The 144,179-nt window shown below is 45.2% G+C and overlaps 1 pseudogene; it reads left to right on the forward strand.

Moving 5' to 3' along the window:
• The first annotated feature begins 15,525 nt into the window (after positions 1–15,525).
• On the forward strand, positions 15,526–101,767 carry LOC146344253 (uncharacterized; annotated as a pseudogene).
• Positions 101,768–144,179: the final 42,412 nt, after the last annotated feature.

A 144,179-nucleotide genomic window follows, 5' to 3' on the forward strand; every position in this document is an offset into this window, starting at 1 on the left:
TGTAGGATTTAGACTTGATTAAATAAAACCTTCGTAATAGGATGTTCCCTACAGCAGAATGATAGTTGTTCGAAAGTGCATTTACTTTTAGAGAGTATGTGCACTGACAAGGTAAACACAACATTTTTCCCCCGTCTTGAAAGTCTCTGAGCCATTTACGTCCTGATGTTACTTACAAAGTGACAGAAATTATCAGAGTTCTGCTAGGGAACAGTTGGACTTGGCTGCAAGGTTTTTAGAGCAGGCAAGTTATTAACTTTTTATTTATTGCACTGGGGAGAAAAATAAACTTGAATATCGTTCTCTCTAGAATGAATGAATAACACATACATCTAGTGCCCTACTTATCAATGGACAGTCTACCATGCTTCAAAACTGTGACACACCAGCATTGATCTGGGTGATGGGCACAAGCTAGTCCCATTCAACACAATGCATAATTGTAGTTTCTCTTATTTGTAGTAGGGAGGAGGATATGGTGGTTGCCTTCTACAGAAAAGAAATAAATACTCAGTCTGACTCATACAGAAATACAAGAAAAGAAATTACGTAGGGCGGGATCCTATGGCCACTAGACAGCAGCTAGACAGCCATAGGACTTTTCAGTTTTCAGGAAGGGACCTCAGAGCCAGCATTCCGAGGTCGATTCCCAGAAAACTGCCTCCCCGCCCCCTCCTACACTCCCTCATAGGTGGCATGGTTCGTCCCTGGCTCCACATGCGGAAGAGCAGCATGGAGCATGGGAAAAGGGGGCATTTCTGGAGCCAGGGTGGGGAGGGCTGAAGCGTTGGTACAATGCTTCCTATGCACCCCCACCCCACCCTGAGCTGTTCCAGCTAGACAGCCAAAATTGGCCATCTAGCCAGAAATGCAGGGTGGCAAGAGTGCAGAGGAGAAGATCCCCTCCCCACTCCGCCCACCCAGCATTGGATAGTCACCTTTGAGTTTGGCTGACTTTCCCCATAGGATCATGCCCTCCTAGTATTTACTAACACAAGCTGTGATCATGGCCACTAGCTTGAGGGTTCAATCCTATGCATGTTTAGATAGACAAAAGTCCTACAACTCCCAGCATTCCCCAGCCAGCCATGCTTTTTAAGGGGATTAGACAAATCCATGGAGGGGAGGTCCATCAACAGCTATGACACATAAATGTAATCATTTTTAGATACAGGACATACCTCTGACTACTAGATTCTGGGAGAAGGAATGGACTGATCAGTCTATCTCTGGTCTATGTCAATTTTGTGTGCACTGATTCATAAGTCTGGTGCATCCTGTTTCTGTGAATGAACAACAAGGGCAGAAAAAAAATCATATTATTTGTTAACAGTGTGAGAGACAGTATGGTGTAGTGGCTAGAGTGCTGGACTAGGAGTTGGGAGATCCAGATTCTAGTCCCTACTCGGCCATGGAAGCTGACTGGGTGACTTTGGACCAGTCACAGACTCTCAGCCCAACCCACCTCACAGGGTTGTTGTTGTGAGGATAAAATGGAGGAGGAGGAAGATTATGTACGCCGCCTTGGGTTCCTTAAGGAGGGAAAAAGGTGGGATATAAATGTAATAAATAAATAAATAATATATACATATATTTTAAAAATACATATTTTATGCATTTTATACTAGCATATGTATTTTTGTATGCATTTTGCCCCCAAACATGCAGGCTTGCATACATTTTATCCTGAAGTACACATTTTGTATGCATTTTGGTTTTTGTTTTTTTTTTCAGTTGAGAACTGTATCACAATATTTGGCAAACTGAGAAAACTGAAGAATAACTGTGATCCAGCCAGTAAGATATTATCATCCAGGATCTGCTATATACATAATAAAGTAGATGTATAGGGAATCTTCCTGTATTCTGCGTTCAACTTTCTCTAGGCCTTGTCAAAAGTGTTCACTTTTGCAGGTGCTATCCTCACTGGGCCAGACCACAGGATCGCCAGCACCCACCATGGCTTACATAAGCCACAGTGGGTTGTGGCGTGTGCCAGCTGCCATCTATTCAAGCCATGGCGGTGGTTGCTGTGGCTTATTGGGACATGCAAACCAGCCAGGGTGACTTGTTGCCATGATTATCAAGCCCCCACAGAACCCTATTACAGCCCATGGGTTCTGGGTAGCTAATTACCCACAGCAACAAGCCACCCTGCTCAGGTTCGCATGTTAGGATAAGCCGTGGCTTGCAGACTGGGACACTCTCAGGCAATGGTCATTGTTTTCTGTCTTAAATAGTACTAAGCCCACTGAAAAATGCTGGCTTTTCATGCCACGAGGAAACAGGAGGGCAGGAGGTGCAATTAAGGGCGCAATCCTAAGGGGATAGGCGGCTGCCTCTGAACTCGGAGGCGACCGCCTATCCAATGCAGGGCAGGAGGACCATGGAGGGGATCGTCCCGCCCGTGCTCCTCCTGCCCTGCATTTGTGGCTAGACAGCCAATTGTGGCTGTCTATCCATGGAAAGGTGGAGCAGAGGAGGAGGCTGCTGGACGACACATAGGATGTGCCATACTGGCATTTCCGCCTTCCCTGCCCCAGAACTCACCCTGGGACGCCCCATTTTGGCCACTCTGTGCTCCTTTTCTGAGTGCAGAGCATGGGGCCATTCCCCCCTGCAAGGCAGCATGGAAGGGGGGGGGAGTTTGGTTCTCCAGAAACTAACCTCAGCGCATGAACTCCAAGGTTGGTTCCCAGAAACTGACATATCCTATGGCCATCTAGCTGCTGACTAGTGGCCATAGGATTGCTGCCTCTGACATACTTCTCCTTTTTGTGTTGCCAGTGAAATGCATGAAGAGAGAGTGCAGGCATCTTTTTTTGCAAGTGTTGCTCCTTGTCATGTTACGCTAGATGCATGAGAACAAGGAGTGTGTCTTATCTGTGTGTCTCTTCACACCTGTCCCTCTTACTGTGCATAGCAACTCACACATGATAAAGCCATCATTACTGCATGTGAATATTCTATTTAATAGTTCTGTGTGCTATTATAGGTGTATACTGATATGTCATTTTTTTATCAGTACAATGTACATGCAAAAGAGCGGAAGGTAAGTAGCCTCCAGGAAATCCTCGGAATTGCAAACGGCCTTTCATACATATTTAAATAAAAGTAACATGACATTGGGAGGTTGCATTTGCAACTTCATCAAGAAAGGGACTACATAGCAGGTAATGTGAGAATGATTTCCTATAAGTTATCCTTATGTCAGTTTTTCCCCTCTTTACAAAAAGGTCTGCCTCATTACCAAATGTATTATATTATCTGGGCATAGTAAAAATAGCAGGTATTAGCCATTCTGACATCGTCTGTACATTCAGACTTGCAAAGGTTTTTGTCTGAAATGCTCATCAATTAAATATACAGAGTTTAAAGCATTTTAGAAAGAAGAGTCTATCAATCCAGATTTCCTCCCCTCTCCAGACCATTCTTTTCTTCAGCACTTACTGCAAAATGCCCCTTGAGGGACATTAGATGTTGCACTAGAATATTAGCAGACAAGCAGCCTGAAAAGTGGAGGACATGATTCCTGGTCAGCAGAAAGACCAATGATATATTTCTTTTGATTAGACTGAAATCCCCATTTATCTTCAAGGACAAGGAAGTGAATCAGAGGCTTCTGGGAAATGGTAGATTTAAAAACTTCAGTAGTTGCAAATCAGGAAGCTCGCCAATTGATCACTCACGACTATAACGCTGCTGTACAAGATTGTTAGATAAATTCATGTTAACTGTTTTGCTGCCAGAATTCCTTGGGGCATTAATATAAAGAAATATAAAGAATACTTTTTAATATAGTACTGGCCCCAGTATTAATCTATTTTGATTTGGGGTCCCCACGCCACAATCCTTTTTGAGATGCAGTAGAAATTAGGAATGGGACAAGGATTACACAGTCATATTGCTTTGAATTGTCTTTGTGTATGAGGGGACTCAGGGGAGTGAATTCAGGACTCTGAACAGAGGAGATGAATTTGAATGCGAGGGCTATTGTGCACCAAACTCTTTCTCGTTGTGGTGTCTGGGGTAGCTTTTCAGGATGTTAATAAAGTTATTTTTAAAAACTGTATCTAGCATCAGCAGATATATTTGGGAAGCGTTTTACTACAGCCCTAGTAGAAATATTTCTTAAAAAAATGAAACAAATAAACAAACACAGACTGAGTGAATATTCACTTTGTTTCATCCAGTTTGATGACATTGTTTCCTCTAGCAGCAGCTGCTTAGCACCATCCACCCGCTGCTTCTTTCTCCTTTCTGGATTAGCCATGAAGGTGGTTATGCCAGTCAGGTGGATGGGACAACATAATGAGACTACTTAGTTCAATTATGCAGTGTTATCACTGAGTACACGTGAGGCTGTTCTTCCTTAATTAGTCACATGCGTATTCCCAGCCAAACCCAAACAGTGAATGAAATAATGTCATAACGCTATATAGCCATTTAGATCTGCTGTATGAAGGTATCACTGAGGGAGAATGAAGTGATTTGTGAGCAAGAGGGGGGAAAGTATTTGAGTACAGAAAAACTGTGGCAAGGAATCCCCCCCAAAGAAAATGCATTGATACCTCCAAAAATGTTAATGAAAAACAGTGAGTAGTGAAACAGTGAATTCCACACACTTCAATTCTAGATGAAAAACCATGCCAGAAGATTCTACTGTCAGGTGGCACAAGCATTTTGCCTAATATGAAAAAGAAACAGAAAAAAGAAGAACTAGATTTGGGGCTTCTCTCAGGTGAAACATTTGAAGAATTTCAAAGGGTGTCAACAGAGTTTTGATAACAAAACACTAGTGAAACAATATTGTCATAATGGACACCTTCACATGACTTGCCAGGAAAGGGGTCCCCAAGTTGTAGAACACGGGTGCACAAATCTGTCAAGGGCCAGATCTGTACCTCATGTCACATCGACACAATCCCATCATGGTGATGCTATATCCCTCCTGTGCATTTATATCTCATGGCACACACAATGACATCTGTTGCAGGCAGTATTTTGGATAATACAGGATAAAAAGCAGGAAATAACCCTAGAAAAGTGGTATATGGAATACATATTGTGCCCCAACAGTTGTCAGTGCTCTTCAGTACTGATAACAAGCACTCCTGTAGATCTAGCCAACATCAGTAGCCACATTCCCATGTGGGAAAGTTGTTGGGGGCACACAGTATAGGTAATGGCAGGAACAAAGCCAGGTGTGTGCAGGGACACCCATTCTCTTTCTCTTCTACGCTCTTTCTCTCTTTTCTTCTCTCCTTTTCATTCCTTCATCCCTTCATCAATTTATTCTCTCTCTCTCTCTCTCTCTCTGAGAGAGAGAGAGAGAGAGAGAGAGTCCCCGCAGCTATAAATGCAGCCAAGGAGTGATGCAGAAACAATTATCCTGGCTGCATCAGGATGGCTAGAGTGGGGGCGGGGTTAAGCCCAATGATCTTCCCAATGATCTTCCCAATGATCTTCCCAATGAAGAGTGCTGTCCCAATGCTGCTTGTAGTGTATTGTCCCTCCTGGCTTGCCAAACAGGAGGTGCCAATAATACTGCAGGAAGAGCAGTGTCTTTTCCGCTGCTGATGGCTGATCAGCTGGGCAGCATATAAAAGTGGGCAGGGCTCCCCAGAACTTCAGAAGGTACACAAGGAGTGGCCAGGGACCACATGCAGCTCAGAGTCTGTGAGTTGCCTACCTGTGCTCTAGAATGATTTCATTCACCTTGGAAACATTGGTGAATGCTCTATAAAGTAGGGATGTCTGTTGCCAGTTTCTCTGAGTTCTGGGGACTTTAAGTGCATTTGTGTTTCTCTCTGCTGTAATTTGCAGGGAGATCTGTGCAAATTACTACCATAAATTACGCAAATTTGCACAACTTTTGGCTGTAATTCGCACAATTCACAGCCAAAACTTGTGTAATTTGCAACCAAAATTTGCACAAATGTTTTTTAAAGCAAAAAATAATAATGCACAAAAATCCCACCACCTGCCTCGACTCATGGAGCACCAAGTCAGGCCAGCTGGTGGAAGACAGAATGGATTCCAGGGGTCCATGCTGATGAAAGCTTGTCGAGGTCCACCCCTGCTCCCAAATGGATTCCTCCTATACCCCTACTATAAATTATAACAGTGGAGTCTGTGAGGAGTGTGTTTGGCAGGCAGAGGGAGGAGAAATGGGTATGCTTAATCAGGGTTTAGATTTTAGAGGAGCCTGGACTACTCACTTTACTTCTCACATTGTTGTGCCACTTTGTCATGCCCCCAAGTGATGCCACTTCGACATCAGCTAACATACAAGTTTTGCATTACCTGAATTTTGAACTGCACAGATGTTCTTCTACAACTGGAGTAGAGCAGGGAGTGTTCCCCCTAGAAATTCACATTTTGTGACTGGTTGCATAATATGGAGCTCTAGTGAGTTCTAGTGCGGTTCTGTATTTAAAAACCCTGAGAGAATCAAGTCACAAGTCTGATAGATCTGGTGACTGAGAAGTGACAAGGCCTGGACGCAGGGTCTAAATCTGTATACCAGCTCTACCCCTCTGTGGTTTCTCAGTGGGCAGACCTGAGGTCTGGACAATGTCTTTTCACACATGGCTGAAATCCTTAATTCTTCCCCTGACTCCTGTCACCCTTGCACTAATCCTTGGGTGTGGGTAATATGGGGTGGGGTAAGCTTACCCAGGACTCCAGGAGGAAAGAGAAACAAAAACCTGAAGGCTATCTTAAAGCTATACATGTATGTTTACATCACAATCTTCTGTAGCCCTTAATTAGGGATGTCGCTAGCACCTGACTTAGCCCGGGAGGCTGGCAAAATACCTCAGGCCTGCCCCCCTAGCCTCTGCTCGCTAAACTCAAGGGCACTGATGGGCCTGGCCAACAAGTGCCCTGGAGCTCAGCAAGTAACTGGGAACAGCTTGGATTTGGCTGCCTGGTTGGCTGTCCTTTACAGCCGCCTGGGCAGCAGCAAGAGGAGGCATGAGGCACCCCTTCCATTGGCCATCTCCTGCTCATGAGCAAGGGATGGCTAGCAGCTTGTGTGCCCCATGCCTGCTGCTGCTGCTGCTGCCTGGGGTGGCTGCCTTTGACAGCCACCTGGGCAGCAGCAGGGGGAGGAGGTGCCCAGTTGCAGGCACCCTCCTGGATGCTCCCCACATTTGCCTCAGTCCCTTCCAGCTAGCGCCAGCCATTTTGCCTTTTTTTAAAGGCAAAAAGAAACTGTGCATATTTAAATATGTACATTTTTTAAGCTCCCTTTTTTCATAAGAAAAAAAAAAGCAACAAAATGGCGGGCGTTCGCTAGACGGGCCTGGGGTTGGTGCGGGTGCCTTGCTGAGTGCCTGGAGCCTTGAGCACAGGCCCAGGGGGGCCTGAGCAGGAGCGGTGCTTCAGCGGATGCCTGGAGAATCTGGGCAGGGATGGTTTCACACATCCCTACCCTTAATAAATTGCTCTGCTGCTACAATTGACTTCACAGTCCTCTCCCCTCCCCTGCATTTGCTGTGGGGGGGGGGGACCCACCCAACACAGCAGGAAATAAGATAAAACATGGACTACACTGCAGGTTTGTCATACACTGGTTTAACTCCACCCCACCCCCATGGGTATAACTACAGTGGGCTACTTTGCAGGGCTGCCATAGCTCAAAATCTCTCAGCCACAGCCCTGTCTCCTGCAATAAAAAGAACTATAATGATAGACTTTACCTGAATGCATTGGCTGAGTTAAAAAAAAAAATTACAAACATTTAAAAATGGTGGTGGAAGGTCAATTTTTCAAACAAAGACCCAAATCAGAAAGATTATGAACTCCAGTTTTTGCTGCTACCTTTTCTTTTTGGGTAGCCAACCTAGGGCCTAATCACAGTTATGGTAAAATCCTGGATTTCTGAACTGATTTTTATCGGTCAGCAATCACTTCCCAGTAGGAGAGGGGAAAATGGCTTAAACATGAACTAGGAAGTTTCTTCACCAGACAGTGGGTATGTCAAGCTTTGCAATGGCATCACTCATTAGCTAAATATACTGAATGGCAGAAGAAGCTTTGTAACAACACTATTCATTGGCTAAGTGTATTAAAAGGAAGAAGAAGGCTAGTTCCTCATGAAACAAAATGGGCAGAATAGTGGCTGCATGTTTTGACATTTCATGGGTTCTACATGGGCTATAGTGCCCACTGCAATGTTGCTTTTCAAAAATGCAAGCTGAAAATTAGGAGATTATGACCCAAGGGGTGGGGGTGGGGGCAAAACTGCCCCTTGCCTCCCCTGTAGACACCTATGTTTGCCATTTACATTGGCAAAATAGTTCAGTCTTGGACGGAGCAATCCTACTGGGATAGGCGGCCGCCTCCGAATGCAGAGGTGACCACCTATCCAATGCAGGGCAGGAGAAGCATGGAGGGGATCATCCCCTCCACGCTTCAGCTGTCCTGCATTTGCAGCTAGACAGCCGATTTCAGTTGTCTAGCAACGGGAATTTGGAGGGTGGGAAGCAGCGGCCAGATGACATATTGGATGTGTTGTATCGGATTTCCGACTTCCCTGCCCCAGCATGCCCCCAGGAATGCCCCATTTTCTCCGCTCTATGTTCCTCTTCCAAGCTTGGAGCACGGGGCTGTTCTGTGCTGCCTATGAGGCAGTCTGGGAGGGGGTGAAGGTCAGTTCTCAGGGAACTGACCACAGAGTGTGGGCCCCGAGGTCAGTTCCCAGGAACCAACCTATCCTATGTCCATCTAGCTACTGACTAGTGGCCATAGGATTGCGCCCTTACACAAGCAAATAAATAGAGTAGGGATGTCAGAGAATTCCACCACAGATCTCAGTGAGGCCAAATGCCAATGCATTCGGCCCCCCAAAATCTGTGGTGGAATGAAGCCCCTGCCCTCCCCATGAAAGGCGCGCGAAACAGAGCACTTACCTGCTGCCGTCTGCGCTGACTTGCGAATGGTGGCTGTGCTGTGGCCACCATTTGCTTCCTCATCATAGCTGTCATAGGCTATGTAAATAATTACGTAGCCTATCACGGCTAACGCAGGGAAGCCATTTGCATCCCTGCGGAGGCTGTGATAGGCTACATAAGTATTTACATAGCCTATCATGGCAAGCTAAAAAAAAAAAAAGCATACGCAAATGGCGGCAGCTACGCTATTTGCGTTCCCCTTTTTTTCGCTGTAATAGCTTACGTAAATATTTATGTAGGCTAAAACAGCAAAAAAAAGGGAACACAAATGGCCGCTGCCATAGCCGCCACCATTTGCATATGTTGTTGTTGTTGTTTTTTGCCTGCAGGCTGCCCAGCGGCCGGATGTCTGGCTGCGGGTAGCCCCGACTGGCGGCTCTGCAGAATCTCCGCAGAGCGGAGCCAGCCGGGTTAGGATTTCGGGTGGAGGTGTGGAGCGCCTCCCCCCCACCGCGAATCATCCCGTTGAAAAGGTAAGTGACTTTCGTTCATCCCTAAAATAGACACAAATCTTTCAGAACATGGTTTTACTTACAAGTAGTAAATTAATAGATTGTTGGCAAATTGTTATGGCTAAAACTCCTTTGAACTTCTGCCACCATATGAAAAGGGATAAAGAAAGAACAAAAGATTATTTATGATGAATTTATTCTACAAGGTTTTAAAAAGATTAAAAACATTGTGGGACAAAAGGCCAAAAAAATTAAGATGAGCAACAGAAGAAATTATAAAATAAAAATGCATATCATTTGAGAATTAATCCTTTTTACAATGGAGGCCTTAAATCCACTTTTAGATGTGTGTGTGTGTGTGTTGTTATTGTTGTTGTTGTTGTTGTTATTGTTGTTATTAGCAGCTTGTCCTCAAAATTATGGAATCCAATCCTGGTTTTATTAAGACATTTTTTTCTAAAACGGAAGATAATGAAAAGAATAGAGCTAGACTAATGTGAATTGAACTTTTCAAGGAACTTGGGGACAGTGAATGAAATACTTTTAAAATGTACTTCTCAGAAATAATCTGACTACTTTCCTGGTGAAAGAGCAATTCGAATTACTTTCCTTAGCAATCTCACCACTCCTGTCTTGATTGGAAGTCATACCATGGTCGTCATGGTAGCCCGCATGGGAACAGCTTTACTGTGCAGAGGAAAAGGTAATCAGTAATCAATTACTTTGAAGTAATCAGTATTACATACCTCTTAACACATTACTTTTCAGATACAGTAATCAGCAGTGTGATACAGCTGTTTCTTCAAACTACTTTGATAACTATGTGCACCAGGTTTGTCCTTGGAGTTTCTGTTAAGAGGTATCTCTGATTTCTGAAACCGTTAGATAGCCCAAATCATATAAGCCAGAGGTGGGCAAGCTTTTTGTTCCTGAGGGCTCATTGGTGGGTTGGGGCTGTACACATCATGTGCATGCATGCTTACTTATGCATACAGGTAGGCATGTGCACAGGTGAACACACACACACACACACACGCCCTTTCCCTTGCCCCCTCTGAAATGCACACTTATCCATGCTTGCCTATGCACAGACTCTTCCATCCCCCACCCCCGACAGACTCATCCATGCACATACATACATGGATAGGGTTGCCACTGCCAGATGTCCTGAGGCAATCCTATACATAGGTACTGAGAAGTAAATTCCATTAACTTCAATGGGTTTAATCCCAGGTAAATGGATACAGGATTACAGCCTCAGACACTGAGACTGAGAGCTTCTGTACACAAGGCATTTGTTGTGCACTTCTCATCCCCTAGTCACGGTTGTTTATGCGTTCTTTAGGCGATGCTGTGACCCTCCAATTTCACTTCTGTTTTTAAACAGCACTTCCAGCAAGGTCTTCTTCTTTTTTTCAGAGCAGGGGAAATGTGGCATTTAAATGTGAAAGAGAAAGAAAACACTTTTTCTGCTTGTGTAATTGTGCTATTCTACTACAGCACGGCGCCACCTAGAGATTTTGTAGCAGAAAAACAGGAAAGGTAATGTTCTTCATGTAGCGCTCAGATCTCAATTCTGTGACAAAATTGAAAGTAGATACAGCAGATTAACAGCCTCATGTAGAAAAGCTCTCAAGGAAAGGTGCATCATATGTGAGGACTAGTGTCTCATACCTAAGGATTGGAAATGGTAATATGGGATAAAACATAACTGGATAGAGTGCCCATTGTGGGTCAGGGGTGTAGAGTCTGGCTGTGCCCAGTGGCTCTGAATAGTTGAAAGGGGCTGTGGGATGCTGCCACTACCCTTGCCCCTGATGGCGTATGGTTTATCAGACTCGCCTGCAACCATCCCTGCATTGAATCACCTAACTGAGGAAATGCATCAGCTTTGGTTGAACCCTGAAGGCCAAGTCATATCAGACACCTTCAGATAATTTCTGGTGCTTCCTGATGTGAAGTGGACTTACCCCCAAAGGGACCAGAACCGAAGCTGGACACTGCACAAATTTTTGTTCACAATTAGGCTTGGGAAAGGCAGAGAGCAAATCTCCAAAAATTGTGTCTTCTGCTTTAATTTCTCACATGCTGATTGGGGGATGGAGAGGTAGGGTTGAGAGACTGACAGGTTATCTTCGAATCAGAGGGTATATTGTACCAGGGGCTCTGTAAAGACTGTGTTAGGACCCTGGGCAAGGATGGGACCATGAGATGGCCATTTTTCCAATGCCACCAGGCTTTACTATGAAAAAAAGCCTTAAACTGGTTTTCAATCATTATAACTGCCTTTGGATACTCTCAAAATGTCAAGGTTGGTCTTGCACAAAAATACCTGCACCTAGAAGGCTTGATTCTCTCAGAAGGGGTCATTATCTCTGCAAATTTCATCCAATTCTGCCCAGAAATGTTTTTAACTTATTGGCAGATCACACACACACACACACACACACACAGCCTAAAACTCCTTGTGCCTATATTTCTGAAGTTTGCCTCATGTAATCTCCTTCTGATGGACTAATATGCCTGAAAGTTTAATCCACTTCTGACTGGAAAAAAAAAAAAAAAAACTATAGTCCCTTAAAAAAAAAATTCCCATGGTAGTCAATTGCCATCATGAAGCTTTGGATTTCTTTATGTTGACTTGGATTTGGTAGCGAAGTCACAGCAGATGGCCTCTGAATCAGTTCAAGATGAATCAGTCTGTTTTCCGAAGTGCTGAATTAGAGATCAAGTTGAATTTTGCCATGCATCCATGCATCTGAGTCAGGGACGCATGCACATAGACATAGACTGGAACCCAACTTGTGTTTAACTTGGGATATTATGAGTGGGAACATAAAAGCTGTGCAACATTGGTGGTTTTGACAATGTGGAGACCTCGATATGTGGAGCCTTTCACATGATTAAGGGCATTTCTACATGCTTTTATCTTGCACCATTACCGAGGCTTCTGCTCCCAGATTCTTTGCAGGATTAAGATCGGCTCCTTTACATGTGATTCCCCTGGGGGGGGGGGTCTAACTCTGCCTTCCTATATGTTTCATTATACAACCACTAGATGGCACTGCGGTATAGTGGAATTGCGCAACTACACAAGAGTTTCATGGAGCCATTCAGGATATACCAGACTTTTCTCATTAGAAGAAAAAAATAAATCCATGATAACATGTCTCCTGCTGTTTTGGCCACCATCACCCCCAAAACTGGGCAAAAGGAGCACAGCCCTAGGTTATATGTATTTATTTCTTTGGATTTTAATATGATATGCTTATTGTTTAATGTGTTGTTGTTGTTGTTGATGTTATTGTTGTAAACCATCCTTCTCCAACTTGGTGCCTATGGATGGGAATGATCGGTGTTGCAGTCTAACACAACTGGAGAACTCCAGATTGGGGAAGACCATTTTATGCCATTCTGTAAACTTTTTGGTAGAATAGCAGAATATAAATATTAAATAAACAACAACACCGATAGACGTTATTTTTAATCTACCTTTAAAATGGAAAAACATTGAATTCCAACCCTCAAGTTTTAATACCAGATCAAAAGGGAAACATGGAATTCTAAGTTCTTCCCACCCTAATCTGATTTTGCTTTGAATACTTTGAAATGCATGGATGATCAGTTAGTAACCACAGCAGCTAGGAATAGAATGCATCTGTTCAGACAGAGGCATGGCATTTCTTTTGACTAGATTGAGGCATAATTGGTGATAACTAACATCTTCTTGTCTTTTTGGTAACTTGTAACTGTCCACAGTACCTGGCTAGCCACTGAACATATAAAGCTACCCTATATATCTAATCTAGTATTGTCTACTGTGAATGGCAATAGCTTTCCATAGTATCATTCTGAAGATCTTCTTCCCCAGATCTGCTACGTGAGTTCCTGTCCTCAACTAGGGATGTATAGACTGTGTAAAATCCTCTCTGTCTGTGTCAGGTAGGGGTGTACGAACCCCACTCACCCGAGTCTGCTGGGCGGTCTGCGGGGGGGGAAGGCAATCCATTCCTTCCCCCAGAATCCTCCCTGGCCTGCTCTGCTCTGCAGCGAGTCCGCGGAGCCACCGGCCGGGTCCATCCACTGCTGGACTTCCATCCGCTGCCGGTCTGTGGATGCAAATGGCGTCCAGCGTAGTGGACACCATTAGTGTCCCTGCTCTTTGCCGTGATAGGCTACATAAAGATTACGCTACTCCAGATGCCATTTGCATCTGCAGACTGGCAGCAGATGGCAGTGGAGTGAGCGGATGGACCTGGACCCGGCTGGCAGCAGGTAGGATCTGGCCGGCACAAACTTTGCGGGGTGGCGGAAGTGAGTGGTCCATTCCAACATGGACTCCAGGGGCCTCATTGGAGACTGTGGCAGAATTCTCCACCATCCCTAATGTCAGGTGCCTTTTGTTCCATTGCCTGCCCACAGATGGATGTAAATCTTTTGTTTTCATTGTGCGGAAAAATACGAAAATAATTGTGCTTTCATATAGAGGTGAACTGAGCCTGATCTCATCTGATCTTGGAAGCTAAGCAGGGTCAGCCCTGGTTAGTACTTGGATGGGAGACCACCTGGGAATCAGGCTTCCTGCACTGAGCAGGGTGTTGGACTTGATGGTCGTGTAGGCCCCTTCCAACCCTATTATTCTATGAACTCTATAATTCTAAGTATTGACATCATTTAACTTAATATGTAATATTTAGCATATTGTCCCCCATTCCATTCAATGTTTCATCAGCAGAAATGTATGTATTTTCCTACAAATTTATATGCATAAATTTTGGGAAAGTAAAAAAAAATCATCCAGAAGTCCATGGACTCCACACAGCCTGGGGGGATCGCTCTGTAGCAGAATCCACAGCTCGGATTCTTAGAAATCTGAGCTCATTTTAGTCCATCTCGAATTTGTCCAGCATGCAGCATCCCTATCCCCAACTGGAGCTGTCAAAGATTCAGTCTAGGACCACCTCAAAGAAAACCATGTGCTCTGTCACTGAGTGATGACCCCTGACTGTGCCAGTTCACTGACAGAGTTTACCAGGCTAGATCTTTGTTTTGACCTCGCATGAAAACAGATATGATCTTTGGTATTTTTAAACATCCAATGGATAATTTAATCTAGCAGAACTGTAGACATCTTCAGAAACCGAAGAAAGTGCTTAGCCTCATAAAATCTTCAAATGTGTATGTAGTTTTACTTTTTTTCTCTTCTGTGACTTTTATTTTTCAATGCTTTATAGAGAGCTGAAACATCCATGGTTAAGAGAACTGATTCCCCATCCCCACCCCTGGTTACTGGACAGCTTTGAGGCTCACATTTTTGTGCCAGATCCTGGAGATCAAATGGTGGTAGTTAATCAATCGTAGCAACTTTAGAGAGTACTTTAAAGACAGCTGTTCACATAACTTTAGGTTAGGTGGAATAGCAGATTTCGAGATTCAGGATCAAGAGACACATCAGCTGTTGTACCCTGTCTCCAGCCTCTTTCGTAGCTGCTGTCGCATATTGGAATATCGCACAAGGACATTCACAAGACATTCAGAAGAGCAATGCAACACGCACTTGGCACTTCTGCAATTGGCAGAACCAGACAGTATACAGCTGTGGTAGTCATCAGTGGTACATAACAACAGGTAGTAATGCATGGACAGGGATAACTGCCCCACTTAAATCCTAGCCTATATGCACAAACATATTAGAAAAAGGTTGCCTTGTTGCTCACTTTAACACATCCTCCTTAATTACCATTTAGACATATCAAGTGAATTGATGTAAAGATACTGGGTTGGCTTCAGCTTTCATCATACTTAGAGAAGACCCACTGAAATCATGCTCAACTTAATTTTCATTGATTTCAATGGGTTTGCGGCAAGTATGACTAAATCTAGATTCAACCTAATGTCTACTAAAATACAGATGATTCTTGGAACACACAGTAGACAGATCTAAGAAGTCCCACAGTTATGATGTGGGTACAAAATCAAGGGCCATGTTCACAAATCATGTCACACACTTCAGAAATCCTGTGCCATGCCCATGCCCCAGAGTCCAAATTACATATTACTTTAACAACATAGCTAGCAGCTATGTTTCTTTTTTTGTTTACTCAAAAGTAAGCATGGGGGCCCTCATCCAGATTGGAAACCTGGTGTGTGAGGTAGGGGGCTTTAACTCCCCCACTCCATAGTATTGATAAGCATTGTGGGAGCTGCAGCAGACATTTGCAGCAGACAGCTTTCCTTGGAAGAGAGAGCAGGACCCCAACCAAGAGCAACTGCAAGGTGGAAGGAGAGGGAATCTGCTGCTTGCTGCTACCCTGCTTCTGCCTCTGGGACTCCTGATCCACCACATCACTGTGAGTGCTGCCTCTTCACAGGATTAAGACCCTGACTCAGCAGGTTCTCCCAGGACTGCCACCCCCTCCCAGCCCAATTGTGTCATCTTCCTGGGCTGGGGACATAAAAGCTAGGCTCCTGCAAGGGCGGCGGGACCACCACCAAAGGGGCAAACCAAAGGGGTTCTTGTCAACAGCAGGGTGTGTGTGGGGGTGTTGGTTACACATCTGTCTTTGGAGGGATGTGCTTCAAAGAAAGAAGGGGAGATGAAGGGACACAGGGAGCAGCCATCACATTTATACAGGGCAGAGGGAGATATGGTGGGGGAGACAGTTGCTTGTTCAGGGGAGTGGGGACCATAACAGGGTCCTGGTTGTCCCCAAGCAGTCCCCCAATACAAGTAACCTGGATAGCCTTGGCAGCAGTCCCCCTGGGTTGAAAATACTGTTGGTGAATGCCAGGTCGGTGAATGGTAAGACAGCAGCCATCCAGGACTTGATCCTGGATGAGTATGCCGAGCTGGCACGTATTACAGAGACATGGCTGGATGAAGCTAGGGGTGTTAATCTACCTCAGCTTTGTCCACCAGGGTTTTCTGTAGAACAGCAGGCTAGACCTGGGGGATGGGGGGGCAGAGTTGCAGTGCCCTGGCCCACAGTCTACTGGGTTTGAGTGTGCATACTTAAAAGTGGTGCTCAGGACAGAATAGGGATTCTGTTGGTGTACTGCCCACCCCACTGCTCAACAGTCTCCCTTCCTGAACTAGCCGGGGTGATCTTGGCAGTGGTGATGGAGTCCCCTCGGCTTGTTCTGCTGGGAGACTTCAACATCCATGCTGAGGCTGCCCTGTCAGGAGTGGCTCAGGACTTCATGTCCTCCGTGACGACCATGGGTCTGTCCCAAGTGGTTTCTGGCCCCGCTTATACTGCAGGTCACACTCTAGACCTAGTTTTCTGTGCTGGGCAGGATGACAGTGATCTGGGTGTGGAGGAACTTTCTGTTGTTCCATTGTCATGGACAGATCACTACCTGGTGGGGTTTAGACTCACTGGAACTCAGTGCCTCTTCAGGGGTGGGGGACCAATTAAGTTGGTCCGCCCCAGGAGGCTGATGGATCCGGATGGTTTCTTGACGGCTCTCGGGGATTTTCATGCTGCCTCGGCAGGCGATTCTGTCGAAGCCCCAGCTGATCTCTGGAATAAGGAAATGGCTGGGCGGGGGACACAATTGCTCCTGAGCATCCCCTCTCCTGGACTGGAGCCAGGCCAGCACACTGGTTCTCTAGGGAACTGGTGGCGATGAAGCGAATGAGATGGAGACTAGAGCAACGTTGGCAGAAAACTTGGAACGAGTCCGATCGAACACAGGCTACAGCTTATTGGAAAGCCTACTCCGTGGCAGTGAGGGCAGCAAAGAAGTCTTTCTTTTCTGCCACCATTGCATCTGCAGGGAGCCGGCCAGTGGAGCTGTTTCGAGTGGCCAGGGGCCTTCTACAGTCTGGACCATGTGAAGAAAATTCTGACCACTTGACAGCCTGCTGTGAACAATTTGCCCAGCACTTTGCTGATAAAATTGCTGGGCTCCATTCTGACTTGGATGCTGTAGTTGATGCAGATCCTGTGGATGTCACTTTGGCTCCTGCTTGTTCAGTGTTGATGGATTCTTTTCAATTTGTGTAGGGATGTTGGAGAATTCTGCCATGGACTCCAGTGAGGCTGGCTTCTTTAGAATCCGACCCCCCAGAGTCCATGGCAGAATGGACTACCCCCCTGCCACCCCCTGAAATCCCCGGAATGGACCTACCTGGAGGCGGCTCCGGTGGGGGCAGCGGCTCCGGCTGTGGCTCCGACGGCGGCTCCAGGTCGTCTTCCAGGCTGCTGCAGCTGCAAATGGCGGCCGTCGTAGTGGTCGCCATTTGCATCCCTGCTGTAGCCATGATAGGCTACGTAAATATTTATGTAGCCTATCACGGCTAAAGCAGGGACACAAATGCCATAGGGGATGCCATTTGCATCCCTGCTTTAGCCGTGATAGGCTATGTAAATATATACATAGCCTATCATGGCTTAGCGTAGGGATGCAAATGGCATCCCCTATGCAGGACGCCATTTGCATCTGCAGCAGCCAGGCAGCAGAGGGGGCCCCTGCTGCGGATTGGCCCAGCTGGCGGTTCCGCAGATTGGCCGTGGAGCGGAGCTGGTCGGCCAAGATTCCAGGGGGGAGGACCGGATTGCCTCTCCCCCCTGCGGAACCCAGCACAGCCATGTAAGTGGGGTTTTGTACACCCCTAAATTTGTGCAGCCTGAAGATGTGGACAGGATCGTTGGAGCGGTGACAGCCACCACATGTATGCTGGATCTTTGGCCCTCCTGGCTTATTAAAGAGGCCAGAGGAGGACTGGCTGAGTGGACAATGGGAGTGTTTAATGCCGCTCTGGAACAAGGCATTGTTCCATTATGCTTAAAAGAGGCAGTTGTGAGACCTCTGTTGAAGAAGCCTTCCTGAATCCCACCATACTAGATAACTATTGTCCAGTCTCTAATTTACCATTTGGTGGCAAGGTATTAGAGCGTGTGGTGGCATCCCAGCTCCAGGGGTTCCTGGATGAAATGGATTATCTTGATCCATTTTAATCTGGTTTCAATCCTGGGTGTGGGACAGAGACAGCTCTGGTTGCCTCAGTGGATGACCTACGCCAGGAACTGGACAGGGGGAGTGTGTCCCCGTTAGTTCTGCTGGACTTCTCAGTGGCGTTCAATACCATAGACCATGGTATTCTTCTGGGATGCCTCATAGGGATGGCAGAGAATTCCGGCACAGATTCTAGTGAGGCCAAATGCACTGGCATTCGGCTAAGGATGGACAAAAGTCCCTTACCTGGTCCCGCAGCTGTTTTTGGTGGGGGGGGAGGCACTCCATTTCTCCCCCCGAAATTCTGGCTGGGGGGGAGGCACCCCATCCCTCCCCGCCAAAATTCTGGCTGGGGGGGAGCGCCCCACCTCTCCGGCCATGAAAGAAAAAAGTTATGTTTAAAAAAAAAAAGTGATAGGCTACGTAACGATTTACGTAGCCCGTCACGGCTAGATTTTCAAAGTCAGTCGTGATAGGCTACGTAAATCTTTACGTAGCCTATCATGGATGACTTTGAATAATTAAAAAAAAGTGCACTCATGGGCGCCGCCATTTGCGTTCCTTATTTGGGCAGGGGTAGTCACGTAAAGATTTACGTAGACTACAGCGAGAAGGAGGGCAATGCAAATAGCGTTGCCCTTATTTTTGCCATAGTCTACGTAAATCTTTGCGTAGACTACCCCTGCCCAAATAAGGAACGCAAATGGCGGCGCCCATGGGCGCCGCCATTTGTGTATGCGCTTTCTCCCCCCCAAAATTCAGCCGTGATAGGCTACGTAAAGATTTACATAGCCTATCATGGCTGACTTTGAAAATCTAGCCGTGATAGGCTACGTTAATCGTTACATAGCCTATCACTTTTTTTTTTACTTTACTGGGAAATGGCGGTGGCAGCAGCCGGTCGGAAGGCCAGCTGCCACCACCGCCGAAACCTGCCGCCGAGAGGGACATTCGCACGAGGAAAGTCCCATCCCGGGGGGGGCGGGGGGGGTGTCGGAGAATTTCCCCACCAATTTCAGGGGGCTGAATGCATTGGCATTCGGCCTCCCAGAGATTTGTGGAGAAATTCTCCGACATCCCTACATTCAGCCCCCCAGAATCCTTGGCGGGAGGGCCTCCTGCACCCCTCCCGCCCCACGGAATCCCCTGGGATGGCACTTACCTGGGACGGATTCGGCGGCAGCTTCGGCGGTGATCTGGTGGTGTGGCACGGCGGCGGCAGAAGGTGTGGCAGCAGCAGGGGCAGAAGGTGTGGTGGTGGGGGTGGAAGAGGCAGTGGTGGCAAAAGAGGCAGTGGTGGCGGAAGGTGCAGTGGCGGGGGCGGCGGCAGGGGGAGGCAGGGCGGCAGGGGTGGCGGCGGTGGTGCGGCGGTGGCAGGTATGGCAGGGGTGGCGGCAGTGGCAGTGGAAGTGGCGGCGGCTGGTCTCCTGGCCAGCCGTGGCTGGGTGCAGCGTACGCAAATGGCGGCGGCTATGGCAGCCTCCATTTGCATTCGCTATTTTTAGCCGTTCTAGCCTATGTAAAAATTTATGTAGACTAGGACGGTGAAAAATAGTGAACGCAAATGGCGGCCGCTGTAGCCGCCGCCATTTGCGTACGCATTTTTTTTTTACTTTGCTATGATAGGCTATGTAAATATTTACGTAGCCTATCATGGTTAAGTACAGGGATGCAAATGGCAGCCGCCATTTGTGTCCCTGCAGGCTGCCCAGTGGTCAGATGTCCGGCTCCGCGGAGCACCTCCCCCCCAGCGGAAACAGAATGGAATGGAAGGTATGTGTTCCGTCCATCCCTAATGCCTCACTAGGATGGGACTTGGAGGTACTGTTTTACAGTGGCTCCATTCCTTCCTAGGGGAGTGAACTCAGAAGGTGGTGTTGGGGGTTGCCTGTTCGACTCCATGGCCATTAGCTTGTGGGGTCCCTCAGGGTTCTGTTCTGTTCCCCAAGCTCTTTAATATCTACATTAAACTGCTAGGGGAAGTTGTCCAGAGTTTTGGAGTTCGGTTCCACCAATATGCTGATGACGCCCAGCTCTACTACTCCTTTCCACCAGATTCCAAGGAAGCTGTTTCTGTCCTTAACCAGTGTTTGGCATCAGTAATGGACTGGACAAAGGAGAACAAACTGAAACTTAATCCAGACAAGACAGAGGTGCTCCTGGTCAGTCGAAAGGCATATCAGGGAATAGGGATTCAGCTTACGTTGGATGGGATTGCACTCCCTCTGAAGACTCAGATTCACAGTTTGGGGGTGCTCCTGGATTCAGCGGTGGCCAGGAATGCTTTTGCACAGTTGAAACTGGTGCATCAACTACATCTGTTCCTGGAGATGTCTGATCTGGCCATGCCTTAGTTACATCCCATTTGGATTACTGCAACACACTGTGGAGATGCCTATGAAGAGTGTTTGGAAACTGCAGCTGGTCCAAAGAGCTGCTGCCAAACTGTTGACTAGGGCTGGCTACAGGGAGTATACAACTCCCTTGTTAAAATAGCTTCACTGGTTTCCAGTCTGTTTCCAGGCACAATTCAAAGTGCTGGCTATGACCTACAAAGCCCTATATGGCTCTGGTCCAGGTTATCTGAAAGACTGTATCCTCCCTTATGACCTTTTCCATGTCCTGAGATCCTCTGGGGAGGCCCTTCTCTCAGTCCCATCACTGTCACTGGCACATTTGGTGGGAACCCGGGAGAGGGCCTTCTCAGTGGCTGCCCCACAGCTGTGGAATGCCCTTCCCAGGGAGGCTAGGATGGCTCCCTCCTTGATGTGTTTCTGGAGGCAGGCTAAAACATTCTTATTCCAGCAGGCCTTTGGGACATAGTTGGAACCTGGGGGTAAGCTGCTAAAATGCTGTTTTAAAAATGCTGTTTTAAAATGCTGTTTTAATGTTTTTAATATAATTTTAATTGTATTGTTGTTTAATTATATTTTAAATTTCATATATTTTCATATGTTTTAATTGTATATGTTTTAATGTTTGTAAGACGTCTTGTGTCCCAGTACTGGGAAAAAGGCAGGGAATAATAATAATAATAATGTTTATGATGATAATAATTTGCATTGCCAAAAAAGGATCTCAATGATTTTTCTTTTCTTTTTGCCAATGCTAATTGCAGGTGCAATTTTGTTCCAGCTACTGGAAGTTAATGGAGGGCAAAGAATGAAAGCTCCTTGCCTCCTTATGCTAGGCTCCAAATTTGGTCCCCCATGCTTGCCTTTGAGGAAGTGGGGAAAAGATACCACTGCTAGCTACATGTTTTAAAGTAACATTTGGTTAGAAGAAACTGGATCTCAGCATCTGATCTGATTTTTCAGAAAGCTTGTCAGGCCAAGGCACTTGACCAAAGAGTGGCAAGATTATAGAGGGAAGTGGCCAGATCAAAAAATGCAGCCCAGGCAGCTGCGGAGAGAGAAACAGGTTGTTGCAGGACTGGACTACTCAGTCCAACTTCTGAAAGTGATGCTGTGTTGAGCAGACAATGAGCTGAACTACACATGCAGTAGAATGAGATGGTAGAATCAGAATGGTGGTGGGGGAATGCCATTTTCATGTATTCCGACAGGAAACAAACTCCCTGCAAGTAAAAAAAAAAAAAAAAAAAGGTGGGGGAGCACAGAGACAGGAAGTTTCTAGACTGGCCCACTTCTTGCTCTACTAGAGCTCACTTTATGGGTCCTTTTTAATGTGAGACACACACACATTATAAAGTGGTACTGTCCAGGCAGGAAATGCACCTCTCACCACCCCAGTCATTGAGGTGCATAACATAATATCTAAGGCTGGTTATTTTGGCACCTGAAGCAGAAAATGCCATACCTGCCTCTGCCTGGGAGCAACCCCCCTCCCAATAATATGTCAAATAATCAATTATTTTCTGCCCTTTCCATGACACCCAAAATTAGCTTCCTGAGGTGGCCACTTCACTCTGCCTAATGGTAGATCTGGCCCTTCTACTGTCCATTATATCACTTCATTTCCATCTCACCGTGTTGCATGTGAAGACCATGCCAAAGTCAAGTAACAAGATAGGATGTTTATACAAGGAGATGAAAGGGCAGGGACCAACCACAACAGGGAGGGCTGAAGCAAGGCAAGGAGTGCATAAAGCACAGGTATTTGGGGACTCTGAGAGCAAGATTCTGCTGGCTCAGCTACCCAAGGTCTAGGAGTTCAAACCTGTCTGTATATGACTCACCCAATACATTATGAATTTTCCTACAAGTACTCCATGGACAAAATAGCTTAATAAGTGATGTACACCTGCCTCAATGGAAGACAAACATAGAGTGGCCCTGAAGCACAAACTTCTTGAATTATGTCAAAATTGAAATAGCAGGTAACAGCTACTATGTCAATATGAGATGTTTGTACAGTATTAATTCTTGTCATGTTCCTTGTTCCCTTGTTTTCTGAGATATATTGGTGCCTGCATTCTAATGTTGTGCACTGTGCTTAATTGTTCTGAAAATCTGATCAATGTGTCGCTAACACAATATTCCTGCAAACAGTAAATTCAGTTATGTTGTGTGTGTGTGTGCTTAAATTATTTGTCCAAAGTACATCCTAATCACGGCAGCCTATGTAATTACACTTGTTGCTTTTTCACATAATGTCATGTTCAGCTACAGATTGGAGGGGAAAAAAATAGTGACAAATAATACAGTATAATGGCTTGGGAGAGGGGGAATCTGAAGCTGGCCCATGGTCTTGGCTCTTGACTGATGCTAGTTGACTAGTAATGATGATTAAGAAAAGAAGGAGAGCAAAAAAGAAAGCCTGACGGAATTAGATGCCTTGATCATTAGCTATTCAAGTTCATTTTGATATGGGTGGCAAAGATCTTTGACTCAACATTTCATTCTGATCATTGAAATATCAAGGAATGGATAGTGTTATTCCATCCTTTGCTACTTTTCTAAGCAAGGACTTCTTGATGTACAGAATCATGGAAAGAAATAATCAGTAAACAGAATAAAACCAGATCACAAGTTAGTCATTAAGGGCACAGTCCTATGGGGAAATTGGGGATAGGCAGCAGCCTCCAAACTTGGAGGCGACCGCCTATCCAATGCGGGGCAGGAGAAGCACGGAGGGGATTGTTCCCCCTGCATTTCTCCTGCCCTGCATTTGTGGCTAGACAGCCGATTTTGGCTGTCTAGCAGTGGGAAGGCGGAGTGGGGCAGGAGGCTGCCAGACGACACATAGGATGTGTCGTACCAGCATTTCCTCCTTTCCTGCCCCAGAATTCACCCTGGAATGCCCCATTTTGGCCACTCCATGCTCCTTTTCCGAGCGCAGAGCACTGGGCTGTTCCGTGTTGCCTATGAGGCAGAGTAGAAGGGGGGGGTCGGTTCTCTGGGAACTGACTTCAGAGTGAGGGCTCCGAGGTTGGTTCCCAGAAATCCACATATCCTATGGCCATCCAGCCACTGACTAGCATCTATAGGATTGCTCCCTAAGAGCATTTGTGAATAAAATGGTTTTAATTTGGTGTTTAAATTATGCTAATATAGGCACCCCCCTCACTTGTCCAGAAGGTAAACCCATAAGTAAAATGTCATTTTGCACAACTTAGGGTGCAATCCTATGCAGGTTTAGACAGAAAAAAAGTCCTACAATTCCCAGCATTCCCCTGGCTTTTTTCTGTCTAAACCTGCATAGGATTGCACCCTCAGTGATTGGGCAGATCCTATGGGGAAAAGTGGTCTTTCAAATATCCAGGTCCCAAGCAGTTAAAAGTTTTAAAGATTAACACCAACAAAGTTTGAGTTTTGCCCAGAAACAGAGTGGGGAAACCGAATTTGTGCCCAGGAAAATGGGGAAATTTCTCATCTCTAGGTTTCAGCTCAGATGTGCAAACCATAGGGATGGGGGAGAAATTTGTTGGGTTCATATTTTCATATCAACTGACCTAATTCACACCAATTCCCTGGGCACAATTTCCTGAACTAATACATGAACTGGAACTTCTTGAACTAATTCAGTGAAGCAGAACAGGATGTTTTTGCACTTCTCAGAATTTTGTGATGCAGTTCTTCGATCCCAACATGCAGACAAATACATACATTAGGGAATATTGTACACAGAAATGCATACACAAGGAGAAAAGAAACATACAAAAAGGTATTCTAGTGGATGCATGCATATATGCATTTCTCCTACTGTACGCACTTTTGTACGAATCTCTCCCATTATATGCATGTCCCGTATTGTAAGCATTTTTGTAGGTGTTGCCTTATCATATGCATTTTTGTACGCATTTTCCCCCTCTTATATATGCATTAGGAAAAAGGCACACAAAAATGCAGACTGTGAGGGAAATGCATACAAGATAGGGATGGTGAAGAATTCTGCCACGGATCTCGGTGAGGCCGAATCCCCCCAAAACCCATGGTGGAACGAAGCCCCCTGCCTCCCTGCTCCACGAAAGGTGCGTGAAACAGAGCACTCACCTGCCATTTGCGCTGCTCTGCGAATGACGGCCGTGTCCGCGGCCTCCATTCGCTTCACCATTTTAGCTGTGTAGGCCATCATGATGTAGGCCATCATGGCTAACACAGGGATGCCATTTGCATCCCTGCAGAGGCTGTGATTAGGCTACGTAAATATTTACGTAGCCTATCACAGCAAAAAAAAAAAAAGGAATGCAAATGGCGACGGCTACAGCAGCTGCCATTTGCATTCCCTTTTTCGCTGTGATAGGCTACGTAAATATTTACATAGCCTATCATGGAGAAAAAGGGAACGCAAATGGTGGATGCCATAGCTGCCAACATTTGCGTCCCCCTTTTTTAAAATATTTTTTAAAAAATATTTACATAGCCTATCACGGCAAAAAAAGAAGGGACACAAATGGTGGCGGCTACAGCAGCTGCCATTTGCATCCCTGCGCAACCCAGCAGTGGCCAGATGTCACTGCGGGCTGCCCCAGCCAGGGGCTCCACGGAGTCACCACAGAGTGGAGCTGGCCATCGAGGATTTCAGGGGGAGGGACAGAGCACCTCCCCCCCCACAGATGTACGAAATGAACCAGGTAAGTCATTTCGTACATCCCTAATAAGGATGGACGAAAGTCCCTTACCTGGTCCCGCAGTTTGCTTCGCAGTGGGGGGGAGGCGCTTCGGCTCTCCCCCCGAAGTTCAGGCTGGGGGGGAGGCACCCCATCCCTCACCACCGAAATTCAGGCTGGGGAGGAGCGCCCCATCTCCCCGGCCACGAAATAAAAAAGTAAATTAAAACACACACACACACGTGATAGGCTACGTAACGATTTACGTAGCCTATCACGGCTAGATTTCCAAAGTCAGCAGTGATAGGCTACGTAAATTGTTACGTAGCCTATCACGGGTGACTTTGAAAAAAAAAGCACGTATGCAAATGGTGGCGCCCATGGGTGCCGCCATTTGCATTCCTTATTTGGGCAGGGGTAGTCTACGTAAAGATTTACGTAGACTATGGCGAAAATAAGGGCAACACAAATAGCGTTGCCCTTATTTTCGCCATAGTCTACATAAATCTTTACTTAGACTACCAGGGCCCAATAAGGAATGCAAATGGCGGCGCCCATGGGCGCCGCCATTTGCATACGCACTTTATTTTTTTTTCAAAGTCATCCGTGATAGGCTACATAACAATTTACGTAGCCTATGGCGTGTTTTTTTTTAAAATTTACTTTGTAATGGCGGCAGCCAGTCGGAAGACCAGCCACCGCCCCTGCCCCTGCCGAAACGCCGCCGGGACCCACCGCCGAGAGGGGAATTCGAAGGAGGTAAGTCCCATCCTGGGGGGTGGCGGGAGGGTGGCGGAGAATTTCACCACCAATTTCGGGGGGCCAAATGCATTGGCATTCGGCCTCCCGGAGATTCGTGGAGAAATTCTCCGCCATTCCTTCCCTAATCCAAGAAGTGTACAATGGGGAAAATGTATACAATAGGAGAAATGAGTATCAAAATACACATTAGTTTTTGTACAGACTTTTTACTTAAAAAAATGTGCAAACTGATGTGGATAAAAGATGGAATGAACTTGTGCTTTGAAAAGGTTGACAGATGTAGAAACTGAAACAGATAGCTTCACCCATCGCTAGTAGCTTAGATCCACAACATCTACACAGTCTGGGCCCAATGAACCTTGGGGAATGCATTCCTGCTCATGAACCTACTTGTCCCCTCAGCTCAGCTGTTCCATGTTTTTTTCTTAATATAAGATCTATGTAGGGATATCAAAGAAATCCATTTGGGGGGTGGAGTTTGACTGGTTTTCCTAGGCTTGACCTGTCAGACTTCATTTTGGTTCCTGCTTGATCTGTAATAAGTTGGGCCAGTGTTTGGATTTTCCAGGAATTTTGCACATTTTGGGTTGGGGGGAGGTTCTGTAATTTGTGCAAACTTCTGAGCAATTACGGCCAAATATGTGCAAATTATGGCCACACTTGTGCAATTTATGCAAATTATGGCTGAATTTGAGTAATTTATGCAGATTCCACTGTAATTTGCAAGCTGCTCAGAAATTTGTGCAAATTGGAGAACCTTCCAAAACAAAATGTGCAAAAAGTTTCTAGAGTTCGAGGAACAGCCCATAGCTCAGCTTGCAGACACAGTGAGTCATACATGCCACAGAACTTCATTGAGCCAAAAAAGAAATGCATTTCCCAGCAATGGATGTCCCTAGATCTATGAGGGTGCAGACTAGAGCCTTCTCTGTAGGGATACCTACATTATGGTGCAGACTTCACAAAGAAGGCTGCCAGGCAAGCTCTTTTCTTGCCTGCTATGCTTTAAGCCTAGTTCTCACTGAGGTAGAAAACCTTTGTACCACTTCAGTCTGAATATGGGAGATCACATGAATAAATGTTACTCCACTGAAAAACACAGTCTTGTGTCTAGCCTAGTCTTGTCCCTGACATGTTAGTTGTCCAAATGGAGATATTTTTATTGTATTTTATCGTATGGAGGAGGATGCAGTGATTAAGGCTCCCACCTTCAGTCTGAAGTGATATATAGCACAGACACAGGTATACCTCCTCAGTGAGGAACAGTGCTTTCACAACAAACCCATCCACAACTGAGGTGCCAGCCTTGTACTAGAGAAAGGTGACACTTCTCAGGGGGCATCTCAGTTGTGGATGGATTCACCTGGCATCTACTTTGTTGTCATTGTGGCGTCAGGTAAAGACCTTTTGATTTTCCCAAGCTTTTTTGAGGAATTCTTAAGCCTGCTGATTATTTTGTGCTCTTTTATAATTTTGTGGCTTTTGTGGTTTTTGTTGTTGTTTTTGTGTTGTGTTGTGTGTGTGTGTGTGTGTGGTTCCATTTACATTTTAATGTCTTGTGTGGGTTGCATTTACGTCCTCCTCTTCCACTTCCTCCTCTTTGTAGACCACTCTGGGAGTATGACTAAATGGTGGTATAAACTTAAAAGTAACAAATAAGTGATGTTACCATCTCATTAAAAAGGGGTGGCAACCCTAACTGACCACCTTCCACCCCCCACCCCACCCCCAGGGCAGGGTGTGAATCATGCTGGAATACTCCTCTTCTCCTAGTCTGACTGACTAGGCCTTGAAGGGGTAACTAGCCCAGTGAATTATTCTATCGCACCTATTATCATTTTGAGGACATGCTTCTCTGCATGTAACAATGTGTTAGACAATGGAGGAATATGGAGACTAGGCAGCAGGGAAGAGGCAAGTGAAACATATTGCAAACTTTACTTTGATGAAGTCATATGGTTCATCTAACAGGTATAATGTAACCGGATGAAGGATTTAGGTAGTGAGTCCAAGGGAAGATGCTTATTGCTGAAATAGGCAGGTGCTGTTTTCTATAGAAACCAGCAAGCACAATACAGACTAGATGACCTGCATTAGAGAACAGACGTTCCACCACCCACAGAACTGAATTACATATGCTAGAAAAGTTGTGCTGTATGTCCCTTTCCCCACTTAAAATCTGTATAAAACATGTACTTTTTTGTAATCAGGCATTTCTCTGTCTTTTATTTTTACACTTTCATCTCCCTGTGAGATGCTTTTACAGATGTTTCAAAAAGGTACAAGGTATCTCCCTTGACACTCTATGTGGGTGGATTCCAAAGATGTTCACTTCCATTGCATTCATTCTTTTCATCCAGAACAGAGGGTGGCAACCCCTTATCAGTGTACTGATGAAAAAAAAATGAGCCTTGAGGTTGAGTAAAGTGTTCAGATCAATGAGATCCCCAGAGGAGTTAACACAAGAAACTAAGAGAATCAGACAAAATTCTTGCAAAAAGTTCCTACCCATTTTTGATAAATCCCCAAGGCTTCCGAAACATATGAATATGCAAAGAACTAGTTCAAAAGTATGATTTAGAGGTACTTAGTGGCTGCAGGCCAACCTATCAGATCAGAACACCGGAGGACAAGCAATGTTAGAGGTGGAAAGATGGGTGGCAGATGTATTTCCTTTAGGTTGTCTGGAGTAGATGCTAGCCAGCCCTTCATAAGTCTAGAGGTGTACTCAAATGGCCTCTTGAAATTTTCCACCATATTTGTGGGCAGAGAAATTTGGGAGACAATTTCACCACATTTCTCGAGGGGGAGAAGACATTCCCAACAGGTTCTCACAGGCAGGGATCACCATTGGCAGGGGTGATAGCACAGCCTCCTTTTTTGTGACAGTTTTTTATGTTGCAATAGCATCACCTGTGTTGGCAGGCCATTTGCATCCCCTGCAATGCAGGTGTGAAGGGGCAGCAGTGTTTTATCTAGCTCCAAGGATGAGATGGAGTTAGTGCTCTGCCAAGAACTGTCCTCCAATTTCCTGAAAGTTTTCTCCCCCCATGAAAGGGGATTCTACTGTTCTGCCTCATTCTCAGGGTGTTTTACAATTTATTTTTGTGGTGTTTTTGAGCATAACTAATCACAGCTCCCAGGCTGCCTGCACTTCCTGATCTGAGAAAGCCCTGTGGGAGGAATTACCTCATGTTACCTTCCACTGGGCTTTAATATAAGGAAGGCTGAGCGCCGAAGAATTGATGCTTTCGAACTGTGGTGCTGGAGAAGACTCTTACGAGTCCCCTGGACTGCAAGGAGGTCAAATCAGTCAATCCTAAAGGAAATCAACCCTGAGTGCTCATTGGAAGGACAGATACTGAAGCTGAAGCTCCAATATTTTGGCCACCTAATGCGAAGAGAAAACTCCCTGGAAAAGACCCTGATGCTGGGAAAGACTGAAGGCAAAAGGAGAAGGGGACGACAGAGGATGAGATGGCTAGATAGCATCACTGATGCAATGAATATGAACTTGAGCACGCTCCAGGAGAGAGCTCAGGACAGGAAGGCCTGGCGTGCTATGGTCCATGGGGTCACGAAGAGTCGGACACGACTGAACGACTAAACAACAACAAAGGAAGCTACAGGCTGACAGATTGTACAATGAAAAACAGGAGACTTATGCTCACTCCTCAGCCACCTCCTAAGTAAGGTATGCCAAAGAACCCCAAGCCCTACCCATGAGAATTTCTCATGGATTTTGAAGAATTTCTCCAAAATTTATGCACCATTGAATTTCTTTTCAAAAGCAATTTCTCTTCTATCACACTGAATGAGAATGGTTGAAGAAATGTGGGAGAAATTTTTGGCGCAACACTAATAAAGTCATACCAGGGTGCAAATGGTTAGCAAAACAGGGGAACCATCCTGGAGGGAGGAAGAGACAGATGCAACAATGAAGGTTGCTTGTTAGAACAGCTGCTGCTGGTTACTTGTGAGAACACCTGGTTTAACCATCACAGGGAAAGCTGTGCTTCCATTTGTATACTGCTTTTGCTGTGAGGGACAAGCAATAGACCTCAAAACGAGTGCCAGAGGGAAAATTCTTAGTCTATGATGGCTTTGGCCATTGTCACAGGAGAAGAGACCCATGTAGGCCAGGCGGAGTTCACCCTGTTGTTGAAAATATCTGGGACTGGCCCTGCCTTGCTCCTCAGTTCTTCAAAATGGCTCATTTTGCTGCTGCTTTGACCACCTTGACCAGAGGGGTCTGCTGCCTGCTGCTTACCATCTAGGCCAGAGGATAGTTGATTCTGCTCTGGCTAATACCTGGGACTGAGGACAGTTCCCACCTCCTTCTGCAGCACCTTAAAAAGACTCATTCTGCTGTTGCTGTTACCATCTAAGCTGATCCATTTTGCTCTTGCTGGTAATTGAATTGTTACTTGTGATATTCTGATGTTATTTTGTTATGTATTTTTCTTATCATGAAACTGTTTTTAATGATCTTGTATAGATATTATGGATAGCTATATATTCTGTTGTTGCTGTTTTCTGCCATGCTTTTGTTGTGAACCTCTTTGAGCACAAGCGATGGGGAAAACTGGCCCACAGTCACTTTATTTGTATACCAAACTACACATTACATTCAATCTGGAGTGTGCAGCTGCCACTCTGCTTTTTACTTACTCACAAGTAGGCACATGGTGCCTCATCTGGATTGGTACCACTGTGGACATGGAGGGGAGGTTCACCCCCCCACACACACACACACGCCTGATGTTCCCTACCCCAAGGATTTTTTAAAAAATACTCTTATCTTCTCCTGAAGCCTCCATCCAGTTTTCAGAGATCTGCCATTCTCACTCCACTTCCAGCATCAGAGCCTACCCATTCAGCAGGGTCCCCCAAACTTCTGTGTAGCATTTTGGGGCAGCTAGGAGGGCTGTTTTGGGGAGGAGGGGACAGAAAATTCTGTTTCTGCTAGCTCCATTGCATGCACCTAAGTCTGGATCCAAACAAGTAACTATGGGGTTCTGCCCTTCCAACATCACACATTCCCTCTCCCCCATCCTCCCCTCATCTTCATATAGTGCTTATGTGAGAAGGTTAGAGTTTAAGCCTCTGTCTTGGGGAACGTCTCTAATGAATGGCTGATTGTTATGATAACTGAATACTCATGAAGGAGAAGAAACAGTCTGCATATGGTCACAGCCATTCATACCACTGCTGCTACTACGCATCTTCCAAATCTAAACCACAGGAAGGTTCTGGAGCTCTCCTCTGGAAAATCTGGCTCAAATTAAGCCTCATTTCCAGGAAAAGGGGTGAATAAAAAGAGGGAAAGGAACATTGAGAAGACTAAAGATGAGGAAGGAAAGAAATGGCTCAGGTCCTACAAGCAGTACATGTGTGAAGAGACAAGATCTATTTCCTACTCCTTTCAACAATCCAAGTGCCAGCCACCAGGACCAATTGTTTATTTATGAATGTATTAGAATAATCTATATCCCACCTTTCTGCTGAAAATATAGCACTTAAGGTTGCTATATTAGAAATAGCCAACAATGTAATCTCTAAATCACAATCATACATCACCTTTCATTCCTATCAATTTGAAATACAGCTAACGAGATGGCCCTGAAATATATTTTTGTTCCTGCTAATAAAGTAACAAGTGATGTGTCAACATATAATCATGTAGCTAACAGCTCACAGGGGGGAAACGTAAAAAAAAAAAAAAGTACTGGCACATTTTACAAGGTGTTCCAGGGTTTCAGGATAAGCCACTGATTTCCTTTAAAAGAACTCATAACATAAGGGATTTCTTAGTCAGGAGTGACTTTAATAGGGGGTGGGGGAGAACTCATGCAAAAATGTCTTACAAGGAATAACAGTGCCAATAGGTCCTCATCCCTATGGTCATTGTGCATTTTGTAAACATACTTTCAAAATGACCAGATGTGAGGATTCTTTGACTCAAACAAGCTATTCCTTGAAGCAGATCACTGTTGGTAATACCAGAAAGTGATATACGTAATTCAGTGAACGTGTAAAAAATTATATGTGGGCAAGACATCTCAAGCTCACAAAAAGAGAATTGGGGAGCACCTTCGTAATATCAGGAATAAAAGAATGGGCACCCCATTAGTCAGTCATTTTGTAGAACAAGAACACAATGCTATGGATGTGACATTCTGGGCAGTAGAAGTAATAAACAGAGAAAATGATACGATCTTAAGTAGAAAAGAAATAGAGTGGAGTTTGAAACTTAAATCCTTAGCTCCTCAAGACCTCAATGAGGAGATGCATTTTGCCTCCCTCTCATGTAATTGAGAACTTGCATTTGGAGACACTCCCCTTCTGTGCAGTATGACACCTGGATTGTCCTTGACATTTAATCTCAATTTTTGAGTAACATCTCTGTAGCAGACTGATAACTTCTATTGTATGGTATTTAATGTATTGCCTTCAACTATGATTTCACCCGCCTGCCTTCAAATGTATGAGACAGTCCTGAAAGAGTTTTCTGAAGGCTTTGGAAGAACTGTAAGTATACATGGACAATCTTTGCAATGTGTATGATTTTATAGTATTCATGCATTTTCATTTATATGATATATTAAATTAATCTATTGTCTCTTTATAGCCCCTGAAGAAGGCCATAAATAACATCACAGGGCAAAATGTGCTGGGCTTCTTAAAGTATAAAGCTATTTTTTTTTTCAGCACCTTGAGACTAATTCTCTCTTTCTGGATCTCTTTTGGATGCTTTCCAGCTTTCTCATACTTTCCTGCTAATAAAGTAACTAGAGATCTGTGAACACACCCCAGCTCGGGTATTCTGGGTGCCCGCTGAAGTGCTGCCCCCACTGCCCCCGAGACCTGAGCTTGCCCCCACCGCCTGAGCTCGGTGAGTTGCCTGGACTCACCATGATCCTGTCCAGTGAGCGCCCACCATTTTCCTGCCTTTGTTTTCTGTGTAAAAAGGGGAGTTTAAAATGCGCATATTTAACTATGCACATTTTGAGGGCTGGGAAAGCTTAATATGGACAATATTAGAGGCATTATACCTCTAACATTGTGCATATTACACTTTCCTGGCCCCGTACTGCACATATTTAAATATGCACATTTTTTAAACTCCCTTTTTATGCAGAAAACAAAGGCAGGAAAATGGCAGGCGCTCACCGGACAGGATTGCGGTGAGTCCTGGCGCTAGTGGGAGGCGAGCAAGGACAGTGGCTCTGTGCGCACAGTGTGGGGGTTGTGGGAGGGGGACCCCTAGACTCACTTGAGTGCCCATGACATCCCTAGTAACAAGTGATCAGGTGACATGTGGATTTTGTCAGCTGTTACCACAGGGAAGACCCAAGCATCTCCACGTCTAATGTTATGTTATCAGGAGTGGGAGTGAGTTATTAGGCACCAGTGATTACTGGACATTGGATCTGTACATTTATGTACAATACCACTTGGGGCAGAGCAAAGTATTACAACAAAGGATGCCCACCGACTCAAAAATCTGTTCAAAATCCTTAACTCTAAGCAAGGATAGAAATGGACACATACAAACCTGGGTATGTCCTAGGCTCTGACTATGGAGTTTCTTGTTCACATCATAGCTCTCTGACAGTACACAAAGAAATCTACACATAACTGGGTCTTACGTCACATGCTAAAGCTGTATGTATGGCCGAAGGCAACTTAAGATAAATAACTGATCCATTGTACACAGTGGGACTTACTTTTGAGTAATTATGCATAGGATTGTATCATCATGGTTAGGATTTGCCCTTTTTCCCCCTGGGAAATGTTGTTCTGACTAAGCTCCTAACTGAGGCCATCACAGGCAACCTTCCAAATTTCTCTTTCAGTTCCTCTTCATTGCTGCCATCTGGGCTTTCATTTCTCTAATTAACAGACAAGCTTCTGGCATATGTTCAAGGCAGTACATATAAACACTATAGGATGTCTCATTTTCCTAAAGGATTTATCCTGTCAGCAGTTCAAAGGATATGCTACAGTGTTCTTTGGTGTAAAGGAATAACTAGTACATACTGTCCTCACCGCCTTCAGAACCATTACAACTTGGCATTGTAGAACACTGGGGCCACAGCCTATTCTTGGCCAGTTACCAGGGTAATAGGAGGGAAAGTATGATGATGTCTAGAGAGGTCTAGGGACAGGAGAACCTGGGATGTATGTTTGAGCTTGCCGAAATTCTCCGAACTATAAAAATACATATGCATAAAATATAAAATATATGCATTTTTTGAACACAATCACAAGTTCAGGGATGTAGAAGCATTTTTCCAAAAAATGTGCTCCTGTTAGTGTTTGGGGTTGCCCAGGCCCATAGCCAGGCTAAAAGTTCAGGGGGAGCACTGAAAAAGTAGGGGGGACAGTTCACCTGGTTTGTAGGACTTTTAAATACAAAATTGTAAACTTTTTTTTTTAATTGTTCTTTAAAAAGATTAGGTGGAGCAGATAACATTTATCCCTCCACCCCCACCCCACAGCCCGGCTACAGACCTGGGGTTGCCAACAGGGCATGTTCAGATGATTTGTAGAACTGAAACAAAACTCTTGTAGATCCCTACCAGAGAAGGCCTGTTGTTGGCATTCAGGAGTGGTTAGAGGTAGCCTCCAGGAACATTCAGAACTGGGGAAAGGACAAACATTCCACACAGCAATTATTGCATCATTGTTGCCCATCTAGGGACCAAAAACACTATAGAGAGCTCAAGTACACTACAAAAAAACTACACAAGCCTGCTTTACATGCAAACACAAGCCAATGAAATGAAATCACTAGAGTGCAAATCTATGCATCTGATCCCCATTATACTGACATCTGATCCCCATTATGTATGTTCAGATGTTAAGATTGTATTTGTATTGCAACATTGCAACATCATTTTTAGGTTTCAGAGAGATAACTCCCCATTGAGATCAAATTTAACTGTGAGACTAGATCTTGCAACACTGCAGAAAAACCCCTAGCCCTACAGAAGTAACATATTCAGTCAGTGCATCTAATGCAGGGGCAAACTGTGATTTATTCCTGAGGAAACGTAAAAATCCCAATGTGTTTTGATCAAAAAAATAATAACAATCAAGAGCAATGTAACATATTACTAGGTATAATAAAGGATTAAGATGTAAAACAGTTGGAAAAATCAATACTACCCAATCTCAGATAGAAAGAAAGAAAGAAAGAAAGAAAGAATAATGAACAGCTACATGAATTACTTGGGTTATATCCAGTGTTAGTCCTACTTAGAGTAGACCCATTGGAATGGAAAGGACTTGTGTTGGTGGCAACTAACATAAGTACCTTTCATTTTAATGGGTCTGCTCTAAGTAGGATTAACATTGGATACAACCCCTTGAAACTATATTTGTGATGCAACATGGAACATACAATATTATTGCAAATATTAGACCAGGCATTATAGAAATTTTAAACATGACTCTGAGCATGTGTGTGTCATTGTGTGTGTGTTTTCACCTTGGTTCTTCTCCTCCTCCATTTCTATTCATATAGAATGTGTTTGGTGTCACATGTTAAAAGGAGGGTTCTGACTTGGAGGCCACTTTGGGGCTTCTGAGGTGGCCCGATTCAGCTCAGGCTGATTGGGGGGGGGGGCTGTCTTGCTTCAGCCTACAAAGCTGAAGCAGGATTCGGACATCCAAATCCCACTTCGGGGGTCCCCAACACGTCACACGGCCCCCAGTTCCTTACCTAGGTCCTTTAATCTTAGGCTTGCTCCATGGGGGGGTCTTCAGGGGGAGCCACCGGTGCCACTGCCACCAGCTCTGCCACTGGGGGAGCCACTGCCAACTCCAGGTCCTAGGCCCCCTGGATGCATGCCAGAAGCTGTCTTGTTGTTCTGGGGGATGGAGGGGGGAGCCATTTTTTAAATGGAGACTCCCTGTACTTCCAGAAATATAGGGAATCACCATTTTAAAAATGGCTCCCCCTCCTGGAACAACAAGATGGCAGCTGGCATGTGTCCACAGAACCCAGGTAAGGAGCTGTGGGCTGGGAGGCAGCAGTGGCAGCATGGTGGCTGGCCTTCTGGATTGCACCGAAGTGTACCTAAGTGCTTCAGAGTGACCAGCTTTGCTTCAGGCCACATTAGGCCCCCTCTACCTCACCTCTGAGGTGGCCTGAAACAGTCTGAATCACCCTGCTTTGACTTGGAGCTTGGGCTTAATACCAAAGCAGTGCACAGCCCTAGTTAAAAGGTTCACATCGCTATAATTTGAATTTTAAATGGTTTTTTTGAGTGTTACATCTTGCCATATTAACATTATTAAAGGACTTACAGATTTTGCATTGCTGCTAAAAAGGGACCATTTTTCCTCCCTGAGCTGTAAGTATGTTGAGACATTAATTCCCCTTTATACTGTTTACATATGGTAGATGATGGATGCAATTGTCTGTGAAAAAGCACCTCTAAGGGCACTTATCTCATTTCAGCTATAAGGACTATAGGTTCCAAGTAATATTTCAGAATGCTACAAAAAAGGCTGCCTAAAGTCCCAGAGGGCTGATCATATTCCAAGTGACCCAAAAGCAATTTTATATAACTAGCTTGCACAAATACCAAAATGACCATCTCACCAGGTTGCCTGGAAAAAGAACAATTTTCAACACTTTTTAAACCAAGGTTCATGCAATTGATCGAAAAGCCTTCTTCTGCTGCTTTTAAAACAGTGCCATCTAGATAATATTCCCCACTCCTTGACAAATATATTCCTACCAGTTAAGAATGTGTGTGTGTGTGTGTGTGTGTGTGTGTGTGATTTAGTTCATTTAAAGAAACCTCGGACAAGACATTTGCTAACCAGGAAGCTAGAAACTCTATGAGTTTAGTCTAGTCACTATAAATAGCTTGCAGCTACCTACCCACCTACACACATGGAGAGGGGAGGGTTCAGTCACATATAATTGTGGCACTTAGAGTTCTTGAAGTATGGGTTTCCAAAGTCATAATTATGCCTGTACTTTTGAAAACGTTGAAAACATGGGGAAAACATAACACTACCGTCCCTTTAGCAGATCTATAAAAGAAGAACTTAAATGGTTCTTTGATAAGACCAGCAAGCTCCTGGGAGGGGGTGGGGTGACACACACATCCCTAAACAATTTCAACAGTATTGGAAATGGAACATACTCAGCCTGCCCACATTGGTTTACCAATAGGCTAACTATAATACATAGCGCTAAGTGTGTTGTCCCAGCAATGCTAGGGATGTACGAAAGTCACTTACCTTTCGAAGGTTGACATTCGCGGTGGGGGGGAGGCACTCCGTCCCTCCCCCCGAAATTCTCTCCGGCCGGGGCTGCCTGCAGCCGGATATCTGGCTGCTGGGAAGCCTGCACAGGGACACAAATGGTGGCCACCGTAGCCACCGCCATTTGCATCCCTGTATTTCACTGTGATAGGCTACGTAAATATTTAAGGCAGCAGGAGATGACGGTATCCCAGCTGAACTGTTTAAAATCTTGCAAGATGATGCTGTCAAGGTGATGCATGCCATATGCCAGCAAATTTGGAAAACACAAGAATGGCCAACAGATTGGAAAAAATCAACTGATATCCCCATACCAAAAAAGGGAAGCACCAAAGAATGTTCAAACTATCAAACAGTGGCACTTATTTCACATGCCAGTGAGGTAATGCTCAAGATCTTGCAAGGTAGACTCCAGCAATTCATGGAATGAGAATTGCCAGATGTACAAGCTGGGTTTCGAAAAGGCAGAGGAACTAGAGACCAAATTGCCAATATCCACTGGATAATGGAGAAAGCAAGGGAGTTTCAGAAAAACATCTATTTCTGTTTTATTGACTATTCTAAAGCCTTTGACTGTGTGGATCATAACAAATTGTGGCAAGTTCTTGGTAGTATGGGGATACCAAGTCATCTTGTCTGCCTCCTGAGGAATCTGTATAATGACCAAGTAGCAATGGTAAGAACAGACCACGGAACAACGGACTGGTTTAAAATTGGGAAAGGAGTACAGCAGGGTTGTATACTGTCACCCTACCTATTCAACCTGTATGCAGAACAAATCATGCGACGTGCTGGGCTTGATGAAGCCAAGGCTGGAGTTAAAATCGCTTGAAGAAACATTAATCTCCAATATGCAGATGACACCACTTTGATGGCTGAAAGCAAGGAGGAGCTGAGGAACCTCATGACGAAGGTGAAAGAAGAAAGGGCAAAAGCTGGGTTGCAGTTCAACCTCAAAAAAACCAAGATTATGACAACCAGTTTGATAGATAACTGGCAAATAGAGGGAGAAAATGTGGAGGCAGTGACAGACTTTGTCTTTCTAGGCGCAAAGATTACTGCAGACACTGACTGCAGCCAGGAAATCAGAAGACGTTTACTTCTTGGGAGGACAGCAATGACAAATCTTGATAAAATATTAAGAGCAGAGACCTCACACTGACAACAAAGGTCCACATAGTTAAAGCAATGGTATTCCATGTAGTAACCTATGGCTGCGAGAGCTGGATCATAAAGAAGGCTGAGTGAAGGAAGATAGATGCTTTTGAATTGTGGTGCTGGAGGAAAATTCTGAGAGTGCCTTGGACTGCAAGAAGATCACACCAGTCCATACTCCAGGAAAGAAAGCCAGACTGCTCACTTGAGGGAAGGATCTTAAAGGCAAAACTGAAGTACTTTGGCCACATCATGAGAAGACAGGATACCCTGGAGAAGATGCTGATGCTAGGGAAAGTAGAAGGCAAAAAGAAGAGGGGCTGCCCAAGGGCAAGATGGATGGATGATATTCTGGAGGTGACGGACTCGACCTTGGGGGAGCTTGGGGTGGCGACGGCCGACAGGAAGCTCTGGCATGGGCTGGTCCATGAAGTCATGAAGTTGGAAGTGACTGACCAAATAAACAACAATAAACAACAGAGAGAGAAAAAAAAGGGGAACGCAAATGGCAGCGGCTATGGCGGCCGCCATTTGTGTTCCCTTTCTTTTTTTGCCGTGATAGGCTACGTAAAAACTTATGTAGCCTATTACGGCAAAAGACAGGGGAGCAAATGGAGTAGTGGCCACCATTTGTACCCCTGTCTTTTGCCATAATAGGCTACGTAAATATTTACATAGCCTATCATGGCAAAAACAAAAGGGAAGGCAAATGGCAGCCGCCGTAGCCGCCGCCATTTGCGTTCCCTTTTTTTTTTGCCATGATAGGCTACGTAAATACTTACGTAGCTTATCACGGCCTCCGCAGGGACGCAAATGGCATCCCTGCGTTAGCCGTGATAGGCTACGTAAGTATTTACGTAGCCTATCACAGCTGTAATGAAGAAGCAAATGGCAGCCTACATGGCAGCATAGCGTCTACACATGCCGCATAGCGTCTACACCATCTAGGCTGCCATGGCAGCCTACATGGCAGCATAGCGTCTACACTATTTGCGTTCCCATTATTTTTGCCGTCTTAGTCTACGTAAATGTTTATGTAGACTAAGACGTGCCAAAATAAGGAATGCAAATGGCGGCGGCCATGGCTGCCGCCATTTGCGTATGCGCGTTGTTGTTGTTGTTGTTGTTTAAGTCAGCCGTGATAGGCTACGTAAACATTTATGTAGCCTATCATGTTTTTTTAAAAAAAACTAGCTGTGATAGGCTACGTAAATCTTTACATAGCCTATCACATTTTTTTTTTTTTTAAACTGGAAATGGCGGCGGTGGCAGCCGGTTGGAAGACCGGCCGCTGCAGCTGCTGCCTCCGCCAGGAAGATCCACCCAAGGTAAGTCTCGTCTCAGGGGGGGTGGCGGGGTGGCAGGCCATTCTGCCACCGATTTCAGGGGGCCGAATGCACTGGCATTCAGCCTCCCCGAGATCCGTGGCAGAATTTTCATACATCCCTAGTGGAAAGGATAGGAATATATGGATTGTGTAAAATCCATTCTTTCTGTGTTTCACAGATTGCCAGGCACCTTTCATTCCATCATCCCCCTGTCGACAGAACTGGACCGTTGGTAAGTTTCCGAATTTGTGCAGATGAGAATTTTCACAAATTGGCACATGCAAAAATGCACAAATTACCCCAAACTGTGTGTTTTCATGCTATATCCTATGGGAGGGAATGCACATTTTTGGCCATTTTATAATTCGTGCATATTTCTACAATGAAATTTGTGCAGAATTCCCAAAGGTTAGAAAAATAGTTCGCAAGCCTATGGAATATGCCCGACAGTGCAAAAGCCAGTCCACTGTGGAATCCATGGGCTGGTTTCATAAAAATCCAAACTCATTTGGTTCCGTTGTGGATTTCTCCAATATTCCTTGGAGAGAACTCGGTGGGGTGGAAAAGAATCAGTGGAGGCAAAGGGTCTCACTGAATACTGCCCATATCACACACGCACACACACCACTTTTCTGTTCTTTATACACAAAGGAGCTAACACTGGTTAAAAACTCCATCATAAAACACAGACATCCAAAGCAAACAAACAACTCATAAAAATTCACAAGTAAGTTTATGGAGCATGACTAGGGATGGCGGAGAATTCCGCCACAGATTCCAGTGAGGCCGAATGCACTGGCATTTGGCCCCCTGGAATCCGTGGCAGGATGGTCTCCTGTCCCCACCTCTCACCCCACCAAATCCCCAGGGATGGCACTTACCTGCGGCAGCTTCGGTGGCAGCACAGCGGCGGCGGCGGCGGAAGGTGTGGTGGTGGCAGAATGTGCAGTTCGGGGGTGGAAGGTGCGGCACAGGGGTGGAAGGTGCGGCGGCGGCAGGTGCGGTGGCAGCAGCGGCGGTGGAATGTGCGGCGGCAGGTGCAGAAGGTGTGGTGGTGGCGGAAGGGGAGGCGGGGGGTGGCAGGGGTGGTGGGGTGGTGGGGGAGGTGGCAGGGGCGGCAGCGGGGGTGGCAGGGGCGGGGGCGGTGGGAGCAGAGGCGGTGGCAGCAGCGGGGGGAGCTGCAGCGGCTGGTCTCCTGGCCAGCCGTGGCTGGGCGCACCGTATGCAAATGGCAGCGGCTACGGTGGCCGCCATTTGCGTTTGCTATTTTTCACCGTTCTAGCCTACGTAAATATTTATGTAGGCTAGAATGGCTAAAAATAGCGAACGTAAAAATATTTACTACATAAATATTTACGTAGGCTAGAACGGCGAAAAATAGTGAACGCAAATGGTGGCCTCCATAGCCGCCGCCATTTGCATACGCGTTTTTTTTTTTAACTTTCCCGTGATAGGCTACATAAATATTTACGTAGCCTATCATGGTTAAGTACAGGGAGGCAAATGTAGGGATGGCGGAGAATTTCTCCACGAATCTCGGGGAGGCCGAATACTAACGCATTCGGCCCCCCAAAATTGGCAGTGAAATTCGCCGCCAAACCCCCCCCACCCCCCGGGATGGGACTTACCTCCCTCGAATGTCCCTCTCGGCGGCGGGTCCCGGCGGCGGTTCGGCGGCGGTTCGACGGGGGTGGCGGCCAGTCTTCCGACCGGCTGCCGCCGCCGCCATTACAAAGTGAATGTAAAAAAAAAAAACCACACGTGATAGGCTACATAACGATTTACGTAGCCTATCACGGCTAGATTTCCAAAGTCAGCCGTGATAGGCTACGTAAATCGTTACGTAGCCTATCATGGGTGACTTTGAAAAAAAAAAAGCGCGTACGCAAATGGTGGCACCCATGGGCACCGCCATTTGCGTTCCTTATTTAGGCCCGGGTAGTCTACGTAAAGATTTACGTAGACTACCGTGAAAATAAGGGCAACGCAAATAGCAAATGGCGTTGCCCTTATTTTCGCCGTAGTCTATGTAAATCTTTACGTAGACTACCCGGGCCCAAATAAGGAACGCAAATGGCGGCGGCGCCGCCATTTGCGTACGCGCTTTTTTTTTTCAAAGTCACCCGTGATAGGCTACGTAACAATTTACGTAGCCTATCATGGCTGACTTTGGAAATCTAGCCATGATAGGCTACGTAAATCGTTACGTAGCCTATCACGTGTGTGTGTGTGTTTTTACATTCACTTTTGTATTTTGTGGCCGGGTAGACAGGGTGCTTCTCCCCGGCCTGAATTTCCGCCGGACAAGGCGAGGTGCCTCCCCCCCGGCCTGAATTTCGGCCAGGCGAGGCAGGGCGCCTCCTCCCCAGCCTGAACTTCGGGGGGAGAACCGAAGCACCTCCCCCCCACCGCGAAGCAAGCTGTGGGACCAGGTAAGTGACTTTCGTACATCCCTATGCAAATGGCGGCGGCTATGGCTTCTGCCATTTGCATCCCTGCAGACTGCCCAGAGGCCAGATATCTGGCTGTGGGCGGCCGGAGCTGGCCAGAGGCTCCACGGCTTGGCCGCAGAGCAGAGCCGGCCAGGCAGGATTCCGGGGGGGAGGGACGGAGCGCCTCTCCCCCTTCAAGGATTCTGGGGGGAGAGATGGAGTGCGTCCTCTCCCCAGCGGAAACAGAATGGAACAGAACGTAAGTGTTCTCTCCATCCCTAAGCATGACTGCAATCCTGTGTCTAGTTACCTGGGAGTAAGCTCCCTTGAACTCAGTGGTACTTACTTCTGACTGCATACACTATACTTGTAAAACACACTGAACATCAAGTAGAGATCTTCAGCCAGCTGAAATTCAACCTTTAACTTTTAATGAGCAATGCAAACAATCGTGCAAAGAAGTATTACCATTTAACCTCTCACATGAAGTAGGAACTCCATCAAATAAAAATAAAGAAGCATCCAGCCTCTGCTCGATTATTCCTCATTCTCTGACTTCTTCACTAATCGATCAGAACCAATAGTGAAATGTGTTGGTACCATTTAATGCATTTCACAGTCTCGAAAGCCTCATTATCACCTTATTCACTTGGCAGAGCAAGGAGAGTCTGTCAATCACTCTGGCAGATGATGTCATCACTCTTTCTCCAAAAAACAGTCCTGGAGATGCACTTCCATGCATTCTCTCTCCATTCCAGCAATGGCCTGGCATTGGCCTGGCACTGAGAAAAGCTTATCCTTAAACCATAGCCAACCCTCAAATGTCATAAGTATTGGTTCTCCGCACACTTTTAGTGTCAGCATTCAGTCAGTTTATATCTGAATTTATGTTGTATGCAAAGTTGTTGTTTCTATAATCCCAACATGATTGGAAGTCCTTTTCTGATCTTGCATCATTCTCTGCTTGTCCAGAGTTTTGTTTAATTTAATGAACCATACCATAACCCCCCACCCTTTGTCTCTTTCTCCCCCGCCCCTTTCTGCAAGTTAAAAGGGGATGCTTAAGTCAATATTCTTTCCTCAAATTTAAAGTGCTTCTTGGGAAATCTGCCAAATATGCTCTTGGGGACATGCTTTCCTTAAAAAAGATGTTTTAAAAAATATGAAGGGGCAAGAGGATGGAACAAATTATTCACATCCTCCTTCCCTACAATAACCTTCATGTTGTATTAGCTTCCAACAATGTCCTGAGAGCAGGTCACAATATAGCTCACTGATTTGATAGCTTTACACTTAAAATATGTATGGTTACATTTAATGATTGCCATTATTTTGGTACCTCAAAGCTGAAAGGAACTAGTCATCCAGCCTTGCAAATTAAGGAATAAGAATGGCCTTGATGGGCCTGGATGAATGTTTCTTCAGCCTCCGGCAGTATTTAGATAGATACATCTTTTCACAAGGTATGGTGGTGACAGCCATTCAAGTACACCAAAATCCAATTGATTCAGTCCAACACATTTTGAATGCCCTTTAAGCCTATTCACCTGTTACACATGGCCACAGGCAGCCAGGCTAAGTCTAATGGTACTACACATTTAGTACAGGTGACTCCCCATTTCATAAGTTAAGCAGAACAGGGTGATGGCAGGGGCAGGAGGTCGTGGTTGCACCAATATATCCTCAAGCCCTTTGTAAAACTCAGCACAAAGTCCATCCCATCCTGGGGTCTTCTTCTTATTATTTTAAATTTTTAATTACACCTAGAACTTTTGTTCTTGTAAGTTCTATTAAGATAATGTACATGCTCTTCCGAGAAAAATTTAAATGTATGTGCGCTTAAAAGCCATATATAACCATAGAATTGGTTTTCTTGGAAGTATACAATTCAGAAAAATAATTTACAAAGGCATCTGATATCCTCTTATTCTCACCTTTAAATTAGAGCTGTGCACTGCTTCGGTGCGCTTCGGAGCTTCACCCCCCCAGCCCAGCCCCCCTGGCACCTCCAGGTTCTTACCTGAGCCACCGCCATGCCACCATCGCTGTTCTTGCCATCACCGCCATCTCTGCCACCATCGCTGACACTGCTGTCGTCCTCGCCATCACTGCCCTTGCCGCCGCATCCATCACTGCCTCCATCACTGCCGCCGTGTCCACCACCGCCGTTCTCACCTCTGGTGCTGCCACTGCCATCCTCACCACCACCAACTGCTGAGGCCTGGAGCCATGCAGCAACTCTTACTGTAGGGAGTCGCCATTTTAAAATGGCAACCTCCAGGAAGTTCCAGGAGGTTGGCAGAGGCTGTGAGGATGGCAGCAGTGGTGATGGCAGAGGCAAGGGCAGTGGCAAGGGTGTCAGTGAGGGAGGCAGTGAGGACAGCGGCAGCGTTGGAGAAGGTGGTGGAGGAGGCAGCGAGGACAATGATGGCAGAGGAGGAGGCAGTGGCAAGGTAAGGGGGGTTGCGCAGAGGCCTCAGGGGGACCCGAAGTGGGGTTCAACATCCAAACTCTGCTTCGGGTTCAGGGCCGAGGCGGTTCGGGGGGATCCCAAATCTACTCGAGCCAGATCAGGCCTGCCTCAGAAGCTGCAAAGCGGCTTCTGAGTCGGATCGGGGGGTCCCTGCACAGCCCTACTTTAAGTGAACCTTCCTGGTTATTTATAACTGGTCCTATTCTAGAGTTTAATTTATGAGACAGTTTTATGGTCAAGAGTATGTTTGTTTTTTACCATTCTCATAGTAGTTTTATTTTATTTTAGACATGAAATATTGCTTTGAACATTTTGGGTTTCTTATAATTCAAGTTTATATCTGATATATCCCTATTTGTTTGCAATATTAAAGGTTATGCCTATACATTTATACATTAACATGCATTTGAAAGCATCCCAAACTATTTCACCAGGAACACCACAATTTTCACTGTGCTTAAAGTATTTCATAGTTACTGATTTAGTTCCTCTAGCACCACTTCATTCAACAATATCAAATTAGTCAACCTCCAATTATAACCTTGCCACTAAAACCTTTGATAGAGTATTATAGGATACCCAAGCATGATCTGATACACAAGATCCTATCATCAAATCTTGAAGTAGGCCTGTCATTATGGGTGTAGAAGCTACAATCAGGCCTATTCTAGAATAAGATCCAGTTTGGGGAAAATATACTTCCTCCTATTAGAATGCTGTTATCCCTATATATCTTTCAGGTTATAATACTGTGACAGATTCTATAGCTGAGAGTCTTGTTTCAAGCTTCTGCCAAAATTGGAGGTTTGGCTATATTAACAAGAGCATTTACCTCACTATTAAAATTGCCATCCAATAATCAAAGAGGACATCCCAATGTTTTCAAGCTTTTTCATGGTATCTTCTAAAAAATACAGCTTAGACAGAGGCTGAATCTACACATAGCAGTTATACCATTATCATAACTATTGGTGCCCATTGGTGTCATGTGTACCAATAGTTATAATGGTATGATAATGATGGTATAATGGGGGACAATATGCTAAATGTAACATACTAAGGTAAATTATGTAAATACATACATAATTATTTTCTTATTTTTCCGCAAGACGACAAAAATATTCACATCCATCTGTGGGAGGATGATGGAACGAAAGGCACCTGACAATCCATGAAACACAGACAGAGTGGATTTTACACAGTCCGTACATCCCTAGTTAAAAGTAAGTTTTACATTGGATTATTCTTTGTTAATTTTAGCAGTAATTTATCAAAGGTCTCACACTGTTGTTGTTGTTTTTGTTTTGCCGAAGCAACTCCCATTTGAAAATACTGAAGGCCACTGGTCTAGCAGCAGGGTAGTTTATTGGCAGCTTACTGGAAGGAACTAGGAGGATGGAAGGGGAAACAAATCAGTTCCTCCCCACACCGCCCGAATTAGAGAGATCCTTTTCCACATGAGCCGCAGTACCTGCCCTTCTGATAACTAGCAAATTTCTTACTTTGGGAAACCTCTAGGATGCCTGTTATTGTCAGAGCCATGGTCCACAAGGAACATAGGGGAATAAGTGCCTCCCCCTCAAACTGTCAAGGCTGCTCTTGCACAAAAATCCTTGCAGCTCTAGTTCTGAAATTTGGCACTCAGAAAGGGGAATAGTCCATGCAAGTTTTATCCAGTTCTGCCAAGAGATAAATGTGTTATTGGCAGTTCCCTCTATTTTTTTTAAAAAGATCAGAATATAAAAGTACAAAGACCCCTGCACCTATTTTTCTGACATTGTTAGTCATGATCTTCAGCTAAGGGGTTGCTATGCCTGCATCATCCAATTCAGACAAAGAGAAAAAAAGTGACAGCCATTTTTTTAAAAATCCCATGGTAGTGAACGGGAAGTATAAGGCTTCTGTTTTCTGGACTGTTGAGTAATGAGTCAAAGCAGACCTCTTCTAAATTGCTCTAAGGAGATATGGGCTGTTTTCCAAAGTGCCAAATCATATGAGCTGAGATGTGTGTGTGTGCATGTGCGTGTGTGTGTGCTCATACCCCTACTACATATGTAATTCAGTGTGCGCTGTCCCTAGAGCCCTCCAAAACAAGCATGTTTGGCCTTGTAAAGGTTTGAGGCCTACAGAGGCAAAGGAAAAGAAAGGTCAGGCTAAGAGGCCTGGAATTTTCTGTCAGGAGGGGGTAACCCTGAGAGAAGTAGTTTCATTTCCCCAGTTAAGTTTCAGTTTCATTTCTCCAGTTTTATTTCTTCAGGTTTGAAACAGTACTTTCAGTTTTGCGGGACAAGGGTATATAAATACAGCAAGAAAGCCAGTAAGAGCAGAGTCAGGGAGACCAGAGCCTGAAGGGGGAACAGGAAGGAGCAGCCTAGAGGGATATAAGGACAGCTAGGGTAAAGGAACTTGCATTTTGCAACTTTTATTTTCTCTTAATGCCTTTTGTATCACAAAGCTCTATTGTAAAAATACCTTTAGTTGTGATTTGCTTGCTTTAATTTACCAGTAAACTGTTGTGGTTACACCCTGTGTCTAAACTGACAATCACCCTATGCCTACAGCTTAAATCCCACATTATTGGAAAGGGGGAAGGTAAAAGAAGGAAGTTGGGACTCTTATGGAGATGAGAGATCTTTAAGGAGTTGCTCACGGGGTCCCTGACAGGCCAATTTGATTAAAGTTGAATTATGATGAAGCAAGGTGAGGTGGTCTGAGGAGGCCACTCTAGAATTGGGGAGCAATAACCATAAAGACTTTGGCGCTCATATATATCCACCAACCTTCAGACTGCTGTGGTGGGGGGGGAGGAGGAGGGGACAGGGAGCACAACCTCTGAGTGTGTGGGAGATACCTCTAACTTAAATGGATGTTTGTCCATTTAAAAATCCATGTAAAAATCTGCAGTTGCATATTTTGGATATAGAGGAAATATACAATATAGCATTTTAAGGGAATAATTACAGGTTCTACATTTTGTGGTATTCTTCCATTCAGGCATTCAGATGCCCAAGGCATACTTCTACATAAATGTTTGACCAGCAGAATAAGAATGAGTACTTTTGATAACAGAATCACAACATTTAACCAATTTCTAGGGGGTGGGGGGGGAAGATTTAACTTTGACACACAGAGGAAAGACTCACAATGGAAACATCAGCTATTCCTGTATCAAATGTTTTTAAGGCCATAACCTTTTTGTCCTAACACATGGAACTGATTACAGATTTGGGTAATGTAGCTTATGATTATTTATACACCGTATTCAGAGAAGTAGATAGGTTTATTTCAGACATTACAGAAAGCTTACATGAAATAGTTTCTTTTAAATTCTCCTAAGCTAAATTCCATTGTCTGATTGAGTGTGGCTATTTTTGAGGCTGACAAGGTGAATTTTATCATCTCAGGTCATCTTTGCTGAAATGCCAAAATATTATTAGTTTCTAATACATCTGACAATACCTTTCATTCATTTTTTTTTTTTATCACAGACTGGTACACAGAAGATTCAATTTTTTGCCATTACTCAGTGGATTATCCTTCTAGTAAAGCTTGAGGTATGAGCAATCCTAAACATATTTATTAAGATGTGACACTACTGAACTCAGTAGGACAAAGTTCTAAGAAAATGTGTTTAGTATGGGCTGAAACACTATAAGCTTCAGCTGTATTTTTATTAATGTAAATGGAGACTTCAAAACCAAAAGTTCTGTCTCCCTAAAAGTGGAATTCTTATTTATTTATTTATTTATTTATTTATTATACTCATATACCATCAAACCAGTCCATACTCCAGGAAATAAAGCCAGACTGCTCACTTGAGGGAAGGATATTAAAGGCAAAACTTAAGTACTTTGGCCAAATAATGAGAAAACAGGATACCCTGGAGAAGATGCTGATGCTAGGGAAAGTGGAAGGCAAAAGGAAGAGGGGCCGACCAAGGGCAAGGTGGATGGATGATATTCTGGAGGTGATGGACTTGACCTTGGGGGAGCTGGGGGTGGTGACGGCCAACAGGAAGCTCTGGCGTGAGCTGGTCCATGAAGTCAGAAGAGTCGGAAACGACTGACCGAATAAACAACAAAAAATACCACTTAATATAGTAAAAAATCTAAGCATTCATTCTTCTTGGTAATTCTTAGTAATTCCTAGACCAAAGCAGCCAGTAAATAGCTCTGAACTTCATTCTTTCCATACCAATAATTCATGTTGCATTATTTATCTTATTGTATTATTTTTAGAAGAGTATATACCACCTTCAGCTGTGTTTCCATAACAATCACACTATGTTAAAATAACAATACATTTAAAAGCCTGAGAGAAAACTGTGTTAAATTGGCACTGAAAATATAATTAAAGATGCACATGAGTGCCCCTTTAGTTAAGGTGAGTTGCAAAAGAAAGGTTCTGCCATGATAACCCTCAGCATTATGTTTTCAAACCTATACATGAGCAGCAGTCAGAAGACCCAAAGAGCAGGTAGGGTGACATGTATGTGCAGCCCTGCTCACTGGTTTTGAGGAGTGAGGAGGGGGGGGGGACTAGATATAGCTGTTTGTTCCTCTCTCCTGCTCTACAAACATATGGTCAGTGCTTTAGCTGATCATGCAACTGGGGCTATGCATGTGCATGCATCCATTTTTATATAGATTCCCTCTTTCAGTTATTCAGTATTTATAACTGGGAAGAGGAACAAAATGTTGCAGTGTGCCAGCCAGCCAGCCAGCCAGCCGTGCCCTCTCCATGATACTCCATTCCATTCCCCCTCCCAACTGCTTTCTGTTTGCCAACAGCCAGTTTGAGGGCTCTATGAAGCCTGCTGATTCCTCCTTCGAATACATAGGTAATGCCTTTTTGCCTACATAAGCAACAACACTCATGCCCGAATGTTGGAAATAGTGGGAATAATTTATTGTGGATATTAAGTAGCAGAAGGGGAAAGATGGAAACTTGATGTTTACCATCGGCCAAATGCCACGTTGTACAACAGAATCCCCCTAGCATTACCTTCTCAAATCTGCCCTCCGGAAAAACTGGAGCCACCATAAAGTGCTACCTCCAAGCCTTATCCCAGTAAAATGATCCAAAAGCACATCAGGGTCAATGGTACTGAAAGCCACTGAGAAGTCCAAAAGAATCAATGGTGATGCACTCTTTGTCCAGTGCCTGGGGAAACCAAGGCTATTTCATCACAAATAGGGTGGAAAACCAAATTGAAATGGTTCTAGAAAATCTGTCTCATCCAGAAAACCTGGGGTTTGGCTGCCACCATGTGCTCAAGCACCTTACCAAAAACATAAAAAAATTAAAAAATTGAATATTGGAAATTGGAAATTAGCCAAAAATTATCCAGTATAGTGGGATGCAATGAGGTGTGTGTGTATCTCTGTTCATGTGTGTGTGTCCAGGAAAAGGCCTCACCACAGCAACTTAAGACTTACTGGTATTTCTCCCTATCTCACAAGGGAATTTATTGCCCTTGTTAGACCGTCTCTAGTTTTAATCAGTCAGGATGAGAAAGGGTTGAGTGCAGAGGTGGTCAGCTTCACCCCTCCAACAATTTTGTCCACACCCACAGGCTGTACAAACTGAACGGTATCCATAACAAGTTGAAACACAGTTGCTGTAGATACATGCAATGGTCCAAGATCCAAAGTGGAATTGTCAGAGTGGAGAGGAATGATTTTACTTGCAAAGTGTCTTGTTGAAACTTGTGTCCAGTGGGGGCACTGGGAAGTCTTTCACTCCACCCTGCGGGCACCATGATGCAAAAGGTCTCTTATTACTCAAAACTGCTCCTCTGGTCAACTCTGAGTGGATGTAATGATGATGAAAAATATGTCTTTGCCACCATTGCCACCACAGAGTACGCCCTAAGATGGGCTGTAGCCCAGGTCTGGGCAGACAGACACATCACAAGTTTTTCTCCACTATTGCTCTCTAAGTCATCATCCCAACCATTTCATCCCTCAGTAAATTAGAAGCTTTAGCAGTCACAGGTGAAAGAGGGAATTCAAGAGTGATTGTGTCAACCACTTCCCCTTTACAGAGGTTGGCTGGAGTCTCAACAGAATGATCAGTCCTAGTAACAGGAAAATCCCCAACAACCATTAGGAACCCATCAAACTCCATACATCTCTGGAGGCAAAGAAACTCCTATAGGCCACTTGCCCCTGCAAATGTTAGGGGCTGCAGTAAGGAATCATGTAGCGATCTGCCCATTACACAAGAATTACCTCAAATGCCTTTACACCCAGATCAATATCCCCCCATCCCAGGAAAAATGCCAAACCCAGTGTATGTACTGCATGATGAGTGGGGCCAGATATATGCTAAAACTTAAAAGAGATCCATAATTGCCATGGGAGCCATGGCATCCTAAACTGAACTTGGGTGAGAGGGGAGGGTGTGACATGGACATTAAAGTCCCCTAGAAACTAAGAATATACATTTGGATGCCTTAAGATGGATCAGGGCAAATTACTCCTAACCATATATATCAAAAATCCAAAACATGACTTCATCTGAAAAGGTTGATCTGGAAGAAATAATCTTAAAAGTGCTTTCAAAATGTTTTCTGCTTTGGTGAAATTTCTGGAGACACGATGCATTTATTTTTCATGTGTCTGGATTTATCATGCTCCCCGCCCCCCACCACCAAGGTCGAGGGAGACAACAAAATAATAGGATGTAGTGAAATAATTAAAAGTCTGTAATGAACAAATGTCTATAAATGCCTTACTTTTTTCCAGCTTGAAAAGTATAGCTTATTAATTTTTTATGTGGATGCCTGCTCAGTCGATTAAAAAATAATTAACATTCATATTTTCCCACACATTATGTTAAGCCATGTTTTCATACATCACAATTAGTTTGTGGGTAGCCAACACTTTTAATAATAAAAACCCCTCTTTTTGACATTGTTGTGATCTTCAAAGGACAAAACTGTCAAGAACTCCATTTTCCTTCTGTGCCTCAGCAGCCTGTCTGTAAAGTTCCATTCCGTGAGGCTGAGCCTGAAGTATCTGTTAGGCCATCCATGTGTGTTATCTCATTCCATCTAGGGCTTCAAGGCCACAGCAGTACTCTCACTAATTGGGCTGAATAATTTCAGCTGAGTGTTTCTTTCTGAAATTTCTGCCCCCACCCCACCCCACCCCACCCCACCCCACCCCACCCCTGAAAGTCTGAGAAGATTGCTTTAGTTAGCTTCTGATTGGCTAATAAGAATCACCTTAGCTTGACTAAAGCTTTTGGGGTGTAAAGCCTGGGGGAGTGGGTCTTTGTCTGTGTCTTGGGTTTCAATTGTCTCTGTTTGGTCCTGTCCTATTGAAGACCTGTACTTTGGTGTGTATAGGGAGGTTTCAGCCAGTTCTGTAATTCTGCCTTGTAACTAAGTACTGTTTCCAAATATTGCTGTTTGTTGTATGTTATCCCTTTCCCCTTTCTATATAAGCTTACCACCTGTCATCATTGAATGTGTGTGCTTTATTCCAATTAAGCCTTAGTACAAAGCCCAGAGCTTTCCTCTTGGTTATTGCTATGGTTTCAGGCTTGGAGCTTTGAAATAAAGGGTACTGGCTTGGGCACTTGTTTCATAGGCCTTAAGGATGTCCTGTAAGGTTTGACAGTTCCCTGGCTCAGGCTGATTTGGATGAAAGGGGTGTTGATTAGGGATGTCATGAGCATCTAGTTGAGGGCTTGAGCTTGGCTGGTTCCTGCCAGCTCCCCCCACACCCATCCTGGGCACCAGTCCACATCTCCCTGCACTTGCCTGACTTGGCGTGTGCTAAATTGGGTGAGAGCAGCAGTCCCTGCTGTTCCACCAAGCCACGATTTTGTAGAAAATGGCAGCTTGGCCTTTCCCATAAAGGCAGATTTTATGTAAATGGTGGCCATAAAGAGGCCCATTTACACAACATTACATGTATAAATGGTATATTTAAAGGTGGAGGCACCAAATGTAACAATTTGAGAGAGATCCAGCCACCAGGAGGGGCAGAAGATGAGGAAGGAGGGGGAGGAGGAGGGAGCTTTGCTGTGAGTCAGCCTCCATTTGCTCATTGTGAAAGAGGCAGTGATACTGGAGGAGAGAGGACTAGAAGCTAGAGCAGTGGTCTCCGAAGTGGGGTGCACACACCCCATGGGGGGCACAAGACAATTCCTTAGGGTGCATGAACCACCTGATAATTGAACAGCCTCCTGCTGCCCTGGTAGGCTGCCATTGTGTGCAGTGGCGGCGGTGGTGGTAGCAGCGGCAGCAGCAGCATAGTGATGTACGAAAGGGACTTACCTGGTCCCGCAGCTTGCTTCGCGGTGGGGGGGTGGCACTTCGGTTCTCCCCCCGAAGTTCATGGCAGGGGGGGAGGCACCCTGCCTCGCCCGGCTGAAATTCAGGCCAGGGAAAAGCGCCCCGTCTCCCCGGCCACAAAAGAAAAAGTAAAAAAAAAACCCAAAACAAAACCCCGTGATAGGCTACGTAACGATTAACATAGCCTATCACAGCTAGATTTCCAAAGTCAGCCGTGATAGGCTACGTTAATCGTTACGTAGACTATCACGGGTGACTTTGAAAAAAAAAAAGCACATACGCAAATGGCGGCGCCCATGGGCGCCGCCATTTGCATTCCTTATTTGGGCCCGGGTAGTCTACGTAAAGATTTACGTAGACTACGGCGAAAATAAGGGCAACGCAAATAGCCCTTATTGCCCTTATTTTTGCCGTAGTCTACGTAAATCTTTATGTAGACTAGACGTGCCAAAATAAGGAATGCAAATGGCGGCGCCCATGGACCACCGCCATTTGCGTATGCGCTTCCCCCCCCCAAAGTCACCCGTGATAGGCTTTGGAAATCTAGCCGTGATAGGCTATGTAAATCGTCACGTAGCCTATCACGGGTGTGTGTGTGTGTGTGTGTTTTTACTTACTTTTTTATTTTGTAATGGCGGCGGTGGCAGCCAGTCAGGAGACCGGCCGCCGCCCCCGCCCCCCACGAAACGTCGCCGAACCGCCGCCGGGACCCGCCGCCGAGAGGGACATTTGCTGAAGGTAAGTCCCATCCGGGGGGGCGGGGGGCCGGCAGAGAATTTCCCCAACACTTTCGGGGGGCCGAATGCTTGGCGCTCGGCCTCCCAAAGATTCGGGGAGAAATTCTCCACCATCCCTAGAGCTGAGAGAGAAGCTCTATGGCATTTCTCTCTTGGCTTCAGTCCTATTTTGCCTCTTCTGTGGCCACCAAGAGCAAGTGCATTAGTGTCTGCCAGGCATGGCTGAGGAGCCAGCACACCAGAGCAGCTGGCATCCTGCTAAAGGAGAATGGGAAGGAGATTAACCCTTCCCACTTTCCTTTGGCAGAACAAAGCCAAGAAGAAAGCATGTGGTGTGGAAGCTATGTTAGTGTCTCCCCACCCCACCCTTTTGTAATAGGTTTATTGTTCATTCTTGTTTCACTTAAAAATCCAGAACATTTCACTGTAGTTGCTTGTCTCTACCCCTTTTCAATTCCCTCTCAACCATTAGTTTGCCCTTACTTTGATTTTGTCTCTGTGTGTATCCTTTCCTTGTTCTTGGCTTCTCTCTGCCCCCCCTCCCCCACAATTCCTGTATTCCTTCCTTCCCTTCCCATTTTTTATCTCTTTTTCCTAAACACACACACACACACACACACCCTTTCTCTTCTGGTAGGATTACAGTTAGTACCCCCCACCCCCCAACACACACACACCTTTTCTTGTAATTTAGTGTTTGCTTTTCTTTTGCTTGTGTGTATGCGTGCGTGCTTGTGCTGTGTGGACAAGCAAACAGTGCTTGTCAAACAAGTACACACAGTATACATTTTCAAAATAGTGGGCAAAGGACTACACACATTAACAGCTATTATTTAAATAATATAATCCTACACTGTGTGTTGCAAAGCAAGCAAGCCCCATATGAGGCATCTTCAGGGTCTTGGCAGGGGCAGAGGTGGGTGAGATGCTGCTGTGCCCTCCTGGCAGTGTTGCTGTGTTGTTTCCTGCCTCTATCAGCCCAGCAGACAGCTGTCGTTGCTCTTCGTTCAAGTCAATGTGCCCACCTGGCAGGGTTGCTGTCTTTGCTTCCGTCCCACCAGCCATTGTTTTCCCAGACAATTCAGCCAAAGAGACCCTGAGGTTATTGACTGTGAATAGGAAAGTAGTACTATTTGCACTTCAGAGAAATCTACAGCAGAGTTTAGGGACAGTGACCTCCTCAGCACTTCAACACTTAACTTGATTATCCCTTTTTGAACTTTGGCTTGAGTTTGGTTTGAGTTGAGCACATTGTACTTGTGCCTAGCACAAAAACTCCTAGGCCAAACTATCTGAAATTTGGCAAGTGGGATGCTCTCCTGGGGGGCTGTGGGCTCCCCAATTTTCATGTATTTATCTTAATAAGTGAAAAAGTTATGTCCATTTGTGTTCTCTCATGCAAGTCAATGGGAAAACGCCTAAAATGAGCGATTCAGATGTCCGAATCTCGCTACTGATTCGGATCTGAGTTGAAGCAGATGGGGTCCGAATTGGTCAGAAGTGAAGTGGTGGATCTGTGCACAGGCCTAGTAAATCGGCCTTTTTATGGCTGCCATTTATATAAAATCAACCTATACAGAAAAGGCTGAACCTTCATTCTGCACAGAATAGTGGCTCAGCAGTGGAGCACGATGCCATGACTGCTCGCTGGGCGCCATGGACCACCCGGTGACTAAGGATGGGTGAAAGTCCCTTACCTGTTTTTGAAGCTTGCTTCGCGGTGGGGGGGAGGCGCTTCGGTTCTCCCCCCGAAGTGCAGGTGAGAGGGGGAGGCGCCCCGCCTCGCCCGGCCAAAATTCAGGCTGAGGGGGAGGCGCCCCATCCCTCGCCGGTGAAATTCAGGCTGGGTAGAAGCACCCTGTCTACCCGGCCGTGAAAAAAAAAAATAAACACACACACGCACACACACCCGTGATAGGCTACGTAACGATTTACATAGCCTATCACGGCTAGATTTCCAAAGTCAGCCATGATAGGCTATGTAAATCGTCACGTAGCCTATCACAGGTGACTTTGAAAAAAAAAAAAGCGCGTACGCAAATGGAGGCTCCCATGGGGACTGCCATTTGCCTTCCTTATTTTGGCAATGCAAATAGTGTTCCCTTATTTTCGCCGTAGTCTACGTAAATCTTTATAAGGAACGCAAATGGTGGCGCCCATGGGAGCCGCCATTTGCGTACGCGCTTTTTTTTTTCCCCCAAAGTCAGCCGTGATAGGCTACGTGACGATTTACATAGCCTATCACGGCTGACTTTGGAAATCTAGCCATGATAGGCTACGTAAATCGTTACGTGGCCTATCACGGGTGTGTGGGGCTTTTTTACTGCACTTTTTTTTTTTGCAATGGCGGTGGCAGCAGCCGGTCGGGAGACTGGCCGCCGCCCCCGCCCCCGACGAAATGCCGCCGAACCGCCGCCAGGACCCGCCGCCGAGAGGGACATTTGGCCACAGTAAGTCCCATCCTGGGGGGGGGCGGGGGGCCGGCGGAGAATTTCCCCAACACTTTCAGGGGGCTGAATGCATTGGCATTCGGCCTCCCGAAGATTCGTGGAGAAATTCTCCACCATCCCTACCGGTGACTCACCACATGTGGAAGCAGGGGCAGCTGGCCAGTGGGGGTCCAGCAAGTGGTGTGCAGCACAGGAAGGGGTGAGTTTTGGGGGATTTATGCACTCTTTGGCCATCACACACACACACACACACACACACACTTTTCCAATAAGCTGAGGTGTACAGGAACCACCACCTTGATGGATTTTTAGCAGATACGTCAGTATTTAAATGTTGATCATCATCATCATCATCATCATCATAAGTAAGCATGACTGAATATCCTGGAAGCACTTTCAAATAGAATTTCAAACACCAAGCTTCTACATGTCTGTTCAGAAGTAGGCATGAACATCACATCTACTCACAAATAAGCAGGACAAACCTCAGAAGGAAGGAAGACTGAATAACTCAGCAGCACTTTCAAATAGCATTCCTACTCAGAAGTAAGCATGAGAATCGTGTATATTCCAATAAGAAGGGCAAGCCTGTTCATGTCGGTAAGTAAGCAGGAGGACATGCTTCTGCAGGACAAGGTTCAGAAGGAAAGCTTCCCTTCTCCACAGGTAAAAAGCTCTTATATCCAGTCAGCAATGGATCAGAGACAAGTTTCCCTGCTAAATACTGAGAAAGGGAGCCTTTTTCAGGGCTCATCAGCTGTGGATCAGAGAGAAGAACGTTTCCCTCCAGTGCAGAGGAGGCCACTCCAGTGGAAGAAGTTGCTAGGCTGGATGGGGAACCACTCCAGGCCTTATCAGGCCAGAGGTTCAACATCCCTGCTTTAGTACATAGTGATGTTGTTACGATTTGGGGCTTTTTCCCCCCCCAACAGATTTTGATACAGTAATCAAGTCTTGTTAATGATGTCAGCCCCTGACATGTGGCATCTGAGGCAACATGGCCTTCAGGCTGAAAGTTCCCCCACCCTTGTTATAAACGTTCCTACATGTCTCCAGACCGCAACTCAAAATGTTTAGCCCACTTCGGAAATCTTTTTTTTCAGGATGTGGAGAGCTACGATCTACAAACTAAATGAGTCACAACTCAAGTTCAATATGCCACCATCATAGAACAAAAGAACGAATTTTCACTTCTTCCCATTAAAAAAAAGGAGATGTAAATGTAAAGTGTCAATTGGCCATTAGAAAGCCAGGTTACATGAGTGTCCTTTGGGAACAAAGCAATTGTGGATTGAAACCACAGCACCAGTTGTATTCTGTTTGAGTTTCACAGCTTTGCTGATCTGTTCCTTCCTACATGGCTAATCTGCGGGGGGTTTGTTCCTCTAATTCTGAACCTTGCAAACTCTTCTGACACCTCTAGTGATGGTACTTGTCTTCTATTAAATATCTGCATATTGTAATGACAGATTTCTGACACTGATGCTTTTGCATTATATTTGGAATGACGCTTGACAGTTTTTAATGGATACAACTAAACTCATGTTGGCATACGTTAATTATAATATAATGCTGCAGTCATTCTGAAGGAGCTTCAGGGGGTAATGATGGCATCAGCTGTTATGCTCAGCTTGAGTTTATTCAAACAAATGCGATTCTTTTGGGGGATTTATGCACTCTTTGGCATTTATAATTACTCTGTGGCATTTGTTTTAAAACTTTTCATTTACATTATACACGAAAGCCTGAACTATTTCATACATTTACATTTTGTTTTCCATTTCAGAACAGCTTACATATGGTTTTCAGTCTCCCATCCAGACAACTTATGAGGCCAGACCTGCTTAGTTTCACCAGTAGAACTGAATCATATGCTTGAATCATATGCACTCACTTTTGTGGCAATCCTGTAATAATGAGAGAATCACTGTTTCCAAACTAGATTACCTGCAGGTCTGCTAAAATTAGGGATGGACGGACTCACTTCTGTCCAGTGCACGGGGGAGCTCGACGAGCCACCCACCCACTTGTGTGGCCCAGACCCAATCAGCAAGCCTCCCTGCTTACCCTACCACTGCCTGCCAAGCCATGTCAGCCGCCCCTCCTCTGCATGCCGAGGACTCTGGCAGTCAAGCCCTTGTGCACATAAAGCACAAGGGCTTGACTGCCAGGGTCTTCAGCACTACACACACCCCAAGTGTACCCCTTGGGTCACCGAGGCCTCATCCTGCCCCCACCGGGCTTGCTTGGGGCTGGCTTGGCAACCGGTGGAGGCAGGATGAGTCCTTGGCACTGTGCACACCCCAACCACTCTAGCCATCTCCACCTTGCAAGAACAAGATAAGAAGAGGGGGGACGTGGCAATGACAACTCTGGGCTGCTCCTGGCTGCTCACTATGCTCTGGGGTGCTCGGCAGCTGGGTCCATCAGGACCCCATGGCTCAGCGAGTGGGTTACAGGGGCTGGTCATGGGGCAGTCTGCCAGACTCTTGGACCAACCTGAGCACTCACAATATCCCTAGCTAAAATCAACGACCTTTGATGGTGGGAATTTTGCCCTTTTAGGCCCCATACTTGGAGCTAGGCAACAGTTCTACCTCCTCACTGGAGCCACTGTAGACTGGTCATAACTACTGGCAAGAGATGTGTGAGAAATTTGTTTGAGTTCAATTTAGGCCAGAATTTACCCAGTTTGCAGGTCCTGAATTCAAACATGGACTTAAACATGACCTGCTGTCAAAGTCTGTTCATTCCCAAACTTGCAATGGGATTTGCAAAAAAATGCTTTCATCTGAAAAATATGCATGAGAAATGTGTACTTTGAAAATGATGCACAAACAAGCTTTCATCAATAGGGGGGAAATGTACACTTTTTGTTGTGCACTGAAATGCACACCAATATTCATGTGAACAAAAAACCTCAAAGCTCACCATCTATTATGGGCATGAGTCAGAACGAGTTTCAAGGTGGAATTCGAAGAACCTTGATTAGCTTGATTTTTTTCTGATTCACACATCCCTATTTCTGACACTGATATGTCACACTATTTCTGATATGACACTGGAAGATGAGTCCCTCAGGTCGGAAGGTGTCCAATATACTACTGGGGAAGAGCAGACGGTATTTCCAAGTAGCGCCAGAAAGAGTGAAGCGGCTGGGCCAAAGCCGAAAGAACACTCAGCTGCGGATGTGTCTGGTGGTGAAAAGAAAATCCGATGCTGTAAAAAACAATATTGTTTAGGAACCTGGACTGTCAGATCAATGAATCAAGGTAAGCTGGAGGTGGTCAAACATGAGATGGCAAGATTGAACATTGACATCTTGAGAATCAGCGAACTCAAATGGACAAGCATGGGCAAATTTAATTCAGGTGACCATCATATCTACTATTGTGGGCAAGAATCCCTTAGAAGAAATTGAGTAGAACTCATAGTCAACAACAGGGTGGGAAAAGCAGTACTGGGGTACAATCTTAAAAATGATAGAATGACCTCAGTATGAATCCAAGGCAAACCATTCAACATCACAGTAATTCAAGTCTATGCCCCAACCACTGATGCCGAAGAAGCTGAGGTTGATGGGTTCTATGAAGACCTACAACACCTTCTAGAACTAACACCAAAAAAAGATGTCCTCTTCATCATAGGGGATTGGAATGCTAAAGTAGGAAGTCCAGAAATCACCGGGATAACAGGCAGGCATGGCCTTGGTCTACAAAATGAAGCAGGACAAAGGCTAATAGAGTTTTGCCAAGAGAACATGCTGATCATAGCAAACACTCTTTTCCAACAGTACAAGAGGCGACTCTACACATGGACATCACCAGATGGTCAATATCGAAATCAGATTGATTATGTCATTTGCAGCCAAAGATGGAGAAGCTCCATACAGTCAGTAAAAACAAGACCTGGAGCTGACTGTGGCTTAGATCATGAGCTGCTTCTTGCAAAATTTCAGCTTAAATTGAAGAACGTAAGGAAAACCACTAAACCATTCAGGTATGACCTAAATCATATCCCTTATGAATATACAGTGGAGGTGAGGAATAGATTTCAGGGATTAGACCTGATAGACAGAGTGCCTGAGGCACTATGTACCGAGGTCCGTAACATTGTTCAGGAGGCAGCAACAAAATCCATCCCCAAGAAAAAGAAATGCAAGAAAGCCAAGTGGCTGTCTGATGAGGCTTTACAAGTAGCTGAGGATAGAAGGGAAGCGAAAAGCAAGGGAGAAAGGGGAAGATATATCCAACTGAATGCAGAGTTCCAGAGAATAGCAAGGAGAGACAAGAAGGCCTTCTTAAATGAACAATGCAAAGAAATCGAGGAAAACAACAGAATGGGAAAGACTAGAGATTTCTTCAAGAAAATTGGAGATCTCAAGGGAACGTTTTGTGCAAAGACGGGCATGATAAAGGACAAAGAAGGCAGGGACCTAACAGAAGCAGATGAGATTAAGAAGAGGTGGGACGAATACACAGAAGAACTATACAGGAAAGATCTTAATGTCCCTGATAGCCATGATAGCGTGGTCACTGAACTTGAGCCGGACATCCTCGAGAGTGAAGTCAAGTGGGCCTTAGGAAGCATTACTAACAACAAAGCTAGCAGAGATGACAGTATTCCAGCTGAGCTATTTAAAATCCTAAAAGATGCTGCTGCTAAAGTGCTGCATTCAATATGCCAACAAATTTGGAACACTCAATAATGGCCGCAAGACTGGAAAAGGTCAGTTTACATTCCAATTCCAAAGAAGGGCAACGCCAAAGAATGTTCAAATTACCGCACAATTGCGCTCATTTCACATGCCAGCAAGGTGATGCTCAAAATCCTACAAGCTAGGCTTCAGCAGTATGCGAACCGAGAACTACCGGGAGTACAAGCTGGGTTTCGAAGAGGCAGAGGAACTAGAGATCAAATCGCCAACATTCGCTGCATCATGGAGAAAGCAAGAGAATTCCAGAAAAACGTCTATTTCTGCTTCATTGACTACGCTAAAGCCTTTGATTGTGTGGATCACAACAAACTGTGGCAAATTCTTAAAGTGATGGGAGTACCAGACCACTTTACCTGTCCCCTGAGAAACCTGTATGAGGGTCAAGAAGCAACAGTAAGAACCAGACATGGAACAACCGAGTGGTTCAAAATTGGGAAAGGAGTACGACAAGGCTGCATATTGTCACCCTGCTTATTTAACTTATATGCAGAGTACATCATGAGAAACGCTGGGTTGGATGAATCAGAGGTCGGAATTAAGATTGCTGGGAGAATTATCAACAACCGCCGATATGCAGACAATACCACCCTAATGGCAGAAAGGGAAGAGGATGTAAAGAGCGTCTTGTTGAGGGTGAAAGAGGAGAGTGCAAAAGCTGGTTTGAAACTCAACATTAAAAAAACTAAGATCATAGCATCTGGCCCCATCACTTCCTGGCATATAGAAGGGGAAGAAATGGAAACAGTGACAGATTTTACTTTCTTGGGCTCCAAGATCACCACAGACGGTGACTGTAGCCATGAAATTAAAAGACGCTTGCTCCTTGGTAGGAAAGCTAATGCAAACCTAGACAGCACAGTAAGAAGCAGAGACATCACCTTGCCAACAAAGGTCCATCTAATCAAAGCTATGGTTTTCCCAGTAGTAATGTATGGCTGTGAGAGCTGGATTATAAGGAAGGCTGAGCGCCGAAGAATTGATGCTTTCGAACTGTGGTGCTGGAGAAGACTCTTACGAGTCCCCTGGACTGCAAGGAGGTCAAATCAGTCAATCCTAAAGGAAATCAACCCTGAGTGCTCATTGGAAGGACAGATACTGAAGCTGAAGCTGAAATATTTTGGCCACCTAATGCGAAGAGAAAACTCTCTGGAAAAGACCCTGATGCTGGAAAGACTGAAGGCAAAAGGAGAAGGGGACGGCAGAGGATGAGATGGCTAGATAGCATCACCGATGCAATGAATATGAACTTGAGCACGCTCCGGGAGAGAGCGCAGGACAGGAAGTCCTGGCGTGATATGGTCCATGGGGTCACGAAGAGTCGGACATGACTGAATGACTGAACAACAACAACAACAATTTCTGACACTAAGTTTAATGAATGCCAGAGGCTGTGGAAGATTAACAGTGACTGTTTTATTATCTAAAATTACAGAACAAACTGATTAATGCACCTTTCTCATTCTTCTATCCTTTTATGTTCTACTTACACTTTTCATACACCACCATATTAGCCAGTCTCTCTCTTCTCCTTAACTTCTGTTTAGAATCACATCCCACTATTCCACCAACTGAGACCTTCTAGATACGCTATGCTCCATGTTCCCTCATTTGCTGTTGTAAATCAGACAAGATGTGGGAGTTCTGTGATCAGGGTTTCCCAACGGCTCCTGCTTATTTTAGTGATTAGTAGGGATATACATCATTGGAACATAGGAAGCTGCCTTATACTGAGTCAGACCCTTGGTCCATCTAGCCCAATTTTGTTGACACTGATTGGCAGCAGTTCTCCAGGATTTCAGGCAGGATTTTTTTGAGCCCTACCTGGAAATGCTGGGGAGCCATACCTTCTCAATGCCAGTCATGTAATTTGGCCAAATTCTGAACTGAATTTGAGCCCCTTTGGACCATTTCTCATGCTTCTCAAGGTGAAGTGAGCTTCCCTTCAAAGTGACCAGAACCAGAGCAGGATAAAGCTTCATTCATAATTTCACTTCAGAAAGGTAGTGTGTCTTTAAAAATCCCAAATTTTGTTTTCTTTCTCTAAATGCTGATGAGAGAGTGGAGGGGAGATTGCGTAACTGGAGGATCCACCTTCTAAGCATAGGAGATATTTTGCAAGGAGCTCTGCAATGACTGTGCTTTGTGGGGAGGGCATGGATGGGACTTTGAGGTGGCTGTTCTTCCAAGGCTGTATGACTTCACTATGGAAAAAGCCTTAAACTGGATTTCAATCATTACAACTCCCTAGCCCCCAAACCTAGCCTTCTGAAACTTTGCCAGTTTCTTTTGCAGAGACACCTCTATGATGTGTGCTGTTTTCATACAAATTGCACCCCCCAAAAAAATGCATGGAGGGAAAGGGAAGCAAATCCCCTCCCCCCAAATCTGAGGACTCTTTTCCCACATAAATCACTGCACCTATCCTTCTGAAACTTTGCAGTTTCCATACATTCAGCCACATCTACGCTGTCTGTGTTTTTTTTTTTTTTTCAGTTTGGCATCCTTAATCCCCTTCTAAATGACTACTATGCCTGCAACTTTCATCATCTCTGACAAACAGAAAAAAAGTCATAGCCATTTCCCCCCATGATCATCAGTGGGATGCATGAAGCCTTTCTAAACATCAACTCGGTTTCATTACCTGTGTCGAAGTGGGCAGTCTCTGAATCAGTCTGAGCAGAATTAGGGATGGCGGAGAATTTCTCCACGAATCTTCGGGAGGCCGAGTGCCGACGCATTCGGCCCCCTGAAAGTGTTGGGGAAATTCTCCGCTGGCCCCCCACCCCCCCGGGATGGGACTTACCTTCGGCGAATGTCCCTCTCGGCGGCGGGTCCCGGCGGCGGTTCGGCGGCAGTTCGGCGGGGACGGGGGCGGCGGCCGGTCTCCCGACCAGCTGCCGCCGCTGCCATTACAAAATAAAAAAGTACAGTAAAAAAAAAAAACCACACCCGTGATAGGCTATGTGACGATTTATGTAGCCTATCACAGCTAGATTTCCACAGTTAGCCGTGATAGGCTACGTAAATCGTCACGTAGCCTATCAGAGGTGACTTTGGAAAAAAAAAAAAGCATGTACGCAAATGACGGCGCCCTATGGGCACTGCCATTTGCGTTCCTTATTTGGACAGGGGTAGTCTACGTAAAGATTTACGTAGACTACGGTGAAAATAAGGGAACGCTATTTGCATTGCCCTTATTTTCGCCGTAGTCTACGTAAATCTTTACGTAGACTAGACGTGCCAAAATAAGGAACGCAAATGGCGGCGCCCATGGGGCGCCGCCATTTGCGTACGTGCTTTTTTTTTTTTCCAAAGTCACCCGTGATAGGCTATGTGATGATTTACGTAGCCTATCACGGCTGACTTTGGAAATCTAGCCGTGATAGGCTACGCAAATCGTTACATAGCCTATCACGGGTGTGTGTGTGTGTGTGTGTGTGTGTGTTTTACTTTTTTTTTCGTGGCCAGGGAGACGGGGCGCTCCTCCCTGGCCTGAATTTCGCCAGCGAGGGATGGGGCGCCTCCCCCCCAGCCTGAATTTCGGCCGGGTGAGGTGGGGCGCCTCCTCCCCTCGCCTGAACTTTGGGGGGAGAACCGAAGCACCTCCCCCCCACCACGAAGCAAGCTGTGGGACAAGGTAAGTCCCTTTCGTCCATCCCGAAGCAGAATCAGTTCATTTTCCAAAGTGGTGAGTTAGCATCTTGATCGAATCTTGTAGTCAGTGTGCACCTTTAGTAATTAGCAGTCTCCTGTTTGTTTCCCCATCCCATCCCCCTGCACCTTCACACACAACTGTCATTAGTTTCATGGGGAAAACTATGTAATAGCACATTTTTGTAGGGATGTGCGAATCCGCAGAATGTGAGCTCGTTGAAGCTCTTGGAATACCATCTCAAAGCTTGTTCTGACTTGAGTCCATATCTGATTGTGAGCTCTGTTTTCACATGAAAATCCATGCGTATTTCCATGCATATTTTTCCAAATGTACAGATCAATTGTGCACATATTTAAAAATGTTCTCACTTGGAAATGCACTCATTTTTGAAATGTACACATTTTTAAAAATATGTACATACTGTCGAGCATGTTTTTGTTTTGCTTTTTGTCCACAATCACATTGCAAGCACAGAAATGTATGGATTTTGACTGCAGACTACATCGAAGTCCATGTTAAGTCTGGAAGGTGCAAACTGCGTAATATCCTGATCAAAAACAAACTGAAACAAATTTCTTATACATCCCTAACTCCCCATACACAGCCACTTCCCCAGTCTTCAATACAGCCAAATGAGGCTTCCAATTACTTTTTTTCTTTTTCAGTAGGAGATTGTGATGACAAATCACCGTCACCATCTTTAGTTTGGTCCCAAATGAGTGAGAAGCATTACCTATATATCAATCTATAGCTTATATACATTCATTAAAAATATTTCCCATAACCTCCCTCTCTATTGGTACAGTGCAGTTTGCAAAGTTTCCCTGAGTCCCTAAAGACCCTCCTCCTCTTCCTCTCTTCATATACATTTTTAATGGCTTATTTAAATGTTTATTTTGTCCATGATCCATCTCACCTTAGTTAAAAAAACAAAAACAAAACTGTGATAGATGGAGCTGGTCACAAATGCCAGTCTAACAGCTTGCAAACATGCATTTGACATATATTTCCCACAAACCTCTTCTGTTCTTGGAATTTCCTACATTAAAAGCTAAAAGCTAAACTGCATTAAAAAATAAAATAAAGGAATATGTCAAAATGAATAGACCAGGAGATGCAAATCCTGTTAAACAGCCCTATATACTTAATGGAAAGCTGTGTCTTGTGTCTTGTCCAATCTAACAGTGGTAAAAATCAGGGGGGGGGGTCGGGTCCTATTTTAACTTTTTGCTCCATTGCTATCTTGAGTTCCAGCAATTCTCTCTAATACAATATGTGAAACCTGAGCTATTCAAGCAAATGTGTGGATCTGGAAACTCTTCTGCTCACCTTATAGTAAAATGAGAGGGTTGTACCTCGGTTTAGTAAAATCTCCACACAAAGGATATATTCCTTTGTCTCTTACCAACAGAGCCACACTAATTCAAGATCCTTTCTTGTCATTAAGGATGGATGAAAGTCCCTTACCTGGTCCTGTAGGTGTTTTCGGTGGGGGGGGGGAGGCACTCCATTTCACCCCCTGAAATTCTTGGCGGGGGGGGAGGCACCCCATTTGCTATTTGCGTTGCCCTTATTTTCGCCGTAGTCTACATAAATCTTTACGTAGACTACCCATGCCCAAATAAGGAACGCAAATGCCCAAATAAGGAAAGCAAATAAGGAATGCATGCCGAAATAAGGAACGCAAATAAGGAACACATTTGTGTATGCACTTTTTTTTTCCCCCAAAGTCAGCTGTGATAGGCTACGTAAAGATTTACGTAGCCTATCACGGCTGACTTTGAAAATCTAGCTGTGAAAGGCTACGTAAATCATCACGTAGCCTATCACGTTTTGGTTTTTTTTACTTTACTGGGAAATGGTGGCGGCGGCGGCCAGTCGGAAGACCGGCCACCACCAAAACGCCGCCGAAACGCCACCGAAACGCTGCCGAAATACCGCCAGGAAGAGCCACCGAGAGGGACGTTCAACAGAGGTAAGTCCCATCCCGGGGGGGGTGGGGGGGTGGAGAATTTCCCCACCAATTTTGGGGGGCCGAATGCATTGGCATTCGGCCTCCCGGAGATTCGTGGAGAAATTCTCCGACATCCCTACTTGTCATATACAAGAGAAAAGGAGGAAGAGAAATTTTATTTTGATACATTCAATGTTATGTAAAGAATGTGTTGCTCTTATCCTCACTTGTGAAAATCTAAGTCCCTTTCAGATCTTCTGCACATGTACAGTGAATACGTGGAGAAGTCGGAATTGAGATCATGTCAATGCATCTAACCCTGATTCAGCCACACCCTGTGTTCCTCACCCTTGACCTACATGCATACCACTAAAGGTCTGAAAAGTAGTGGCTACGTCTATACAGCTGTATGCTCACCCTTTTTCAGGCCTTTGACAGTCAGTCTGGGTCAGGTTGCAATTTCATTGTGGGTTGAGAGATAGCAATGTCACCAATGTGCCCACAGATATCACTCTTGGTGCCTACCAGGCTTTCTGCCCCTCCTGATTTTTATTCCATTTCTTAAGGTTTTTTTAGTTAATTATTTTTAGCTGGGACAATGGCATGTTGCAAACCAAAATGCTGCCCTCCTCCAGCACGTTGAACTTTATTTGGATTCAAAAAAGTGATTTTGTGTTTTGGAGCTGGGTCTCCATAGCTACCTTGTACTTACCTTGCAAGTTTAGGGATGTCAGAGAAATCTGTCCAAGGGGTGGAACTCGCCAAGTTTTCAATCAGCTTGACCCTGCCCCGCAGACTTTAGCATGTCTCCCCACGAGCTGGCCCTGCTTGATATGCATCAAGTTGGGCCAGTTCATGGATTTTACGGGTTTTTTAAAAATTGTGGAAATAGAAATTTGCACAAATTGCAATGGCAGTTTGCATAGTTTGCACAAATTAAACTCAGAATTTGTGCAACTTGTGCCCAAAATTTGCAAAAATTATGCAAATCACCACTGCAATTTGTATAAATTTCCAATTATGCAAATAAAAATGGGAAAAGTTCCTGGATTTCAGGAAAAACCCATGGCTCAGCTCACCAATGCAAGCTGAGTCATGGGTGCCACAGAAATCCTCTGAGCCCCCAAAGGGCCAGATTTCCTGGTAATGGACATCCCTAGGCAAGTTCCTTTTCTTTTTGCCTTCCCACTTTGCTTCCTGGGAAACTAGTGTTTTGTAACTGGCCATGCCCATCATGGCAGCCATTTTATGAATGGGCAAGCTCCCTGACATCCATCTTGTGAGGACATCCATGACACTCTCTCAACATTCCAAATGAGTCCATCAACCCAAAAAGTTTGGGGGGTCCTGCTAACAGAACACCTGAACAAGGCTAAAGTAGGGATGGGGAAATGTCCTGTCTGAACCACTGGAGAGCCAACACCAGTCAGTGTAGAGTAGATAATATGGATCTAGATAGACCAATGGTCTGTCACAGCATAAGGCAGCTCCCTATAATTCCTATTGTTGCTATGGTGATTCCTTCACATGTATATGTCTGTACTTTCACACAGATGGATTGTGTCCTAAATTTTGATTAATTGTAAAATTGAAGAAGTTAATTTTCTTTCAACAGAATGAACATGTTGAACATGCTGCTATACATCATTTCACTTTGCCATTGTACTGCGATACATAGACTTACATTTATTTTGGAAACATGAGGCCAAAATAAAACCCAAATGGGCATAGACACTTATTCTGGAAGTCAACAAACATGCTATTGACACATTGGAGGGCATAATGTTATATCCACAAGTCTTAAGCATGCTTTACAAATAAATAAATAAATTAAAATGCAATAAAACCTCTGAGATGATAATGGTTAAGATGCTGAACTGCAGACTGGAAGGTCGGCAGGTCAGCAGTTCGAGACCCGAGTGCTGCGTGACGGAGTGAGCTCCCGTCTTCAGTCCCAGCTTCTGCCAACCTAGCAGTTCGAAAGCAAGAAATTGCAAGTAGATAAATAGGCACCGCCTCTGCGGGAAAGGTAACAGCGTTCCGTGCACCTCGGTGTTCAGTCGTGCTGGCCACATGAGCACGGAAGCGTCTTCGGACAGCGCTGGCTCTTCGGCTTAGAAACGGGGATGAGCACCGCACCCTAGAGTCGGACACGACTGGTTGGGGACACCTTTACCTTTTTATATTTCTTATTGTAATACATTGCTTAGAACAAACATTATGGGAAGTGTCACTGCTGAGAGGTTAGTTGAAATTATCTGGTTTTTATCTGCCAGCCTATGCTTACTTTGAATTTTCTGTTTGTTACTTAAAGAGAGAGAGAGAGAGAGAGAGAGCGAGCAAATCATCAAACCAGCTCCCCATTGCAGCCTTATGAAAGTCACAGTTTTGTCTGAATAACAATAATAAAAAATGGTAGTACACACAAAATTGGAAATGGGATGCAAACAATCCTGCAGTTAAAAATATTGTAGCTCTTCTGTTTCCCTTGAAATTCCTCAAATGTTTTGACTGAGTAACCCAACATTTGCTTTGAATTTCACTTCAGGAAAAATCTGGAGACAGCCTAGGAATGTGCGGATCCCTCCTGAGAAATGTCGCTGTCTGAGAACCTGACTAGACATCACACCCACTGTCTGAGAGCAGGCACATCATGTGAGAGGTCTGCCTGCCCTGTTGAGAATTCCTCCACCAACAAAGGAACATGGAGAGGAAAGAAATCACATACGCAGGGAAGCATGATGCATTGGCTACCTTTCTCCACCCATTGTTAATTTCCCTTTCTCATTCTCCTTAGCACAGCGGTGTCGAAACTCTTTGAGCCCAAGGACCAAATCCAGCTTCAGAGAAGCTCTCGGAGACTGCATTCCAGTGGGAGGGGGCATAGGCTGAATGGGTGGGGCCCAGGGCAAAAAGGATAGGGCCCAAAATGCCAGCATATTTTCACTTAAAGCTCTTATTGCCAGTCACTAAGCCTTCGGGGCCCCTTCATGGTTCACTGCCTTGTTGTGGCAAAGGGGCTTGCATAACTCAGTGAAGCCATAAGCCATGCCATGCAGGGCCACCCAAGACGGACAGGTCATGGCAGAGAGTTCTGACAACATATGGTCCACTGGAAAAGGAAATGGCAACCCACTCCAGTATTCTTGCCAAGAAAACCCCATGGAACGTACCACAAGGCTAAAAGATATGATGCTGGAAGATGAGCCCCTCAGGTCGGAAGGTGTCCAATATACTACTGGGGAAGAGCAGAGGGTATTTCCAAGTAGCGCCAGAAAGAGTGAAGTGGCGGGGCCAAAGCCGAAAGGACACTCAGCTGCGGATGTGTCTGGTGGTGAAAAGAAAATCCGATGCTGTAAAGAACAGTATTGTTTAGGAACCTGGAATGTAAGATCAACGAATCAAGGTAAGCTGGAGGTGGTCAAACGTGAGATGGCAAGACTGAACACTGACATCTTGAGAATCAGCGAACTCAAATGGACAAGCATGGGCAAATTTAATTCAGGTGACCATTATATCTACTACTGTGGGCAAGAATCCCTTAGAAGAAATGGAGTAGCACTCATAGTGAATAAAAGGGTGGGAAAAGCAGTACTGGAGTACAGTCTCAAAAAGGATAGAACGATCTCAGTACGAATCCAAGGCAAACCATTGAACATCACAGTAATTCAAGTCTATGTCCCAACCACTGAAGCCGAAGAAGCTGAGGTTGATGGGTTCTATGAAGACCTACAACACCTTCTAGAACTAACACCAGAAAAAGATGTCCTCTTCATCATAGGGGATTGGAATGCTAAAGTAGGAAGTCCAGAAATCACCGGGATAACAGGCAAGCATGGCCTTGGTCTACAAAATGAAGCAGGACAAAGGCTAATAGAGTTTTGCCAAGAGAACCTGCTGATCATAGCAAACACTCTTTTCCAACAGCACAAGAGGCGACTCTACACATGGACATCACCAGATGGTCAATATCAAAATCAGATTGATTATGTCATTTGCAGCCAAAGATGGAGAAGCTCCATACAGTCAGTAAAAACAAGACCTGGAGCTGACTGTGGCTCAGATCATGAGCTGCTTCTTGCAAAATTTCAGCTTAATTTGAAGAACGTCAGGAAAACCACTAAACCATTCAGGTATGACCTAAATCATATCCCTTATGAATATACAGTGGAGGTGAGGAATAGATTTCAGGGATTAGACCTGATAGACAGAGTGCCTGAGGAACTATGGACGGAGGTCCGTAACATTGTTCAGGAGGCAGCAACAAAATCCATCCCAAAGAAAAAGAAATGCAAGAAAGCCAAGTGGCTGTCTGATGAGGCTTTACAAGTAGCTGAGGAAAGAAGGGAAGCGAAAAGCAAGGGAGAAAGGGGAAGATATATCCAACTGAATGCAGAGTTCCAGAGAATAGCAAGGAGAGACAAGAAGGCCTTCTTAAATGAACAATGCAAAGAAATCGAGGAAAACAACAGAATGGGAAAGACTAGAGATCTCTTCAAGAAAATTGGAGATCTCAAGGGAACGTTTTGTGCAAAGACGGGCATGATAAAGGACAAAGAAGGCAGGGACCTAACAGAAGCAGATGAGATTAAGAAGAGGTGGGACGAATACACAGAAGAACTATACAGGAAAGATCTGAATGTCCCTGATAGCCATGATAGTGCAGTCACTGAACTTGAGCTGGACATCCTCGAGAGTGAAGTCAAGCGGGCCTTAGGAAGCATTACTAACAACAAAGCTAGAGGAGATGACAGTATTCCAGCTGAGCTATTTAAGATCCTAAAAGATGCTGCTGCTAAAGTGCCGCACTCAATATGCCAACAAATCTGGAACACTCAACAGTGGCCACAAGACTGGAAAATTTCAGTTTACATTCCAATCCCAAAGAAGGGCAATGCCAAAGAGTGTTCAAACTACCATACAATTAGGGATGGGGGAGAATTTCTCCCCGAAAATTTGGGGGGCCGAGTGCCAATGTGTTCAGCCCCCCGAAGTAGTTTCGGGGAGAAATTCTCCGCCCCCCCGCCCCCGCCCCCCCCCCCCAGGGACGGGACTTACCTTTCCTGAATGTCCCTCCCGGCGGCGGGTCCCGGCAGCGGTTCGTCAGGTCTTCGACAGGGGCAGAGGCGGCAGCCGGTCTTTCGACCAGCTGCCGCCGCCGCCATTCCAAGAAAAGTAAAAAAAACAACAACGCCCCAGTGATAGGCTACGTGACGATTAACGTAGCCTATTACGGCTAGATTTGCAAAGTCAGCCGTGATAGGCTACATAAATCATCACGTAGCCTATCACGGGTGACTTAAAAAAAAAAAAAAAGTCCGAACGACTAATGGCAGCCCCCATAGGGAGCTGCCATTCACGTTCCTTATTTGGTCACTGTAGTCTACGTAGAGATTTACGTAGACTACAACGACCAAATAAGGAACGCGAATGGTGGCTCCCTATGGGGGCTGCCATTTGCGTACGCGCTTTTTTTTTTTAAGTCACCCGTGATAGGCTACGTGATGATTAACGTAGCCTATCACTGCTGACTTTGCAGATCTAGCCATGATAGGCTACGTTAATCGTCATGTAGCCTATCACGGGGGCGTTATTTTTTTTAAACTTTTTATTTCGTGGCCGGGCAAGGCGAGGCACCTCCTCCCCGGCCTGAATTTCGGCCGGGCGAGGCGGGAAGCCTCCCCCCCGGCCTGAATTTCAGCCGGGCGAGGCGGGAAGCCTCCCTGCCCGACCTGAAGTTTAGGGGGAGCAGCGAAGCTCCTCCCCCCCACCGCGAAGCAAGCTGCGAGACCAGGTAAGTGGCTTTCATGCACCCCTACATACAATTGCACTTCTTTCACATGCCAGCAAGGTTATGCTCAAAATCCTGCAAGCTAGGCTTCAGCAGTATGTGAACTGAGAACTACCGGAAGTACAAGCTGGGTTTCGAAGAGGCAGAGGAACTAGAGATCAAATCGCCAACATTTGCTGGATCATGGAGAAAGCAAGCGAATTCCAGAAAAACGTCTATTTCTGCTTCATTGACTACGCTAAAGCCTCTGATTGTGTGGATCACAACAAACTGTGGCAAATTCTGAAAGAGATGGGAGTACCAGACCACCTTACCTGTCTCCTAAGGAACCTGTACGAGGGTCAAGAAGCAACAGTAAGAACCAGACATGGAACAGCTGATTGGTTCAAAATTGGGAAAGGAGTACGACAAGACTGCATATTGTTGCCCTGCTTATTTAACTTATATGCAGAGTACATCATGAGAAACGCTGGGTTGGATGAATCACAGGTCGGAATTAAGGTTGCCGGGAGAACTATCAACAACCTCAGAAACGCAGAATATACCACCCTAATGGCAGAAAGTGAAGAGAATCTAAAGAGCCTCTTGTTGAGGGTGAAAATGGAGGGTGCAAAAGCTGGTTTGAAACTCAACATTCAAAAAACGAAGATCATGGCATCTGGCCCCATCACTTCCTGGCATATAGAAGAGGAAGAAATGGCAGCAGTGACAGATTTTATTTTCTTGGGCTCCAAGATCACCGCAGACGGTGACTGTAGCCATGAAATTAAAAGCCGCTTGCTCCTTGCGAGGAAAGCTATGGCAAACCTAGACAGCATAGTAAGAAGCAGAGACATCACCTTGTCGACAAAGGTCCATCTAATCAAAGCTATGGTTTTCCCAGTAGCAACATATGGCTGTGAGAGCTGGACTATAAGGAAGGCTGAGCTCCGAAGAACTGATGCTTTCGAACTGTGGTGCTGGAGAAGATTCTTATGAGTCCCCTGGACTGCAAAGTGGTCAAATCAGTCAATCCTAAAGGAAATCAACCTTGAGTGCTCATTGGAAGGACACATATTGAAGCTGAAGCTCAAATATTTTGGACACCTAATGCGAAGAGAAAACTCCCTGGAAAAGACCCTGATGCTGGGAAAGACTGAAGGCAAAAGGAGAAGGGGACGGCAGAGGATGAGATGGCTAGATAGCATCACGGATGCAATGAATATGAACTTGAGCACGCTCCGGGAGGGAGCGGAGGACAGGAAGTCCTGGCGTGCTATGGTCGAAGGGGTCGCGAAGAGTCGGACACGACTGAATGACTGAACAACAAATCCACTGTTTGCTGCCTTACCTTATGTCTGTCCATTTATAATTAGGGGTGCACGAAAGCCACTTACCTGGTCTTGCAGCTTGTTCGCAGTGGGAGGGAGGCGCTTCGCTGCTCCCCCTGAAGTTCAGGCCGGGGGGGAGGCTTCCTGCCTCGCCCAGCTGAAATTCAGGCTGGGGGGGGAGGCTTCCCGCCTCGCCCGGCCGAAATTCAGGCCGGGGAGGAGGCACCTCGCCTCGCCCGGTCGCGAAATAAAAAGTTAAAAAAAAAAACGCCCCCGTGATAGGCTACGTGACAATTAACATAGCCTATCACGGCTAGATCTGCAAAGTCATCCGTGATAGGCTACGTTAATCGTGACGTAGCCTATCACGGGGGCGCTTTTCTTTTTTTTTACTTTTTTGGAATGGCGGCTGCAGCAGCCAGTCGAAAGACTGGCTGCCGCCTCTGCCACTGTCGAAGACCTGACGAACCGCCGCCGGGAGGGACATTCGGGAAAGGTAAGTCCCATCCCGGGGCGGGGGCGGGGGGCAGGGGGGGTGCGGAGAATTTCTCCCGAAACTACTTCGGGGGGCCGAACACGTTGGCACTCGGCCCCCCGAAGTTTCGGGGAGAAATTCTCCCCCATCCCTATTTATAATTAAGGGTGCAATGCTATGTGGATGAATGTAGGCCTCTGAACTTGGAGGGTTATGGTCATCTAATGCAGAGCAGGAGGAGAGGCAAAGGTGATCTTTGCCTCCATGCTCCTCCTGCTCTGCATTTTAGCTGGACAGGCTTTTTTGCCCATTTAGCTGAGGCTCTGCAGAGCAGGAAGGGAGGCTTGGGGTATAGTGTAAGCCGGACTCCCCAGTCCCCTCCCTCCCACCAGCACATGCCCTTTCTATCCTCTCCAAGGTCACCTTTGTGACCTCAGAGAGTGAGAGAGAGAGCTGGTGCAGTGGGAGAGAGGGGAGTGGGGTGCTTGGATTCCTGGCTTCAAGGCTGGAGTGCTGATGCTGAATATAGGATAAAAGGATAATAGAATCCAAATTATCCCATACTCCCCCACCCCAGCTCTGACTGGGGGCCATAGGATTGCTCCCTTAATGTGTCAATTTATTAATCTGGCTCTGTTTTGTGTTACTTCAGGTTTCTGACCAAGACCTAAGAGATGGACGTTCTCCCCACATGGCCTATCCACTTGGAAATACTACCTAGCATTTAGATCTGGACCTGAAAGAGGGGGTGGAGGTGGAAAAATTCCCAGCTGGGATAGAAAAATGTTATAGTCGCCCTCTGAACAAGTGGTGGCTAGCCTACTTCACAGGCTACCAGAGCTGGCCTAAGATATTTTAGGGATGTATGAAAGTCACTTACCTTTTCGAAGGGTGACATTGGTGGTGCTGAGAAATTCTCTCAGGCCGGCTCCGCTCCATAGAGATTCCGCAGAGCTGCCAGCCGGGGCCGCCTGCAGCCAGACATCCGGCCGCTGGGCAGCCTGCAGGGACACAAATGGCGGCTGCTGTAGCCACTGCCATTTGTGTCCCTGTATTTGCCATGATAGGCGTCGTAAATATTTACGTAGCCTATCACAGCAAGCAAAGAAAACCACAGTGCCACAAATGGCGGCGGGTACTGCGGCTGCCATTTTCATTCCCTTTTTTTCACCGTTTTAGCCTACATAAATATTTACATAGGCTATTATGGCAAAAAACAAAGGAACACAAATAGCGCCCACTACGCCATTTGCATTCCCCTTTTTTTTCATCGTAATAGCCTACGTAGATATTTACGTAGGCTAAAATGGTGAAAAAAAGGGAACGCAAATGGCGGCCGCCATAGATGCTGCCATTTGCATCCGCTGTTTGTTTTTTGCTTGCCGTGATAGGATACATAAATACTTACCTAGCCTATCACGGCCTCTGCAGGGACGCAAATGGCATCCCTGCGTTAGCCGTGATAGGCTATGTAATTATTTACGTAGCCTATCACAGCTATGATGAGGAAGTGAATGGCGGCCACAGACGTGGCCACCATTCACAAGTCAGCACAGATGGCAGCAGGTAAGTGCTCCGTTTTGCGTGCCTTTCGTGGCATGGGGGGGCAGGGGCTTCATTCTGCCACGGATTTCGGGGGGCCAAATGCACTGGCATTCGGCCTCACCGAGATCCGTGGCAGAATTCTCTGACATCCCTAAGATATTTGCTGCCTGGTGTGAAGGGCAAGATGGCACATCCCCACTCCATTCCATAAAGAGAAGATACTGGACTAGCAACTGAATCTTACTTAAACATTTGATGATGGGACAACATCCTTCACTTCCCCTGAGGGCAGCAGGCTAGCTTCCGGGGGGGCGCGTAGGCAGCCTGGCACATAGCTCTGTCCTCCAACAACATCCCCCCCCTCTGCTTCTGCTACCTGAAGTAGCTTTTCACTCTGCCTACTGGTAGAGCTGGCCCTGCAGGCTACAATGTGAGCCAGACCTATCAGCTGGTTCACACATGTATGTACATAATTTCATTTCTCTACACTTGATGACTGTTAGTGAATATGCAAACTGACTCTTTTGAAGACCACTGTGTTTGAGCAGATGTGCAGTGTTATGAAGGTTTTCTTTGTAGCGTTAGGTATATGATGGTCTATACACATGCAACCTTTACCAGATATTGGCATGATAAATTAATTGGCATGATAAAGTGTTTAATGACATGAAGAAATCTGAAGTCCTTCATATTATTACGTATGAGATGTTCAAGGAATGATTCTACAAAATCCTGTTCTTAGCATGTGGAGTTGAACATTATTTATGTTATATTACTATAAATAGATGTCTCTTCAGATATAAACAGGCATATGTTTTGTTAAAATGTAATAATTTAATCCTTTTTCAGGACAAATCTGATGAGAGAGAAAGAGAAAGTGAGAGAGAGCATATGATTTGAAATGGAAAATATTATCAGCCAAATACATAAAAATACTGAATGTATAGGTCTGATAGATACAGGAAAGCAGACATAAATTAGAGCAGTCCATTTTGTTGGCAGTGGGCCCTTTGACAGATTCATGACAAGATGGAGGAATGATTTTTTGAAGAAATAGAAGGTTGAAAGATTCATGATCTAAAATAGAAAAATCGGTTTTATGGTGGGAAGCTGACCTAGGAGATTTGTGATAGAAGTATTTGAAGAGAACTCTGAGGTGTAAGGATTCAAGCTAAGATTAATTATGCAGGATGATCCAAGCTTGTTCAATAATTCCCACTAAGTTCAGTGAGCCTTATTTTCTGTCAGGGCTGGGCTGGGGCTCTGGTGATGGTGCACTGCACTGACTTTGAGGCAGGGATGTCACGCAGGGATGTACAAAAGTCACTTACCTGTTCGTGGATTATGTTGATGGTGGGGGGGAGGCATTCTGTCCCTCCCCCCAGAATCCTCCGCGGCCGGCTGTGCTACGCGGCAGCTCCACAGAGCAGCCGGCCAGGCCTGGCCAGGCCAGAGCTGTCCGCAACCGGATTTCCGGCCGTGGAGGGCTCTGGGTGAAAAACAAAACAAAACCCGTGTACGCAAATGGCAGCAGCTACGGCCGCCAACATTTGCGTTTCTTATTTTTGCCCTCTTAATCTACGTAAATATTTACGTAGACTATGACGGCAAAAATCAAGGGGAACGCAAATAGCGTAGCGGGCGCTATTTGCGTCCCTTTTTGATTCCCCGTTTTAGCCTACGTAAATATTTACGTAGGCTAAAATGGGGAATCAAAAAGGGACGCAAATAGCGCCTGCTACGCTATTTGCGTTCCCCTTGATTTTCGCCTTCATAGTCTACGTAAATATTTACGTAGATTAAGAGGCAAAAATAAGGAACGCAAATGGCGGTGGCCATAGCCGCCGCCATTTGCGTACGCTTTTTTTTGTTTTTTTTTACCCACCCAGCCATGATAGGCTACATAAAGATTTACATGGCCTATCACATCGTGTGTGTTTTTTAAAAACCTAGTCATGATAGGCTACGTAAATCTTTATGTAGCCTATCACGTCTTTCTTTTTCTTTTTTTTCTTTTTTTACAAGAGTGGAAATGGTGGCGGCGGCAGCCAGTCGGAAGACCGGCCACCACTGCCGCCGCCGAAGCCGCCGCCGCTGCCACCCGGAAGATCTGCCCCAGGTGAATCTCATCCCAGGTGGGGTGGCAGGCCGCTCCGCCATGGAGTTTGGGGGGCCGAATGCACTGGCATTCGGCCTCACTGTGATCCGTGGTGGAATTCTCTGCCATCCCTAGTTGTCAGAGAAATCCACAATGGAACCAGATGAGTTCAGATGTTTATGGATCTGACCTGCAAATTCCACGATAGACTGGCTTTTCCTCTGTTGTGTGGATTCTGTGGACTGTTTTTTCTAACCTTCAGGAATTTTGCACAAATTTCTTTGTAGAAAGATATGCAAAAGTAAAAACAAACACCCCCCCCCCAATGTGCATTTTCCTCATAGGCTAAAGCATAAAAATGCACATTTTGTGAGAATTTGTGCAGTTTTTTCCAATACAAACTTGTGCATATTCAGAAACTTAAATAAATAAACAAATCCAATTCTTTCAACAGGTAGACAACAGAACAAAAGTCAACTGACAACCTGCAAAGCACAGATGGAATGGATTAAAACAATCTACTTTGAGATCAGTGGGTTGTACTTAGAACTAGAAGGCAGTAAGCCGAGTGCACTGTTCCAATGACTAAGAATGCCCATCACTGGGAAATCTGGTTCTATTTTGGATCAATGAAGTTCTGTGGTGTGTATGTCTGACTTACTTTGTGTCTGCAAGCTGAGCTAAGGGCTGTTCCCCAAACTCCAGGAAGTTTTTTGTGCATGGGGGGAGGGGAGGTTCCACAATTTGCACAAATTATGCCTGAAGTTGTGCAAATTACAGCTAAAGTTGTGCAAATTTGGCTGTGATTTGCACAAATTGTTCAGAAATTTGCACAAATTGCAGAACTTTAAAAATGTACAAACTTCCTGGGAAATCAATCAATCATTCTTTATTACAGTTGAATGACCAGAATAACACAATAATCAACATAAAACATGTTGAACAATAACAAGAAAAAAGTCTATATATGTATAAAACCAAAAAAAAATATAAAATTTCTAGATATTTCAGAAAAGTTCTAAATATTTCAAAGAATTTAGTAAGTGAGTTGAGTGAATTCTTGGCAGATTTTGCTTGCTGCTGCTGCAAAAAATGGCAGCAATAAGAGAATGGATACTTTTTATCAGAGAGAAATAAAAATTTTCTCTCTGAAAATTTGCAGGATAAATTTTCCTGGAAAATCTGCAAACTCATCCAACTATCTGCAGATTCCTACCATTTGTCAGGAGTGCCCTAGCTGCCTCTTGCAGTCCCCTCCAATAACCAACTCAGGACACAGACGATGAGGATTCTTTCCAAGGCTTTATTCCTTTATTCCTTTATGACTCTTTCAGATACTAATCACTAGCGACTAAGCAAGGAACTGCACTGGGGAAAGATAGCAGAGTAGCCTAAGCTCCAGGTAAGGCAGTTGGTCCCCATTTGAAGGAGAACCATGGGAAGACCCTGAACTTATGGACTAGGGAGAGATCCTCCCTCTTTCCCTTGGGTCCTCAGGACGCGACCGTTGTTTGCACGCCAAAGAAGCACTACGCCTCCTTTCCGCGCCCTCCATCTGTCGTCGCAGCCTGCATCTGTGCCGAGCATCCAGCAAGCGCCCCTCCAGCGCTCTCTCACTGCCAGGGTCGCTATCTATCCCAGGAATGCTGGCAGGAGGAATCTTTGCCAGCTGCTGTGCCTGTGAGAGATGAGCGATCTCCTCTCCCATGGATTGCTGTTCCTCCTCAGAATCAGAACTGCTCTGGGGCTCTATGAGCTCAGTTTCCACCCTGACACCATTAACCTTGCAAAGGCAGAAAGTCACTTCAGATTTATTCAGGCCTCACTAATCTTGAGGCACCATACTGCTTCCCAGTCACAGTGCCTAATGTTGCTTACCCTTATTTGTTTTTGCACAGGGCTCTGAGGCCTGAAAACATATAGTCCTTGATAGCTCACTGGGTTAGGTTCCTGCCTATTCTCAAATTTTATTGGAAAGATGGCACACAGGTTTAAATTAGAACTAAGCCAAAACTGCTCATAGTTTTTCATTTTCTTCTTTTGTGAAAACCTAATCATCCATGTTCGTTTTGATCTGCACTGCATGAGCCTTCACTGAAAAGTAGTCACACCTATAATGGCACCTGATGTCAGTGCCCTGTGTGGGATGCTCCATTACCCCATGTGACTTTATACAGTGATGCTCAGTGCCATAAGTACTCCATGTGTCATCTTGCAACAACATTCCATTTCTTATCCTATCCCACCCTATTGACAGTGCTGAAGCACCATTCACCATTTCCATATTTATGGAAATCATTGCTGACTAAGGATGCAGGAGGAATGCATTTCTCTTAATTTTTTTGGCCAGGATTTACCCAGTTTGCACTGCACAGAACCAAATGTGGACCCTAACACAATCTGCAATCAAAGAGTCCATACATTTCCGAGCTTGCGATGTGATTCACAGAACAAAAAGTGTGTTTGAAAAATGCACAAATTTGAAACATCTACATGAAATGTTTCTGGAAAATGTGCACAGATGCGCTTTAATCAATGGGAGAAAAATGTGTACACTTGGGGAAATCTGTAAGAAAATACACATGATTTTTTGTATGAAAAACAAAGAAAAACAAAGAAAAACAAACCCACAATCTAATATGGACATGAGTTGGAATGCGTGTTCATGTGGAATTTGGAGAATAAGCTCAAATTTTGCTGTTTCGTACATCCATTTGCGGACATGGAGTCAGGAACAGCTCCAAAAGAAATATTGACTTACACACACAAAGGCTAATTTTCAAACCCCAAATGGACTGTCTATTGAGAGCCCAATCTACTCACATGGGGTAGTAGAATTGTCACAGGAGGATGATCCTGTCCTCAAAAGAAAAATCTTAAACTGTTATTCCTTAGTGTGTGTTTGCCTCCTAATGACTCTCTTTTAAAAAAACTCCTTGGTATAGCAACATTATGCTTAATTTAAAGTTCACCACTGTAAGCAAGCATTGTTATTTGCACTCCTGCTTACCATTAACACTTCCACTCCATTTCTTGAACTGAGAAGGAAATAATGAGCAATTAGATGATGCAGACCCAGGAAACAGGAACTGGCAATATTTCAAGACAAACGCAACAGGTTAAAATAGACATATTGCACACTGAGCATGTTTAAAAAGGAAAGAAAGCAAAAAAGGTTATCTACACAAATTGATGACATAAAACCCAGGGAAGTGACAGCCAATGGAGTTTGTCATTTAAATGAGTCAATAAACAACAAAAGTCTTGCCGATCCAGAGTTCCACAACTGAATATGATGAGAAGGTATTTACTGCACTGCTGATAAACACTTCAAGGTCAACTCAAAATCCAGCTCCTATGCTTCCATTGGTGCCACTTGTAGGCAGTGTGGGTAGTGTGCATGAAATACCATCCAATTGCTCCTACTGACCTGGGCAGCCCCTGACTTCTTACTGTCCTGTTTTGCTCTGGGGGAAGATTGGAGGGGGGGAGAAGTAAGCTTTTTTAATGTTCTGAATGTTTGCTCATGTGTACCTAGCATCCCATAATCACTTATCCCAATAGTCAACTCTGCTGACAGTGTTTTGAGTTGCATCTCTTCAGTTAATGTAGATCCATTGTAAGATTAAACATTCTATGAGACATTATTTTCTTAAACTTAAAGCTCATAGAGCAGCTTTCCCTAACCTGGTGCCCTCCAGAAGTTTCAGACTACAAGTCCCAGCATTTCTGACCATTGGCCATGAAGGGTGGGGCTGATGGGAGTTGAAGACCAAAACATCTAGAGGGCACCAAGTTGGGGAAGGAGAGTTGGATGATAGAGGACTGAAAAATGGAATATACATTAGGAAAGGAGGGGGGGAAGGAGATATTGTAGTAGTATCATCTGTTGAAAAGTAAATTAATACTGGATATAACAGGTGGATCTGGCTTTCATCACTGAGTAGTAGTGGATGGTACTGGGGGGTGTTCAGCCAATTATCCTTGATCTGAGAATAAGAATGTTTTAAGTGTGTTCCTATTTTATCCTCAGATTTAGGGATGTACGAACGTCACTTACCTGTGATGAAATTTGATTCGCGGTGGGGGGGAGGTGCCCCGTCCCTCCCCCCAAAAATTCTGGCCGGGGGGGAGGCGCCCCGTCCCTCCTGCCATTAATCCTGGCTGGCAGGGACTGCAAATGGCAGTGGCTGTAGCCACCGCCGTTTGTGCCCCTGCAGTCAGCCGTGATAGGCTACGTAAATGTTTACGTAGCCTATCACGGCTGAGTGAAAAAAAAAACAAACCGCACATACACAAATGGCAGCACCCATGGGCGCCGCCATTTGCGTTCCTTATTTTTGCATGTCTAGTCTACGTAAACATTTACGTAGACTACAATGAAAATAAGGGGAACGCAAATAGCGTAGCGTCTATGCTATTTGCGTTCCCCTTATTTTCGCCGTAGTCTACGTAAATGTTTGTGTAGACTAGACGTGCCAAAATAAGGAACGCAAATGGCGGCGCCCATGGGCGCTGCCATTTGCGTACGCGCGGGGTTTTTTTGTTTTTTGTTTAACTCAGCCGTGATAGGCTACGTAAAGATTTACATAACCTATCATGGTATTTTTTAAAAATCTAGCCATGATAGGCTACGCAAATCATTACGTAGCCTATCACTTTTTTTTTTTTAACTTGGAAATGGCGGCGGCAGCCAGTCGGAAGACTGGCCGCTGCAGCCGCCGCCGCACCACCGCCAAACCGCTGCCAGAGCTGCCACCGCCAGGGAGAGTCACCCAAGATAAGTCCCGTCCCGGGAGGGGGCGGGGGGGCAGACCGTTTCGCCACCGATTTCGGGGGGCCAAATGCACTGGCATTCGGTCTCCCCGAGATTCGTGGCAAAATTCTCTGACATCCCTACAAATATCTGAAAGGCTGTCACACAGATGATGGAACAAACTTGCTCCCTGTTGCTCCAGAGGATAGGGCTCAAATTTATGGGTTCAGATGATGAGAAATTGATTGTGGCTAAACATTACATTCATTCCTGATGGTATGAATGGTTTGACAGTGGGATTTGACTGCTTCAGAAGGTGGTGGATCCTCCTTCATTAGAGGTTTTCAGGAAGAAGCTAGACAGCCATTTCTCAGGGATACTGTAGCAATGGATTTCCTGAATTGGCAGGGGATTGAACTAGATGAGATCCCCTTTAGCACCAGGATCCATCTATGAAAAGTTAGATGGTACAGTATGGAATAAATACAAAAATGGACCATGATCTTGGTTTGATTTTGTTTGATGGATGTACTGCAATGACCAGCACACAGAGCTCAATACAGCAAAGAGGCCATCGGTGTGTGGTGCTGGCATACAGGAACCCAGTTTGAGTCCTCTTCCTTCCATGTTACCGCTGAGGCTCCAAAGCTGCTGCAGCATGACCTCTTCTTGCACCATGAAGGCAACATCAGAAGCCTAAGGAGCAGCCTATGCCAGCACTGGAGCAGCCTATGCCAGCAACACCTCCCCTCCCTGGAAAGTGGGCCTGCGGTGGTGTGTAGAGAAGCCTCAGCATATGCTCCTCCCATATGACCCAGGCCACTCCACTGCTAGCACATGGCCCCAGTGTGAATACCCAGACACTATTCTCTCTCTCTCTCTCTCTCTCTCTTACACACACACACACACACACACACACATACTTACTTACTTACTTACTTACTTACTTACTTACTTACTTTAAAAGCCTCATTACAATATAGGAAGGAAATTCCTTATCTCTGATCACTTATTGGATATGAGGCAGCAGGAAAGTTTGTGGTGCTGGATGGGGACCTTCCATAGGTCATATATTCAGCTGGCAGGCAGGAGATTCCCGGCCCCTAATCTAGTCCAACCCCCTGCTCAATTCTCTGAATACAGCTACAGCATTCCTGATAGATGACCAAGGCAAGCCACAACCTCCCAAGGAAGTAGGTTCCACTGCCGAAAATTTGTTTAGCTAAAATTTGCTTCCCTGCATTCTCTAACCATTGGTTCTAGTCGTGCCCTCTGGAGCAGCAGAAAACAATCATGCTCTATCTTCTGCATGGCAGCCTTTCAGATATTTGAAGACCACTCTCACGTCTCTCCTGAATCTTCACTTCTCCATCCCACTTGAGCTTTTTGCCCAGTGAAATTTTCCAACTGCCTCCCACATGAGGCCATAATGTGCAAATCAGAGACAGACCACATTGTCAGGGTTGGATTGGAGCCCATAGAGCCCCAAAGCAGTTCTGATTCTGAGGAAGAGAAACTGTGGGAGAGGAACCCGCACGCTGTTCAGAGGCGCAGCTGGAGGAAGAGCCCCTCCCTGCTCACATTCCTGAGAGTGGCAGTGACCCTGGCAGGGAGAGGGAAGGACAACTGGAGCTTCTAGATGTGAGGCACCAGTGCAGGGACAAGCGGGAGAGGGCAGGCGCCGAGAGGAGGCACTCAGCCCACTTGGCATGACAACAGCTGCGTCCCAATGCCCCATGGGAAAGGGGTGGACTCTCTCCTCCTAGCCCTTAAGTTCAGAGGCTTCCCATCCTTTCCCTCCAAACAGAGACCAACTGATTCCCTAAGGCTAGAACCCCCTGGTAGGCAGCTCTCTTAAGTTTCCCTCTTAGGCTCAGGCAATTAGCATCTGTAAGCATCATTAGGTTGAATGGAAATAAAGCCTTGGAAAAGAGCCCTATTGTCTGCATGTTGATTCTGGCTACTTGAGTATTTCAGAAGGCAGCAAGGGCGCTCCTGATGCACACAGCCAATGTGAGAAGAAAAACAGACTTCCGGTGCACAGAAAGCTAGCATACTGGAGAGAAGACAACATTTTAAAACATTCTCTCATTTTAGTTTTCTGTTGGGTGGGAGGGCACTCCTCCTCTTTTTAATTTTTTTTTCAGGGGAAACATTCAAGCATGACATCTCCCCACCTGCAATCTAAAATGGTAGTCCAGTACCACATGATTCCTTTGATCACGTAGCTCATCACCACCACTCCCCCCACACGCCCCGCATACACATATGCATACACATTGTGTTATTCACCTTGGAGAACAGAAAATTGATTTCCAGAAAATATGAGAAAAGGAAATTTCCTTTTTTTATGATGTCTGTATTAGATGTGACATGTCTCCCTCTGCCACCCCCCCCCCACCACCCATTTTTCATATATCAGGGTTTTATCTGCTTAGATAGAACAGAAGAACTACAATTTAACTAGATAGAACAGGAACACATTTAAGACTGTATTGACTTCAGAAAGTATTAAGTCAAACAAACATAGCGTGACAAGAGGAATTAAGGATAACAACTTGAAAAATGAAGGTTTTACTAATGGGCTTACCTTCTTCAGCTAAAATCAGTTTAGAGTAACAATTCCCAAAGTATATCATAACCACTCTGATGCAGCTGATAGAGCACCAGGCTTGGAACATGGAGTTCTAGGTTCAAATTGTCAGCTAACCATTAAGCCATCTGGGAGACCTCGGGGTAAGTCTTATCTTTCAGCATAACCTATTTCAAAAAGTTGTGAGAAGAAAATGGAGGAAACCATGATCTCTGAGGATGAAAGTGGGGAGTAAATTTCCTCAGTTTGCTTTTCAAAGCAAAATTGCCAAATGCACACTTTTTGAACCAATATACAAACCAAAGTGCAAGTGTCCCTCAGTTTTTGCATTGCTCAAAAGTTTACCATACAGTCTTCCAGTAAAAAAATAAAATAAAAATAAAAGTGCACATGTAGTACTGAAAAAGACATATAAATATGCATTATTTTAAGGGATATTATTTGCAAAAATGCATATATGAAAGTCAGTGTGGTGTAGTGGTTATAGTGCTGGACTGGAGCTGGGGAGACCTGGGTTCTAGTCCCTATTTGGCCATGGAAGCTCACTGGGTGACTATGGGTCAAGTCACTGTCTCTCAGCCAAAACTGCCTCCCAGGGTTGTAGTGAGGATAAAATGGAGAGAAGGAAGATCATGTATGCCGCCTTGGGCTCCTTAGAGGAAAGGTGGGATATCAATGTAACAAAGAAATGAATAAAATATAGTAGGAGAAATGCAGGTTTAAATGTGTATGAATTTTTGTGCTAACTTTTAAAAGAATGGATGCAGCAGTCTCAGAAGGTGGTGCTGGGGGACCGCTGTTCCACCTCGTGGCCATTAGCCTGTGGGGTTCTGCAATGTTCTATCTTGTCCCCCATGCTTTTTAACATCTACATAAAACCACTGGGGGAAGTTATCAGGAGGTTTAGGCTGAAATGTCATCAGTATGAGGATGATACTAAGCTCAACCTCTCGTTTCCATCTGCTCATCCAAGGGAGGCTGTGAAACACTTGAACCAGAGTCTGTAGGGATGTCTTGGGATGGATGAGGGTGAACAAGCTGAAAATTAATCCAGACAACATGGAGGAACTGTGGGCTGGGAAACCAATTACTCAGATGGAGGTTTACAACTGGTCTTAGGTGGGGTTGCACTCCCCCTGAAAGACCAAGTACACAGGCTGGGAGTCCTCCTGGACTCTGAGCTAACTGGGGAAGCCCAGGTGGCTGTGGTGTCCAGAAGTAGGGATGATGGAGAATTCCACCACGGATTCCAGGGAGGCCAAATGCCAGCGCATTCAGCCCCCTAGAATCCATGGTGGAATGAAGCCACCCACCCCACCACCCCATGAAATGGGCCCAGAACAGAGCCTAGCTTTGTCAGCCATTCCGGTGCTCCTCGAATGGCGGCCGCATCTGCGGCTGCCATTGACCTCTTTCAAAAGGCCATGATAGGCTACGTAAGTATTTACGTAGCCTATCCCAGGTAACACAGGGATGCCATTTGCGTCCCTACGGAGGCTGTGATAGGCTACATAAATATATACGTAGCCTATCACGGCAATAGGAAGGAACACAAATTGCGGCGGCCATAGCTGCCGCCATTTGCGTTCGTGTCTTTAGTTGTGATAGACTATGTATATATTTATGTAGCCCTTCACAGCTAAAGACACAGACACAAATGGCAGCGGCTACGGCGGCCGCCATTTGCATTCCTGTGCAGCCTAGGGATGTCAGAGAATTCCACAATGGATCTCAGTGAGGCTGAACGCCAGTGCATTCGACCCCCCGAAATGCATCGTGGAACGAAGCCCCCGCCCCCCCAACCCACAAAAGGTGCGCAAAATGGAGCACTTACCTGCTCCCTTCCACTCTGTTTTGCAAATGGCGGCCGTCCTGCAGCCACCATTCACTTCCTCCTCTTCATAGCCGTGATAGGCTACGTAAATACTTACGTAGCCTATCACGGCTAACGTAGGGATGCCATTTGCGTCAATCGTGGCAGCTACCACCATTTGCGTACACTGGGGTTTTTCCCCCTGCCGTGATAGGCTATGTAAATATTTACATAGCCTATCACAGCTCAATACAGGGACGCAAATGGCGGCGGCTACAATCGCCGTCATTTGTGTCCCTGCAGGGCTGCCCAGCAACCGGATATCTGGCTGCAGGCAGCCGGAGCCGACCGACGCCTCCGTGGCTTGGCCGTGGAGCAGAGCCGGCCGGGCAGGATTCCGGGGGAGAGGACTGGATCATCTCCCCCCCGTTGAGTATTCTGGGGGGAGGGACAGAGCGCCTCCCCCCCCACGGATTGCCTGGTGTGGAACCAGGTAGGTGTTAATGTACATCCCTAGTGCAGCCCAGCGGCCGGATGTCCGGCTGCAGACGGCCCCGGCCAGCAGCTCTGCAGAGTGACCACGAAGTGAAGCCAGCCGGGGAGGATTCCGGGGGGAGGGATGGAGTGCCTCCCCCCCACTGCGGATTGCCTGGCATGGAGCCAGGTAAGAGTTTCATACATCCCCATCCAGAGGTGCTTTTTATGAGCTTAGGCTACTATGCCATAGGGATGTACGAAAGGTACTTACCTTTCTGCAGATTATGCTGATGCTGGGGGGGAGGCATCAGACTCCCACAGGCTCCACCATCCCTGCATTAAAGATTCTCCTTAGCCCAAATATCCTTCCACAGAGTGTCATGTCCCTCTGGAGGAATCCTCCTCCTCTGAGGAGCTACAGTTCCCAGAGAGAGACAGCTTCAAGGAGCCACCCATGATCTGGGAAAAGCCTGAGCCTCAGAGGAGATTGCCACTAGTCTGTCCCCGCAGGAGGAGGGGAGCTCCACCTCTGAGGCAAGTCTGGGTGACCACCTAGCCCCCAAGAGCATTGTTGCCTAGAGAAGCAGGCCAATTGGGCTCTTTCAAGAAAAAGGAGGACTCTTCAGGAAGAAAGGACTCCTTGGGAGCAATGGACTCCTCCAGAGCCAGGGAGCCTGTAATGCATTGCAGCTGAGTTCTGGGTAGGGCTCAGGACGTTCTGGCTATAGGCCTTCAGTTTCAACCTACCCAAGGCTGGAGCAACATTGTTCTACTAGCCCCAGGCCTTGTATCTTGTTTTCCTAACCTTGCCTTGTGATTGAACCTCTATGCTACTGGCCTTTGGACTCCTGCTTAATTCTGCTTCTGGATTGTGTATTGTACCTGACTGGCTAACTGTGCTTTGATGTTTCTTGACAACAGCAGCTGCCCACTACACTCTGCACCCTTCACTGTTTGGGCATTCCCTCTACTCAATCTCACTTATATGATTATCTGCTCCACTAGAAGTAGATAATCATACTGTCCTTTTTCTGCATCAGATGCAATTGAAACCTTCAATCACACCCCTTGGAGAGGCACTGGTGTTACGCATACACTGACCTCAGAGGAGGTCATCTGTTGTATCTCTGCACAGCTCTGGCATTTTGCCCTTCTGGTCTGACTTATATGTAGGGATGCTTGAAGAACTCAGTCTTTGTAAATTCCAGTATGAACTCACCAGATCTACACCTTCTGGACTAACGTTCAGATTGCCATGTAGGCATGTAGCTATCCATTGGATTTCACATGTTTCCAAATGTTGTGCCGCAGTTTTTGGCTCAAACTGCTTTTTAAAACCTGTATTTTGAGGGGGAAAATACATTTAGAAATGTATATTTTTAAAGAAAATGTGTTTAAAAATACATGTCTAAGTGTGTATTTTAATCCACATTTTCATGTGGATCCTTCTTAAAATTGCAGGTGAATGCAGAAAGGGGATTGAGATGATTTAGGAGTGAACATTACCAAAAAGACACAAACTGGATAGATTTGTCCATCCATCCCTACATATATATATATATATATATATATATATATATACACATACATACATATATATATATATATATATATATATATATAGTATCACATTTTGATAATGCTTTTGGAAGCCTTATACTTAACAGGGATAAGGAAAAAATTCTTAACCCCCCACCCCCACCCCTACCCCCACCCCGGTATTTAAGCCCAGAGAATGAACTTTGCCAATGTATTATGTCTCTGAAAATGTAGCACCCCATGATTCTATAGACCAAGAGGTATTTCAGCTATGCCTGTTTCCCTTAAATCCACTTCATCTTAAATGGGTGGGAACAAACAGGGAACATGGCTATTAGTGGTGCAGTCTTCAAAAGGAGTAAGTGAACTGCTTGACTCTGAGAAGAGGTTTTACAAGCTGCCTTTAAATTTCAGAGCTGGCTTTATTGTTATCAGGGGCTCAAAACAGATAAGGGGCTCAAAACAGATAAACATGTAGCTTGAATGCACCATTAAAATACAAGTGCATTCATTGTAAATATTACTTTGCTTTTTATCCTCAGATTTCACCCATTTGAAATATGAGGGGTCCATGTGCCTGAGAAAAAGTGATTTATTTATTTTTTTCTCTCTCTGAAGAAGCAGAAATTTTTGGCAGGCCATCCAAGGAAACCTCTGAGCTTCATGCTAACAATATTTATTTCTTTATATAAGACACCTTACAAATAAGTTCATATAAAATGAATAAAAACATGACAATAAGTCTGGAAAATTCCAAATTGCCATAAACTCAAAATACACAAACCCAACACAGTAAATTAAAGTCACAGGAGGTGAGAACAACAGAAATGTCAAAGGAGTAAAACAGGGAGTAAAACAGTGAGATCTTAACATTCCTGGGAAAACAAAAACGTCTTAGCCTGGAGCTCAAAGTGCAACCGTGTGGGTGCTGGGAAAGCATTCCATAACTAGGGGGTCACCACCAAAAAGGTCCTCTCTGTTGTGGGCACGTTCTGAATGTCAGATTGAGGAGGTACACATAGTGCCTATATAGAAGATCTCAAGGCACAAGTAGGTACATAAAAGTATGATTTTTTTCTTTATTAGAAATTTGCAGCTAGTGATTTGACTAGTTATTTCAAAATTTAGGATGTATGGAATCCCCTTCAAGGGAGAAAAATGTTGCTAGTATTTCTGGTTCTGCATTTTCCTGGAATTACACAAGGATTTCATATATAGTGTGATGTAGTTTTAATCTGCCATTAGGAAATTAGCTTGATCTCTTAAAACTTTAAGTGCATTCAGTTTGATGCAAACTAGTTAACCCAACTTCTCTAAAAACTATCATTACTGGTTGCCATTCAGAGAATGGCAGGTGGCCAGCAAAGTACTCAATGAAGTATTCTATATATCCATCTCTGGCTCTGTTAGTGAATAAGTTTTGCCATTAAAAAAAGAGAGAAAGAAACAGCTTTGTAATGCAAATATTATCTCTCCCTTCTCTCTCCCCCTCTCTTTGGTTTGAGATTGTAGAAGTATATAAACAAACCTTTGACATTTTTTTTAAAAAAGAAACCTTTAAAAGCTTTTGAACTGTGGGAATACAAACATGTAAATGGACTAGGAAAAGATATGGAACAAGCCCTTTTTAAAGGGGGTGGGGATCATGGGGGCCAGTGCCCCAGACCTCACACATGGAGGGGGCCACATCAACACTCAAAAAGATTGCACTCTAAGAAGAGAAGGAAGGGGGCCTCAGCTGAACATTCAGCTCCCAGGCCACTCAGAGCCTGGAAACAGTCCTGTTAGTGATTTATCAGCTTTTTTCAGCTGATAATACAGTATGTATTGTTTTATACTGGCTTTGTGAGTGTGGGAGATGGACGCATAGATGAAAACTAGACTTATATTCATGCTTGATGGGTGCATTCAATCAGCCTAAGGAGGAGGATCACACTGGCTGCATTGACCTCCAAGAAGAGAAAGGGTTCTCAGGATGCAAAATTGAATGTATTGTAACAAGCCCAACAAATTTTGGCCTTTTTTATTTTCTTATTTTAGGCCTTCTTCAGGAGGTAAAAAAAAAAAAAAAAAGTCTGCAGAATTTATTCAGCAAGAAATGGTCTCCTGTGTCTCTACTGGAGACTGGCCTAAAATAAGGCTGAAATGCATTGGGCGTCTTACAATAAATTCAGTTTTGCATCCTGAGAACCTGTTTCTCTTCTTTGTGATCTACCTTGGATGCTCACCTCCTTCTGTTTTCTTGCATAGACCTCCCACATGATTAGGAACCTGGCATGTTTGCATATGCTCAAGGCTGGCCCAAGTGACTTTGCTGCCTGAGACAGAATTGTAGTGCTGCTGTCACCACACACTCTACCCACTCCCCACCCCTGCTGCCAGCAGGTGGAGATAAACTTCTACAAGTCTCACTGGGCTTCACCAAAGTCCTGTCTGGCCTAGCCCAAGCACCACTGTGGGCCCTCTGGCTTTGGAGCCAAGGTCTGATTCTGAGTTAGAGCAGAATAAATCCTGCTTTGTTAAAGACTTTGACTGGGAATACACACACATCTTGCTGGACTGGACTGGACTGCTGACTTAGAAGCTGTATGGATTTTAGGGCTGTATGAAACCCCACTTACCTGTCTCCGCTGGGTTCCGCTGTGGGGGGGAGGCACTCCGTCCCTCCCCCTGGAATCCTCGCCGGCTGGCTCCGCTCCGCAGGGATTCCGCAGAGCCGCCGGCAGGCTCCGCCAGCAGCCGGACATCCGGCTGCTGGCTAGCAGGGATGCAAATGGCGGCTGCCATAGCGGCGGCCGTTTGCATCCCTCTATTCAGCTGTGATAGGCTGTGTAAAGACTTACGTAGCCTATCACGTCTGGGTTAAAAAAAAAACACACACACACACATTTGCATTCCATTTGCGTTCCTTATTTTTGGCCATCTTAGTCTATGTAAATATTTATGTAGACTAAGACGGCGAAAATAAGGGGGAACGCAAATAGCGTAGTGGGCACTATTTGTGTTCCCCTTTATTTTCACCATCTTGGTCTACGTAAATATTTACGTAGACTAAGACGGCCAAAAATAAGGAACACAAATGGCGGTGGCTTAGGGTTGGCGGAGAATTTCTCCACGAATCTTTGGGAGGCCGAGCGCCGACGCATTCACCCCCCCAAAAGTGTTGGGGAAATTCTCCGCTGCCCCCCCCCGGGATGGGACTTACCTTGGGCGAATGTCCCTTTCGGCGGCGGGTCCCGGCGGCGGTTCGGCGGCAGTTCGTCGGGGGCGGGGGCGGCGGCTGGTCTCCCGACTGGCTGCCACCACCGCCATTGCAAAAAAAAAAAGTAAAGTAAAAACACACACACACGTGATAGGCTATGGAATGATTTACGTAGCCTATCACGGCTAGATTTCCAAAGTCAGCCATGACAGGCTACATGAATCGTCACATAGCCTATCACGGGTGACTTTGAAAGAAAAAAAAAGCACGTACGCAAATGGCGGCGCCCATGGGGTGCCGCCATTTGCTCTCCTTAGTTTGGCACGTCTAGTCTATGTAAAGATGTACGTAGACTACGGCAAAAATAAGGGAACGCTATTTGCATTGCCCTTATTTTCACCGTAGTCTACGTAAATCTTTACGTAGACTAGACGTGCCAAAATAAGGAACACAAATGGCAGTCCCCATGGGAGCCACCATTTGCGTACGCGCTTCCCCCCCCCCAAAATCACCCATGATAGGCTATGTGACAATTTACATAGCCTATCATGGCTGACTTTGGAAATCTAGCTGTGATAGGCTACGTAAATCATTACATAGCCTATCATGGGGGGGGGGTTTGGGGGGTTTTTTACTTTTTTTTTCGTGGCCGGGTAGATGGGGCGCTCCTACCTGGCCTGAATTTCTCAGGCGAGGGATGGGGCGCCTCCCCCCCGGCCTGCATTTCGGCCGGGCGAGGCGGGGCGCCTCCCTCCCCTCGCCTGAACTTTGGGGGAAGAAGCGAAGCGCCTCCCCCCCACCACAAAGCAAGCTGCGGGACAAGGTAAGTCCCTTTCATCCATCCCTACGGTGGCTGTAGCCACCATTTGTGTACATGTTTTTTTTTTAAACCCAGACGTGATAGGCTACATAAGTCTTTACGTAGCCTATCACGAATGTGGGGGCAGACTACAAATGGTGGTGGCAGTGGCGGCAGCCGTTCGGAAGACCAGCCTCCACCACCGAAGCCGCTGCTGGAGCCGCCGACATCCAGGACATCCGCCCCAGGTAAGTCTCATCCCGGGGGGGGGGAATCCGTGGGGGGCGGGGGGTGGCAGGCCGTTCTGCCACAGAGTTCAGGGGGCCGAATGTACTGGCATTCGGCCTCACCGAGATCCGTGGTGGAATTCTCTGACATCCCTAATGGATTTTAGCCTTAGAACTTTGTCTTAAACAAAGCAAAGTGCCTTTAGCCTCTTCCTAGGCTATTTGATTTATTGGGACCTACGAACAGTGTAAGTTTTGCTAAGAGCTCTGGAAAGCTGGTCTGTGTAACTTAATCTGCTGCTTTAAAGAGTTTGTGTTCTTTGTGTTCTGTGTTGGGTGGCCAGCAGCACGTGTCAGAAAGTTGGGCCTAACAAGTCCCTTGAAACTTCCCCAAGCATGTGGCAAAGCATCACAAGACTTGGAGGTAGGGATGTACGAATTGTGTACCTTCCGTGCTGCTTGACTTCCACAGTTTATGGCCAGTGCGCCGTACTGTCATTCGCAAGCCCCCAGAATTCTCTTCTTTTTTTTCCGCTCCAGGAATTACGAAGATAAATCCGTACCGACAGCTATAATTCTGCATAACTTCCATAAGAAAGGCTATTTTTCGTAGATATTTACGTATTTTTTCCCCTGCCCTGAGATGTGCAGTAATTACTTTCAGCCAAAACACTTCCTCCTCCTAGGGGCTTCCCAAAACAAGGCTGCCCTAGGTGTGCCTGAGCAATGCACTCTTTGTTTAAAGCAACGCTGTTTTAAAGAAAGAAAAAACCTTTTAAAATGACCATGCCGGTCTGGAGCCCTGCACGAGGTATTATTCCCCCTGCTAGGCTTTCTATTTCCATATCCAGCCTTGTTGGTGACGTTGTGAGGCTAAAATGGAGAGGAGAACCAACTCTGTGCATGTCTACTCAGAAGTAAGTCTTACTGAGTTCAATGCGACTTACTCCTACACATGTCAGCACCCCACTTGCCCCCAGCTCAGCTCTGTATTTCCACATCCAGCTCATGATCAAACCTCCCCTTAGTTATCTCACTGGGTGACTTTGGGCTGGACTCTAACCACTACATCATACTCCTGTTATATGAAACTCATGAAGAAAAAGAGACAGTATAATGGAAAGTTCTTTCTGAAGCAGTCACACTTGTACAAATGCAGCATGAAGGGAAAGATCAGCAACCTTCTCTTTGTTTGAATAAAAAGCACACCCTGCACATGCTCAGGGTATGGACAAAATGAGGAATAAACATACCAGGGAATATGAAGAACTATATTCTTCCATTATGTGTGTGTGTGGGGGGGGGGGGAGTCTCCCTCAATCCAGCTGTTCCCTGGGGAAAAAAAAAAACCCATTCACCCAAGGGTCTTCTGAGATAACTAACAGGAGGCTTGCTAATGAGCTGGATGTGGAAATACAAAGCTGAGCTGGGGGCAAGTGGGGTGCTGACATGTGTAGGAGTAAGTTGCATTGAACTCAATAAGACTTACTTCTGAGTAGACATGCACAGAGTTGGTTCTCCTCTCTGCTCAATTGAAAAAGAACACCCACAAACAAGGCAGTGAGCACAATTCATTAAAAAAAAAACACCTTATGTATCTATTATCGAAATATACTACCTTGCGTTTTTATTTACGAAAATTTCACAACTCTGTGCAGATGACCAAAAAAAGCCGCATGACTGCTGGCTCCTCAGGACCTCGTAGTGCCGTTCTGCAGAGGATTCCATGGCACAGACTGAAGGGACTTCGATCCCATTTCAGTCCGTGGTGGAATTCTCTGACATCCCTACTTGGAGATGTCTTGCGAGATTTGGCTGGGGGAGGCTTGTGGGAGCCCTATATAATTACTCTCCCCTCATGAGCTCAATCTGTGGGCAGCTACTGCCAGTGACCACAGAGGGTCTAGCTGGACAGCTCCACCTCTCACTTTCCCTTTTGTTTAAAAGACAGCAGAAGTTGCATTTCAAACAGAAGAGAGAGCACTGGGGTTGGAGCAGCAGCAGATGGGGGAAGGGTTAGAGATGGCAGAGATAATACAGTATATTCTATAATAATAAAAGATGATGTCTGTCTGTCTGTCACCACCATTGCAACAACTCTGTGAAGCCTAGGCATGTGAAACTTCGCATGTATCTGTAGACTGTGAAGCCTAGGCATGTGAAACTTGGCATGAATTCTTTGGTGTTATTTTGTTTTTGATGCATTAATTAATTTAAAATAATTGAAATGTGTCCACATGGTTGAAGCCTGCAGTAACATCTTCAGACAGTAGAGGCAGACTTCCCTAACCAGTACATAGCTTTGTAGTCAATACAGTTTGAAGCCAGGGAGTTTAGGAGGCTGAGAGACAGAGTTTCCTGGGTTCTCCCTTCCCACTACTGTGGGGCAGTTCCCCCTCAGGGGAATGGAGTGCACAGACCCCTCCCTCAGGTGTCTATGGGGGTGTACCATGGCAGGGGCCATGCCTAAAGGTGCCAGCAGGGATGGCTTCACTCAGACGGGATGGGCACAATGTGTCAAACTCTGACAGTTGTGTGAATTTGCTTAAAGGCTTCACTATATCAAATTGTGGTCTATTCCAACTTCTGCAAAGCCAAGTCCATTAACCAATGTAATGTAATATAAAATATGTCAGCTGGCAGCAGTTACATAGAATATATATGCATATCCCATGAGACTACCTCAAAGTACACCCTTAAACTGTCTTCCCCAACCTGGTGCCTTCTTGATGTTTTGAACTTAAACCTCCATGAGCCTGGCCAATAGTCAGGGATTCTGGGAGTTGTAGTCCACAACATCTGGAGGGCACCATGTTGGGGAAGGCTGGCCCCTAGGGGAGGCTTAGTAATATACAAGAGCAGGCGTATACAACGTGCCATCTAGCAAGCTGACTGCAGGTCACCAGCAGGTCTAGTGAGCCACCAGGGGCTCAACAGATGTCCTGTTTTGTTGTCAGAGATGGCAAAAATGGAGGAGCTGTCAATCACCTGGCTGGGCACATTATGTGGTTGGTGGGCTGCATTTGGCTTGGTGGATCACAAGTTGTAGGCCTGTTGTGGAGAAACTGAGTGAGTTTTGCAACTGGGGAAAAATGCATACAATGTACTCAAAAACTACAGATTTCCAACAAATGTAATAATATTCACATTTGTTGGAAATATCCTTGCAATTTCATTGGGGAAAATATTTGGCAGTGCCCTTCTTTGAGGAAATAATAATCAACATTATGTCTAGAAGCAATCTTCATTAACCAGAAAATATTGCTCTGCTGAGTTTGAGCTGGTGCAGTATTCTGGATATGAAGGTTGGATTTGAATAAGGAAGACCTGGATTGAGATCCTCGGGCAATTTTTGTGTTCTCTTGCCCATAGTTTTCCTTTTGCAAAACTGGTATTTCCTGCCTGTCTTTCAGGGTTTATCTGAGGATGACTGAGAAAATGCACTCTAGTGCTCTAGAAATTATTAATCATCACACCATATGGGTATCTATCTTCTCCCAACTATTTGTTTAACTGTCACAGAAACTCTTACTCCAAACAGAGTAAGAAGAGTAGGAAGAGATATCTGTTAGGCCAGCAGGCATCAAGCAGCTAGTGCTCTAAGCCATTCCAGACCATCACTGTTGCACAAGCTTTTCTCTCACTTGGTGCAGGGGTACTAGATACCATTCCTGAAGGTAAGACTGTTGTTACAAGAATAATACATCCATACATTTCTCAAACTGTAATCTTCTGTCTATGGGAACATGTCATTTCCTCAGCTAGTTAATCTAATGCAATACTGTCTCTTTTGACCAACTTAGCTGAATGCTGCCCAGGAGCCATATATTGTATCCTGCCAGGGACTTTACAAGGCTCCTTTCAGTAAAGTTATCTGCTAGATACTTTACAACCCGTTGTTGTTGCTGCTGCTGCTGCTGTTTTACAGTCCTATGCAGTAGGCAACAACATGAGGTTTGTTGACAGCTGGTGAACTGTATTTGGCTTGATGGGTCAAAAGCTAAACAGGCCTGAACTGTTGTGATTGTGACTCTGCTATGGAATTCATGGGCAACTATTGATCAACATCTATTTATGAGGTGTTGATAAATTCAGTAAGTAAGAAATAAATAAATATGCCACCAGTGATGATGGATGACACAATTCCTTTCCCCTACCTGCCTGTGAACTGGTTCTAGTGTTGTTCCTGTTTTTCAACTTTAGAAGTTTTGTCACCTCCAAAGCTCTCTCACTATACCATTGCACCAGAGGATTGCTCATCTAGCCCCTACAGTGAGAAAAAATCCCACGAATGAGCAAGGTCACATTCTGTCTTGGCAGCACAGTGCTCTACCATTTCATGAAGATGATTTTTTTTCCCATTAGCAGTGTGAAAACCTTCTGTGAAGGAACATAACTGTCCCCCCCCACCTCTCTCAATTTTTTTTTTTTGTTTTTTGTATGTGTACCAAAATGTTACCAGTCAAAAGGTCAAATATTTAGTTAAAGATTATTGGAATCAGGGTGTTAGCTCAGCAAGCCAAGGGTTTGCAGGAAGCACATGGAGCCAGTGAGTCTGTGGAAGAAGAGATAAGGAAGTGGGCAGGAGGGTCAACCAATGGTCAGAGGGATAACAAGGTTTGCGAAAAGGTTTTACCTAGATACTGATGCCAGAATGTCTGCAGAGGAAGAAGGGAAAAAAGGGTTTGCAGCAAGCAACTGAAAATGAAGGAAAGGATTCAACAGATAGGAATTTAGGGCAAAGGTGAACAAGAATCCTCCCAAATTGTTTGGAGAGAGGATGAACAGGATATTTTAAAGTTATAAAAGTCTGAAGGGCTGAGTTCAGCAAAAGGGCTGAATTCAGAGAGGGAGGGTGGATCAGCAAGATCAGAAGAAAATATCAGAGAGAAAGAACACAGAAAAAAGCCCGGAGCCCAGGAGAGCTGCTGGAACTGGAGAACTGGTTAAGAGAATGCTGGAACCATGACAGTGAGATATTGCTTGGATAAAATAAGGACTCAGTCTAGTTGGACTCGATGGCCTTGTGGGCCCCTTCCAACCCTACTATTCTATGATTCTAGTTAGTTTAGCTGGATGTGTTTATCCCTGGTTCTTTTCTTATCCTATTGCTCTTATGGTTTTGTGTGTGTGTGTGTATATTGTACAATTGTATCCATTCAGAGATAAAAGCAGTGTGTGTGTGTGTGTGTGTGTGTGTATGTGTGTGTGAACTTGTACACTTTGTTGTCTAAACACTTTGTTGTTTAAAACTTTATAGTCTTTTTTTTTCTTGTTGAGTTGCCTACTCCATGTCTAATAACCAACCCTCACACTGCCTATAAGTACTTAAAAGCCAAGGAGTTTTAAGGGTGGTTTGGTGGAGGTAACCAGAGACGCAAAAGGGTTTCCACCTGGTGGCACTGGAAAGGCCACAAAAAGGGAAGGGCAAAAAACAGTGGGACACACTATTTTGCCTGGGTTCCTTCCTCATGGAATAGGATGTCCCTGTCTCTAGCACTGGACCAAATCCCCCACCCACTTTTTTAAAGCCGAAAACAGAATTAGGTTATTCCTCCACAACAAGGTAATAATTGCCTCACTACAGCAAGGCTACCCTCACTCCCTTGGGGCTTAGATATAAAACATTTGGTGCTAGATTAATGGCTTCACACTATTGGAATGGCAATCACAGAGCTTGCCGGACAGGCCCAGGGTGAGTGTGGGTGGCTTGGCAAGCATGGGGGAGCTCAAGCAGGGTAGGGGGCTCAGTGTGTGCAGCTAGGGGCAGTGGGTGGGTGGGGGAGTCCACTAGACTCCCAAAACAAATCGGGTGCCCATACCATCCCTATGAGCAGGTAAGGAAAACTAACTACTGATAATTTCTAGGACTGACCCAGCACTTGGGACTGGGAGGCCAATATAAGGTAGACGCTGAACTGAGTTTTCTTCAAGGTCTTGTTTTGAGTTAGGAGTCCCACACTGTTAGAATTAAGACTGTTGTATATATGGTCCTTTATTAATATCATGAATGTCTTGTGTCTTCATTCTGGGCTAGTTAGTAGTGAGCTTACTAATTTGATCCGTAGTACTGCAACCTCATGGAAGCTAGCCAGACTCTGCAGGGTTGCTGAGAGTTGCTATCACCAGTTACAAAGGCAGGAGAAAGAGCTCTTCAGTTGGGTTAATTTATGGTGATATTTGCTTACATTCTTTATATTTCTAACCATTCCTGTTCTTAAAGCCTCAGGACGCCTTGCTGAGTGTGGCCATCCATATACTCTCAGTTAGGGAAGGACAAATCTGTCACGTTAGATTCTGTTCAGTTTCTCATTTTTCCTACATTAAGTTTGTTCTGTTCCACATCAGTCTGGCAATGTATTTTCATACGCATTTTCATGCACATTTATCTAAATGTATACATTTTAATGCACTTTTCCAAATATATGATTTTTTGTATATGCTTTCCTAAATATGCACATTTTGCATGTAATTTTCCATAATATAATGTGATTTTGAGTGCACTTTCCCCTAATAGATGCATTTGTGCCATTTTTTGAGTTGCCAGCTGGATCATAACATTCAAGAAAGTGTGAATATGCCCACTTCACTGCATTCCAGTTCATTCCTAGGTTCGTAAAGTGTGAATCCGATAAGTTCTGCAAACCCAACAAATTCCTCACTCATCCCTATTCCCAGTTAGGGATGTGTGAATCAGGAAAACTTGAGCTCAACAAATTTCTCCAGATTCCATCTTGATGAACAAAGGGCTGGATGTGCCTGATCTCGCCTGATCTTGGAAGCTAAGCAGGGTCACCCTGATTAGTACTTGGATGGGATTCTGCCTGGGAATCAGGCTTCCTGCACTGAGCAGGGGGTTGGACTTGATGGTCTTGTAGGCCCCTTCCAACCCTATGATTCTATGATTTTATGCTTGTTCCAACTTGAGTCTGTATCAAATTGCAAGGTTTCTTTTTTACATTCTGCATGAAAATGTATGCATATTTTCATGTATATTTTCCCAAATGAACACATCAATTGTGTGTATGTTTGAAATGTACAAATTCTTTGCCCATTGATTAAAGCATATTTGTGTGCAAATATTTCAGAAGTATGTATTTTTCATGCACATTTTTCAAATGTATGCATGCTGTTGAGCACGTGTGTGTTTGTGTGAGTGTGTGTGTATGTGTGCATGAATCACATTGCAAGCTTGGAAATGTACAGAATTTGACCAGAGATTCAATCCAAATCTGTATTCAGTCCGGAAGGTGCAAAGTGGATCAATCCAGATAAAAAACAAACTGAAACAACTGTCTCGTACATCTCTACTTTCAGTGCTTTCCTTACTTGATAAGCATAAAAAAAAAACCCGTAAGCATGATTTAGGAAGAGAAGAAGGACATTCCCTCCCATGTTTCAAGCCACAGTACTTTAATTTCTGCCCAAAGCAGTGTGAAAATATTTATTATTATTTATCTGTTACATTTATATCCCACCTTTCTTTCATCATGGAACTCAAGGTGGCTACATGTGGTTCCCAGGTGGTCTCCCCTCCAAGCACTGACCAGACCCAGACCTGCTTAGCTTCAGCAAGGTGTCTGCTTCACATGCCTTCAGACCATGCCCTGGGACATAGAAGACATAGACATAGTATGAAATAGTAGAAATAGTAGAAATAGACATAGTATGAAAACAGGGCGCAAGGTGCTGCTGGTTTGCAAGCCTGGCCTTGAATCTCAAATGACAGGCAGACTTATCAGCAAATTTTGGCTAAGCCAAAATCTTGCCCCTTCCTTGGCACTTCAGGTGAACCATTTATTTATTTATTTATTTATTTCATGTCTATATAAAACTATCTGCTTTTACTGATTGATTGATTTTATTATTTATTTATAACATTTTTATCCTGCTTTTTAGGCAATGATTGTCTCCCAAAGTGGCTCACATCAATGAGGTGGAGAGGCCTTGCTTATGAACTAAAATGACAAGGCAAGGCGAGGGGAATGGAGGGGAAAGGACCAGGAGAGAGATCAGTTTTTCAAAGCTAGAACAAGGTGTTGAACTATAGGTGGACATCTAAATGCACTTTGGGCCAGGCTGACCTTCTCTTGCTGATGTTCTTGCTAGTTGGTGGCTCCTCTTCATTTGACCGATGGATGGGGCCAGAGTGTTCTTTCCCCTTACTTTTGTGGTCCCAGGACAACTGTCAAGTATTCTTTCTGGCAAGGGTGGGGTGGGGGACAAATTCACAGCAACAGCTCCTTCTCTGGCTTATGGGCCAGGATGGTCTTCCTCTTGGCTTGATGTCATTCCTGGGAAGCAGGGGGAAGTAGCCAGGTCCCCTGGATGAGGATAGAAGCCAGGGTGTGGTTCCCTTCTGCTCTTCATGCCCAGGGTAACTCATAAAGAGTTCTATTGCCCAGAAACAGAGGACGAGGTGAGGGGAGTCACTGTTCGAATGTTTGTAGGGGGCAGGCGAATGAGAAGCAACAACAAGGAGGAGGAGCGGGTCTGAAGGATCTGGTGGTCAAGGGAATTCTGTACTGGGGTGTGGCCCTTGACAGGTGTCCAGCAAAGCTGAACGCTGATGCTGGCCTGCTCAAAGTCAGATGTGCATGGGACTGCAGCTTTAGTTACAGAATTGCCCTGAGTTTACATTAGTAAGACAGAAGAAATATATCACTCTCTGTAATACAACCAAAGCTATTATTTAAGATGAAGATATCTGCAATACTCTTTCCTGAGAAGTTACAGAACTGCATCAGCAAAGAGGCTCTTTAAACTGATCTTTTTTTCTTCAGTGAACACAGGAAGACTGCTTTAAAAGAGAGAGGGAGAAAACCCTTACACTTCATTTGACTTAAGTTTGAATTGAGATAGATTAATAAAGACACAAGGGCAGGCAGGGAATGACTGGTCAGCTTATAAAATTGCGTATATTTTGTTAAAAGGCATACAACTTGTACCTGATGACCCAGGGATATGGCTGTTTTCAAATGCTGTATTAACAGCATTGTTGATGATGCACTGCCATCTCTTGGCTGTACAAATAACAAAAATGGAGGAAGGGAGGAAAGATGTAGCTGTTTGTGAAAGGCATTCTCCATTTGAATCAACAACATGGATTTAATTTATTGGCAATGAATTACATAGTTTAGCCAACTGACATTTTGGTTATGAGGGAACGTTACGGTGCTCCATTCCAGGTAAGTAAGCCAATAAAATGACCGCAGCACTCAACCAGAATAGATGGGGACAGGGATGTCTCTCCAGAATATTACGTTCTTCCTATTTTAGATGGAGGTCCAGAGGTGAAACAGGGTGTAGATCCTGGCCCTCAGAGTCATATAGAACCCATTCAGGAGAAGCTGTATGTGCTAGATTTCCCTCTCGTAAACAACTACTAAGAGTATAGGAATCCTGTGGACTTGCCCACAAAAGTTTGGTTAAAGCACCCAGGGGATTCTTCTTTCTCTGAGGAAAAGGCAAGCCAAGAATATGTTTTTATAAGACTAGTAGAATTTCTTAGGGGGGTTCACAGATATCTAGCCCAAGCCTCTATTGCATCTGGTAATCCTATTTCTGCTAGATCGATCAATTGATTTGTCTGTCTGTCTGTCTGTCTGTCTGTCTATCTATCGAACCTATCTGTTGTTAGGTAACTTTGGACACCAAGTTAAAAAACTATAATTATAAGTAGGGATGCATGAGCAACCCAATGCTTCCCCTTCTATCAAGCCTTTGCAAGTGCTCCAGTTGAACTTGAGGGCTTTGGGAGCATTACGGCTGCTGTCCAAATCTTGCACTGAGTGCTTGTGAAGCACCCACCCTTTTAGCCTGCCCCTGTCCCTGGAATGGTGGCAGCAGCAGCAAGAAGACCAATGGAGCCAAAATGCCTTTTGTTGCTCCACAGGGCCCCTGTCCTAGGTACATTTCTGGCTTGAGGCAGGGGAAAGGGGAGTTAGTAACAGCTTATGGTACTGAAGTGAGCATTCCCCATGAGTTGGGAAGTGGTGCTTTGACTTGGATTCCTGCACTGAGCAGTGGTTTGGACTCAGTGGTCTTATAGGCCCCTTTCAACCCTACTATTCTATGAGTCTATGATTCTTCTGCAGGGCTCTTGGTTCAAGCAGTGTGACAGCACAACCCAGAATCCCTTCTGCTCCTATTATTAGGCATGTCCAAATGACTGTCTCCCCCCCCCCCGCACCACCACACGTACATTGAAAATGAAAATCCAATCTGTGAAAGGGGAAGCAGAATTGTGCCTGCTCGCCAAATGCCTAATGTCACACACCCGACTGACCCTACCCTGATGTCCTTTGGTTTTGTGCTACTGCATCAGCAAATTTGGCAGCAGGGAGAAGGCTGCAAAAAGGCCTGGCAGGAGGGGCATGTAGCCTGCGGGCTCACCCCCCTGGTTTAGTGTGTTGTGTGAAAGGGGAGCCTTCAGACATAGAGCTCTACATGCATAGTCACCCCTTCAGGGTTGTGGGAAACATGTGGGTGGAGAAGGTAAGACCAGCAGGTTGTGCAACCTGGGCAGGGCTGAGGAAAGCAGTCCTGTTCACCCCTCTCTATGCCTTAGATATATGTGCAGAGGAGGTCATTTGAACACCCCAGTTATCTTTCAACCTAGGGATGACTATATTGTTTTACTGTGTACTTTTTGGTTTTAATCTCTGTGAACCGCCCAGAGAACTTCGGCTATTGGGCAGTATAGAAAACAAACAAACAAATAAATAAAATGACACAGATGCCTGACTGGGTCTGGGAGTCTGTAGGCTCCCCCCGGACCACACCCCCGGATCATACCTGTTGAGCCTCTGGCCTCACTTGCCCCCTCCTGGACATTCCCCCCACTCATGCAGACCCATCCACAGGCACCCACCATTTTGCTGACCTTATTTTTATGGGGCAAAGGAGGTCATTAAAATGTGCATATTTAAATATTCGCAAATTTGGCCTGGGAAAGACTGATCTACACAATAAAGACTGATCTACACAATAAATGGCTCATTTATGCCTCTTATATTGCATATATCAAGCTTTCCCAGCTTGAACATGTGCATATTTAAATATGTGCATTTTAATAACCTCCTTTTTTCTGTAAAAATAAGCTTGGGAAAATGGTGGGCGCTCACAGAGAAGATCCAGGGTGAGTGCAGGTGGCTTGGCAAGCTCGTGGGGTGTAGAGCACAGGTCCGGGGGAGCTCGAGCAGGGGCAGCGTTTCAGTGGGCGCCCACTGATACCGAACGGGAGTGGGTTCATCCATCCCTATTTCATAGTCCCAAAGTGATCCTTCTCCCAGATATCTGCTTCTCGGTACTAGGGGGGGGGGGAGGCTGCAATGCTATATGCCCTTACTTTGGAGTAAATCCCTTTAAACTCAGTGGGCTTACTTCTGAGTAGACAAGGATCAGATTGTGCTACCTGAGAGCTTTGCAAACATGCCCACATCCTTCCTTATGTTTATAACTCTCTCATATGTTCCTTGCAATTTTTGAATACTTTTAAAATTATTGTTTAGAGTACTTGTTCCAACCAGCTAACTGTCATTACTGACTTAGATTAGTGGCAGTTCTCAGTCAGTCAGCTAGTATCTTTGTAACGAAGTGATCAGGCAGGTTTGCTAGGTGAGGAGCTGTCTGTCAAGAGGGAGGCCCCCCCTCCATGACAAAATCAAGGAGGAGGGGGGGACAGCACAGCCTCACTGATAGTCGGGACTTGTCAGTTTGGAGTTAGCCTGAGGGAAAGAAGGCTGTGGATTTGATCTAAGCCTGTCCTCGTCATATACAGTATTTAGTAGGGATATGCATTGGCTTCAGATGAAGCCTGAGGAGAACTGGGCTGTTTTGGCCCAGTTCTGTGGCTTCCTGAGGGAAAGTGGGCTTCCCTCCAAAGCCAACAGAACAAAGCTTTCTTAATGACTCATGTTTTGGAAATGCAGACAAAGCACAGATTTCACATCTTATGCAAATAGCATCTTTTGGTTTCAGTTGTCTAAATGTTGTGGTTATCAGCACGGAGAGGGAGGAAGTATGGCTGGCTGACTGACAGGTCCACCTTCTAATCCCACTGCATGTTTTACCATGGGCTCTCTAGTCACTATGCTTTGAGGGAGGACAAGCATGGCACCAGATGGCTGCCATTCTTCTAATGCGATCAGGCTTCATTATGAAAAAAGCCTGAAATGGTATTTCACTCATTATAACTGCATAGCCCCTGTGCCTATCCCTCTAAAACTTTGTAGGTATCTTGCCTGGGGATCCATCTATGACATGTCACATGTGCCGTTTTCATAGAAATTGCCCCCAAAACATGGGGAGGGGAAGGAGAAACACACACACCCCAATCTAAGGACTCACCTCAACATGAGAGATCATCCTGCAATTTTGATCCAATTCTGTCAAGAAATAATAAAAAAACATTATTGGTAGTTCCCTTTAGAAAAAAAAAATCAAAATATAAAAATATATCCCTGCGCCCATTTTTCTGATGAGGCAGGCATAATCCCCTCCTGAGTGACTACTATGCCTGCAACTATCACCCAGTTCTGAGCAAGAGAAACAACAACAACAACAATGTATAGCCCTTTTTTAACATCCCATGATAGTCAAGGGTAAGCACAGATACTTGGTTTTCTGAATCTCTCCTCAAGTTCAGTAAGAAGTCAAAGCAGACAGACTCCAAATCAGGCTGAGCAAAAGCAGGTGGTTTCTGAAGTGCTGAATTAGGGACCAAGTGTTGGTACATGTCTCTAATATCTAATTGTACACTACCCTTTAAATGAACCCAGTGTTAGTGTAGCTAAGGATTGTGGAAAGCTGGCTTCTTTTGCACTTGAGTGCATGTTCTGCATGTTGATCCTTGTTTTCCTTCTACAAATCCAGCCTTTTTGGCTATGAATGAATAAGGCCAAGTTTGGTGATTTAGGATGCAATCCTGTGCATGTTTAGACAGAAAGAAGTCCTACAACTCTTAACATTGCCCAGCCTACATGGGAGTTATAGGACTTTTTTCAGTCTAAATATGCACAGGATTGCACCCTTAGTGGTTTGTTTTTAGAGATTGTGTCCTTGCAGCCCCCTGCCCCAACATTGCCTTATCCTCACCCCTGCTGGCCATATCTGTATTGACAAAGATCAAGAGTGCTCCTGGCCAGGGCAGGGGAATATGGCAAGCAGCCGTGGGGATGGGGTGTCAATGAGCAGGCCTTAGGTAAAGTTAGGGCACAATCCTATGCATGTTTGTTCAGACAGAAACAGAGTCTGGCTGGCAGAGGAATGCTGGGAGTTGTTGGATTCCTTTCTGTCTAAACATGTGTAGGATTGTGCCTGTAGTTGTTTATTAATATTGGAGAGCCTCCTAAGTCAGAGGGCTGTGCTATGTATCACAATCTGGCATTTGAATTATTATCAGTGGGTACAGGGAATACATCTTTTTCCTCATGATTTATGGCAAACCTCCAGTGGATTTGTCTATCGATAACCATCTCTCCTCCAAGAATGAGATCAGCTGGAATCCTGACTGTGAATATCCAGTTATTCTTGAAGTGTTCATCTGAGAGCTGTAATACAAAATGTGCAAGGGGAAAATTGCAAGCAAGCAGTTTAATGGGGGGAGAAATTAAAAGCTGTAACACCTGTGTGCCTCTTCAGTATTTTACAAGAGAAGGATTTATTCTCCTTGCAAAGCATACACAGAATTCCCATCAAACTTTCAAGGGAAAACTCCCAGATCTGTTTCTTTTACTTCCACTGCCCTCAGTGAAGCTTCACACTGCTCTTCCAGGATACCAATGTATCTTGAAAATCCTTTGTCCTTAGACATCAACTGAGGAAGCTGCAGATTTCCTTGGAGGGCGTCTGATCATGAATCTTCACACCCGCTTGTTCCCTTCCAGCCACTGTGGAAAGCTCTGCAGTGGGTCCTTCACCTGAGGCCAGTATCCCAACCTCCAGAGGGAAGGAAATGGGCATTTGGGGGCGGGATGGTGGACGGGGTGGAGAGAGGATGTGGGTCTGTCAAATCCACAATCCTCTCACCTCCTGTCTCTTCCCACAGCAAGCTTGGAGATTTAGATGTGCTCAGAGGCCCATCTTATATAAAATGCATGTAAGGAGGAAAAGGAAGCAAAAAAAAAAGGCCTCTGTCATTCTTCCCACCCCGGCCTGCAAGGCTTTTAACAGCAGGGCACAGAATGGATAGAAGGGCTCTGAGATGGAAGCCCTCCATCTCATGGGCACTGAGGGCATTAAAGTTCAGAACCAGCATTTTGAATCAGGGCTGTTTAAAAAACGGTGCAGTCAGACCCAAAAAGTGCAGTTCCAAAAAGAGCAAAAGCGTGCAGTTCAAAACTTCAAGTGATGCAAAAGTTGTTTCATGTTAGTTGATGGAAGAAAAAAAAAAGGCTGAAAACAATGTGAAAACTAAAATGATTATCCAGGCTCCTCTAAGACCCCAGACCCCAGTAAAGCATATTACTCCTCCTCCTGCCAAAGCTACTCCCCACAGACTCTACTGCCACCCCCCACAGATGCCACAACAGAAACAAAGCAGTAAAGGACATTGTGATGTAATAAAATATCCAATGCAAGATTTTTAACAAGGACCTTATTGGGACAAAGCTACATGAAACGGGGATGGATGAAACTGTCAGTTTTGTTTTCTCTTACATTTGAATTTTTTAGATCTGTCCAGTATATGAAACAAAATTCACATCCATTCCTATTCTAAAAGCATCATCACAGCTCAGCAGTCTTTCTGATCCCCAATGGAAAACAAACAAAAAACTCCTTTAAGCTATTTAAAGATGGTGCCAAGTACAACAAGACAATGTTCAGGGACAAAATTATTGAGTTCTTCTGAGAAGGGAGAAATCAGCTATGTAGCACAGAACACCTCTCCTGAAACTGCTCCACTGGTTACAACTTGCAAGTTAAGCTTCCAACTATACAATCCAAATTTTGAATTGTGTATGGAAACTCACTTGCTGTTTCAAATAGAGATGGGTGAACTTACCATGGTCCGGGTCATGCACCACCACTTGCTGGACCCCCACTGGTCAGCTGCCCCTGCTCGCCACATGCCTGATCCCTTGCCGAGCCGCCATTTGCATAAAAATAGTGGCTTGGCCTTTTTCTTAAAGGCCGATTTTACACAAATGGTAGCCATAAAATGGCTACTTACGCAAGATTTTGCATCTCAGCAAGGGATTGGGGATCCCTGCACTTGCCCGACTCTGTGCGCACCAAGTTGGGTAAGCACAGGGATCTGTAGACTGGCATCCAGAGAGCCAAGCCAGTGATTTCTCGCCAAGCCTGAAGCCCCAGCCAGACACACGTGACATCCCTAGTTTCAAAATAGGTGTTTGGTACTCCTTATGGCTGCCAGCAGTTAGTAATTCAGCTGCTGAATACTAAGCACCTCCAGCAACACCAGACAGGCCGCTTAACAAGATCAGCCTCGGATGGCCTTCTCTCTTTACCATCAGCCAGGACAGCTAGACTGGTGGGGACGAGGGAGAGGGCCTTTTCTGTGGTGGCCCCCACTCTGTAGAACTCCCTCCCTAGGGAACTCCGCCATGCCCCCTCTTTAATGAGCTTCCGTCGTGCATTAAAAACGTGGTTGTTCAGGCAGGCATTTGGGGTGGGTTAGGGTATTTTAGAAAATGTTTTTACTGTAGAATTTTATTGTTTTAAACTGTTTTATTGTATGCTGTACATCGCCCAGAGTGGCTGGGTGACCAGCCAGATGGGCTATTAATAAATTTAATAATAAATAAATAAATAAGCCAACTGAAGCTTCCAGCACTCTCTGCGGTGGCCCCAAGTTGAGTGTATTATACTAGGCCAATCTGAAAGTTGCCAAAGTATGTATAACATTGGTCCAGCAGCAACCACTTCTCAAGAGAGGTTGCAGCTTCACCTGATTTAAGTCAGGACACATGAAACTGTAGCTTTTGCTAGATATGTAACTTTCACTTGCAAAACTGTTATCATTGGCCAGCACGCATGGATTATCCCCTGTCAGTAGCTCAACCAGTTCCCTGGAAGTAGGGGACCAAGATGGAAGGTGATGAGCCTATCACACATTTGCTGCTATTTAAATTGATTGCTGGAGTTCATCCCTAGTCACATTGAAGTCAGCAAGGTTAAAGCTTCTTAAACAGCAGCTCCATCTTAACTGGTCTGTAGATCACAATGGTATTGATTTTTTTTAGCAGCTATTATTTAAGAAACAGTTATGCTGCCTTTGCCCTCCAACAGTATATAGACATGCTAGCAAAGAAAACAGATCCCAGTGAACTGCAGCAAGAGGACTTCTGAAGGTAGCACATGGAGAAAAACCATCTGGTGCACAACAGGGAATGTTTTTGCTCCAACTAGGCCTTAGCCAGAGAATTCAGAAATAAGTTGAACTATTTTCAACAATTTCTTTTTGTATGTCAGGTAATAATCTATATCTATATATATGTGGAACCTGCAACAAAATTTCCGAATAGGAGTATTTTTCTTCAGGGTTCATGCCAGCTGAATGTACTCTATTCAGGATGCTCCATTCCATTCCCTGAAGCCCTGTGAGTATCCAGGCTCCTCTAGGACCTCAGACCCTGATCAAGCATATTTGTCCTCCCCTCACCAAAGATACTTCCCACATGCTCCACTGCTACTCTCCACAGAAACCATAGCATAAACTAGGGCTGTATGGGGACCCCCCCCAATCCGTGGCTTTGGAGGGGGCTCCGATTCGGCTCAGGCTGATTTGGGGGAGGGGCAACCTGACTTGGCCCTGAAATGAGATTTGGATGCCGAACCCTGCTTCAGGTCCCCCCGACATCCCAGTGCAATCTCCCACCTCCTTACCTTGCCACCTCTTCCACCTCTGTTGCTGCCTCCTCCTCCTCCTCTGCCACCTCCACTGCTGCCTTCTCCACTGCTGCCTTTGCCGCCACCTTCTTCACTGTTGCCGCCTCCTTCGCTGCCACCTTCTCTGCCTTCGCCGCTGCCACATTCATCGCCACTGCCTGCTCCTGAGGCCTGGATGTGTGCTGACCCTAACTGCAAGGAGTCACCATTTTTAAAATGGCAACCTCCTGGGAGTTCCTGGAAGTTGCCATTTTAAAAATGGTGACTCCTTGCAATAAGAGTGGGTGCGCATCAAGGCCTGAGGACCTTGTGGCATCAGTGGCGGTGGAGATGGTGGTGGCAGCGATGACGGTGGTGGAGGAGGCAGAGAAGGAGGCAGTGGCAATGATGGTGGTAGAGGCGGAGGAGGTGGGCCACTCAGGTAAGGACCTGGAGGTGCCGGCGCAGCTGGGCCAGGGGTGCCGAAGCTCTGAAGTGCGCCGAGCACTTAGGAGAGCCCCCAAACCACTCTGGGTCACTTTGTACCTCTTCTGCTTCACCTCGGAAGGGGCTCAAAGTGACCCGAAGCAGCCCGCTTCAACTCAGGGTTCGGGCCTCGGGCCAAAGCAGTGCACAGCCCTGGCATAAACATAGCAATAAAGGACAGTGTGATGCCACAAAATATCCAAGATGACATTCTTAACAGGGCCCTTGTTGGGACAAAGCTGTTATTCTTCCCATGTATTAAAAACACTTCCACCACCACCCCAATAAAGATAATAGCAAGTCGAAATGTTAAAAATAAGTTACAGTAGAAGCAGTGGTCAACTAAAAATCATCAGCAGAAAAACAATTCATCTTGATGGGTCAAAGAGCAAGAAGGTCCTTGTTTGCTGACAAAGATAGGGCTAGATGGGCATTACTGTGAGGGAGCTCCAGAGCCCATGCACAGCCTCTGAGAAGGACATTCCCCACCAAACACAGCTCAAATGTTGGCAGGATATAGTGAAGGGCCTCTCCTAAACATCTAAATCATCCTTCCGGAACCTGGTACGCACCAGATATTTTGGGCTTCAATATCCATCTGTCCCAGCCAGCATGGCCAATTGTCAAAAATTCTGGGAATCGTAGTCCAAAATATCTGGAGGGCACCAGTTTGGGAAAGGCTAATCAAAACCCAAGCACGTTCCTATCAGTGAAGGTGGCCTTTCAGTGTCTCCATCTCAAGACATTTAGGGCTTTAAAGGGCATGACCAAAACTTTGAAATGTGCCTGGAAATATACCAGCAGGTAGGGATGGATGGACTTGCCCCAGTGTGCCTCAAGCACCATGCTCAGGACCTCCACCGGCTGGCCGGCCCTGTTCACTGTGCTAAGAGAGCTGCTGGATGGTCTGCAAGCACCCGATAAGTGATGTGCAGCCGCCCGTTCCCTCAGGATAAATTTTACATGAATAAGGACCTTTATGTAAAAGAATAAGCCACCATTTTTATGCAGAATGGTAGCTGGCTAAGGGAATGGGCAGCCATTTGCCACTTGTCACATGCTTGTGGACTGCACAGTGGCTCACTCAGCATGGCAAGCAGGGTCCGGCAAGCACGGCGGTCTATGAACTGGAGTCTGGGAAGCCTACAAGGTCCAACCTCCTGCTCAATGCAGACATCCAAGTCAAAGCATCCCTGACAAGAGGCTGTTCAGCCTCGTCTTGAATGCCTCCAGTGTGGGAGAGCCCACCACTTTCCTAGGGAATTGGTTCCATTCTCGTATTGCTCTAACAGTCAGGAAGGTTTTCCTGTGGTTCAGCTGGAATCTGGCTTCCTGTAACTTGAGCCAATCATTCCATGTCCTGCACTCTGGGATGATCGGGAAGAGACCCTGGACTTCCTCTCTGTGACAACCTTTCAAGTACTTGAAGAGCGCTATCAGATCTCCCCTCAGTCTTCTCTTCCCAAGGCTAAACATGCCCAGTTCTTTCAGTCTCTCCTCATAGGGCTTTGTTAGGGATGTACGAAAGTGACTTACCTTTTTGCAGATTCTGTTCATGGGGGGGGAAGGCGTTCCGTCCCTCCGCACGGAATCCTCGACGAGGGGGGAGGCGATCCGGTCCTCTCCCCCGGAATCCTCGATGGCTGGCTGTGCTCCGCGGTGGCTCTGCGGAGCAGCTGGCCAGGCCTAGGCCAGGGCCGTCCGCAGCCAGATTTCTGGCCACGGAGGGCTCTGGGTAAAAAACAAACAAACAAACAAAACGTACGCAAATGGCAGCATCTATGGCCACCGCCATTAGCTTTCCTTATTTTTCACCGTCTTAGTCTATGTCAATATTTACGTAGACTAAGACAAAGAAAAGAAAGGGGAACGCAAATAGCGTAGTGGGCGCTATTTGCATTCCCCTTACTTTTCTTCGTCTTAGTCTACGCAAATATTGACGTAGACTAAGATGGCAAAAAATAAGGAACGCAAATGGCGGCAACTGTAGCCGCCGCCATTTGCGTACACATACTTTTTTAAAAAAACCCAGATGTGGTAGACTATGTAAGTCTTTACGTAGCCTATCACGTCTATGGGGGGGGGGGGAAGACGCAGACTGCAAATGGCAGCGGTGGCATCCGTTCGGAAGACCAGCCGCTGCCGCCGTCACTGCTGAAGCCGCCGCTGGAGCCACCGCCGTCCGGAACATCCGCCCCAGGTAAGTCTCGTCCTGGGGGGGATCCGCAGGGGGCGGGGGGTGGCAGGTCATTCCACGATGGATTTCGGGGGGCCAAATGCACTGGCATTTGGCCTCACCGACATCCGTCACAGAATTCTCTGACATCCCTAAGCTTTGTTTCCAGTCCCCTGATCATCTTCATTGCCCTCTGCTGAACCATCTCCAGTTTGTCTGCATTGTTCTTAAAATGTAGTGCCCAGAACTGGACACAGTACTCCAGATGAGGCCTAACCAGTGCTGAGTAGAGGAGAACTAGTACTTCCTGGGATTTGGAAGCTATGCTTCTATTAATGCAGCCCAAAATGGCACTGGCCTTTTTTTGCAGCCACATCACATGGGTGGCTCATATTCAGCTTGTGATCAACAACAATTCCAAGATCCTTCTCACTTGTAGTGTTGTTGAGTCACGTATCCTCATCTTGTAACTGTGCATTTAGTTTCTTTTTCCCAAGTGCAGAACTTGGCATTTATCCCTATTAAATGCCATTCTGTTGTTTTCTGCCCAGTGCTCCAACCTATCAAGATCACTTTGAATTGTGTTTCTGTCTTCCAGGGTATTAGCTATCCCACCCAATTTCATATCATTTGCAAATTTGATAAGCATTTCCTGCACCTCTCCTCCATGTCATTAATAAAAATGTTGAAGAGCACTGGGCCCAGGACTGAGCCTTGCGGTACCCCGCTTGTTACCTCTCCCCAGTTTGAGAAGATCCCATTGATAAGCACTCTTTGAGTCCGATTCTGTAGCTAACTGTTGATTCACCTGATAGTTGTTTCATCTAGCCCACTTTGAGCTAGTTCACTCAGCAGGATATCATGGGGCACTTTGTCGAAAGATTTGCTGAAGTTGAGGTATATTATATCTACAGCATTCCCACGGTCCACAAGGGAGGTTACTTGATCAAAAATGAGATCAGATTCATCTGGCAGGATTTGTTCTTGGCAAATCCATGTTGGCTTTGAGTAATCACTGCATTGTTTTCAAGGTGCTTGCAGATGGATTGCTTTATAATCTGCTCCAGAATTTTCCCAGGGATTGATGTCAGACTGACTGGTCTGTAGTTCCCATGGTCCTCCTTTTTGCAGATAGGGACAACATTGTTGTTGTTCAGTCGTTAAGTCGTGTCCAACTCTTTGTGACCCCATGGACCATAGCACGCCAGGCCTTCCTGTCCTCTGCTCTCTCCCGGCATGTGCTCAAGTTCATATTCCTTGCATCGGTGATGCTATCTAGCCATCTCATCCTCTGCCGTCCCCTTCTCCTTTTGCTTTCAATCTTTCCCAGCATCAGGGTCTTTTCCAGGGAGTTTTCTCTTTGCATTACATGGCCAAAATATTTTAGCTTCAGCTTCAGTATCTGTCCTTCCAATGAGCAGTCAGGGTTGATTTCCTTTAGGACTGACTGATTTGACCTCCTTGCAGTCCAGGGGACTCGTAAGAGTCTTCTCCAGCACCACAGTTCAAAAGCATCAATTCTTCAGTGCTCAGCCTTCCTTATAGTCCAGCTCTCACAGCCATACATTACTACTGGGAAAACCATAGCTTTGATTATACGGACCTTTGTCGGCAAGGTCATTATTATCTAAGATAATGGCTCCATCATGGGGCAGGCAAAAGACCCCATAGGAGCCAAACCCAAAAGCATCATCCATAGCAACAACCTCTGTGGTCTCATTGCATAACTGTTTATAAAGGCTTCTGTAGACATCAGTAAGTAGGCACTGAAAAATAGGAATCCAGTGAATCTGTTTGTAATAATTATCCTTGTAACTGCTTGCAATAATTACATTCTTGTAATTCTTTCAATGCCTAGTTTTACTATGGAACAGGTCACACAACCAGAATTAATTCTATAAGAAAACAAAGACACTCCACATGCTGGAAACCAGGAAACCATTGTCCCCAGACGAGGAACAATGAATCTGAGTAGAAAATAAAACAAAATAGAATGGTGTTAACTGCTCTGCCTAGTTCTGCTTTTCTTGGAGGGAATCACTAGTTTGGTAGTTCTATCAGAAAATGTCTGGGAGGAAGCGGCACTATATAATTATTGATGTTTATTATATATTCACATTCCCTTGAAATAATTACATGAAAATTAAAGAAAAAGTCCTGTCGAAAGATGATCTGAATATGAAGTTGAAATGTAGTCAAAAGTGAAAATAAAACTAAGCAGACACAATCATCTATTGCTATGTCATTCTGTGATTATCTTCGCATGAAGCAGATGGAATATTTGTCTTCATCTGATCTGAGGAAAACATCTGTTGTATTGAACTTGCCTGAAAATCTGTGCACATTCTGAAATTACCACTGTGAGAAAGAGAACACAAACATGTATAGGGAGACAAACATTCAATAAAAAGTAGGGATGTGCATTGGATTCAGCCAAAGCCTGAGCTGAATTGCCCCCCCCCCCCGGACCAATTCTGGTACGTCCTGAGGCAAAGTGGGCTTCTCTCCAAACTGACCAGAACTGAAGCTGGACTTTGCATGAGGCTTTGTTTGCAATTCAACTTCAGAAAAGCATCTGTGTCTCCAAAAATAGCATCTCTTGCTTTGTAGTCTCACATGCTGATGGTAGGGGGGGAGGACTGGAGAGAGAGGGAGTTGAGTTGAGTGACTGCCACACCCACTTTCTAATCATAGAACACTTTGTATCAGGAGTTCTCCAATCACTGTGCTTTCGGGGTGGGTTAGGGTGGGACAATGAGGTGGACAGTCTTCCAATTCTACCCGGCTTCACTATGAAAAAAAGCCTCAGACTGGTTGTCAGTCATCCTAACTAGGGACGTACGTACTGGCTTGAGCCTGCTGAGCATGGGCACTGGCAGAGTCCCTGCTGCTGCCTGCCCCCATGAGATGGGCTGCACGAGCCCTGGAGGGCTCAGCGAGCAATCCTGGAATGTCCCGCAGCTCCTGCTCTTCTATGCGAGCCACCATTTTTACACAAGATGGTGGCTTGCATCGAGACATGGGCAGCTGCAGGGGTGTCCCTGCCGCCACCACTGCAACAGGGTGAGGGAGGAAAGGAGAGGGGCTTCCTTCTTCCCTCCGCCCCCACCTGCTACAGCTGCAGCAGTGAGGAACAGGCTGGTCATTTTACCTAAGTCTCTGACACTTACGTAAAACGACCAGCCTGTCCCTCACCGCCACCACCGCCGCCAACATGGGAATGAGAGGGGAAGAAGGCAGCAGTTCTCCTCCCTCCACCCCGTTACCGTGGTGGTAGTGGGCAGGCTGGTCGTTTTATGTAAGTGTAAGAGGCTTCCTTAAAATGGCCAGCCTGTCCCTTGCCGGCACCACCACGGCTGTAGGAAGGACAAGAGGGGAAGAAGGCAGCACCTCTCCTCCCCCCCACCCCTGCTACAGCAGTGGCAGTGAGGGACAGGCTGGCCATTTTACGTAAGTGTAAGAGACTTACGGTGTACGCCGCCACCAAAGCAGGGGGAGAAGAGAAGAGGACGGGTGCTTCCTTCTCTCTGCCCCCACTTGCTACAGCGGCAGCTGCGAGGACCCTGGTCATTTTATGCAAGTCTCTGACACTTATGTAAAACGACCAGCCTGTCTCTCGCTGCCACTGACACGGCGACGAGAGGAGAAGAAGGCAGCACCCCTTCCCCCCGCTCTGCTTCAGCAGTGGTGGAGAGGGACAGGTTGGTCATTTTACGTAAGTGTAAGAGACTTATATAAAACGTCCAGCCTGTTCCACACTGCTGCTATAGCAAAGGGGTGTGTGGAGAGATGCTCCCTTCTTTCCCTCTCGGTGACAGGTGGCTCGCTGAGGGACCAGATTCCCACACACTTGCCCAACTCAGCATACCGTGAGTCAGGCAAGAGCTTGGGTCCACGGACTGGCATCTGGGGGGCCGAACTGGCAATTTCTCACCAGGCTTCAAGCCACAACCGGGCGCCCGCTCCATCCCTAATCACAACTCCCTAGCCCCTAAACCTTTCCTTGCCTAGAGAGAAAGCTCTATGATGTCTGCCGTTTTCATACAAGTTGCCCAAAAACCATGGGAGGAGGGAATGAGAAGCACATCATTCCAAACTTTGAGGACTCTCCTTCCACATAAACCACTGCCAGTCCACTTCCTTGTTCCTTCGTAAACTTAGGGATGTACGAAAGGTACTTACCTTTCTGCGGATTATGCTGATGCTGGGGGGGAGGCATTCCGTCCCTCCCCCCGGAATCCTGGCCGGGGGGGGAGGTGCTCAGTTCCTCCCCCCCAGAATCCTGGCCAGCTGGCTCTGCTCCGCAAGGATTCTGCGGAGCCGCCAGCCGGCTCCACCAGCGGCCAGACATCCGGCTGCTGGCTAGCAGGGACACAGATGGCGGCAGCTGTAGCCGCCACCATTTGCGTCCCTGCAGTCAGCCATGATAGGCTACGTAAATGTTTATATAGCCTATCACGGCTGATTAAAAGAAAACCCCAAAAAAGTGCGTACGCAAATGGCGGCGCCCATGGGCGCCACCATTTGCGTACGTGCTTTTTTTTGTTTTTTGTTTAAATCAGCCATGATAGGCTACGTAAACATTTACGTAGCCTATCACTTTTTTTGTTTTTTGTTTTTTTACCTGGAAATGGCGGCAGCGGCAGCCGATCGGAAGACCGGCTGCCGCAGCCACCGCCGCCGCACCGCCACCGCACCGCTGCCGGAGCCGCCGCCAGAGCCGCCGCCAGAGCTGCCGCCGCCAGGAAGATCCGCCTAAGGTAAGTCCCATCCCAGGGGGGCAGGGGTTGGGGGGCTGTTCTGCCACCAATTTCGGGGGGCCGAATGCACTGGCATTCGGCCTCCCTGAGATCTGTGGTGGAACTTTCGTACATCCCTAAGAAAGTTTTCTTGTGTAGGGCCACCTCTATGTTAGGGATGGACAGACTCACATCCATTCAGTTTCAGCAGACCTGTGCTCGAGCCCCCAAAAACACGTCGAGCCACCCACACTCACAGTGGATCCTGGCCACGAGTGCCTGCCATTTTGCTGAGCTTATTTTTATGGGGAAAAGGAGGTAATAAAATGCATGTATTTAAATATATGCAAATTCAGGCTAGGAAAACTTGATATGTGCAATATTAGAGGTGTAAATGGGCCATTAATGCCTCTAATATTGCGTAAATCAGCCTTTCCTGGCCTGAATTTGCACATATTTAAATATGCACATTTTTAACGACCTCCTTTTTTTCTGTAAAAAAAGCTAGGGATGTACAAAAGTTACTTACCTTTCATGGATTATGTAGATGGTGGGGGGGAAGCGTTCCGTCCCTCCTCCCGGAATCCTGGCCCTGGAATCCTTGAACGGCCAGCTGTGCTCTGCGGCAGCTCCGCGGAGCAGCTGGCCAGGCCCAGCCCGGCCAGGCCAGAGCCGTCCGCAGCTGGATTTCCAGCCACGGAGGGCTCTGGGTAAAAAAAAACAAAAAAAAACGCGTATGCAAATGGCGGCAGCTATGGCCGCTGCCATTTGCGTTCCTTCTTTTTGGCTGTCTTAATTTATGTAAGTATTTACATAGAATATAACGGCAAAAATCAAGGGGAATGCAAATAACGTAGTGGGCTCTATTTGCGTCCCTTTTTGATTCCCCGTTTTAGCCTACATAAATCTTTACGTAGGCTACAGTGAATCAAAAGGTGATGCAAATAGCGCCCGCTACGCTATTTGCGTTCCCCTTTATTTTTGCTGTCATAGTCTACGTAAAAATATATGGCGGCCGTAGCCGCTGCCATTTGCGTATGCGGTTTTGTTTTTTAAACCCACCCAACCATGATAGGCTACGTAAAGATTTACGTAGCCTATCACGTCTTTTTTTTTTAAAAAAAAAAAAACCTAGCCAAGATAGGCTACATAAATCTTTACATAGCCTATCATGTCTTTTTTTTTTTTTACACAAGCCTGGAAATGGCAGCGGCGGACGGTTGGAAGACCGGCCGCCGCTGCCGGAGCTGCCGCCGCTCGGGAGATCCGCCCCAGGTGAGTCTCGTCCCGGGGGGGATCCGCGGGGGGGCAGGGGCAGGCCGTTCCGCCATGGAGTTCGGGGGGCCGAATGCACTGGCATTCGGCCTCACCGAGATCCATGGCGGAATTCTCTGACATCTCGAAATAAAGCTTGGCGAAATGATGGACGTGCACAGAAAGGTCCGGGTGAGTGCAGGGAATGTCTGGGAGGGTGCTAGTGGATGTGAGTGAGGCCAGAGGCTTGGCAGGTGTGGTCCGGGGGTGCAGGCATGGGGGGAGCCTGATGGATTCCCAGACCCAGTTGGGTGTCTGCACCATCCCTACTCTATGCTGACTGTCATTTTGTATATGCTATCTGCAGGCATCCTGCCCAGAGTGCTATGCGGGTGCTGTGTTGTGTGAGCTCTCCCTTTGTGTGTTTGGCTCCAAAATGGGGGTTGTGATAAGCGGCCCTTGAATCCCAGCCTGTAGGGCTGTCTTGAGACTGGCAGTGGCAGGGCTGTTGTGCCTGGGCCACTGCGTCCCCTGGAGTTGGGGTGTTGTGACACTGTTTGGCATGTTGTCTGTGTTGAAGTGCAGGGTGGTGTACTAGGGCTTGTCCTTGCGAGGTCCTTGGCTCTGTGTGTGGCTGGTTTGTGGGCATCTTAGATGGGTTGTGATGGTGTTTCTATTAACACTGGGAGGCGTTTGGGGATTTCAGAAGCAGTGTGTTTTCCTCTCCCCTCCTGGACTGAACTACGGCAGCCATCCCACCAGCATAGGGGCAGCATCTCTCCCCCTCCCTTGTAATCAGAGTATGGGATTGCTTTGATAGTTTTCCATAATCTCTAAACTCCCCCCCCACACACACACACATTTGCCCAGAAGTGCATGATCCACCCAGCTGCCATGTTTCAGAGATGGGGGCAACTGAGACGGAGAGTACTTGGTTCATACTTTCATCTTTGGTGGGAATGTTCTACAGTGCTGGGGTTTTGGAACATGCTTACTGATTACTGTCAGGAGTTTCTTCATGTTAGACCACTGGTCATTCCTCAAGCTATGCTTCTTCATCTTTTTGAACCTAGTGATCCTGCATTCTTGCATAAAGACCTTCTTAAGGAATTGCATACAGCTGCAAAGTCATGTATAGCATGTAACTGGAAGTCTCCAAAGCAACCAACTCAAGAGCAGTTGGAAGATAAAATTTAGGAGACTATAAATATGTATAAACTTACTCAGCAAGTGCAGCAAGCAAGGAATCCTAACTTTAAGAAAGATATTATGGCACCATGGTTTCCATTTATTCCCTATGCTGAAACTCTTCAACCTTTAGATCAAATCCAACCAATAGAGTTGCCTATATTTTTTCTGAATAATAAACACATACACACAAAATAACATAAACTCACACAATTTATATGTTGTATAAGTTGTATTCTTAGGACGCAATCCTATGCATATTTAGACAGAATAAAGTCTTACAACTCGCAGCATTCCCCAGCCAGCAGGGCTGGCTGGAGAATGCTGGGAGCTGTAGGACTTTCTTCTGTCTAAACTTGCATAGGATTGTGCCCTTACTCTTTTATTAGGTATTGAGCTCCGACTTAGGCCATTTTACTGTAGATGTTCCATATGCATATCGGTTATAGACTAATCATTATAATTAGTGAATTTCTTTGTTTCTTCAATGATCTTGATTTATTATTATGTATGTTCTTTATGTTGCCTTTATGTTGTTAACTTTATTTCGAGATAAAATAAAATGTCATAATTAAAAGAAAAGAAAGGAACGGCCCTACGCACATGGCTAGAATGTTCACAAACACACCAGCATATGGAAATGGCCCAATCTGCCACAACATTTTGAGGAAAATTTGCAGCACATTTTGGAGGTCTGCAAAATATTTGTAGGAACGTTGAGGGATCAGCAAAATTTATCAGGGCCAGATGGGGGGAAATCTCTAAATGGAGCTATTCCCACTAGCTAGAGTATTTAACTTTGCAGATGCCATAAGATGCACAAAGTTATAATGGTCACACTGGATATAAAAAGTGCTAAATCATTAATTCAGGCTCAAATTCAAAATGCAGCCAGAAACAGGACATTGTCTTTCTCCAGGCTTCATATTTTTCTCTCCATGGATCTCTCTCCCCGCCTCCCAGATTGAGTTATGAGATGAAAAGCAAAGTATGTATCACAAATGGATATTTACTCCACTGAGGAGATGACAGGCTTTATTGAAATGGAGTGCCATTTGCAAATAAATGTGTTTGTACTTGAGCATATAGGGACAGACATGTTTTCTTAACATATCTTTTATGTATTACTACTTGTCGCACTGCATCATGGGCTATGATGACCCATTGATCAATGTGTTTGCACTAACCAATATGAACTTGCATTCCTGCAATCTGTTTTGCTGGTTTAGCAAGAAACACAACATGGCAAACTCTGTTTGTAATTTTCACAGAATCAGTTACAACCAAGTATCTGCATTAACTAAAGTGGACCAATGGCAGTTTTGTCTATAAAATTTTGATTCCGTCACACAGTATCTTCAGCAGTTTCAATAAATACCATCAGTTTGCACCAGCTAAGCATCTTGTTCAGTGTGAGACAAGTGTGCAGTGCAGCTGTAATGACAAGGTAGAACTAAAATGGTTGCACTAAGGTAAGTGCAGTGTAATGGAAAATACCACTAGAGCACTACTTGGCCTTAGCACCTCCCTTCAAAGTGAACAGACTAGCAGGTGGTAAATCAATTAGAGGTCAGTGCTGGCATGTCAGAGAGATCTGTCATATCTTGAAATAACAGCATGAGTTTTCGAGACCACATTACTGTGGAGCCACTAATCCATTTATCATCTATCAATATCTTTTCTCTATCTTTTTTTTCCCTTTTCACTAGTCTATGTTGTTGTTCAGTTGTTAAGTTGTGTCTGACTCTTCGTGACCCCATGGACCATAGCACACCAGGCCTTCCTGTCCTCCGCTCTCTCCTGGAGCATGCTCAAGTTCATATTCATTGCATCGGTGATGCTATCTAGCCATCTCATCCTCTGCCATCCCCTCCTCTTTTTGCCTTCAATCCTTCCCAGCATCAGGGTCTTTTCAAGGTCTTTTTGTTCATTTAAGAAGACCTTCTTGTCTCTCCTTGCTGTTCTCTGGAACTCTGCATTCAGTTAGATATATTTTCCCCTTTCTCCCTTGCTTTTCACTTCCCTTCTTTCCTCAGCTACTTGTAAAGCTTCATCAGACAGCCACTTTGCTTTCTCGCATTTCTTTTTCTTTGGGATGGATTGAGTTGCTGCCTGAACAATGTTACGGACCTCCGTCCATAGTTCCTCAGGCACTCTGTCTATCAGGTCTAATCCCTGAAATCTATTCCTCATCTCCACTGTATATTCATAAGGAATATGATTTAGGTCATACCTGAATGCTTTAGTGGTTTTCCCTATGTTCTTTAATTTCAGCCGAAATTTTGCAAGAAATCTGATCTGATCTGAGCCACAATCAGCTCCAGGTCTTGTTTTTACTGACTGTATAGAGCTTCTCCATCTTTGGCTGCAAAGTACATTTTGTCAGAACTCTCCACCATGACCTGTCTGTCTTGGGTGGCCCTGCACGGCCTAGCTTATGGCTTCACTGAGTTACGCAAGCCCCTTTACCACAACAAGGCAATGCTCCTTGAAGGGGTCACTAGCCTATATTGTAATGGCTTTTATGAGATTTCAGACTGATCTGGGAAGTTTTGTGAGTCACTGTGTCATGAGATTCACAACCAACTTCTAGCCATTCCACTGATTTCAGTAAGATTGACTCCCATGTCCATGCGCATAGGATTATAGTCATGAAGGCTTATCCTATCCATATTGGTTCAGAAATCAGTGTCATTAATATCACTGGAACTCACTCAGCCCTAAGTAAGTGGGCACAGGTATAGCCTTCATGTGATGCCTCTGAAATGGTGCGGTGATGTCTACCACTATCACAGATGGCCAGAGCTATATATAGAAAATCAACAGATGTGCACAAATGTTGTGATCACAAGGAAATTTCCATTTTGAAAGATGTCTCATTGCCCCCCACACTGCCAGAATGAAGACACAAGGCATACCCACTGAGTTTAAGTGTCATCTTTTCGACACCAGGTTAAGACTACCTTCTACTCCCAGGCATTTAATGGCATATGATAGGACATTTCTGTTTGCTGTCTTGAACAGGACTATTTATGGGAAAATTATTTAACAAAAATGTTCTTTTTTAGCTGTTTAAATGGCTTTAAACTTTTTGTGTTAATTTTTTTAGACTGTTTTATCGTAATGTCATATTTTTGTGATATTGTTGCCATATCTTTTTATGGATTGTTGAAAACTGCCTAGAGAGCTTTGGCTATGGGGCAGTATAGAAATTAACAACAACAACAACAACAACAACAACAACACCTGTGGGCCCCAACTATATTGTATTACATATCTGAACTGCAACTCACTTCCTCATGAAGCCAGTCCTGCCAGTTCCAGTCTGTGCAAGGCCAGCCCCGGTTTGTAAGCAGCCCCTACTGCTTGTGTGACATGATTTAGCACTTCTGGGGGCAAGATGTGAAACAGGCAGAATGCTCGTTTCAGGAAGGGGCAGGGCTCTGGCAACCCCCCCTTCCAGAAAATAGCATTTCCACTTGTTTGGGGGCTTGCCCGGGAAGCACTATATTGCATCACACAAGCAATAGGTACTGCTTGTGGACTGGGGCCAGCAGGGCTGGCTGTGCATGGAAGGCCCCAATTTGATACTGGCCATGAGGGATGGATGGATTACCTCCATCCACACCGCCACCCATCCACCCCCACCACCCACCCACCCCTGCTTCCTGCACAAGTCCAGCAAACACCTGACTGCCCCCCGTTCCCTCACGGATCCACTTTTTTTTCCCTGCAAAATAGCTGCTCGGTTTTTCTGTAAATGTAATGTTGCATAAAAGGTGGCCATAAAGGGGCCATGAACGCAACATTACAGATGTAAATGAACTATTTACGCCTGTAATGTTGCGTAAATGGCCCCTTTACAGCTGCCATTAATGTAACATTACATTTACAGGGGGGAAAAAACAAGCCACCATTTTTCCTCTATGGCACATCAAATATTTTGTAAACATGCACTCCTGGGATGATAAAGGACTGCTGGAATGAGATGTTTATGCCATGCCCAAGTCTTTCACAAGTCACTCTTCAGCACCCCCCCCCCACCACCACTGGAATGCAAGGACACACCTGAGGTCATGTAAGTTTTGTTACTCTCTTTGGCTTCAGTTTCCCAGAAGCACAAATAAAAGGAAGCGAGAAATAGCTGTTGTTAAATTGCTCAACAGCTCTTGTGTAGAGCTCTTTGGTAGGGATGTTTTCTGAAATCCCCAACTCCATCTAAATTTCTACATGGATTTGGGGTTCTGAATTGCATGGTTGTTGTTTTTTTTAATGGAATGAAATAATTGCATTTGCTATCTGGGTTTCTTCTATTTTTCTATTTTATTTTTTTTTTCAGAATTAGTTCAGACTAGAACTGAACCAAAATTCTCATAAGACCCTTTTCTCAGAAAATCTTTGAGATTTTTTTCTTTTTTTCATCCCCTACCCCAGGGAAAAAAAAAAAAAACAGACCTTTTTGCAGAATATTATCTAAATATTCTCCACCATTTTTGGTGGCATCCAGGGATGAATGAATCTCTCAATTTCAATTTCTCTCAGGTTGTAATTTTTCCAATCTTAAATTTGTTTTGTCCCAAACTTTGAGAAGTTTTCCAGTCTTAAGTTGGGTTCATCATGAATGTTAAGAATTTATTTTGTAAAAAAAATCACATGGACATTCAATTTTTTTGTGTGTGCATTTCTATATGCATTTTTGGTATGGAATTTTGCCTAATCAACACATTTTTTGCAAGCCTATTTCCTAATCTAATGCATTTGTGAATGTAATTTCACTAATATATGCATTTCTGTATGCATTTCTTTTAGACTGGAGAACTCCGTCACAAAATTCAGAGGAGTGTGAACTTTGAAGGATAACTGAGTTTTCATTCACACATTGGTTCAAATGTGCCAAATTAGATAAGTTCACATTAAAATGTGAACTGAATGAATTACTCCCCCATCCCTAGTAGCACCCACCATCTCCACCCACAGTAGGTCTTCCCAGATCATGGTTGTGACATTGCAAAGGGGGGGGGGAGGGGACACCCAAGAAACCTAGAAAGTATTTTAATTATTCTAGAATTTGAGCATCCATACACAAACATTAGATTCACAACTTACACATAGAAATCTTAATTTTGATAATATCAGTAATAAAAAGAAAGAAAGATGTTAGTATTTCAAAGCAAGAGAGCAAGAAATAGAAAGCAAGAGACTTTGGAGCTAATAGGGATAAATTCCTAAACTGCAAAGCCGCTATGTGGCTTTAAAGAGAAAAATAGCTATATGAAGCAACCCAGTACAAATCATCAGAAAAGTCATTTTATTAGTCCCTAGATGGGTTTAACTTAAGTACATGGGAGAGGACTGAATGGCAACGATGGTTATTGGTATTGCCATAAATGACTCCACAATGTGCAAAGGAATGGAAGAACAAGTCCTAGATCTTGACAGAGATGGGGAGGGGGGATGTAACTGCCTTGCTGTGAACACAGTACTGGGCAATTTGAATCAATGACCTTGTTTTGTAGTGAGCCCAGAGAAAATACGGCACATTTGTAGCTATAATAAAGAATACCACCTCTGACTGACCTTCCCAGAAATCCATATTTTTGGAAATCAAACCAAGCTGGAAAAAAATGATTCAGGTGAATTTAGCCCAGTTAAGAAGGCCATAGAGAAAATGTGAACTAAAAGATGAGTTTCTGAGGGTTTCGTAATGAAACCCAAGTATGTGTATTTCTTTCACAGTATGAAATAAATTGGATAAAAGGGGGACTCTAGAAAGGGAGTTGCACGTGCTCCTAGCAGCAGCGAGAGGAAACTTGCTCACTGTGTGGAGAGGTCAAAGAATTCTGTCAGAGTAAAAAATGGTGAAATAAAGGACCATCATGCTGTAATATTTGTAGTCAGCTGTACTGGGAGATGGAGTCTGAAAGGACGGGATGCAGGAAGGGCTAGAAACAGGAAAGGCAGAGAACTGCCTGACCCAGAACCTAGACAGAGTTAGAGAGCTATGCTAAACCAAAGTAAATAAACTATGCTGGAAATTAACTTGTCTCCAGGTCCAGGAGTGAAGAGGCATGGTGCGTTGTCACTGGAATTAGGAAGGACCACAATTTCATTAATTTTGAAAGCAAATCTAAATATTTCTCTCCAAAACCCACTCAAGTGTGGATATATTAATTAAGCTGAGAGTTCCCAGTTATGGAACACTCTCCCCCAAGGAGGCTGAAGAGGCACACACTTTATTATCTTTTAGGCATCAGGTTAATATTTCTCTCTCTCTCTCTCAATCTCTCTCTCTCTCTCTCTCTCTCTCTCTCTGGCATTGTATGGTTTGTGAGGATGCTATATTTTAAAACACTGCAGTGGAATGCTGCTTTGATTTCTATTGTAATTGTTGCATGCATTATGTTATTTCTGTATTACCTTTCATTGGTTTATTATATATTTTATTATTATTTTGTTTTTAAATTGTACTGTAAACTACCATGACGTAAGTATTAATGATAGCCAGAATAGAAATAGCATAAGAAAGAAGGAAAGAAGGAAAGAAGGAAAGAAGGAAAGAAGGAAAGAAGGAAATAAAGAAATAAAGAAAGAAAGAAAGAAAGAAAGAAAGAAAGAAAGAAAGAAAAGCAGGCACCCAGTACATTGCTGCAGATTGCGGACCCCCTGTGTGTGCCGAGCTGCCCAGACCTACCCTGAGCCATCCGCAAGCACCCGTCGTTTCTGCAGTTGCCATTTTTTGGGGGGGAAAGTGACTTGGCAATGCCCATAAATTTAATATTGCCCACATGGTGGCCATAAAGGCCCCTTCTAGGTGTGGGCAGCTTGGCGAGCGTGGGGGCTCAAGAGTGGGTCTGGGGGTGTGCAAGCAGGACAAGTGGCTCAATGGGTGCCTGGAGGACCTGGACAGGGGGAGGGAGGCATCTGTCCATCTCTACTTAGGGCAGCCCTGCTAGGGATGGACAGACTCATCTCTATCTGGGGTGTGGGGGAGCAATATGAGCTGCCCCACCCACTCGGCAGCCCAGACCCACTCAGCAAGCCTCACTGCTCACCCTGCCTGCCTGCCCACTGACCTGTGTGAGCTGCCCCTCCTCTCTGCACCAAGGATTCTGGCAGTCAAGCCCTTGTGTGCATAAAGCACAAGGGCTTGACTGCCAGAGTCCTCCATGTAGCACGAAGGAGGTCCTCGGGAGGAGGGCAGGGCTAGAGTGCTGGGGCACCACTGAGGCCCCTCCTGGCTGCACTGGTTGTCAAGAGCTTTCTTGACAGCCAGAGGAGGAATGACGGATCCCAGCACCGTGCACCCCTCAGCACTCTAGCCCTGTCTTCCTCCCGAGGACAAGGCTAGAGCGCTTGGGTGCCTGCCCCTGCCAGTTGTGAAGGGCTTCCTTGACAGCCAGCGGAGATAGGCCAATTCCTCAGTGGCTCTCTCAGCTGCTTGCTGAGCTCGAGGGTACTCAGTGGGTGATCTGTCAATGCCTCATGGCATGGTGAGTGGGGTCTGGGAGGCTGGACAGGGGGAGGCCATCAGACTCCACTCCCTCCTCAGACTCCTGTGCCACCCCTAAGCCCTGCCCTGCCTCTGGGCCTCATCCCAGTCCCAGCCTCTCCCAGCTACACCATGAGAGAGAGGCACTTTGTAGCAGTCATGTCCTCTTCTCCGCCCACTGAACCCATTCGTCATCAGCCTTGACTGGTTGAGTCAGGCTGTCGTCAAAATGCCTTCTCACAGGGTGCCAGAATTTTTGAAATCCAAAATTGCCCACCATAATACCACAATAAAAAGAGGTGTTAAATCATGTACTGTACGTGACGTATGTAGCCATTGATGGCTTCAGGAATGATATCTTTAACATTCAGCAATGTGGAATAATGTCAGAGAGTTGAAGAATGCAGACAGAGATGCTTAGTGATGGAATAAGAGCTGTGAAACCACGTATGACCTAATAATGTACCTGTGTTCAGCAGAGAAATGTTAGAAGGTAACTTTCATTAGAGAGATGTGAAGCATACATATTTTCCCCACTGATATTTCTACCTTTGCAAAACACTGGTATCATATTAGAACAGTTTTCACAGATAAGTGATTTTTGTAATTCCCCCATTGATATTGCATTTGGTTATTGTGTTTTGCAAGCATATTCACCTTAGCTGTGCAATGTTCCTCACAGAAAAAAGCTAGCTATTGTGTATCTGCTGGCTCTCTCTATTGCTCAACATCTTCCACATTCAGAGCAGAGGCTGGCTAGGTAATATACACCTTTCTGGTCTAAGCAGTATACATAAAATGCGGTTCCAGCCAGTTAATGTGTGCCATTTTCAAGGCTTATTGCCTTGAAGGAGGCAGTGGTGCAACCACAGCTGATAAAACCCTCCCTTGCCCCAGAGATCTATGCCAACTATCGCCTCAACACAAATACCCCTTCCTGCTCAAAAGACTGGTGGTTGTCTCAGCTGCAGGGTCTCTTGAAGGAACCTGGTTACCTGGATCCATTCCAGTCTAGATTCAGGCCCAGTTTTGGAACAGAATCAGCCTTGGTCACCCCGATGGATGACTTTCTTTGGGAGAGGGGCAGGGGGAAAGCAACCCTGTACTTCTCGATTGCTTAGCAGCTTTTGATACTGTTGATGATAGTATCCGCCTGGACCGTCTCCATGAGCTGGAGGCACTGTCTTATTGTGGTTCAGCTCTTACTTGTAGTTCCAGAAAATAACATTTGGCGACAGTGCCTCAGTACCTTGGCAATCTTATCCCCATCTATACAAAGCCATCTGCAGTGGTCATTAGGAGATTTGGGGCAAGGTGGCACCAGTATGGTGATGACACCCAGTTCTTTTTCTCTGTGACATCTGAAACAGGAGGGGCCATGCACATTCTGAACTGGCACCTGGATGCAATTATGGCTTGGATGAGGGCTAACAAACTGAAGCTGAAACCTGATAAGGCAGAGATCCTACGGGTGGGTGGTTCCCAGGTCCAGGAATTGGGCTGTTTGCCTTTTCTGGAATTTATTTATTTATTTATTTTATTACATTTCTATACTGCCCCATAGCCGAAGCTCTCTGGGCAGTATACAAAAGTTAAAACGTTAAAATACAATATACAAAGTTTAAAAACTATTTACATAAAAATATATGGACAATATCTACAAACAAAATATAACTAAAAACAACTTTGAACTAAAAACATATTTATTTATTTATGTATTTATTTATTTATTATATTTCTATCACTCTGAAGAAGCACATGCAGTTTCGAAACACTCTCCTCGATTGTATTGTTCAGTATTGTTAATTGCTGTTTTTAAATTGTTTTGAATACTAAATGTATTTGTTTTGTTGTTGTAGTTGAAATTGTTTTAAAATGTTTTAATACTGTATTTGAAAGTGATTTTTAATCTTGGTATGTGAACCACCTGGGGATTTTTTAAAATATGAAGCAGTATATTAATATAAATAAATACATACATATATTCATTTTTATTATTTATATATACATTTCATTTCTATACTGCCCAATAGCCGAAGCTCTCTGGGCAGTTCAAAAAATTAAAACCAAACGGCACACAATAAAACAATTTAAAATATATAGAACATTAAAACTACAACTACAATACAACCACAATAAAACCTAGCAGCAGTGCAGGAATTTAAAATACAGATTTAAAACAGCGAAGCTAAAAGTCTAGAAAGCTAAAATGCTAAAATGCCTGGGAAAATAAAAAGGTCTTCACCTGGCGCCGAAAGGAATACAATGTAGGTGCCAGGCGAACCTCACTAGGGAGCTCATTCCACAGCTGGGGTGCCACAGCAGAAAAAGCCCTCCTACTACTAGCCACCCACCTCACTTCCTAAGGGGCTCACGGAGAAGGGCCACTGACGATGATCTTAAGGTCCAGGCAGGCACATATGGGCGGAGGTGATCCTTCAGATAACCTGGCCCCAAGCTGTTAAGGGCTTTGAATAATATTTCTCCTCAATTCTCCATTCATACCACAGACAGGTTAGGCTTTGCCCTAGGCTTTTGCCTTTGTTCTAGGCTATTACTTTTCCCCAGTGAATCCTTGAAAATTATCAGCAAACCTATTTTGTCCAGGGATATTGTTCAGGACTAGGGGTGGATGAACCTGTACATTTCTCTCAATTTCTCATTTTCCCAATCTTAAGTTTGGTCTGTCCCAAATGTTGAGGGTTTTGTTTGTTTTTTGAACAAGGTTTGCATGCAATTTGTACACTTTTTTGGATGCAATTTCACCTACATTTTTGCAAGCCACATTTCTAATATAATACATGTTAAACCTTATTTTCACTAATGGAAACATTTTCATATACCTGATATACACAGTTTTGTACACAGTCTTGACAGGAGAACTCCATTACAAAATTGAAAGAAGGGTAACTGAGGTTTGGTTCATGTATTGGCTCAAAAGTGTGAAATTAAATAAGTTCACATTAAAATGTGAACTGAACATATTTCTTCCCCATTCCGATTGAGAAAACTAATTGCGATAGCAAATACTCAACTGTCTCTTTTGAAGTGGATACTCAAGGTTTTTCCAGCAGAATGTAATTCTGAGAGACTCTTCCAACATCAGTGATCCAGGCTTTGATTCCAGAGAGCGGGAGCTAACCTGGAATGTATGTCTGACACATGGGTGTATGAACTTGGGAGAGTTGATCTCTCACAATTACATTCACCTGGAAGAAGAACCTTGATTTTCCACTCCAAAAGAGTACCAGGAGCTATAGCAGCAGGCCACCACTACCAGACCAGCATTTGACTATCTCTGTAATAAAAATGTAAGAATTGCCTTACTGAATCTGGGAATGTACTTACCTTTCCGCGGATTCTGTTCATGGTGGGGGGGAGGCGTTCCGTCCCTTCCCCCGGAATCCTCGATGGGGGGGAGGTGATCCAATCCTCCCCCCCCGGAATCCTCCATGGCCGGTTGTGCTCCACAGCGGCTCCGCGGAACAGCCGGCCAGGCCCGGGCCAGGGCTGTCCACAGCCGGATTTCTGGCCATGGAGGGCTCTGGGTAAAAGAAAAAAAAAAGTGTACGCAAATGGCGGCGGCTATGGCCGCCACCACTTGCATTCCTTATTTTTCTTCATCTTAGTCTACGTCAATATTTACATAGACTAAGATGAAGAAAAAAAATGGCAATGCAAATAGTGTAGTGGGCGCTATTTGCGTTCCCCTTTCTTTTCTTCATCTTAGTCTACGTAAATATTGACATAGACTAAGATGAAGAAAAATAAGGAATGCAAATGGCGGTGGCTGTAGCCACCGCCATTTGCGTACATGTTTTTTTTTTAACCAGACGTGATAGGCTACGTAAGTCTTCACGTAGCCTGTCATGTCTATGGGGAAAAAAAGCAAACAAACCACAGACTGCAAATGGCGGCAGCGGTGGCAGCCAGTCGGAAGACCAGCCGCCGCCACCACTGCCGAAGCCGCTGCTGGAGTCGCCGCCGTCTGGAATATCCGCCCCAGGTAAGTCTCATCCTGGGGGGGATGCACGGGGGGCAGGGGGGCGGGCCATTCTGCGATGGATTTCGGGGGGCCGAATGCACTGGCATTCAGCCTCACCGAGATCCGTCGCGGTATTCTCTGACATCCCTAAAGTCTGGATCAGATGACAGTTCATTAGTCCAGTATTGGTTTCTGTTTCCAATAGGAGCCAGCCAGATATAACGCTTGGTATATGTAAAGCAGATACGAACTCACAGAAGCATGCCCAGTCATTCTTACTTACCATGTAATCCCTGGAACTGTGCAAATGAGTTAATTCAACTCTGTGGAATTTTAGTGAATTTTTAAATTTATTTTTAATTCAAGGAGATAGTTGAGAGAAAGGTCAATTAAAATGAAATTGATTTATGTATAAGATGAGTGCATACAATTGTTTGAAAGGATCTCATTAACAGAACAATTCTATCATGCTTTTCAGAAGTAAGAAGTTCTGCAAAACAAATTATTTAGTTTTAATAGGTATTTTTAAAGGATTATTGCTTAAAGCAATTTATTAGATTATTGCTAATAATATTTATATATTGACGTAAGACATGTTATATGTAATGTGAATGATTTATATACTGTATTTGCTGTTCAACTTCTAAAAGAAAAAAGAAAAAGGAAGAAATCCAGATTGAATTCAATAGGAATTACTGTCAGGTAGGAGAGTATAGGATTTCAGCCTGACAATGCAATCCTATACATTTTATTTAGAAAGAAGCCCCAGGCTTATTTCTAGGTTTTGGTGAGGCATTCTCCTATGTAACGGGGTATAGGATTCCAGCCTACGTATCACGTGTCAAATGCAATTGAACATCAAGAAATAAGTGGTTCATGGAAGAAGCAAATGTACAGATTGTCAATGGTTCTAAGAACTAATTGACCCTGTAGCTCACCTGGGATGCAGCACAGTAACAAGAAATCCTTTTGATTTTTCTCTTGGAAGGAAACCAGTGCTGCTGTTTTAAATTGCTCTTCCTTCCATGCTTCAGTTCATTAGCTAAATAGCACTAGACAGGATGTGCTGTTCAGGCAGTGGCCTTGGAAGGAGATATATATATACACACACACACACATTATCAAAAAGCTAAAAGCAGCTGCAAACACACAAAAAGTAATAGTCAATAATAAAATTGACTATGAAAGCAATAGCAGAGTCAAAAATTTGTTTAAACAGAAGTGTTTTCACTTTCCATCAGAACATAGGAGAGGAAGAGGATGAACAACCTTCTTGGGGCACTAGATGCCAAAAGAGACATTACATTAAATGTTTTGTTTGTTTGTTTTAATTATGCTAGAGTAGGTGCGGGCAGTGAATCCAGATCTTAAAAAGCCACCATACTCCCCATGCTAGTGTCCCAACCTGGATTGGAGGGCCTGCACCTCCTCTAAAGTAAATATGAGAAAAACCTCATAGTTGCTAGACACACATTTAAAGTAATGTCTGTTTGGGCCTGGAGTTCCACATGGAGGATGCTGTCACCAAGAAAGTCCTCTCCCACATATTGCCAACTTGCCACCAACTGTGCATCTGAAGGCAATGGCAAACCCAAAAGGGGCACTGCAGTTGATCTTGAAGGAACGGCGGGTTTCCATGGAAGGAGACAGTCTTTCAAACAGCCAGGCCCCAAGCCATTTAGAGATTTCAAGGTAGCAAACAGCACCTTGAACTGCACTCGGAAAGGAGCTGGCAGCCATTGTGACTGATACTAGGGATGTACGAAAGTCACTTACCTTTTCGCAGGGGTGCTTCGTGGTGGGGGGGAGGTGCTTCGCTTCTCCCCCCGAAGTTCAGGTGAGGGGGGGAGCCATCCCGCCTCGCCCGGCTGAAATTCAGGCCGGGAGGGGAGGCTTCCCGCCTCGCCCGGCCGAAATTTAGGCTGGGGAGAAGCACCCCGTCTCCCCGGCCGCAAAACAAAGTCTAACAAAAAACAAAAAAAACCCGTGATAGGCTAGATAACGATTAACGTAGCCTATCATGGCTAGATTTCCAAAGTCAGCCGTGATAGGCTATGTAAATCGTTATGTAGCCTATCACGGGTGACTTTGGAAAAAAAAAAAAGCGCGTACACAAAGGGCAGCGGCCTATGGGCGCTGCCATTTGCATTCCTTATTTGGTCCCGGTAGTCTATGTAAATCTTTACGTAGACTACCGGGACCAAATAAGGAACACAAATTGCGGCGCCCTATGGGCGCCGCCATTTGCGTACACACTTTTTTTTTTTCAAAGTCACCCGTGATAGGCTACGTAACGATTTACGTAGCCTATCACGGCTGACTTTGGAAATCTAGCCGTGATAGGCTACGTTAATCGTTACGTAGCCTATCACGGGGTTTGGGGGTTTTTTTTACACTTAGTAATGGTGGCAGCGGCAGCTGGTCGGAAGACCGGCTGCCGCCCCCTCCCCCGACGAAAGGCCAACGAACCGCCACCGGACCCGCCACCGGGAGGGACATTCGCCAAAGGTAAGTCCCATCCCAGGGGGGGGTGAGGGGGCAGAGAATTTCACCACCGATTTCAGGGGGCCGAATGCATCGGCGCTCTGCCCCCCGAAGATTCGGGGAGAAATTCTCTGCCATCCCTAACTGATACACAAAAGGGAGTCACATGATTCCAGCGCGTTGCCCCTGTCAGAATTCAGACAGCAGCATTCTGCACTAGTTGAAGTTTCCGAGTGATGGGGGGGGGCAGCCCATGTAAAGCGTGTTACAGCAGATGTTACTAAGGATAAAAATAGAAACCATCTATTTCGAAGGAAGCAAATAAATATACCTAATGATGCTAACTTTTCCAGTCTGGCCCTAATATCAGAACATCAAGTGGATGTGTTGGTGCAAAATTTACCTTTTGAAATCGATGAAGCCGTAAGAGAGTCAGATCGTTCTTAGAAAAGCCAGCCGAATGTAGCTTAGCCTTCAGAAAGCAAATCAGATTCCAAGCTACAAAATGGATCTAGAGAAAGCCCATACATACAACCCTTCCTTCAATAGCCTTTAAAAATTAAATCAAGTCACAGCCAGACATACAGAGTAGCAAAGCACCTGGACACATTATGATACATAATGGGATAAATAAGCTTCTAGCTGCAATATCCAGGCCCTTGTTAGCCAACATGTAATGAAAAATGTCAAATTATCTTGAACAGCTGGGAGAAAAGAAACAGTTACTGCATTATTCTATTGAGAGAGTGTTTGTTTTGATGTCAAATGAGTTATACCTTTGAGGGATTGTATTGCACCCATTAGTCCTGAACAGAGGGTTCTCAAGGATAGAGCATCTATGTTGAAATGTTTTGAGTTTGTATCTGCATTTCCCACCTATCATTGTTAACTGGCAAACAACAGGGAGTGTTTTTTGTTAACCTGTACAGCTTTGGAGAATAGCTCCCTACTTTTTTGGCAATATTTCACAGCAATTCAGATTGGTAACAACCCCCTCCCCCCCAGTCATCAGTAGTAGGGCACTTTCACAGCAATCTCCCTTACAGTAGGGGATACTGAAAAGGTTGAATGTCTCTTTTACAATTATAACTCAGCCCGTGCAGTTGTAACCTTTGCCCAAAGAAGGGTAGTGGCGGAAATATACAGTGCTAGAGATGTGCTGGTAAGGAAGGGCATAGGAATCAATAGGCATTTCCGAAACACCTGTCCTAGTTAGGGATGTCAGAGAATTCTGCCACGGATCTCGGTGAGGCCGAACGCCAGTGCATACGGCCCCCCAAAATCCATGGCGGAACGGCCTGCCACCCCCCATGGATCCCCCCCGGGACAAGACTTATCTGGGGCAGATGTTCTGGACGGCGGTGGCTCCAGTGGCGGCAGTGGCGGCGGCTGGTCTTCTGACTGGCTGCCACCCCCGCCGCCATTTGCAGTCTGGTTGTTTGTGTGGGTTTTTTTTTTACATAGACATGATAGGCGTAAAGATTTACATAGCCTATCACGTCTGGGTTAAAAAAAAATGCGTACGCAAATTGCGGCAGCTACGGTTGCCACCATTTGCGTTCCTTATTTTTCGCCATCTTAGTAGCCTACGTAAATATTTACGTAGACTATTACGGCAAAAATAAAGGGGAATGCAAATAGCGTAGTGGGCGCTATTTGCGTTCCTTTTTGATTTTCTGTTTACGTAGGCTACGTAAATATTTATGTAGGCTAAAACGGTGAATCAAAAAGGAATGCAAATAGTGCCCACTACGCTATTTACGTTCCCCTTTATTTTTGCCGTAGTAGTCTACGTAAATATTTACGTAGACTAAGATGGCGAAAAATAGGAACGCAAATGGCAGTGGCCGTAGCTGCCGCCATTTGCATATGCCTTTTTTTTTTTAACCCAGACATGATAGGCTACGTAAATGTTTACGTAGCCTATCACGGTTGAATACAGGGACGCAAATGGTGGCGGCTACAGCAGCCAGCGTTTGCATCCCTGCTACCCAGTGGCCGGATGTCCGGCTGCTGGCAGAACCAGCTGGCGGCTCTGCGGAATCCCTGCGGAGCGGAGCCGGCCAGGCAGGACTCCGGGGGGAGGGATGGAGCGCCTCCCCCCCATCGAGGATTCTGGGGGGAAAGACGGAGCACCTCCCCCACACTGCGAAGCTGATCCACTAAACAGTAAGTATGTTTTGTACATCCCTAGTCCCAGTATATTTGGGACCCTCATGTATTAAGACCTTAAAGTTACCAAATCCTATAGATGTTGAACCACCAGTCGGTATTCTAGTGGAGCTGACCCCAGATGTGAAATTCAAAGCTGCATCCCTAGACCATCTACACAAGAACACCCTAACTAAGGGAAAACAGCAAAGCACCACTAGCTTGGGGATCTCTACAAACAGTTTTGTTGTTGTTCAGTCATTCAGTCGTGTCCGACTCTTCGTGACCCCACTACAAACAGTAGTGATTTACAAAAAAAATATTTTCTTCCAGAAAAGGCTGGATTAATAGAAAGTTTCTGTAACCTCCCTCACTCAGCTCAGGAAGATATCCTGCTGAGATTCTCATCTCTGAAAGAGATCTTGATGACCAAACTCCAGATGGATAAAGTTGCCTCAGAAGTTCTAAATTCCCAGGAGGGGGTGAAGGATTACTTCGACTCATATAGACAGGCTGCCTTTTCAGTAGATCCTTCAACTGTTATTGGCTCTATGAAAGATTCAAAAGCCATAGGGAGAAATCCTCCTACCCAATATTATGCTTACCCCAGACAGAGAGAGAACTACAGGACCTAGTAAATCAACAATCGTCAGCCAAAAACCACAGGACCTTCACAGCAAGGCATAGCTGCTGAAATGACTAAACCTCTATCCCGCAGTATGGTACAGGTGGATGTGAAGGTCCACCCCTTTCCAATCAGTTGTAGAACACCTGAAGAAACCCAACAGGTACGCAACATTCCCAAGCCTTGTTCCAAACATAGTGAGAGTGCTTGGCAAGAAATGAGATACCTCGACAAGGAAGAGTTGGGCATAAATAAGCCCCAGCTATAGATTTAAGGGATTAGACCTGATAGACAGAGTGCCTGAGGAACTATGGATGGAGGTCCGTAACATTGTTCAGGAGGCAGCAACTCAATCCGTCCCAAAGAAAAAGAAATGCAAGAAAGCAAAGTGACTGTCTGATGAGGCTTTACAATTAGCTGAGGAAAGAAGGGGAGCGAAAAGCAAGGGAGAAAGGGGAAGATAAATCCAACTGAATACAGATTTTTAGAGAATAGCAAGGAGAGACAAGAAGGCCTTCTTAAATGAACAATGCAAAGAAATTGAAGAAAACAATAGAATGGGAAAGACTAGAGATCTCTTCAAGAAAATCGGAGATCTCAAGGGAATGTTTTGTGCAAAGATGGGCATGATAAACTCACACGATTGAAGATGGAGCAAATGAAAACAGCAGTTTTAGAAGGGCGTTTTAACAGGACTCCCTATGCCTCAAGACTCTGCCCCTGCCATACTGGCAAAGTGGAAGATCTGCCTCATTACTTATTCTATTGCCCTATTTATTCCCAAATTCGTTCTAAATATTTGCATCGTTTTCTTGAAAAAAAGTCCAGCTGGTCCGATTTAGACAAAATACACTTTTTGTTTACTTCCAAAAGAAAGACAGTCTTATTGGCATTGGCCAATTTTGCTCTCACAGCCCAATCGCATACAGCTAATTTTATGACCTTGTAGGAAATTAAAAATTAATATGATCTGATTTCTTTTATGTATGTTTTATCTTTGTTATTATTTTGCTTGTTGTAACCTCTGGTTGAAACAATAAAAGCTTTGATTGAGTAGGGCATTTTCAGAAATATTTCACTGTCCCAAAAGTACTACTTTTGCCCCAGACGGCATTCAGAATGTCACTTTATAGAATATACCCAGAAAAGAATTGGGTGGTACCTACTTATGACAAATACTCTGCTCCTGTGCTCTTTGTCAGATTTAGCCTCTACTGAAAAGCAGCACTTACTGAAATCTCTTCTTCTACACAATGTTTAAGAAAAGGATATTCTGTCCTCCTTTGCATCTTGTTACCCTACGTCTGTGTCACATATGCTTCTCGTAATGAGAATGTTCCCAGGAGCAAATGTTTATAAGTGCTTGAAGGATAGAGCCATAGAAACTGACTCTCAGCCTAACTTACCTCACAGGGTTATTGGGAGGATAAAACGGACAGGAAGAGGAGGACCACATAGGTCTCCTTGGATTCCTTGCAATAGGAAAAAAAGTGGGGTGTAAAGGCCCAAATAATTTTTAAAAAGAAAAAATATGCATTTTAATATACATTTTTGTCAGAGAAATCTACTGAGAAATCTGTAGCAGTGCAATACCTGGATGATAATTGTGTTCTGGTTCATGAATTAGGTTGGTTCATATTAAAATGCATACCAAAGGAATTTCTCCCCCACCTCTAGCATATATTAAAAGTGGTCTATATATTATGATATACCTTCCCATCAGTCATGTTTTGAAGCACAGTATAGAAAAATGTCTTATGAATCTATTGGAAAATACTTAAACTGATTGTGATAGTATTAAATATTCTAATAATAAATAATCTCAAACCGAAAAGTCCCCCTACCCACTTTTCTGTTGCTTTTGAACTTTGCAAGGGCAGAAGAACGTACAGTCTTTCAGCCATAATACTTCTCAAAGTGGTTTACAAATCAAAAACAAGTCACAACTTCAAATTATTTGAGCCTGACAAACAAAATCCAAAACCAATAGGTAAAGAGCCTAACCAAATAACAGCAACAGCAGGGGAATGAAAAACAGAGCAGAATAAAAAAAAAACAGAGTAAAACAGAAAGAGAAATCCCCCAACAAGAATACCTTGCATAACCTAATCTATGAAAGCAAACAGTGAAAAATGTGTGTTTCCATACCCGTTTGAAAAGAGAGGAGAGGCTGTGCTGGCCAGACGTATGAGAGAACTAAAAGCCACCACCAAAAAATCTGATCTTTATGAGATGATCAGAAATCATGTCCAAATGACTCTGAAAGACAGTTTGTTTGCCTAGTAAACTTCCACTAAATGTGCCACTAAAGCAACAGGTGGATAAACGTATTAATTTCAGTTTCTTTCAGTTTCTCGTGTTTTTGTTTTTGCAATCTGACGTTTGATTCGCCTAGAATTTTGAGAACCTCCCCAGTCTTAAGTTGATTTGTCCCAAACTTTAAGACTTTTTAAAGTTTGCATGAAAATTTATAAGCCTTTTTTGTACACTTTACTCTTACTACATGCATTTTGTATGCATTTCTGTTTGACACAATTTTTTGCAAGTAGTTTTCCTACTATAATGCATACTTGAACATTATTTTCTCTAATATGCTCATTTTTGTATGCATTTTAACGCATGTTTTTTAAGCAGAGAACTCCATTGCAAAATTTGTAAAAGTGTACATTTTTTAAGGATAACTGAGTTTCAGTTCACATAGTGGTTTACAAGTGTGAAATTAGGTATGTTCACATTAAAAATGAACTTAAAAAATGTGAACTGGTATTAAAAACATGCACTGAATGAATTTCTCCTTCATCACTAACTAAAGGGGCACGTTGAATGTGTTCTGGGGTAAATTGTCAGTTCATGCAGGGCAACAATTGAGGCTTAAACCAATCTGGGCCAGTTTCCTTCCAACCCTACAGTTCTATGAGGAGGTTGGACCTAATGGTCTTATAGGCCCCTTCCAACCCTATTATTCTGTGATCCTTTGTGAACAGAGTATGTACCCTAGAATATGCTTCAGAATAATTTAAAGCTTACAGTGGTTCTATAACAGACATATGTGGGGCCTATAGTAGCTGTGGATGTGGAAAAGATTACCTCCTGATAGAAGGTTTGATCATCACTAAATTGCTGATTCTCAAGAGGAGAGAAAATACAAAAATTCTAATCTTTCTGTTCAAAAGAATGAACATTTTCACTTATAAAAGTATTTGCAACTCTACATTTAATTATATATTTGCAATTCTGTCAAACCTGTTTCTTTTTGAAACTGTTCATAATCTCATACTCAGTTTAGCTCCTTCTGAAATATCATAAGAATTTAATATAAATACCCACAATATTTGAAACTCTTGAAAAGATACAGTCCTGGAAGGCCTTATATATTCATGTTATAAAACACATTACCTTTTACCCTAGTGATCATATTCATTTTGTCCAAATGTCTGAATGTCTACTGTTTTGTGATGGGTTTTATCTTATACAGTAAGATCCACAAATATCATGTAATCCTGATTAAATGGGAGTGATTTTTAATAAATGAGCACATATAAACTCGGGTTTTCTTGGATGGTACCAATAACAACTGTCATCTCAGTTGCAAATGCAAGTGCCAGAAATCATCTGGTTTGCTTTGTAGTTTCTTCAACTTTAGCAATCATACGTTGATGCTCTTAGACTATAAGCTGCATTAGTATGTAATTCAACCAAGGATCTGTAGATTTCCTATATGTCTTCTTTCCAGTTTTCAGGCATTTAGTGACAGATCAGAACTCACTTTACGTGAGTCCTGATGTCTGTAGGTTAAACTCTTAATTTGACATTTCAAAGCAAAGAGCTTTAAGATTAGCATGCCTTTGCCTCAAACGTTTTGCGAAGTGGAACAAAACTTTTTCTTCCCAGTACCAAGGCTAACCATGCAAATTTGGACCAAGCCATCTCCCTGAATATATATCTATGTCCCCTCTCCTGTGACACAATTCTTATTGGAGTTATATTTGAATCTATGATGTTGTACACACCCACCATGCTATTTCATTGGCTGCTTCAGGCCTGTTCACATATTCTCTGGCAGCAAGCCCACATTCCAAGCCTAATTTCCACCAGCATTGCATCTTCTCAGTGTCGTCCAGTAGAGATGTTCCGAGTGATTTGCGGCCTGTTACATTCTGGGCCAGGGAGTGAGACGGTGGAACCCTCGGTGACACGCTAGGGATGTACGAAACGACTTATCTGTTTCGTTTCGTACATCTGCGGGGGGGGAGGTGCACTCTTCCTCCCCTCGAAATCCTTGACAGCTGGCTCCGACCCGCAGCGACTCCGCAGAGCTGCCAGCTGGGGCAGCCCGCAGCGACATCCGGTCGCTGCTGGGCTGCACAGGGACAGAAATGGCAGCCGCCATAGCTGCCATTTGCATCCCTTTTTTTTTTTTTGCCATCATAGGCTACGTAGCCTATTTACATAGCCTATCATGGCAAAAAAAAAAAAAAAAGGGAATGCAAATTGCAGCGGCTACGGCGGCCGCCATTTGCGTTCCCTTTTTTAGCTGTGATAGGCTACATAAATATTTACATAGCCTAATACGGAGAAAAAGGGAACGCAAATGGCAGCCGCCGTAGCCACCGCCATTTGCGTTCCCTATTTTTTGCCATGATAGGCTATGTAAATATTTACGTAGCCTATCACTGCCTCCGCAGGGATACAAATAGCATCCCTGCATATTTATGTAGCCTATCATGGCTAAAATGGTGAAGCGACTGGCGGCCGCAGACGCAGAGCAGCACCAATGGCAGCAGGTGAGTGCTCCATTTCGCACCCCTTTCGTGGGGTGGGGGGGCAGTGGGCTTCATTCCACCATGGGTTTCGGGGAGCCGAATGCTAGTGCATTCGGCCTCACCAAGATCCGTGGCAGAATTCTCAGCCATCTAGGGATGGCAGAGAATTCCTCCACAGATTTCAGTGAGGCTGAATGCACTGGCATTCGGCCCCCTGAAACTAGGGGTGGACAAAAGTCCCTTACCTTTCGTCGAAGCTTGTTCGCGGTGGGGGGGAGGCGCTTCGCTGCTCCCCCTGCGAAGTTCAAGCCGGGGGGGAGGCTTCCCGCCTCGCCCCGGCCGAATTTCAGGCCGGGGAGGAGGCTTCCCGCCTCGCCCGGCCGCGAACTTGAAAGGTTTGTTTTTTTTTTTAAAAAAACGCCCCCATGATAGGCTACGTGACGATTAACGTGGCCTATCATGGCTAGATCTGCAAAGTCAGCCATGATAGGCTACGTAAATCGTCACGTAGCCTATCACGGGTGACTTAAAAAAAAAAGCGCGTATGCTAATGGCGGCCCCCATAGGGAGCCGCCATTCGCGTTCCTTATTTGGTCGATGTAGTCTACGTAAATCTTTACGTAGACTACGGCGACCAAATAAGGAACGGGAATGGCGGCTCCCTATGGGGGCCGCCATTATCCGTACGGGCTTTTTTTTTTTTTTTAAAGTCACCCGTGATAGGCTACGTGACGATTTACGTAGCCTATCACGGCTGACTTTGCAAATCTAGCCATAATAGGCTATGTTAATCGTCACGTAGCCTATCACGGGGGCGTTTTTTTTTTCTTTTATTGGAATGGCGGTGGCGGCAGCCGGTCGAAAGACTGGCTGCCGCTCCCGCCCCACACGAACACCCGCCGAACCGCCGGCCAGACCCGCCGCCGGGAGGGACATTCGGCGAAGGTAAGTCCCGTCCCGGGGGGGGTGCGGGGGGTGGGGGGGTGCAGAGGATTTCTCCCCGAAATTTGTTCAGGGGGCCGAACACGGCACTCGGCCCCCCGAAGTTTCGGGGAGAAATTCTCCGCTATCCCTACCCAAAACCCGTGGCAGAATGGCCTCCTACCCCCCACCCCCCAATGGAATCCCCCCCCCAGGATGAAGCTTACCTGGGACGGATGTTCCGGCGGCGGTGGCAGCAGCTGGTCTCTCGGCCGCCTGCTGCGGACTCAAATGGCGGCCACCATGGCATTTGCGTAGCTGCCTTTGCCATGATAGGCTACGTAAATACTTACTTAGCCTATCAAGGCAAGCAAAAACAACAACAGCGTACGTTCCCTTTTTTTCGCTGTTTTAGCCTACGTAAATATTTACGTAAGCTATTACAGTGAAAAAAAGGGGGACGCAAATGGTGCCCACTGTGCTATTTGTGTTCCCCTTTTTTTGCCGTAATAGCTTACGTAAATATTTCTGTAGGGTAAAACAGTGAAAAAAAGGGAACACAAATGGCGGCCTCTGTAGTAGGGATGGGGGAGAATTTCTCCCCGAAACTTCAGGGGGCCGAGTGCCAACGCATTCGGTCCTCCGAAGGTTGTTCGGGGAGAAATTCTCCACCCCCCCGCCCCCCCGCCCCCCCCCCGGGATGGGACTTACCTTTCACAAATGTCCCTCCCGGCGGCGGGTCCCGGCGGCGTTTCGGCAGGTCTTCGTCAGGGGCGGGGGCGGCAGCCAGTCTTTCGACCTGCTGACGCCGCCGCCAGTACAAGAAGAGTAAAAAAAACAAAACGCCCCTGTGATAGGCTACCTAACGATTAATGTAGCCTATCACGGCTAGATTTGCGAAGTCAGCCGTGATAGGCTACATTAATCGTCACGTAGCCTATCACAGGTGACTTTAAAAAAAAAAAAAGCGCATACAGCTATGCGTGGTGGCCGCCATTTGAGTCCACAGCAGCCGGCCGAGAGACCAGCTGCCTCTGCCACTGCTGGAACCGCCGCGGCTGGAACATCCGCCCCAGGTAAGCTTTCGTCCCGGGGGGGATTCTGCAGGGGGCGGGGGGTGGGAGGCCGTTCCGCCACGGGTTTCGGGGGGCCGAATGCCAGTGCATTTGGCCTCACTGAAATCTGTGGCGGAATTCTGCACCATCCCTTCCCAGTTCACACTTGCATGACCAAACAAAGACTCGGACGTCATCTGCAATTGAAGTCTGTCCATTTCCAAAGTTGCAATGTGATTTGTGGACCTGCCAAAAAAAAAAAGCATTTGAAAATCATGCACACACTTGAAAAATGCACATGAAAATATGCATACTTTTGAAAAATGCACACAAATACACTTTAATCAATGGGGAGACTAATGCCTGCATTTCAATGATGTACACAATTGATACATTCATTTTTTTGGGGGGGAATGCATGGAAATATGCATGGATTTTCATGTGAAAAGGAAAAAAAATGAAGTTCATGATCTGACATGGACTTGACTAAGAATGAGCAAGATGGAATTCAGAGAACTTCAGGAAGCTCAGGTTTTGTTGATTCACATATTCCTATGGTGCACAAGCCAAATCTGCACCTGACATCCCTCAGCTCAGGGATCTGAGTTTGCCACTGCATATGCATTGGACATTAACTGTATTCAGGCATGATAGTCTTGTCTTTAATTAACCCTGCAATGGTGGTAGAGGATGAGGATGAGCACATTAGTTAGTTAGTTCTAATTTAGTTCCATTAGTTCCACATTAGTTAGTTATTGTT

This window comes from Heloderma suspectum, chromosome 5 (assembly GCF_057233095.1).
Source record: "Heloderma suspectum isolate Gila_16-S chromosome 5, 16-S_ref, whole genome shotgun sequence".
Lineage (NCBI taxonomy): Eukaryota > Metazoa > Chordata > Lepidosauria > Squamata > Helodermatidae > Heloderma > Heloderma suspectum.